Source organism: Mustelus asterias, chromosome 27 (assembly GCF_964213995.1).
Source record: "Mustelus asterias chromosome 27, sMusAst1.hap1.1, whole genome shotgun sequence".
NCBI classification, from domain to species: domain Eukaryota; kingdom Metazoa; phylum Chordata; class Chondrichthyes; order Carcharhiniformes; family Triakidae; genus Mustelus; species Mustelus asterias.
Window position 1 is genome coordinate 15,161,856 of NC_135827.1, and position 122,352 is coordinate 15,284,207.

General features: G+C 44.6%; 2 protein-coding genes across 4 annotated transcripts in view; one reads left to right on the forward strand and one right to left on the reverse strand.

The window, feature by feature from the left end:
- The window catches only part of tmem218 (transmembrane protein 218), a 70,279-nt gene extending 65,937 nt beyond the window's left edge, over window positions 1–4,342 (forward strand). Inside the window, exons 4-5 of one of the 3 annotated variants that reach the window (XR_013495580.1) lie at window positions 2,616–3,316; window positions 3,808–4,287. Coding sequence is in view for 2 of the 3 variants with exons in the window: in XM_078198847.1 (XP_078054973.1) it covers window positions 2,616–2,747 (132 nt within the window). In the remaining variant the exon portion in view is untranslated. Of the gene's footprint in view, window positions 1–2,615 lie in introns of all 3 variants that reach the window. The other 2 variants (XM_078198847.1, XM_078198848.1) reach the window with 2 other exon arrangements.
- Window positions 4,343–29,452: 25,110 nt separating this feature from the next.
- On the reverse strand, window positions 29,453–105,698 carry LOC144480019 (high affinity cGMP-specific 3',5'-cyclic phosphodiesterase 9A-like). Its single transcript, XM_078199168.1, has 18 exons — window positions 105,627–105,698; window positions 96,791–96,861; window positions 95,800–95,877; window positions 87,610–87,653; window positions 84,788–84,842; window positions 84,100–84,170; window positions 81,878–81,959; window positions 80,254–80,335; window positions 70,533–70,607; window positions 68,082–68,168; window positions 64,028–64,132; window positions 53,927–54,009; window positions 50,297–50,453; window positions 43,047–43,160; window positions 42,207–42,311; window positions 39,223–39,351; window positions 33,136–33,231; window positions 29,453–29,500 (listed from the first exon to the last, which is right to left on the reverse strand). The coding sequence occupies exons 1-18, from the start codon at window positions 105,696–105,698 to the stop codon at window positions 29,453–29,455; spliced, it is 1,554 nt and encodes a 517-aa protein (XP_078055294.1).
- Between the last annotated feature and the right edge of the window lie 16,654 nt (window positions 105,699–122,352).

Sequence of the window (122,352 nt, forward strand, 5' to 3'; positions counted from 1 at the left end):
AGTGGGTCCATGGTTTTAACATCAGATTAAGGTCCCTGTACCAGAGGATTAAATATACAGAGTCAGCCTTCCGTAACTGGATCCATATTACCAAGAGGAGTCCAGCAAGCTTACAATTACTTCAGAGCTCCAAGTATGTTAAAGAGTGAGTGCCCCCCACCCCACCCAAGACAACAGCAAAGGAACACAGCAAGTCTAAAGTCAATATAAAACAGTTTAGTTGGGATTCAAGCATACATGTGTGTTTAGGAACAGCTTTAAGCTTGCAACTAACTTTAAGTTATTATTCAAAATAACAACCACACAATTAACAAATAAACTTTATGGTTACCAGTTAACATTCTATGTGTACTTAATGTGTTTGCATAAAGATTCACTCTGCGTTAACATAGTTGTGTTACCTGTTTAATAGGTATATCTCTGGTTAACAGGTATACCTCTGGTTTAAATAAAAACTATCTGCAGGAATAGAGCACATCCTATAAGTGTTTGTTCAGGTACACTGCCCATCAGAAAATGTATCTTCCACTCCCTCAGTTGTCTATTTCATTCTTGCTTAAATTTGATGATCATTGTTTAAAATGTAATTGAACAGTTTGTGGACAGAATGCTGATAAAGATGATGTGTCTCGGCCATTCATTTCATTATTTATCAGATGTCAATATGAGAACACCATTTCAGGTGAGAACTCCTCTTGTCTTCTCCGCTGTTGATTTACACAACAGTGGTTCCATTTATTTGAGTTAAACACCAAGATAAAGGCAAAATACTGCGGATGCTGGAAACTGAAACCAAAACAAGAAATGCCGGCGGAACTTGTGTCTGACAGCATCCGTGGAGAGAGAATAGAGGCAATGTTTCGAGTCTGGGTGACCCTTCAGCAGAGCTGAGTGGGAAGGAGCATCCTGACTCAGCGTTGGCTCCATTGTCTCTTCATAGATGCTGTCAAATCTGCTGAGTTTCTCCAGCATTTTCTGATTTTGTTCCATTTATCTGAGTGTTGTGCTCTGGATTACCACTTCCCTAGTTGCCAGGAGTTTTCAGAAAGTGTGAAAAGGATTTTCCTTTGCCTCCAATTTTCTCTCGACCTCTGCCAAAAGTCTGCAGACTGAGATACTGTTCCCCAGGTTGTACTTGTTCTCTGATACCTCCAACCAGCCATTCTTTAAATGAGCCTACACGTTCGGCCTTGTTCAGCTTGCTGAGCGTGAAGGGCATCATGGACAAACAGGGATCCTTTCTTTACTTGCTGCACACACTTAGAAATATCACTAGACAACAATCAAGACCCAATGCTATCCCGGTGGTAAGATGGGCCAATACTCTGGATGTCAATGTGGGTAGGATATAGCTTCAGAGATGGTGATTCACCAAACTGCTGATTTGCAGCATACATGGGGAGAATTGGGTACATCCTTACAGTTAGCAAAGGAACACCAACGTGAAAAGCAGCCTGGGATCCTCCTGCATGTACCTTTTGGCAGCTCGTTGCAGAATGGTAATGGCATAAGACAGGAAGTCCGCTGTGCGCTTTACCCAGCTTTTGATGTTGCCACCAGAATAGATTATGTGTGAGAGTGCACTGGACTTAACAAGGTCTTGTGTTTCACTGCACATTGTCTGGCTTGCATGGTGTGGGCTGAAACTCCAGACTTATGAAGTCCCACTTTTTTTAAGTCAAAGTCACGCTTGTTTTTTCTGGAAAAAGAGTGAAACATAATCTCTTTGTGTAAGAGTCACTTGTTTTCTGTATTTTTAAAAACCACCTTTATTCAATTCAAGGGGTTTGTAATATGTTTTTCTCAAAAGTTTCTGTTTACAATAGTCTGACCTTGGAAATAGCACATTGTACAAGAAACAATCCATAATTTTGGCACATTGTCAAGATAAGTCTAATTCAGTGTTATTTCAGCATATTACTGTAGGATGTTGCAGAATCCAACTTAAATAACCCAGGTTATTTTTATTTTTTTCCTTTTCTCACCCTAAGTCTTGTACTCTTTCTCTGGTAAAATTACCGCAGGCACCATCTTCTCCTTGGATCTCCACTGTCAAGAGGAGGTGGGGTGGGGGGGAATCGCCAGGTAGCAAACGGGAGTGACAGCCCTGTTTTTCTTTCCATCTTTATCCAGGGTCATTGAGGTTATTTGTACTGCACCATCCCAGCTCAAATCAGCTAACTCAATGGGATCTGTTGATCAAAATCTGCACCCCTCTGGTCTGTGTACCTCAGGACCCATCTGCATAATGCAATGAGCAGGGAGAGCTAAACCCTTGGTTTGTACTGGGGCCAGTAATATTGCAGCAATTATGCAGCGGCTAGTTACAACCAGCATCGTTGGATGTTACATTGAAATGTCCACTTGTGATTTTTCTACTAGAATTAGTTCCCAGTTTACACTGAGAGGCTTTGAGATGGCAGCTGAGGGCTTCTCTGAAAGAGGTGAGGAGAGAGAGATGTCATCTAAGACTGGTCTCCATTCACCTGCTTGCAGTCAGATTAATTTGGTTTGATCAAATATGGAAGCAGATTACCTCTGCTTTCTCAAAAGGAGGAAAGTGTTGGAAGCTGGCACACAGATCTGATCCCTGTCCCCTTTTGCTTCTCTTTCAGATTTATGACAGTTTCTTCATTGGCCGCTATAGCCTGCTCTGCGTACTGATTGTGGCACTCCTGTTGGGCTTGATTCTACTCTTTCCCCATTATCTATTGGAACATGTGGAAGCTAAACTCATTCGAAACTGAGAAATTATCCGGCGAGCCTCTGCATTTTATGTGTGTGTATTAAAGCAACATTTGGTCGGTGCAAACCTGATGGGCAGAATGGCCTCCTTCTGCACTGAAAGGATTCTATGATTTACTCAACCTTTTGAAAAAGTTTATTTTTGTGTAATCTGTGAGGTGCAGATACTGTATTATCTGGTGGGGAATGACAGACCTGTAGTAATTTCCAAATGCAAAACCCCCACGAGTCTTTGATTACTTTTACTTTTCTATAGTTTCCCCAGGGTCTGGGAAGGAAGTCAAAAGAATTTTCCTTGATTGAAGCAGCATTTTAGTGAGGAAAATACCATCTCCAAGGTCAGGCGATCAAAATGGAGACTGATGCTAACTTAGAATCGTAGAAACTACAGCACCGAATGTGACCATTTGGCCCATGCCAATGAGTGTATGATTCAACTCCAGATTTATAGAACTAGGCTCAGCTGAATTTTGCCACCATCCTTTAATTTAGTATACTGAAGATAATGGTGCATGAAGGGCAGCCCCCTGGAGAAAATGGTAAATGGCAGCCAATCTGTGGTTATATCCAAGCTAATGGGAGAATGCTGAGGAAAGAAGAAGTATTCTTTGTTTAAACACCAGGGATGCCTTTGTTGCATTCTCATGGAAAATCCAGATTCCAAACACCCAACTCAGTTTAAATTTATTTATTTGTGTCACAAGTAGGCTTGCATTAACATTGCAATGAAGTTATTGTGAAAATCCCTCAGTTGCCACACTCCGGCGCCTGTTCAGGTACACTGAGGGCGGATTTAGCACAGCCAATACACCTAACCAGCACGTCTTCCGGACTGTGGGAGGAAACTGGAGCACCCAGAGGAAACCCACGCAGACACGGGAGAATGTGCAGACTCTGCACAGACAGTGGCCCAAGCCGGGAATCGAACCCGGGTCCCTGGCACTGTGAGGCCACAGTGCCAACCACTGTGCCACCGTAAGTGGAGGATATGTCATTGTGTACAAATAATTAGAATCTGCGAGGCATTGCTTACTGACATTGTCTCATCCTGCATTCTCCCAGAGGCACCCCCCCCCGCGCCATTAAACCTGTATAAAACTTTAGAAACACCACGGTTGCGATTACAGGGTGCAGCTTTTGGCTCCAGACAACACTGAGGGTGTTGAGGCATGAGAGGCGATCCCTCACATTCACCAGGATGCTGCCTGCTAAGTGAAATAGAAAGGAGGACCGGAAAAATGGGAACTGTTTTTTGTTAGGCCAGAGGAGATGAAGGGATTTGAGGGGTGTTGGGCGTGTTGATGTGGAGTCTGGTAGAAGTGGTTAAAATGATGATGAACCAACACGATGCTGCTCCTTTTATTTCTGTAGTTGCCTTACACAGTTGATTATTTATTTAAAACAAAACTTTGTACATTGAGAATATTTTGCATATTTTGGAAACTTATATTTTGTAGCTATTTCTTTTGAATAAACAATTTGCTTTGTAAATCTGCAGTTTAGATTTGCATAATTAAAACAATCAGTGAGTTCTGGAGAATGAAAGCACGGCCGTATATTCTAGTCTCTTTGAATTAAAAAAAAACGCATTCTACACAATTCAGCCTAAAACTCGTGATTTCATTGTGAGAGCAGCAGAATGCTTCTTATTGTTGTCCCTTTAGCCCCTATCTGTTAATTGGTATTCTTGATTAAAGAAATTGGCACTAAGTGGTGCCATACTGCCACCTACTGATAAAATCTAGGATCTATATTTGGAAAGTAAATGCAGCTTTTAGCTGTTCAACAGAAAGCATCGAAATAAGATTTAGAATATGTTTCAAAAATAAGTAGAACACATGAGGAAATACATTAAAGATGAAGGGAGATGAAGCTACATCTTGCACATAATCTATCATGCACTTTCTGTAACACCTCTGCATAATGTAAGATGTCACGCTTAAGTTAATTTATTCTCGCTAGAACAGATTTATTCTGTCATATCTGGTTAGGTATTCTCCTCATGTGATTGATTCCCACACTGAATACCCCACCCTCAGCAGACCACAGAGAGGTAAGATTGGACAGGTTTGAGTTAGGCATACAAGCAGACTGTGCCCTTTATTATTAACCATGGCTCATACCCCGATCTTCCAGCAAAATATACAGCCTGTGATACCTCTAATCCTCGGTCATGTTTTCCAGTCTTTCCCCCGACTGGTAAATGGAGTTGAAGTTCAGATTTGCCTTGAATGGTGAGAGAGGCTGAATGCCTGCCTCTCTGAGTGCCTCTTCAGTTCAGTTGGCTGGATTCTTCTGAGTCAGAAAGCTGTGACTGAAGGTGAGCATGTAATCTAGGCTGATGCTACAATGCAACTGAAGATATAGGATGTATTAAACTCACCCTGCTTGCTTGGGCACCAAAGAACCCACAACTGTTTTGAAGAAGAGCCGGAAGTTCTGCTGTCCTGACCAAAATTGTGCCTTCAACAAAAAAAAAACAGATGAACTGGGCGTTGATGGAATTGCTGTTTGCGCTATCTCGCTGTGTGCAAGATGGCAGCTGCTCCAGGTTGACTCAAAACAGCAATCACTCCATTTCAAGGTAAGTCAATGTATCTGAACGATTAAAACATTTTTGGGTGGCACAGTGGTTAGCACTGCTGCCTCACAGCGCCAGGGACCCGGGTTCGATTCCCAGCGTGGGTCACTGTCTATGTTGGAGTTTGCACGTTCTCCCCGTGTCTGCGTGCGTTTCCTCCGGGTGCTCCGGTTTCTTTCCACGGTCCAAAGATGTGCGGGTTAGGTGGATTGCCCATGCTAAATTAGCCCTTAGTGTCAGGGGGACTAGCTAGGGTAAATGCATGGGGTTACAGGGATAGGGCCTGGGTGGGATTGTGGTCAGTGCAGACTCGATTTGGGCTGAATGGCCTGTTTCTGCACTGTAGGGATTCTATGAATCTATGATTTCTGAGGCCATTTGGTCCACTATCTCTGTCACTCTGCACAAGTAATCCAAATTGATTCCTACTGTCCTGTTGTTTCGATTTTGCTCCACTTTAAATATTCATATACTTTCTTTTAAAAGATTCAATAATCTCTGCCTCAACTACTACCTGGGCATGGCTTTCTATGCTCCAGTTTACAGTGAAGTTTATTTTAATCACTTCCTCACGTGAGTAACATCTTTAAATTGCGAATCCTTCATTATTGATTCCTGTTGGTGGGAGGAGTCCAGAACTCGGGATCATAGTTTGAGGATAAGGGGTAAACCTTTTAGGACTGAGGTGAGGAGAAAGCTCTTCACCCAGAGAGTGGTGAATCTGTGGATTTTGATTTGATTTATTATTGTCACATGTATTGGGATACAATGAAAAGTTTTGTTTCTTGCGCGCTATACAGACAAAGCATACTGTTCATAGATAACGAAAGGAGAGAGTGCAGAATGTAGTGTTACAGTCATAGCTAGGGTGTAGATAAAGATAAACTTAGTGCAAAGTAGGTCCATTCAAAACTCTAATGGCAGCAGGGAAGAAGCTGTTCTTGAGTCGGTTGGAACGTGTCCTCAGACTTTCGTACCTTCCCCCGATAGAATTCACTACCACAGAAAGTACTTGAGGCCAAATCGTTGTGTTATTTCAGCAAGAAATTAGATATAACTCTTGGGTCTAAAGGGATCAAAGGATAGGGGGGGTGGGGCAAGGGGGTATCAGGATATTGAATTTGATGATCATCCAGGATAAAAATGAATGGCGGAGCAGACTTGAAGGGCTGAATGGCCTATCCATGCTTCTATTTTCTATGTTTAACAGGAGGAAAAGGTCATTCCCGATTCATGCTATCAAAACCATTGCAATTTATTTTACAAGCTCCATTAAATAACCTCTTGTCTCCACACTCCACTGGAAATAAATACTATAGTGTTATTGAATATGGGGATAGGGCAGGAAAGTAAAATTAAGGTAGAGGGTCAGTCATGAACCTATTGTGACAGTGCTGGGGCAAGGGATTGTATTGCCTACTGTTGCTCCTATTTCTTATTTTTAAACCTGGAAGATAGTTCACTGCCACATTGGGCATTTGTTTTACTTACTTGGGCTCATGGAACAAGCTCCTTATGCCACCTCTTAGCCTTTCTCTAAAATGAATGCAGTGTTCCTACACATCTTTATACCAAAGTCATAGAAGTTTACAGCATGAAAACAGGCCCTTCGGCCCAACTTGTCCATGCCGCCCCTTTTTTAACCCCTAAGCTAGTCCCAATTGCCCGCATTTGGCCCATATCCTTCTATACCCGTCTTACAATTGTACCCGCCTCTACTTCTACCTCTGGCAGCTTGTTCTGGACGCGCACCACCTTCTCTGTGAAAAAGTTGCCCCTCTGGACCCTTTTGTATCTCTCCCCTCTCACCTTAAAACCTATGCCCTCTAGTTTTAGACTCCCCTACCTTTGGGAAAAGATATTGACTATCTAGCTGATCTATGCCCCTCATTATTTTATAGACCTCTATAAAATCATCCCTAAGCCTCCTACACTCCAGAAAAGATGTCAGCCATATATCGAGTATAAAAGTTGGAGTGTTATGGTAAGGTTATATAAGGCATTGGTGAGGCCGAATTTGGAGTATTGTGTACAGTTTTGGTCACCTAGTTACAGGAAGGATGTAAATAAGATTGAAAGAGTGCAGAGAAGGTTCACAAGGATGTTGCCGGGACTTGAGAAGCTGAGTTACAGAGAGAGATTGAATAGGTTGGGACTTTATTCCCTGGAGCGCAGAAGATTGAGGGGAGATTTGATAGAGGTGTATAAGATTTTGATGGGTATAGATAGAGTGAATGCAAGCAGGCTTTTTCCGCTGAGGCTAGGGGAGAAAAAAACCAGAGGGCATGGGTTAAGGGTGAAAGGAGAAAAGTTTAAAGGGAATATTAGGGGGGGGCTTCTTCACGCAGAGAGTGGTGGAAGTGTGGAATGAGCTGCCGGATAAAGTGGTAAATGCGGGGTCACTTTTAACATTTAAGAAAAACTTGGACGGGTTCATGGATGAGAGGGGTGTGGAGGGATATGGTCCAAGTGCAGGTCAGTGGGACTAGGCATAAAATGGTTCGGCACAGACAAGAAGGGCCAAAAGGCCTGTTTCTGAGCTGTAATTTTCTCTGGTTCTATGGTTCATGCACAATTGTAGCACTCCCACCTCCGTGTCAAAAGGATGAGAGTTCAAATACCACTCCAGAGACATGTACACGGACACTTCGGCTGAAACTCCATATTGATGGAGTCTTCACTGCGGGTGGTTTTGGATGAGATGTTAAGCGAAGGTGCCCAGTTGCTCTTAGTGCTGGATGTAAAAGATCCCATGGTGATATTGGAAGAAAAGTGTTTGAGTTTTCTTCAGCCCACTAGCCAATATTTATCCCTCAACTAACATACATCAATAACAAAAAAGCAAATGACCTGGTCATTTTCACATTGCTATTTCTGGAACCTTGCTGTACTTCTTGCAAGTACATTTTAAAATTACTTCATTGGCTGTAAAGTACTTAGGGATGTCTTGATGTGGCGCTATCATAGAATCCCTACAGTGCAGAAGGAGGCCATTCGGCCCAATGAGTCTGCACCGACCACAATCCCACCCAGAACCCTACGTATTTAGCCCACTAATCCCTCTAACCTATGCATCCTGGACACTAAGGGGCAATTTAGCATAGCCAATCAACCTAACCCGCACATCTTTGGATGATCAAGACAATTCTTCCTGGGAACATTTCAAGTTTTTTAGAAAGCAGGCCAATTGAATTTCTTATGCTGTGCTGAACAAGGGCTGTGTTGTGTAATTGAAATTTCTGAGTGAGTTGTGATAGCGCATAGATGAGATCACTTGCTCTTTCCAGCTAATTATTAACTTTTGTAAACCACTCATTCATAAAGGAAAACTAATTACCTCTATTTTTTCATCTCAGAGCAGATTCTGTGCTTTAATTGACATCCATTGTACTAATTGTCTTAAAGCCCTGTAACTTCCAAGTAAATAAACTCCGCAGACTGTTGCGGAAATAAAATGGGATTTTTTTGTGCAAAATCTCATTATATTTCTAAAGATTGCTATTTTTTACCACAGCTGCCTCTCAAGCATTTGTTTATTAGGTTGTAATGCTGCTTTGTCGTACTTAATTGGTAAAAACAGATGCTAATCTAAGTTTGTTTATGGTCCGTCCTTTCAGGTCTTCTGTCTATCATCCTCCAGCAATGTGTTTGGGCAGTTCGTCATTTCCCAGGGCCCTGTCTTCTTCTTTATGTCCCATTTCAGTCTTTGAGTACCTCCAGTAGGAGCTGCTGAAGACTGGATCTGACTCACTAGTCATGTTTCTACTCGGACACATTTAATCATCCATTTCAGAAAGCAGCTACCGTGAGCCAGCACCCAGTGTTTAAACTGTTAAATCTGCCTTCATTTTTCCCAGCAGCAGACGTGTAGGGAAAGCACTTAAGATCACTCTGGTCAAAAATCACCATTGATACCACGTGGTGTGACCCCTCTGTGGCATTCATCATGGTTCACTGCCCCTCCTGCATCATCCGGATCCATCTCTATGGATCCAGCCTTGCATGATTCTACTTTTAGATGTCCAAGTGTAGCCAGTTCATCTCCAGCAATGCTTTCTATTTTTGCCCTTGCCTGGTCAGCCCCATTATACCGCGTTTCCTGGCTCACTTATTTTCCCTATTTTCGTGGTGTTCTTCAGTACCATCATCCAGATGCAAGATATCATGTCTGTTGATGACTCTCCAATCTTATCATTCCACCATTTCCCTCAATTCCACAATTATCTGCGCAGTTGGACTGCATTTCCACTGCAAGTCATATAAAAGCTGAATTAAATCCCGGCTAATACTGGAATGATCTAAACAATTAAATTTAGCCCCTCTACAAGTTCTTTATTCTTGCTCCCAGTTCCTTGGCCTCAGTATTATCTGGAAGAGGGGAACACAGTGCGAGAGGTCATCAGCGAGCAACTTTGAAGACTGGAACAGCCTAGGCGTCATTTAAATAAAGCTTTCATTTTCAAGTTAGGATCACATGTCTGCAGGCATTCCGCCCACCACGACACAATTTCGTGGTGACTGCCTAAAAATCACAGTCAAATTCTTTGAGAGAGGCTGAGGACAGAGAAAATAGAGTTAAAGAAATTGTTAAATGGCTGAGAAAGGGAGGGAATATGGTGTGTGCCCCTATGAAGCCCTGACACCCAATTCTCTGAAGCTTCTGATGAGGTCCTGATGGGTGCTGTGAGGGCAAGAGGCAATGTATTGTTCCCCACAGATAGAAAGAAGAATCAAACTGCCTGGATGGAGGAGGATCAGCAGGAGTGTGATGCCAAGGATATGAATCCAATTCAGGGAACATTTCAATGGCATGATCAGGTCAAGAATAATAATTAGACACCCATCTTTATACATCGGCAATGCACCTTCAACTCCCTGCTGTCCATCTAACCTATTCATACCACTCCTCTCCACACATCCTTTTTCTCAGCACCAATCACAATGGCTCATTGCACTACCTTCCATTTTGATTCTCACACATGTTCTCCCCATGTCGGTGTGGGTTTTCTCCCACAGTCCGAAAGACGTGCAGGTTAGGTGCATTGGCCATGCTAAATTCTCCCTCAGTGTACCCGAACAGGCGCCAGAGAGTGGTGACTAGGAGATTTCCACAGTAACTTCATTGCAGCGTTAATGTAAGCCTAATTGTGACAAATTAACTTTAACTCCTGCTTCCTCAGCAGACATACTTTCTATCTACTCCATCAGTTTCCCCTTAATATCAGGAAAACCTCAACCAAATCACCTCTCAACCCTTTAGATTCCAGAGAATATAACCCTAGTTTGTGTCATCTCTTTTAATTTATCCCGTGGAAGTCCAGGTATCATTCTGGTAAATCTAGACTGCACTCCCTCCAAGACCAATATATCTTTCCGAAGGTGTGATATACAAAACTGTTTACAGTACTCCAGGTGTGGTCTAGCCAAGACTTTGAGGAGCTTTCTAGCCTGTAATATTCTAGTCCTCTAGATAAGAAGGCCAGCATTTTTTGATCATTTGTACGACACCAATTCATGACATTTTAATGAACTATATACATGGATCTCTAAGTCTCTCGTTAAGCCGTAACTTTAAGATGCACTTTTCAGGATCTCCTGTTTTTAGCTTTATACCATTTTTCACCATCATTTCATGACTGCTGATAATGTCATCCTCATTTCATCTTATCTGGCCTGCTTGAGTTGCACCCATTCTCATCCAATCTCCATCAAAATGCCTGTACCCATTATCCTCAGAAGTTGCCAGCTCCGCTCCTTTTACAACTGCCTGGTTTTTGCTTTCATTGTTTCGATTACATCATGAAGAAGCACGCATCCATGCCAACCACTCTTAGGACTGATCCAGTTCCCCCATTTGCAGGGTGAGAGCATGTAGAATGCTAAATAAAGGGCCTACAACAGAGAGGACCAGTGACCATCGCAGAAGTGACCCTGGTGGAGGAGGCATGGATAACTTACACCTCCAGCACCTTAGGCATCAGATTGCAAGCGAAGGTCCTTCTTCACTACCCTCATTTGCCTATATCCTTTCCTGTTTGTCCATCATTTCAACCCTGAAAAGTTGTTGGTTTGCTGTTCCTCAGTGCCTATATTTAAAAATCCTTTATTTTTTCTACAGATTGCTTGACAGATTTTCCCCATTTTGCCCCCGTGACTTCCTCTGTTAATGTTTGTATGTACTGGAGTTTACAAGAGTAAGAGGCGACTTGAACTAAACCTTTAAGATCCTGAGGTGGCTGTGGAGTGGATGTTTCCTTTCGCCAAGAGAATCTAGAACTAGGGTCACTGTTTAAAAATAAGGGGCCTCTCATTGAAGAGAAATATTTTCTTTCCGAGGGTTGTGTGTCTCTGGAAATCTATCCCTCAAAAGGCAGTGGAAGCAGAATCTTAGAATATTCTTGAGGCTGAGCTTGATAGATTCTTGACTAACAAGGGGGTGAAAGATTATTGGGGGTTGGCAGGAATGTGGGGTTGAGGTTACAGTCAGATCAGCTATGATCTTAATAAATGGCAGGGCAGGCTCGAGGGGCCGACTGGCCTGCTCTTACTCTTAATTTGTACTTTTGTATGTCCTTTGCCTTGCTTCCCGCACACTGCACATTCCCTCTTTTCCAGAATTGATGGAAGAGGATGCTCCCTGACTGTCAATTCACATATCCTCCACTCAACTTGTACAATCAAGCTTTCAAATACTGTCTTATATAATACCTTCCTATCAGGTCTGCCTTCAGCAACTTTAGTAACTCCCCTCTCACACTGTCCATTTTGGATAAATTTGGATAAATAATTTGGATAAATGTGAGGTTATTCACTTTGGAAGAAAAAAGAAGAAGGCAGATAACTACCTGAATGGCTGTAAATTGGGAGAGGGGAGTGTGCAGCAGGACCTGGGTGTCCTTGTGTACCAGTCACTGAAGGTAAGCATACAGGTGCAGCAGGCGGTAAAGAAGGCAAATGGTATGTTGGCCTTCATTGCGAGAGGTATTGAGTACAGGAGCAGGGAGGTGTTGTTGCAATTATACAGGGCCTTGGAGGGCACACCTAGAATATTGTGTGCAGTTTTGGTCTCCTTTTCTGAGGAAGGATGTTCTTGCTCTCGAGGGAGTGCAGCAAAGGTTTACCAGGCTGATTCCGGGGATGGCGGGACTGATGTATGAGGAGAGATTGACCAGGTTAGGATTGTTTTCACTGGAGTTCAGATGAATGAGGGGGGATTGCATAGAGACTTATAAAATTCTAACAGGGCTAGACAAGGTAGATGCGGGGAGGATGTTCCCGAAGATGGGGGAATCCAAAGCCAGGGGTACAGTCTGAGGATTCGGGGTAGACCATTTAGGAGATGAGGAGACATTTCTTCATCCAAAGAGTGGTGAGCCTGTGGAATTAATTACCACAGGAAGTATTTGATGCCAAAACATTGAATGTATTCAAGAGGCGGCTGGATATAGCACTTGGGATCAAAGATTATGGGGAGAAAGCAAGATTAGGCTATTGAGTTGGACAATCAGCCATGATCGTGATGAATGGCAGAGCAGGCTCGAAGGGCCAAACGGCCTCCTCCTGCTCCTGTCTTCTATGTTTCTATTAAGTATTTTTGAACAACTTTCTGGATTAAAGTCACGGCAAATAAAAATCAAATGATAAGTTTTAAAGTTTTTAAAGTTTTTTTATTAGTGTCACAAGTAGGCTTACATTAACACTGCAATGAGGTTACTGTGAAAATCCCGTTGAACTGAAGGAAAAGAATGGTAAGCGTTAATATTTGAAATGACGAATATTTCTTCAATCAAAATTAGCAAAATTATTCACTTGTAAGGTGCCTGAATTGCAAAGCATTCTGTCTCCTTTTCCCAGTTTGCATGCTTCAAGGCATGTGACTTCAGTTACAATGTTAGCAGAGTAATATACAATAGGTATTCTATTGTGTCCTGGATTTAGCTGGGGAGTAACAAAATGCTTCGGTCCAATCTCTCAGATTTGTTCAAAATTATAATTAATAATGTGAGGTATTTTTTTAAGCCGCTCAGAGTTCAAGGAAGGCCTTTCTTTGAGTTGCTGTGATGTTTTCAAAGAAACGGTGGAATTCTCCCAAAAAATTCCAAGTGCCGAATTCACGTAAAAACTGGAGTAAATCCCGCTGCTTTTCTTTAGCGGGAGTTTCAAAATGAATCACCCACACTGTGCATCACAGAGTGCCCTAGCGTGATCACACTGAAATTCACCCAAGAGGCCGTCAGCATAGTGCTGAGCGGATCACTGTGCATGCGCCAATTTGTCAATGCTGAGATTGGCGCATGCTCAGTAGCCCCGCACAGCCAGCCTCCCAATCACAGTCCAGCTCGATCACTGGCCGACCCCGCGACCCCCCCAATGTTGCCCCTCCGATCCCCCCGATCGCTGGCCTCCCGGACGTGTCCAGGCCAGCCCCGATTTCCACCCCCCCACCCCACTGGCTATAGATTAAGATTCACTTTTCAGTAAGGGTCAGTACTGCCAAATGACTGGCATGGTCGCCTGCAGTAACAATTGTCAATGCACCTCAAGCTAATTAATTGTATCAAGAACAGAGGATGCTCTAAAACCTCAGCAGGTCTGCCAGCATCTATCGAGAGAGGGACGGAGTTGACGTTTCGGGTCATAGACCCTTTGTCAGAACTGAAAGGAGGGACAATGTTAGAACGAAAGAAACCGCAACAAAAAGTAGCAGCTTTAAGAACAAACGATAGATGGTCTGGTGTGAGAAGGGGAGGGGGTGTTTTCCATTGAATCAATATGTGTATGGAATATTAAAAAAAGAAAAGGGGGTTTAAGATGGGGGGAAAAGTCAAAATCTAAAGTTAACAAACTCAGCGTTGAATCCCGAAGGCTGGAAGATGAGATGCTGCTCCTCCAGCTTGCGTCGGGCTTCACTGGAGCATCGCAGTTGGCCAAGGACATATAGAATTGTGTGAGATGTTGGAGAAACATATATAATGTGACATACTATATAACTTTAAGAGTGATCTAGATAAATACCCGGGTTCAATTCCCAGCTTGGGTCACTGTGCAGAATTTGCACATTCTCCCCGTATCTCCATGGGTTTCCCCCGGGTGCTCCGGTTTCCTCTCTCAGTCCAAAAGATGTGCTGGTTAGGTGCATTGACCATGCTAAATTCCCCCTCAGTGTACCTGAACAGGTGTCGGAGTGTGGCGACTAGGGGATTTTCACAATAACTTTGTTGCAGTGTTAATGTAAGCTTACTTGTGACACTAATAAGTTAAAAAAAAAATGCACAAGGGAAAAAACTGATAACGTGGGATGAGGGGGAGGCTTGACTGAAGTTTAGATCAGTTCGGCCGATTAAATTTCAAACAAGGATATTAAAATCAGCCCTCATCCCTGTTCCCAGCCAGTAGCACAATGTTACCTCACTGCATGTGAGAGAATATCAGAGAGTGAGGCAACTACAGCCTCTCGTGTGAACGTCATGATACTAAGTTATAGAGGGAGCTGGGTGGGCCTACGACCTGCCCCTTCAGTTACGAATGAACAGTGAATGGTGAACAGTGTTTTGGGTGGGAGATCATTTTAAATCAGTGCGCACAGCTGTCGTCAGAAGCAGAGCTTTTTCACCATTAAAGGCTAAGGTTATTTATTAGTGTCACAAGTAGGCTTACATTAACACTGCAATGCAGTTAGTGTGAAGGTTAGAAAACATAACAGCTCCTTCCTACAGATTCCCAACAGCCTCCTTCTATAACCTCCATTTGTGTTTTCACCATCTTTTGATTTGATGTGATTTGATTTATTTTTGTCACGTGTTGGTATACAGTGAAAAGTATTGTTTCTTGCGCACTATACAGACAAAGCATACTGTTCATAGAGAAGTAAAGGAGAGAGTGCAGAATGTAATGTTACAGTCATAGCTAGGGTGCAGAGAAAGATCAATTTAATGCGAGGTAAGTCCATTCAAAAGTTTGACGGCAGTAGGGAAGAAGCTGTTCTTGAGTCAGTTGGCATGTGACCTCAGACTTTTGAATCTTTTTGCCACCTGCTTTTTTTTAAACAAAGAAATGCTTTTTTTTAGATATTGCCTTTCACAACCTTTGCAAAGGGCTTTATAGCCAATGAAGTACTTTCAAAGTATAGGCACTGTTGTAATGTAGGGGAAAATGGTGACTAATTTGCACCCAACAGGAATGTGAGAATGGCAAGATAGCCTGTTTTAGTGATGCTTGCAAAAGGATTTATATCCGTTGGGATCCTCGGATAGAACCCTTCTTCAAAATAATGTTGTGAGATCTTTTACACCCATTTGAGAGGGCAGTAACAGCCCCTCTTAAAAGTCAATACTTCTGGCCATACAGCACTGGAGTGTCAGTCTAAAGTTTTAAAGTTTATTTATTAGTCACAAGTAAGGTTTACATTAACACTGCAATGAAGTTACCGTGAAATTCCCCTAGTCACCACACTCCGGCGCCTGTTCCTAACCAGTACGTCTTTCAGACTGTGGGAGGAAACCGGAGCACCCAGAGGAAACCCACACAGACACGGGGAGAACGTACAAACTCCACACAGACAGTGACCCAAGCCGGGAATCGAACCTGGGTCCCTGGCGCTGTGAGGCAGCAGTGCTAACCACTGTGCCGCCGTGCTGCCCCTGTCTAGATTTTATGCTCAAATCTTTGAATTAATATGGACTCGGTGCTGAATATATTTCTGAGCCACAGTTGACACAAAGGAATTAACCCAAGTGGAGACCTAAGGTGGCAGACAAATTTTTACAATATAACCATGTTAACGTTGTTGTGAGAAGTACATCTTCCTTCATCTCTGTGACACCAGCTGCCTACACCAGCCTCGCTCCCCCTGATCACACAGTGCGCTTTTATTTTGTCAGTACTCTCCTTGTCAGCTTCTGATCTTTCATCCTGTACAAAATACAACTCAATGACAATTCATCTTTAACTGCACCAAGGCCTCGCTCCCTCTTACCTTGAAATGGGGCACATTTAAGAGAAAAGCAACCACTGTCAATGAACGATCGGCCATACTATTGTAGGATTCGTCAATTTAACAGCCATTGCTATTCAGCTTTCCGTTAAGTCTGTTGTTCTTTTTTAATTGTGCAATAAAAGAAGATATGTCGGGGGAAGGGGACAATAAACATCTTATAATAAACTCTATGCTGTGGTTAAATGTACTGTAATGGTGATGTATTCTGTTCTAAACACAAATTGCAACTGGATTATTAAGTAAGTGCCTGCAGCAAAGGGGCAGATGTTAACAGTCTAGCTGTCCTAGTGTCCAAGTGCCTGATTTGGGATAAGAGATGTTGAGGCATAACATACAGAGGATTAATGAGAATTTAATGGTGATGGTTAGCTGGTTAGTATGTTCTGCTAGCTGTGAAAAGCTCAAAATGTGAATATGAGTGTCTCGGAATGAAAGTGTTGAACCTATTGCTGGATTGCCCTGTGACAGGTTCAGGCTACTGTTTTCCCGACAGTCCCTGGTGTAATGCACTGCTCCAAGCCAGAGGGAGTTTGCTCTCTCATCATCAAAGCACACAGCATGGTTTATTTTAATTACCCGATGGAAATTCGAACCATGTAATCAGATTTTCAGACCGGTTACCATCAGGTCTCTCAAAGCCCATAACCTCGCTCTCCAGGACTGGTTCAGATCATTCGATGTTGTTCCTTCAATGTCCCGTTGCAAATTGTTAAATGGGAAAATCAATGCCTTTTGCTGACCATGCAAGTAAAGCACATTTCAAAAGCCATCACTCTGGCTGGACAGGTCAGACCAAGGTTGAAAGCTAATTTAAAAAAAAAGAAATGCATTTACAGAATGTTTAAATTAACAAGCAAGATTTGGAATATCCCATTAATGTAACCAGCAGTGCAAAAGGCACATCTCAAAGAAAATGTATTGACATCAGAAAACTTCTTGCGGAATCTGTCAGTGGAGATATCGGGGCTTTGATCTTATTCATGCAGCAGAGAGGTGATAAAACCCAGCATCATCTGTGTCTAACCCACTCTGATGTCAACATCATTGAAAAACCTCCCACTCTCACCCAAATTAAGCTCTGGATAGCGTACAGAGTAAAATTTTCATTACTTTATTTCCGATTCCATTATTTTTGCTGTGTTATTATACCCACAAGGACATTTCATGTTATGAATGAAGTATCATGGAAAAAGACCAGTGAAACTATAACTCTGTAATTTGCCACAGATGTCCCAGTAATGTTCCATGCACATCATTAACTGTTTTACTGATATTACTGCGGAAAATAGGCAAATCGCTCCCGGATGCCAGTAATTTAAAAGCAACATGATTGGGGTTATTGCCTGCATGTTACTTGGAACTTTAAAGGAAATATTACAACAGGAATGGAGCAGAGGGAACAATCGGTGCAACATGGTTGCCCTCAGTACCTCTCAGTTAGGAAGAGATTCCTGTTCTAAATTGCTAATCAATGGTTTTTGATTAAACTGTGCCTATATGGGCACTGGGTGATGACAGGACTTTGCTTGGTTGTGATATCCCAATAGCCTAATAGCCTGTCAACACTTGCTATCAAAGCTTGAATACAAGACAAGGTCAAGACATGAATAATCCCCACTTGGCCAGTTAATGGGAGGTGGACAATGCCCACTTGCTTCAGTCAACACTTCCGTGAGGAAAGGAGAGAGAATTGACAAGGAATAAAAATTAAACAAGATTATTATTTCAGAAGTTAGCTTGATCAATTAATTCAGTGATCGATCTGCAGAGCAGATGAGGCATGCCGAAAGTGGTTAAGCGAGTGATTAACTAAGTAATCGGTGGGTGAGTGGTTGCTAGATTGTAGTGTTGAGTGATTAAATCAGGGACTGAGTGATGCTTAGTGGGGAGTAAATTATCGAGAAATGATTGATCTATTGGGCAAAAATCTAATTATTGATGGATTGATTAGTGTCTGAGTGAGTTACGAGAGAGGAAGAGTTTGAGGGGGAGTATTTGAACAATTCAATGTTTGAACGAGTGATCAGTCACCAGCTATTAACCTTGGCTTCTCAATAATATCACTTTCCTCTCGAGTCACAGGATCATTGGTTCAAACCCTATTGCAGGGATTTGTGCACATTATCCTGGATGATGCTCCAGTTCCTGAGGGTTTGAAAGGTGCTTCTCAAATGTGAATTCTTTATGGGATGGGTGAATACCTACTGAATGAATATCTGAGTTCTTGGTTGAGTGACTGATATTTATTTGCCATTTCAGTTCTGAGGTGAGTAAGTTATTTGCTGTTGTTTCTCTTCCCACACTTAGTGGGAAGTCACTAAGGCAGTCTTCCATATGTTTCTGTAGCTAGTTTTTTTACCCCTGGACCAGGTCACTAGCCTGTCGCCAGGAGCTTATAGCTTGAAGGCTCCACATCAAGCATAGCCGACCAGAAGTCTTTCTCCACTCTTACCACCCGCCATTGGCATATGTTGGGAGGATTTTGCAGGTCAACTTGTTTGGCCACATTATGAACGTACCTTCCTTGGCTGTCAGGCCCTGGTGTGGGACTCAAACTTAGAGGTTCTGGCTCAGAGGCAGGGACGCTACCCACTGTGGCACAAGACCTCCTGAGTAAGTTATTGGACTACTTTAATTGTGGACGGTGATTGATTTGTTCTGAGAAGTCTTATGAGTTATGTTATGGGTAACTATAAAAGAGAAATGTATGGTTTCAGCATGCGGATAATTCCAATTATCTCAGGTTGTATCCCAAAGCCATAAAATCTACTTGAATAATCAGAGTTTCCTGAGGCACTGATGTTAGAAATGAGAAAATCTAGCTAACAGTCCATATAGCCACACTGTGTCAGTAGATGTTATAGTTGAGCATAAGGTGATCTCCATGAAAATAAACCATTCGTCAATTAACTATAGTATATTGAAATGAAATCAGTCCAAATTTCTACCTTCTTAAGTCTAGCGTTGCGTTTGGTGAATGCATAGAATTTCCTGTCCTGTCCCTTTAGCAACTTTCAGTACCTGGCCCATGATCGGTGGGGAGCGTACCATGAATATGTAATGAGGGGCGAGGAATCTTGTTGATTAGTTTTTCCTGAACATGGCTAAGTTTAAGTTGCTTCGCAAGTGCTTGGGCTGGATTGAGTGAACACACAGAAGCCAAAGGTCCATGAAATTGGGCTGTGCAGCAGCCCTGGATATATTTGCAAGTGCATATGTTAAAGTAATATCTGTCTTTTCAAAACAGGCTTCCTATTTCTATTTTTATTATCCCACCAAACATTATTTTCATTGCCATTGCTATTTTTTATGTTGCTGCCAGCAACATCTTTGTGTAGTGTTTTTATTTGTTGTATCACATGACAGTGCAGTTTTTATAAATTAATGATGAACCCAGATCAGGGCTGTAAAGACCATGAAGTAAAAGCCTTTTACTGAAAAACAAACACATTCTTTGCAGTGACAAATTACATGCCCACAACCAGTGTAAACAGGTTATAAGTATTTGTACTGTGCCAAAAATTACACAGAGCCACATTTTGCTCTTTGTTCAGAAGAGCTGCCCTGTGTTATCATTTATCATCCATTAAAATAGTGCTTGTCTGTGGTTTTAACCGGATAATTTCAGACAGTGCAGTTAGTTGGAAGCCCTGGATGAACCTGTATCTGGGGTCACCATTGCAGATGTGTCAGACCAGCTTTTTCGAAGGTCAACCCACGGACTGGCCCAAATGGGGTACCCGGATGAGCACTCAGATTCTGCGCGGATCAGCTGGGCGGGGGCATTCACAGACATCTTCAAGCTCTCTTTACAACAATCTGAGGTCCCTATCTGCTTTCAGAAGACGACCATCACCCCGGTACCTAAGAAAAACCAAGCAACGTGCCTTAATGACTATCGTCCGGTGGCTTTGACATCCGTCATTATGAAGTGCTTCGAAAGGCTAGTCATGGCACGAATCAATTCCAGCCTCGTGGACTACCTGGATCCACTACAGTTTGCCTACTGCCGCAACAGGTCCACAGCAGATGCCATCTCCCTGGCTCTCCACTCAATCCTGGAATATCTAGATAACAAAGACACCTATGTCAGACTCCTATTTATTGACTACAGCTCAGCCTTCAACGCCATTATTCCTATGAAACTCATCTCCAAACTCCGTGGCCTGTGCCTCGGCTCCTCCCTCTGTGACTGGATCCTGAACTTCCTAACTGATGCGCGACAATCAAGCACGAGGTACAAGGCTTCAGCGATTGAAGGCTTTTATTGACAAACAATGGAACTATCTAAACACAAGTACACCATTCCAGACTGGAGGGGTTCTCGCCTGAGCAGAGGGTCTTATACCTCTCCCCAGGAGGCGGGGTCCGACCAGGATGTGCCATAACAGCATCCACCACAGGTATATTAATCCCACAGTGTAAACACCCTAACCCAACAACAACATTATAACAACCCCACAGTGTCAACACCCTAACCCAACAGTAACATTGGAATAACCCCACAGTGGTAACCAACGATGGTTCACCACACTAACCTACAGACCACAATCAGTAAGGATAGGTAACAACACCTCTTCCACAATCACCCTCAACACTGGTGCCCCCTACTAAACTCCTTATACACCTATGACTGTGTGGCCAAATTCCCCTCCAATATGATTTTCAAGTTTGCTGACGACACCACCATAGTAGGCTGGATCTCAAACAATGACGAGACAGAGTACAGGAATGAGATAGCCAATCTGGTGAACTGGTGCAGCAACAATAATCTCTCCCTCAATGAAAACAAAATGAAGGAGATTGTCATTGACTTCAGGAAGTGTAGAGGGGAACATGCCCCTGTCTGCATCAATGGGGATGAAGTAGAAAGGGTGGAGAACTTCAAGTTTTTAGGTGTCCAGATCACCAATAACCTGTCCTGGTCCCTCCATGCCGACACTATAGTTAAGAAAGCCCACCAACACCTCTACTTTCTCAGAAAACTAAGGAAATTTGGCATGTCAGCGATGACTCTCACCAACATTTACAGATGCACCATAGAAAGCATTATTTCTGGTTGTATCACAGCTTGGTATGGCTCCTGTTCTGCTCAAGACTGCAAGGAACTACACAAGGTCGTGAATGTAGTCCAATCCATCACGCGAACCAGCCTCCCATCCACTGACTCTGTCTACACTTCCCACTGCCTCGGCAAAACAGCCAGCATTATTAACGACCCCATGCACCCCGAACATACTCTCTTCCACCTTCTGTCGGGGAAAAAGATACAAAAATCTGAGGTCACATACCAACCGACTCAAGAACAGCTTCTTCCCTGCTGCCGTCAGACTTTTGAATGGACCTACCTTGCATTAAGTTGATCTTTCTCTACATCCTAGCTATAACTGTAACACTACATTCTGCACTCTCTCGTTTCCTTCTCTATGAACGGTATGCTTTGGCTGTATAGTGTGCAAGAAACAATACTTTTCACTGTATGCTAATACATGTGACAATAAATCAAATAGTTAGCAGTCAACACCTGTAATATTGATCTCCTAATATTCAGGCAGCTAACAACTTTGCTAACTAGAATGGACAATGAACATAATCCACCTGTGAAATGTATTTTATGTCTGAGAGAAAAGACAGCCCCCTTTTTATGCCTGAGACCCGACAGGTAAACAACTCCATTCATTTTGTTAAAAAATATCTCACATAAATACACAGCCTCCTCTCTAAGTGAACATAAATGTTTCTGTGCCTCAGTGTGACTCATTTCCTTCGATGTATTGGAATAATGAATTGAAATACAAAAGTGATTGCAATGTTCATGTTATAGAAAGATAAACTGCATATGAGTACTAACTTTCTGAATTAATAAAATGGATTACTTTGTGGAAAATCTCTTCCAAACATATCCTTCCAAAAAAACTTAAGTTTTAACTCCTCCTTTCAAATTATGCATAATCTCGTCATTTGAAAAAGGTGTGGTTTTGACATTTAAAAAATATAATCTGAGGATGGCACAGTGGTTAGCACCACTGCCAGAGATCAGGATTCGGGTCCGGCCTGGGGTGACTGGAGCTTTGCATGTTCTTCCCATGTCTGCGTGGATTTCCTCCGAGTCTAAAGATGTGCAGGTTAGGTAGATTGGCCATGCTAAATTTCCCCTTTAGTGTCCCAAGATGTGTAGGTTAGGTTGATTAGCCATAGTAAATGCATGGGGTTACAGGGATAGAGCAGGGAGGGGGTGGTGTGGGCCTGGGTAAGATCCTCTTTCGGACAGTCAGTGCAGATTCTGGGCCGAATAGCCTCCTTCTGCGCTGTAGGAATTCTACGGAGAACTTGCATTCTAACCAAACCCTTGCACTTTGGTACGTGACCCTGAACTGTTCTCAACTGCGTCAAAGTCAAATACAATAATTCACTTGGTTTGCCATCTCATATGAGGGAATAAAAATACAGTGAAGGACTTCAAACTTCTTAGATCATGGAGATTAAATAGAGATGTTTTAAATTATGAAGGGATGAGACAGGTAGAAACATTGTTCCAAGTCATTGAGAAAGTCAATCTAGAAGATTGAATGCAAGAAATTAAAAAGAAACAAGAGAAGTTTTTTCACATAATGGTATGTGAGCCTGCGAAATGCATTGCCAGAATGAGTTATAGAAACAGAGGCCAATGTGACATTGAAGAATAGGTGGCTAAAGGAAAAGTAAGTAATGGGATATGAGAGCAGGGATAAGGTTAGGATTGTTGCATGTATGGATGATAAATATTGACATGGGCTGGCTGGGGTGAATGGCTTAGTCTAGCTTTTAATTTCAATGCAATTCTCTATGATATGGAAATGGAGCTCTCCCAGGATTCACAGCTGCAGTGAAAGTGCTCTACTGAAAATAGTGATCCTGTATTTGAGTGTCACAATTAGCACTGCAATGAAGTTACTGTGAAAATCCCCTAGTCGCCACATTCTGGCACCTGTTCGGGTACACTGAGGGAGAATTTAGCACGGCCAATGCACCTAACCAGCACGTCTTTCAGACTGTGGGAGGAAACTGGAGCACTCGGCGGAAACCCACGCAGACACTGGGAGAACGTGCATGCCCCACACAGACAGTGACCCAAGCCAAGAATTGAACCAGGGTCCCTGGCGCTGTGAGGCAGCAGTCAAAACAATAGTTTATTTACATTGAGCAGTAGAACTTCACTGCCATTCTCCGGGCCTATTAACTTGACGATAAATTGACGATGTTTTACCATTGTTAACATTATGTTACTCTAACTTTTCAGAGTTGTTTCGTTAAGTGCTAACCACTGTGCTACCGTGCTGCCCACAATGTAGTGTTTATCAGAGCGCATCACCAGGCTAGAGGCTATGGAACCATAGAAACAACTGCATACACTAAAGAACGGATATATGTATTACAGAGCAACACAATCCAGTGAACCAAACTTTGAGTTTGGTCAGTGCCCCAAAGTGTTGCAAATACATTTACAAATTATAGCATGATGAGGTGCCTACATCAGGCGAGGTGATGTTGAGAGAAATCTCGGTGGGTGATGCTCTGAAATCTCTCCCTTCCTTAAGGTCTCACTTGGGCTTCAATACTTATTTCTGTTCATACCCTTATCCCTACTTCCGTGCTTGTGCAGATATTTATTGTGGTGAACTTTAAACAAGGCAAATTGCTGCTTTTCCGTAACTATTTGCTGATTTTGGGAAACCCAATTCTGGACAGGAGGATAACGGAAATGAGAAAACAGATCCATGCTGACTTTAAAACACAGCGAAGGTTTGGAGTTCCTGGAGGCTGGGTCTTTATGCTTTTCGGGTAGCTGTTCTGTAATTTCCCACAGTATGGTGTCAAGTCTGAAATTCTGGTGTGGCCATTGCTAAGATACAACATTCCTGTCTCCTTGGTAACTGTGAACAATCACAGCATTGTGTCTTTGCGGAAGCTATTGAGTATTATGGTGGAAGTAACGAGATTGTGGCCTGGGTCCCTTATTGCTGAAGAAAGGATTCCAAAGGCTGTGTTCGACAATAAAACATTGTGGGTTTTTAAAAAAAATGTGGTAAAAGAACACGCTTGAAAACAAGAGGCCTGAGGTTGTAAGATTCTGCTTATGGTACATGGTCTTGTTGCATGATAGTGCACTAGTATGGGAAATTAGATATGGAGGGTCAGAGTGCCCAACTTTCAGTTCCATTTAAGAACCATCTCTAATCTGTGTTATCAGACAAGACAAAGTGCCAGGAGATGTCTTGCTGTTTTGGAGCAATGCTGCAATTCCTCGGTAGAATTTCACACAGGCTTCCCAATGATATAACACAGAATTCATTTCTTTCCCCACCACCAAGACATTCTTTTTCCATTTCCTCCCCATTTTCCCATCCTCTCCTGAAGATGCTGTCACTCATTCAGGGTATTGTGTCTACAGATAATGGAAGTTCTGTGCCTCACTAAAGTGACATTTGTAAACCTTGGCAGCGAGTATCGATCACAGAGTGGGGGAAGAGAGGACATCATAGCAAAGACTAAACCTCCCATCCAACACACATCTTTCAGGCAGAAACACTGTGGAAGTGCGGCCCAGTGGTTAGCACTGCTGCCTCACAGCGCTAGGGACCCGGGTTAAATTCCCAGCATGGGTCACTGTCTGTGTGGTCTGCACATTCTCCCCGTGTCTGCGTGGGTTTCCTCTGGGTGCTCCCACAGTCTGAAAGATGTGCTGGTTAGGTGCATTGGCCATGCTAAATTCTTCCTCCATGTAACTGAACAGGCGTCGGAGTGTGGCGACTAGGGGATTTTCACAGTAACTTCTTTGCAGCGTTAATGTAAGCCTACTTATGGCACGAATAAACTTAAATTTTAAAATTTGGCATCTCCTGCAGTCCCAGAAAAGGTGTTGTTGGTATCAGGTTGTTAACCGTTGTGCTGTCAGCTGTCCATTTACTTCTAAGATGAAAAGGAGTTGGGATCTAGGAAAGATTCATTAAATTTGATACAAGGTAAAAATGGTTGAAATCTTCTGGACCTTCCTGGGGGCAAGATCTTCTGGTTCCACCAATGGTGAGCTCCCCATGACACATTCCCTGGTAGTAGAGGGTCCAGGGCATGTAAAACTCCATGGACATCACAGGCCAATGGGAGGCATTTCCACTGTCAGAAAATCATAGAATCCCTACAGCGCAGAAGAGGCCATTCGGCCCATCATGTCTACACCAACTCTCTGACAGAGTATCCTACCCCCTGCCCTATCTCCAAAATCCCACCCAATGTGTTTTGGGATGCCACAGGGAAGTGGAAACCATTTTATTTGACATCAGGTTCCAGACTTCCCTACAAATGAATGAATAGCATAGACTGCAGAGGGTCTGCATGATCAGCAGATACGTGATGTTGCTTGGCTTTGTGTGCTATCATGGCTGGATGTTGGAGGGGGATGGTCTCTATTTGAACAGATGTATCCTGCAGCCACCTATGGACTAGGGAGGAATAGGCTATATTACTGATGGTGGATTTAAGAAACTTCCCAAAAACTGAGGAAAGCACTCAAAGTTACTACTTGGCAAAATGGGAATATGGAAACCCATTGGAAGTTCGGTGCAACTGTAAATTTGACAGGGCTGACAGCATCTGTGGAGAAAGAATAGATCCAACATTTCAAGTCTGGATGAGATTTTCCAACATTTGTTTGTTTCAGATTCCAGCATCTGTAGCATGTTGCTTAAAAGGTCTGCAATAAGTACTGTAATACTGTGGAATGTGTAGGTATAAGGTATAGTTTGAAGTACAAGTCTCCTACAAAAGAAAAACAGCATTTAATAACTAGTGCTTTTAGCTATTTGTTACCGTAAAAGTTTTAAAATGTAAACTATTAACTGGAAGTTTGAATATCTTTAATTTTATCAGTCTCTACGGAGATTGTTGCAAAATATACTTAAGTTTAATTGAGAATTCAGTTAAAAAATGACAAGTAATTTTCAATTGGATCAGATGGTCACTATTTGTGGAATAATTTCAAATGATTAGCAGATGGGGTATGGTGAGAACAGTGTACAGAACAAGACATTTCCCTGATTTACTATTTTATTGGCTAATAGTGTCTTTAATGTAATGTTTTCTGTAAATGTGACAATCACATTTAAAATTAAAACCAATCCAATTTACCAAAAGTGATGACATCTATATAGATGGGCTAATAAATCTTCAAACTATTGTTTCTGGTTGTGATTTTTTTGTTTTGTTTATTAAATAGAAAGTCTTTTTCCATGTAGCTGGTACAGAAGATTTCCTCCCTGTTGGTGTCATTATTTACAGAGATGTGCGGGGTAAGTTGATTTTGCCATGCTAAATTGCCCCTTCGGGTCAGGGAGATTAGCAGGTAAATACATGGGGTTACAGTGATAGAGCCTGGGTGGGATTATCAGTAAGGAGTCTAACAACACCAGGTTAAAGTCCAACAGAGGGTGTTTGCTCCCAAATAAACCTGTTGGACTTTAACCTGGTGTTGTTAGACTCCTTACTGTGTTTACCCCAGTCCAACGTCGGCATCTCCAGATTGGGATTATCAGTCCATCCTTGATGGGCCAAAAGGCCTCCTTCTCTGCACTGTAGGGATTCTATGAAAGTCTGAGGTCAATCCAGTTGTTCTGTCAGTTTCAGGAATGAGAGAGAAGACTTTGAGCATCTTGTACAGGATTAGCACAATTGGATGTCTTTTGTGTTCCACGAGTTATGGATAATGGTTGGGATAAGGGAAGGCAATGGAAACAGTGTGGCTTCTTCATCTGATAAGATGGCCATATTTCATTGTGGTCTAAATTCCAGAGTTTCTATGAATATTTAACTGGAGCATCCATGCCAGGGAATACACTTCAGTGGCAAATATAAATTTTCTAAAGCCATTGAATTTAGAAAGATCAATTCTTTTTGTTGAAATAAATATAAATTTCAAAGTTTTTCCTCCTAATGTTACGAACCTTTTCAAAAAGAAATTCAATGTGAGCGGTCAGTAATAAAACAGCTAAACAGTTTCTAAAACATTCAGTGCAAAAGCGTTTACTTATATTCCCAAGTGTAAATGGAAATCGTGCTGTCCATTGGGATGACTTGGATTCCAATACTTGTGACACTGACGTTCAGCTTCGAATGCCTATTAATGGAGGTTACGGACAAATTGATGTAACTTTGTTCAACTTGATAGATGTTACATCATCATCAGCCAATGTTTTCTTCAAGTTAAAGATTTTTTGACCCAGAGTAGAAGCAGTAGTTTGTAATCCTGTCATGAAAAAATGTGGGCGGAATTCTCCCAAAAGAATTCTAAGTGAATTTGCAGGTAAACTGGAATAATTCACACTGTTTTCAGTGGGAGTTCTGTGCACTGCAGAGGCCACCAGCGTGAGTATCATTAGATTTCAGGGGGTAGTGTCTATCCCCACCCGGGAGGCTGAAACCAGCATGTCTCTGCACATGCGCAGTGGCTCCGCACTGTCAGTCTCCCGTTTGCTGGCCAGCCCGATTGTGCTATCCCCCCTCCCCAGTCCCGGACTGCCCAGATCTCCAGCCCCCTCACTCCTGCAGTGCCAATCTGCTCTATGCCACCCCCTGCAGTGCAGACCCCATCCCCCCAGGATTGCTGGCCTCCCTCCTACCCCCATCGATCCCAACGCAGAGTGGCAGCAGGACCACCCATTCCCTTGGCACTGCCTGAGGCCCGATAGATAGTGTTGAAGTGCCCCTTGGGCATGTATACTTTGCCCCTTGGGCAGTTCCAGGCAGTACAGGCTGGCGGTGCCAATGCTGGGGGGTCCTGATTACCCCCCCCTTCACTCCAGCAGGGTCAGGCCGCTAGTTCCCTCAAAGTGGGGAGCTCGCCTGAACCCTGCTAGAGTGAAATACTCTGGCGGGGTGGGAGAGGCTAGTGGGCCCGGAGAATTCAGTCCTGGGCCCGCTAATTTCATTAAAATCATATATAAATAAAGATTTAAATGACTTATCTGTCTTCCCGCTGGTTGCTAGCACGGATCTGATGGCGCCGGAAATCCGGCGCTGGGAGATGCACATGGTGAGAACGCATGCGCAAATCCCATACATGCCCGGCCGTGAGATTCTCCCACCCTGCTGCACTAGAAAATTAGCATGGTGGAATGGGAGAATCCTCTCCTATATATTTGTTCACGTACAACTATTACATTCTTTGGTTAAAAGAAACAAAAATAAGCCTCGCATTTTAATCCCGCTGCATCCTTTGCCAAGAATCTTGACCTTTTCCTGAGGTTTGGTTCATCGAGTGCTGACCAGATTCTGGATGGTTTCCTGATGGCTAGTTTTCATGCATGATCCCAGGCAGCAAGCAACTCAACTGTGGGTCATCACAGCGAAACCCAATCCCTGTACAAACATAATACTTACTGCAGGAGGCACTGGATAGTGATCAGGAATTCAGAATGGTTTACTTTTCCAAGTGCAGGGGCATTGAGGCCAATTGGCTTATCAACATATGAACCAAACACATTTGCAGTAACTTTCAAAAGATGACTGAATATATATTTGAAAAGGAAAAATAAGTAGGTTTATGGGGATGGAGCAAAGGAATGAAATGAATTGGATAGTTCTTTCAGAAAATATTAACACAAATTGTGTGGCGTAACATGTTGCACATTGCCCTTTCACATCTCTGATCCAGGTATAACTTCCTGCAGCTCAGTTCTTAGTACTTGTGTTCAATTCCAGCTAATGTTGACAGCAGTTCCTAGTTACTATTCAATTGCTGTTACCATCTCCACTGGGGCTATTTTTCCTTCTGATGTTACCTCCACCTGGCCAGTGGCTGTTATGTCATCCCACATCAGTACTGCTGCCCTGCAACCAACTTAACTGGCCAATCACTGTTGGCTGTTCGTAGCTCAACCTCTTGTCTATCTTTCCATGTCCCCACGATACCAGTATTGACGATGTCCTCATTTGCTACATTGCAATTCTAGTTGGAAAACAATTTCACGCGCTTTAAGATAAAAACATTTAAACTCCTTTAATATTTTCTTGTCCACATTTGGTTTCTGGTTGCTTTGTATCCGAATTCCAGGACTGTCCAAGAGTGCGAGTTCTTCAAAATCTTCTTTCGAAGAAAATTATTTCTTCTTCCATCCAAGGGGGATATTTTCTGTTTTCTTCCGCAACTTGTAAAGTTAAAGATTATCAAAAAAAAAAGTTATTGTGAACAATGTGGCATTGCAATGCTTTTTGAACATAGTAGGGTTTAAAAATAAAAGATCACGGCTGGAATTTAACCGGCACACCAGACCGAGGCTCGTAAGGTTGCGCTTGAGGCCAATGGAGAATGCTGTTCTGCGAGCCTCGCCTGCCCCAATTTCAGGTCGGGTGTGCCGGTAAAATTAGAGCCCAACCTTTTTATAATAACCATCACCTTAACTACAGTGGGCAGGAAAATGTCAACATACTTCAGGTTAAAATCCCTCCGACCTCTTCTGTCACTAAGCATGGGAATTCTGAGGTGTCACTGGCTTCCACTCCAGATAGTCTGAGCATTAAGTGGAGTCAGCCAATTGTAATATTTCTGCCAGGCACTCCCACCCAATATGGGCACATCTTAGGTGACTACTTGAAGGGTGAGAAAAGGTCAGAGGAAGATGCTTCACATCCACTCTGGTTTGGCAAGTTGACATGACTGACGGGAATTGTTTCTGTTGGAAATTGGTGCTTTTGATAAGAAGTCCAATGTCTACTCCACTACGTTTAATGCTGGTCTTCATTTTATGAGACAGAGAGAAGGTGATTGCCTAGTGGTATTAAGAATAGAAATAGAAAACCCTACAGTACAGAAAGAGGCCATTCGGCCCATCGAGTCTGCACCGACCACAATCCCACCCAGGCCCTACCCCTATATCCCTACATATTTACCCACTGATCCCTCTAACCTACGCATCTCAGGACACTAAGGGCAATTTTTAGCATGGCCAATCAACCTAACCCGCACATCTTTGGACTGTGGGAGGAAACCGGAGCACCCGGAGGAAACCCACGCAGACACGAGGAGAATGTGCAAACTCCACACAGACAGTGACCCAAGACGGGAATCGAACCCAGGTCCCTGGAGCTGTGAAGCAGCAGTGCTAACCACTGTGCTACTGTGCCGCCCAGTATTATTACTAAACTATTAATCCAGCTAATGTTCTAGGGACCTGGGTTTGAATCCTGCCATGACAGATGGTGGAATTTGAATTCAATAAAATATTTCTGGAATTAAAAATTTACTGATGACCACGAAACCATTGTCAGAAAAACCCACCTGGTTCACTAATGTCCTTTTAGGGAAGGAAATCTGCCATCCTTACCCGATCTGGTCTATAATGTGACTCCAAAGCCACAGCAATGTGGTTGACTCTCAACTGCCCTCGGGCAACTAGGGATGGGCAATAAATTCTGGCCAGCAAGCGATGCCATGTCCCATGAATGAATAAATAAAAATAAAGTCTCATCCCTTTATAAAGAGAGAGCAATAGGAGGAGAAACATGAGGGCGAGCAACACAGAACGCAATGAATGCAGGGAGTGAGGTTGAACAGGCAACCCAAAGTTTCCCAACCTCGGCTCAATGACAGGAGTGGTAACCAGTGGGCAAAATGGACTCCCTCATATGTGAAGGATGGAAGAAGAGCAGAAAGAAAAATGGATAGCAAGATTGCTTTTAGAGTGCCCAGCAGACACTTCAACTCCTCCTACATTGCGGAAGGAGGCTACTTGGCCCATCGAGTCAACAACAAGCCCACCCAGACCCTATCCCCATAACCCCATGTAATTACTCTAGCTAGTCCCGCTAATACTAAGGGACAATTTAGCATGGCCAATCCACCTAACCCGCACATCTTTGGCACTTAAGTGGGTCATTGGTAGAAGTCCAGGAAAAGATCTGTCAAAGCTGCCTGTAGCCTCATGAGGCCACAGAGGAGAAGAAGTTTATCAGTAGAGGATATTCAATGGCAAAACGATTCACCAATTTTCATTAACACACGATGGGCATACATTAGAGGTTATAATTTGAGGAACATACCGTGAGCTAGAGGAGACAGACTAGGGAATGTTGGAATAATAAAGAAGGCATAATTTATGTTTTTAGAATGGTAGAAGCAGCTGAGATTGTGGGGGGAATTTTCCCATCCCATCCGGCACGGGAATCGTAGAGGGCGGGGAGGGGGGTGGACCACATAAAGGTCCATTGACCTCGGGTGGGACTTTCTGGTTTTGGAGTGAGCGCGGCCAGAAAGTCCCACCCCAAGGAACTTTGAAAAGGAAATTGGATGAAAGCTTGAATGGGGAAAAAGTTGCAGTGCTACAGAGAGCATAAAGTACTTGTACAGCTCCTTCAAAGAGCCATCACAGGCATGATGGGCCAAATGGCATCATTCTCTGCTGTATCATTCTATGATTCTGTGGGTAGAATTAGAAGGATGGCGAGTGCCGAGAGTTGGTGCACAACATGCTACTGCCAACTCTTGGAAGGCCACTGCTAGTTAACACTCACTTGAGTGTTGATTGGCAGTTGGTGGGACTCCCGCCCTTGGAAGGATGTCCTTCCTGCCCGTGAGAGCTGTTGGCCAATCTGATGGGTTGACATCCGCCCAAGCATAGTGCTGTAATGGCCAGCAGAGGTACTGCAGCACTCTGCCTGGAACTAATCCCGGGCCCGTTCTGAGGGGTGGGAAGGAAGGGATGCCCTGGGGAGGTGGGTGGTGGTGTCAGGGCTTAGGCCGCTGGTCCTGGAGGGGAGGACACCCCAATTCTGAAGGAGCTTTCAGGTTGAGGGGCCACTCCTTTTCCCACCCGAGATGGGGGAAAGTTTACTTCTCAGTTTCTCACCCCTACTCGCACCCACTCCCGCCAGCCGAAAAAGAGAGGCTGGGCGGGAAAAGGCCATTAAGTTGCCACTTAAGGACATCAATGGGTGAGAGACCTGATCTTTCACCTAATGTCCTGCCCACCCCACCATGAAATTGCATCTGGGCGAAGGCAGGCAAGATTCTGGGGGAATCCCGTCCATGCAATTTTGTGCCCCCCACCACTACCAAACCTGGCTGGAGAGGGGAGTGCAAAATTCTTCCCCATATTTGAGAGTGTCTGGCTTCGCTTCAAAAGTAGCTAATTGGCTGCCATGCTCTTTGGGATGTCCTGAGGTTCTGAAACGGGTTCTATAAACAAAAGGCTTTCTTTTATGGAAAAACTACATTAAGTTGCTCGGTGTCACCAATGCAAGTTACAAAAAGGGGATTATTTTCCAGTTCCAATGCAAATTCAAAACCATTACAAACATATGACGGCTGAGACAGGGCAACAAGTCATAAGTTCATACGATATAGGAGCAGAATTAGGCCATTCGACCCATCGCATCTGCTCCGCCTTTCGATCATGGCTGATATGCTCCTCATCCCCATTTTCCTGCCTTCCCCCCACTCCCCCATAACCCTTCAACCCATTACCAATTAAAAATCTGTCTAACTCCTCAAATTTACTCACTGTCCCAGCATTCATTGCAATTTGGGGTAGCGAATTCCACAGATTCACAAAGCTTTGGGAAAAGCAGTTTCTCCTCAACTCTGTTTTAAATTTGTTACCCCTTATCCCAAGACTATGGCCTCTTGTCCTAGAATGATCCACAAGAGGAAGCATCCGCTCCACAACTACCTTATCCATACCTTTTATCGTCTTGTATACCTCAACTTGATCTCCTCTAATTCATTGGAGGAGCTCCGATTGTAGGAAATTGCAATAAGTACACATTACTAACTGGTTGCATTTACCTCGTTCATTGCATCATCGATCTGTTTCAGCTCTTCATAGCGATCTCTAGAATCTCGCAAAGGCTGTACCATAGCCTCTTCAATCTGCGGGAATAACTAACAGCAAATATGGAACAATCAGTACAACTCAATAACAGTGGCATGATGGTGCTGTAATAATCAAACCCGGTCAAGCACAAACTTCACATCACGTATTGTCCACTGTGCAAACTTTAAGGGACATGTTTTCGGGAAATATCTGTTTTATAGCATCTTGCATTCCCTCCTCATTATATAGTCAGTCAGACATAGCAAATGTGAGATGGAGGATAATATTTCCTATACACTGCCTCCAAACTGTGCCTTAGAACTAATATTAAAAGGAGCACACCTTATTGTGCCATGGGCTGCACGGTGGCACAGTGGTTAACACTGCTGCCTCTCTGCGCCAGGGACCGGGTTCGATTCCCGGCTTGGGTCACTGTCTATGTGGAGTCTGCATGTTCTCCCCATGTGTGGGTTTCCTCTGGATGCTCCGGTTTTCTCCCACAGTCTCAAAGTTGTGCTGGTTAGGTGCATTGGCCATGCTAAATTCTCCCTCAGTGTACCCGAACAGACGCCGGAGTGCAGCGACCAGGGGATTTTCACAGTAACTTCATTGTCGTGTTAATGTAAGCCTACTTATAAACTTTATTTCACCTGCATCCCAAATAACAAAACAATTCTTGCACTTGTGTAGTGCCATTCATCACCTCAGCTTTGTGCCCATTGAAGTATTTTGTAATGTTCTGGAGCATCTCTAACTTTAATTGCTCCATCATTAGTGGCTATAGCTGAGCCCTAAGTTCTAGAATTCCCTCCCTAAAGGTCTCCAACTCTCTTCCTCTTTAAAACTGATCTTGGACACCTTCCCCAATATCACTGTGGTTTGATGCTATTTTCACTTCATAATGTTTTAGAATGTTCCAAGAAACGTCACTATTATATTGAAATGAGTGTATGTTGTTATTGTGGATTAACAAATCAATCAAATGTGTATTTGCAAGAGCTAATAATTGGCCAAATAATCTGTTTGAGTGACGTTGGCGCAATTGAATTGTTTCTGTCCCCTGGTACAGCCTTCGCTTAACATCTCAACTGAAAGCAGCGCGCCCCCAGCAATGCACCAAAATCAGGTTAGATTTGGGGCTAAATATCTGAGACTCGAACCACAATCTTCTAACTCAAAGATGGATTATACTATTGAACTAACCCCAACACCTTTGGTGTCTCCGACTGATGTCAGTTTCAAGAAATCAGTCAAACTATTTGGTAATTTTGTGCAGTGAATAGCCACCCACCAAGATTTAAGTTACAATCACCATGACTCTCATTTACAGCCCCCACATCTGGAATGGGTAGGGTAGCAGCTAAAGCGACTGGCACACCCATCACATGTCACAGACTCCTCCGAGCAGAACGGTGACTATTTTTGAATTAAGGGAGGTCCTTTTGATCTCTTACCATAACTTCAAACTCTTTTTAGTCTTGGTGAAAATTTGACAGATCTCTTGTGAGAAGAAATTCGAGGAAGTGGGATAGCTTGGATCTTGGACATTTGGAGGGAAAGAGGGATAATAGGGGGAGCAGATTTAGGACTGAGTTGAGGAGGAACTTCTTCACACAAAGGGTTGTGAATCTGTGGAATTCCCTGTCCAGTGAAGTAGTTGAGGCTACCTCATTGAATGTTTTTAAGGCTAGGATAGATGAACAGTAAAGGAATTAAGGGATATGGTGAGCGGGCGGGTAAGTGGAGCTGAGTCCATGAAAAGATCAGCCATTGAATGGCGGAGCAGGCTCAAGGGGCCAGGTGGCCTACTCCTGCTCCTAGTTCTTATGTAGATTCTCTGCTGGCACTGGGTGCACTTATGAAACATCAGCTACTTTATTCATTTCAACATGAATAATTGATGAACTAATTCAACCAGCAAGTTTGAACATGTCTGGAATGAATGCAGGGGATTCCTGATTTATTGCCATAATTTGGCAAAATACCCCATGCCAATCCTGTGACATGGACTGGAATTCTCTGACCTCACCTGCAGCTGGGATTCTCCAGTCCCGCTACAGTGAATGGAGATTTGGCTGAGCGTCAAATTCTCCATTCTCACTGACAGCAGCGGTGAGGCAAACAAAATCGGAGAATCTTGCCCAAGGCTAAAAAACAGCCAGAGAACCTCATGATGGATGTTAGCCAATCTTATTGGAAAATTCTACCCTGGGAGTAATCTTTGAGATGATCAACGTTAGAGCAAGAGTGTAATTCAGTGCAGATTTGGAACCTGGGTTCAAATTCAGCTCAGACTGATAGGATATCCTCAGTGAAATGATACTAGGTGATTTCAATCCAGTTTCTGGTGGGCATGAGACTATGACTAAAACTAACTGATAAATTAGCAATCCTACTCAGTGAGAAGCCACAGAATGGGTTAACTGAAAAATATATGCAATTGTCAAACTTGTACAGCTCTACATTGCCCCAAAGTACTTACTAATGAGTAGCCAAAATAAATAGTCATCCACTTCCCAGCCCCAACACTCCTCACCTTCACCTGATGAAAAGGATCAACAGAAAAGCCATTCAACATAATAACATAGGAGCGGCAGTTGTCTCTACAGCCCCTTGAGCCTGCCCCGCTAGGCTATGATATCATGGATGATCTTGAGTTCACCTTCTTGGCCAATTACCATATCCCTTATACAGCAGAATGCTGGAAATCAGAAGGAGAAACCGATGGAAACGCGCAGCAGGTCTGCCAAAATACGTAGAGAAAGCAGCAAAGTTTAATCAGAACCTTGAAACATTACCTCCATTTTTTTGCCACAGATACTATCAGACCAACTGAGTATCTAAAAATTAGACAAAGACCGTTTAAAATGACCGAAGCCACGTCTGGTTGCGATTTTTGAACAATCCAGTCATGGGTGGCACGGTGGCACAGTGGTTAGCACTGCTGCCTCGCTGCGCCAGGGACCCGGGTTCGATTCCCGGCTTGGGTCACTATCTGTGTGGAATTTGCACGTTCTCCCCATGTCTGAGTGGGTTTCCTCCAGGTGCTCCGGTTTCCTCTCTCAGTCCGAAAGATGTGTGGGTTTGGTGGATTGGCCATGCAAAATTGCCCCATGGTGTCAGGGGGACTAGATGGGTAAATGCATGGGGTTATGGGGATAGGACCTGGTTGGGATTGTGGTCGGCGCAGACTCAATGGGCCAAATGGCCTGCTTGTGCACTGTAGGGGATTCTATGAATACGAGCTAATCAGGCAGCATCGAAGAAATGTGCACCATCTTAATCCCTGAAGAGATGTTAATGGCCCCTGTGGGCTGCAGTGCTCAAATTCAAAGGGATTTATGCAAAGCCTAGCTAGGCCTGGCCATCGGAATCCACTAGTCTGCTAGGATAAAGGACAATGCAGCCATCCTTTCAAAGTCTTAATGTTAAGAACAGAGGAAGCTGGAAAAACACAGTGGGTCTGCCAGCATCTATCAGGAGAGAAACACAGTTAACATTTCCAGTTGTGGATTTGTCAACAACCAAAGTGGAGAGGTGGGAGTAGTGTGACATGACATAGCCCCATCCCACCCCACACATGCACAAAGCTGGGAGAAGCAGTTATACTGCTTTGCTGTACTCCAAGTCAATCTGCCATTTTCCATCAGAAAAGGGTCTCTGTCCAAGTTTGAATGCTTGGCTCCATCTACACTGTCTTGAGCTTTTGAATTTCTATACCATCATTTACAAGACTAATTAATCTCATCGTTGAATGTTAAAATTAATAAACAAACTTTTAAGTTAAAGTTTAAAATAATTGTCACAAGTAGGCTTATGTTAACACTGCAATGAAGTTACTGTGAAAGTCCCCTAGTCGCCACACTCCGGCGCCTGTTCAGGTACACCGGGGGAGAATTTAGCATGGCCAATGCACCTAACCAGCACGTCTTTCGGACTGTGGGAGGAAAGCGGAGCACCCCGAGGAAACCCAAGCAGACACAGGGAGAACATGCAGACTTCACACAGACAGTCACCCGAGCCAGGAATCGAAACCAGGTCCCTGACGCTGTGAAGCTAAAATTAGGTCCCAGAGGACAATTTTTACCTTGAAAAATTAATGCAAAAATTGAAAGCGTACCATACATGTGCAATGCTGTGCATTTCTAGCTGCAATAGCTTGCAAAAAACTAATCACTGAATATAACAGATGTACTGTGCAATTTAAAATTGATGCCTTGCCGACAGGTTTCTCTTTAAAACATCAAGTTTACAACAGGTACCAACACGATCATAAACTGGACTCTACTCAGAATCACTGGCTGGTCACGTGAAGACGTTTCTAGGTGTCAAGATCGCCAACAACCTGTCCTGGTCCCTCCACGCCGACGCTATAGTTAAGAAAGCCCACCAACGCCTCTACTTTCTCAGGAGGCTAAGGAAATTTGGCATGTCCACTATGACGCTCACCAACTTTTACAGGTGCACCATAGAAAGCATTCTTTATTGTTGTATTGCTTCTTGGTATGGCTCCTGCTCTGCCCAAGACTGCAAGAAAATACAAAGGGTCATGAACAAAGCCCACTTCATCAGGCAAACCAGCCCTCTCATCCATTGACTCTGTCTTCCCGCTGCCTTGGAAAAGCAGCCAACATAATAAATGACCCCACACACCCCGGACATTCTCTCTTCCACCTTCTTCCGTCGGGAAAAAGATACGAAAGTCTGAGGTCACATACCAACCGACTCGAGAACAGCTTCTTCCCTGCTGCCATCAGACTTTTGAATGGACCTACCTCGTATTAAGTTGATCTTTCTCTACTGTAACACTACATTCTGCACTCTCTCCTTTCCTTTATGTATGGTATGTTTTGTCTGTATAGCGCACAAGAAACAATACTTCACTGTATACCAATACATGTGACAATAATAAAGCAAATCAAATATGCCATCATGCTGGGGGTATGATGACGTAATTGCACAGGGAGGTGGGGGTGATGCCATCACACTGCTCACCCCTTTTAAAAGGAAAATGAAGTCCATCATATCCGGTGTTTGCTGTGAGGTTATTAATAGAAATTGGATCACAGCAACACTGAGGGATTGGGAAATACACCACCGCTTCGAAAGGAAGGAAATCAAAATCAAACTCCTTCGGACGGGTAGTGAGGGGAGAAATTGGAGTGGTTGAAAGGAAACTCCCTCCTGCCTGTATCATCAGCATTTTCTGTTAATACTTAATATCCTCGTATTCTCCGAGTCCAGAAATCTATTTTGGACAGCCTTGAAAATACTCAACCAAAGACTTTTGACCGTGAGTAAGGAAATTCTTCATCCTTATCCTAAGACAATGCCTCATTGTTGTAAAATCTCTAGACAGAGGAAACAACCTCTTAGCATCAATCCTCAAGTTTAAATTATATTTATTAGCGTCACAAGAAGACTTACATTAAACTGCAATGAAGTTACTGTGAAAATCTAGTCACCACATTCCAGCGTCTGTTCGGGTACACTGAGGGAGAATTTAGCATGGCCAATGCACCGAACCAGCATGTCTTTCAGACTGTGGGAGGAAACCGGAGGAAACCGGAGGAAACCCATGCAGACACGGGGAGAACGTGCAAACTCCACACAGACAGTGACCCAAGCCGGGAATCGAATCTGGGTCCCTGGCGCAGTGAAGCAGCAGTGCTAACCACTGTGCCAGCATGCTGCCCTATAAAGCCCCCTCAGCAATCTTAAATGTTAGAATGAGATTACCTCTCATTTTTATAAACTCCAGTGAGTACAGACCCATTTCTCTCATCATAGGACAACACTTTTACCCCAGGAATTAATCCAGTGAATCTTTGCACCCCTCCATGACAAGAGACCAAAATGGTGCACAGTACTCCAGATGCAGTTGTATCAAAGCTCTGTATAATGTCAGCAAGACTTTCTTACTCTTTTACCCATATAAAAAAACTCCCAAAATGCCATTTGCTTTCTGAATCACTTGCCGTGCCTGCATGGAGGTAAGAAAGGGGTCATTGATTTAATTCGAAGATCGAAAGAGGAATTGTACTTATTCTTAAACTTACTTTCATCAGCGTTTCAAATGTTGGTATGAGAACAAATTTGATGAATCCAATCTGAGCTGTGGGCTTGGTAACTTTATCTCGATCCATAAATGGGGCTACTGGAAGGCCTTCCGATTTCTCCCTGTCACTCTGCAATTAAACACAGGTTAACTATATTAAAGGTGTATGTCCAGAACAAATAGTCTTTTTTAGTCTCTGTTTATAAAGAAAGAGACACGAGCTTCGAGTCTAAACTCAAAGCTAACTAACTTCAACCCTAAAACCAACTTAACTCTGATCCTCTGAAACACGATGTGGAGATGCCGGCGTTGGACTGGGGTAAACACAGTAAGAAGTTTAACAACACCAGGTTAAAGTCCAACAGGTTTATTTGGTAGCAAAAGCCACAAAAGCCACACAATGAAGGGGCTTAGAGCTCCGAAAGCTTGTGTGGCTTTTGCTACCAAATAAACCTGTTGGACTTTAACCTGGTGTTGTTAATCCTCTGAAACACACCAATCTGAACTCATATCTTAATCCGAACCTATGACTTCAACTTAAATCTTATCTAAAAACATAATTTTAACCCTAATGTAGACTCTAGTATTAGCAAGACTGAAGCTCTCGTACTGACTTCTAGTGGGTTCCGACCCAAATCTGAATTGCACTCAATTCAAAACACTGACCTCACTCTGAACTCTAACCCAAGTTTTAACCCAGCCTGAAAACCCAATCCAACCAGTATTGGTCATTGACAAGAAAGCAGAAAAATGCTGGAAAATCTCAGCAGGTCTGACAGCATCTGTGGGGAGAGAATAGAGCCAACGTTTCAAGTCTAGATGACCCTTCATCTAGACGTGGAGTCTTGATGACCCTTTGGTAAAGCCAATGTTGGCTCTACTCTCTCCCCACAGATGCTGTCAGACCTGTTGAGATTTTCTAGCATTTTTCTGTTTGTTTCAGATTCCAGCATCCGCAGTATTTTGCGTTTATCTCAGTGTTGGTCATTGTAAGGAGGTAGGGGTGCCAAAAACCATTCTAATTAAAGAGGCAACAAGAACGCTACCCCACAATGGGTTGGTTTTTTAATTGCGGTAGGGTGGCGGGGGGGGGGGGGGGGGAGGCGGGGTTCCACAACCACCATTCCCGCCAGCAAAAACGTGATCTCACCTCCGCTGTGGTGGGTGGCCATCAGGCTGTTAATTGGTTTAGGGAGGAACTCCACACCATTTGTAGAGGATGTCCAATCTTTGAATCAAATGGCCAATGGCCAGCATCACTCTGGTCTCAGTCACAGCACTGCACCCAGTCCCCAACCACAAGGAGCCAGAGCTGGATTTAAGGGATGTTGGGGGGGTGAGGGGGTAAGTGTTTCTCATCAGGGTCAAGTTTGGCAGACCCCCAGTAAGAGGGTTGGGGCTGCAAAGTGTATGGGGGAAGGGCAGGGTAGAAATTCCGGGTTGGGGAGGGGGACGTGGTGGTAAACGAGATTGTGGGAAACTGAAATTGGTCCAGGTGTCCTGTTAAGAATGAAGCCACCACCAGCCTGCTCAGTGAAGGCTGCTGGAATGGGTACTTGGTGTGGGCTTCCCCTGCCGCTGGTTAAACTGATGCGAGATGAGGGAGCAAGTAGCAGCCACAGTACTCATGGCATATTTTGGGTCCCCCACACAGTTAGAAATCACAAGACCAAAAAAGGAATAGTGGCAGACAAAGATAAAAAATAATGCAAGCTTTAAAAGGTTATGGATTTAGGATTATCATAGAATCCCAACAGTGCAGAAGGAGGCCATTTGACCCATCGAGCCTGCACCAACCCTCCGACAGAGTATCTTACCCAAGCCCACCACCCACCCCATCCCTGTAACCGCATGCATTTGCCCCGCAATTCCCCCTAAACTACACACATTGGGAAACTTAAAGGGCAATTTAGCATTGCTAATCCACCTAACCTGCAGATCTTGGAGTGTGGGAGGAAACCAGATCACCCAGAGGAAATCCATGCAGACATGGAGAGAACGTGCAAACTCCACACAGACAGACAGTCATCCAAGACTGGAATCGAACCCGGGTCCCTGCCGCTGTGAGGCAGCAGTGATGACCATCATGATTGATTAGAACGTGAGGATGGCCACGCATAGCTTATTGATCAGTATAATCCAGTTATGTCAAATGGCCTGTTTAACTTCAAGTTAATTCTATGAAATTAGGGTGAGAGGGTGTCTCATAGAAACTTCAAAAATTCTAACAGGATCAATTCAGAAAGAATATTTCAGATGTTGGGGGAGTCCAGAACTAGGGATCATAGTTTGAGGATAAGCGGTAAATCTTTTAGGACTGAGGTGAGGAGAAATTTCTTCACCCAGAGAGTGGTGAATCTGTGGAATTCACTATCTCAGAAAATAGTTGAGGCCAAAACGTTGTGAGATTTCAAGAAGGAATTAGATATAGCTCTTGGGGCTAAAGGGGTCGAGGGATATGGGGGGAAGGCAGGATCAGGGTATTGAATTTGATGATCAGCCATGATCAAAATGAATGGCAGAACAGGCTCGAAGGGCTGAATGGCCTCCTCCTGCTTCTATTTTCTATGTATGTTTCATGGTATAAAACTAATGTGGAGAAGCTCTTAGTGTTCATCCAATATAAGAGTCAGAGGACATATATTCACACAGCAACTTCCTGCGGGATGCAACTTGGAGGAGCCATTTCACACCAGTTTATGGAATAGACTGACACAGAGTTTACTGAATATAGACTTGACTGAAGCATTTGGAAAATACATTGACAGTTTCCTGATTTAACATAAAAGAGAGATTTGGCACTAAGGTACTCCAAATGATTCAACCAACAAGACTAGATGGACTTCAAAACAGTTTTGAGAAAGACATTGAGATGAACTATTTTATTTCAAGCATATGAAGTGTTTGGAACAAAATGCCGGATGGCATAGTAAAGACTAGACTTTGACTATAGTTTGCGACATTATTTAGCTATGTGCCTTTCACCTGTGTAAAGTATTCTTCAAGCAAGCAGTCAACCCAAGGATCTGCCACCTCTGTAGGCCGCACTTCATTGGAAATATCACAGCACTTGATAAGAAGCATTTTCAGCTTGGAAAAGGAAGGTAAAATGCTGTCAGTGAGTACATACATTTCTGCTTTGTCACAATCTGAAACCACTAGCCTTCAAACATCTCTACCTTCTGGCAACTCTCAGCTTTCCAACCTCTCCTTAAGCCCAGCATATTTAAGTTATACTCAACTTTTCCCCTTATAAAAGGGTCAAATTTTGATAATTAAGCCATATGTTTACTTGGATCCAATTGCAGCTTTCTTCTGCTGCTCAAATACTAAATATTCGGAAGGCCAGGAAATACCCTTCCACAGCCCCAATATCAGAGCCTCCAAATAGAACCTGACAGAAATTCATGGACACTACATTCCAGTCTGTGATAACTCCCATGACTTGCATGGAGAATCACTGCTTGACCTCCCTGTAGGACTCATTGACTACGAGTTCCCTGGGGATTGGTAATTGACTAACCAGATGGAGCTTGTATACCGAACCCTGTATACAGCAGGCCCCTGAGCGGGTCCATTATTCTTTTCTCCCGTTGGGACCTGTTGTGTTCACCACAGGCTTGTGGTTTAGGCTTTGCTATATTTAGTGCTGTATAACTCCAATTGACTCCTGGAGTTATACCATCTCATCAATATTTCACCTCATCTGCAGTACTTTGGGCTGCCTGACTCTGGGACTATGCTAAGGAGCCTGCAAACACTTGTAGCCAGTAACTTTGCAGTCTAAAATGATCATTCATTAATCTGAAGGTTTGTTTTACTTACACTTATTACGTGTTCTTCATTTAAGAAGTCAAAAGTGGCAACTTTTGGTTTGAACGTGTCCAATATCTCTCCATGTCGAGCCATGTCTGTCGCTAGGATAAGTGTAATAATTCCCTGTAGGAAAAGCGGGAGATTGGGCAGAGAACGTTAGAAAACATTAGTCTGGCCTTCAGCGACCACGGGATAATTAAGAGCCTCAGTTGCAGTAGGTCATTTACACGGAAAAGGTGAGCAGGATCATTGGAATATAGAACCAGGCTTAGGGCATTCAACCCTTTCAAGCCTGTTGTGCCATTAGTTAGGTCATGTTTGCTCTGCACGCTAGCACAGTGGCTAGCATTGCTGCCTCACAGCATCAGGGACCCAAGTTCAATTCCAGCCCTGGGTGACTGTGTGGAGTCTGCGTGAGTTTCCTCTGTGTGCTCCGGTTTCCTCCCACAGTCCAAAGATGTGCTGGTTAGATGGCTTAGCGAGGTTCATAGAATCATTGAAACCTTGCAGTGCAGAAGGAGGGCATTTGATCCATTGAGTTTGCATCGACTCTCCGGCAGAGCATCTCATCCAGGCCCTACCCCCATAACCCCATGCATTTACCCCATCAAACTACACCTCATGGGATACTAATGGGCATTTTACCATGGCCAATCCACCTAACTTGCACATCTTTGGCCTGTGGGAGGAAACTGGAGCACCTGGAGGAAACCCACACTGACACGGGGAGAACGTGCAAACTCTGTACAGTCACCCAGGGTGGGAATTGAACCCAGGTCCCTGGCGTTGTGATGCAGCAGTGCTAACCACTGTGCCACCGTGCCATCCCAGTGAAGGGGATAGGGCGGGGGTGGGCCTGGGTAAGATGTTCTGCCGAGAGTCAGTGTAGACTCGATGGGCTGAATGGCCCCCTTCTGCACTGTAGGGATTCTATGACACCTCAACTCCATTTACATATCTTTTATCCATGTCACTCAGTACCCTCCTAACAAAAGTCTATCCCAATCTTCAGAATGAGTTCCAAATTTCCACTATTCCTGAATATAAAGACATTTTCTGAACTCACTCCCAGATATTCTGGCTCTAATAGTAGGCATAGCTTGGTTTCATTTCACAGAATCATTGCAGCACAAGCGGAGGCCATTTGGCCCATCATGTCTGTACTCACATCAGTATTATGGTGGTGCCATTCCCCTGCCTATTCTCCACCCTGTCCCCTGCACATTGTTTCTATTCAAATAATCATCCAATGCCCTCCAGAATGCCTTGATTGAACCTGCCTCCACCACACTTCCAGGCAGTGTGTTCCAGACCCCAGACACTTGTTCTGTGAAAAAGTTTATTTCTCACATCACCTTAGCTTCTTTTGCAAATCACTTTAAATCTGGGTCATCTTGTTCCTGATCCTTTTATGAGTGGGAACAGTTTCTTCCTATCTATTCTGTCCAGCCCCCTCATAATTTTGAACACCTCTATTAAATCTCCACTTACAATTCTTCTCTCCAAGGAGAACAGTTCCAACCTAACTGAAGTTTCTCTTCCCTGGAACCATTCTTGTAAACTTTCCAATGCATTCACATCCTTCCTATTGTGTGACACCCAGAACTGTACATAATGCTCCAGCTGAGATTAACCAGTGCCTTGTGTAAGTTCAGCATTAATGTATTCCATGCCCCTATTAATAAAATAAAGCTCAGGATACTATCTGCTTTATTAACTGCTCTCTCCACCTGTCCTGCTAGCTTCAATGATCTATACATAAATACACCCAGGTCCCTCTGCTCCTGCACCCCTTAATTACATTGCTCCTTATTTTACATTGTCTCTCCATGTTCTTCCTACCAAAATGCATCACCTCACACTTCTCCACATTGAACCTCATCTGCCACCTATCTGCCCACTCCACCAACTTGTCTATGTCCTTTCGAAGTTCTACACTCTCCATACAGTTTACAGTACTTGCAAGTTTTATATCATCCGCAAGCTTTGAAATTGTCTTCTGCATGCCAAGATCTAGATCATTAATATATATCGGGAAAAGCAAGAGTCCCAATACATTGTCTGTGTGGAGTTTGTACATTCTCCCCATGTCTGCGTGGGTTTCCTCCCACACTCCAAAGATGTGCGGGTTAGGTTGATTGGCCATGATAAATTACCCTTTGGTATCAGGGGGACTAGCTTGGGTAAATACATGGGGTTATGGGGATAGGGCCTGGGTGGGATTGTGATTGGTGCAGACTCAATGGGCCAAATGGCCTCCTTCTGCATTGTAGGATTCTACGGTTCCGACCCCTGGGTAACATCACTACAAATCTTCCTCCAGCCCAAAAAATATCCTTTAACCATTACTCTCTGCTTCCTATTATTCAGCCAATTTTGTATCCATGTTGCCACTGTCCCTTTTATAGCCAGAGTATAACTGTACAAAACAAACCAAATCTTTAGGCCATGTTGAGATTTGCCCAGACTGTTTGGTTCAGTAGTATAACACTTGCTTCCGAGTTAGAATATTGAATGTTCAACCAACACTTCAGCTGAAACGCTGAGAGTGCGTGACATTGTTGTTCTGCTGGCTTTTGGATGAAATATTAAACAGAAGCCTGGGCTGGCTATTTACGAAGGTGCAAAGGATCCCCGTTTCACTTTTTCCAGGGGAGAGCAAGGAGTTCTTTCGGAATTCTGGCCAGCGTTTATCCCTCAACTAAAATCATCAAAAATTAATTCATCCCATTGTTGCTTGTGGAGAAATTAATTGCTTACAAAAGTAAATGATTGGCTGTAAACTGCTCGGAGACAACCTGAGGTTATCAAATTCATTGCAAAGCTTTTCTTTCTCTTTGCGTATTGACTTGAAACAGGATCCCAAAGTGTACGGAAACATACTGATCCCGACCAGGATTCCACATTGCACCACAACACATTATTAGAACAACTGCACAGTATCAATCTGATCTAGAACTAACCATTACATTGTTCAGCATCACTCTTGCCTAGAACACAATAACATCTAGCATCCTATATTAAATAGGACATTGCACTGTGCAGCATCACACAATACTTTATATGAAAAAAATTTAGACTGTACATATCATGTTGTAAATATCACATTATATACCATCCAACATACCAATTAGTTGAGTAACTATGTTAAAAGACCAAGGCCAGGAAATTAGAATGTTTGAAGAAAAATTAAAGGGGGGCAGGGTACAACAAACCAAACTTGGATTTGATAAAGAAACTGCAGCACCATGTCCACTGAACTAGACCAAGTATTGATGAAAGAAATGAGATATGTTGAAATTTTTCATCTTGCAAATCCTCAAGATATTTTTTTTTATTCACTCATGATGGCACTGAAGGCTGGACAGCGCTTATTGCCCATCCCTAGTTGCCCTTGTTCAGAGGGCAGTTGAGAGTCAGCCACATTGCTGTGACTCTGGAGTCAAAAGAAGGCCAGATCAGGTAAGGACAGCAGATTTCCTTCCCTAAAAGACATTAGTGAACCAGATGGATTTTTCCAACAATTGATAATAGTTTCATAGTCATTCTAGTCTAATGTAAACCTCTACGCCACCATGTAGTGAACATTCATCAGTTACTTGAATCCATTATTGCTTTTTTAATTGAGTTTGTTCACTGCATGTTCCCAATACCTGTGTTTATGATACGACGCAAAATAACATTTAAAAAAATTCATTTATGGGTGAGAGTGTTGTGGCTAGGCCAGCATTTATTGTCCATCCTTAATTGCCCTTGAGAAGGTGGTGATGAGCAGCCTTCTTGAACCGCTGCAGTTCATGTGGTGCAGGTGCACCCACAGTGTTGTTTGGAAAGAAGTACCAGAATTTTGACCCAACAACAGTGAAGGAACGGCGATGTATTTCCACGTCAGGGTGATGAGTGGTTTGGGGAATGCTAAACCTGTCAGTTATCTGTCAGTCACTATCAACTGGTGCATTCCCATAGCAACTCCTCGACCAATCAACCAGCATTCTTCTCCCATGTGTTTTTGCCTTAAACTTCTTGCAAGGGGAAGATGATGGCCTAGTGGTATTATTGCTAGACTATTAATCCAAAAACTCAACTAATGTTCTGGGGACCCGGGTTCAAAACCCACCATGGCAGATGGTGGAATTTGAATTCAATTTTTAAAAAACCTGGAATTAAAAATCTAATGATGACCATGAAACCATTGTTGACTGTCATAAAAACAAATTCTGGTTCACTAATGTCCTTCAGGGAAGGAAATTAGCCATTCTTACCTTGTCTGACCTATGTGTGACTCCAGATCTACAGCAATGTGGTTGACTCTCAAATGCCCTCTGATTTGGAGGGCAATTAGGGATGGGCAATAAATGCAGGGCCCAGCCAGCGACAGCACATCCCATGAAATGAAGTAAAAAGAATCTAAATAATGAAAATGTCTTGAAGTGAATTCAAGATGTGTGGAAACACATTGAAAAAAACTGGAAATTGGCTCGAAGGGTTTACAGGAAGTGAGCTGACCTCAAAAGAGAAAACGCTGGAAAATCCCAGCAGGTCTGGCAACATCTGTAAGGAGAGAAAAGAGCTGATGTTTCGAGTCCAGACGGTCCTTTGTCAAAGCTAAAAGGCATAGAAAGTGGGAGATATTTATGCTGTAGGGTGAGGGAATGAAAGATGAGTCATAGCCACAGAACCAGGGGGAAATGCTGCTAATGGCAGTCCATTGAGAAAATAAGTGAGCTGATCTGTTGTGTTCAGATGCTGATGGGGCTGCTGTGAGTCTCCAGTAAACAAAGAACAAAGAACAAAGAACAATACAGCACAGGAACAGGCCCTTCGGCCCTCCAAGCCCGCGCCGCTCCCCGGTCCAGGATTGAATCCTGAATCCAGGATCCCCGCCCAATTTTCCAGCCTATCTACATACCAATATCCTATCCACCGAGCTGTCCCCCACAGCTACGATGCTTTGTTCATTACAACCTATTAACTCACCCCCACCCCCCCATTCCAGACCATGTGATCTCCAGGGAGAGGCGAAAACCCAGAGTGAAAAACCCCAGGGCCAATATGGGGAAAAAAAAATCTGGGAAATTCCTCTCCGACCCCCTGAGGCGATCGAAACGAGTCCAGGAGATCACAATGGCCCTGATCGGAAAATGCTTCCCAACCCTAGTCATTTCCACTTCCACGAGAAACAAGGAACAATTAGCCCGCGCCGCTCCCTGGTCCAAACTAGACCACTCTTTTGTATCCCTCCATTCCCACTCCGTTCATATAGCTGTCTAGATAAGTCTTAAACGTTCCCAGTGTGTCCGCCTCCACCACCTTGCCCGGCAACACATTCCAGGCCCCCACGACCCTCTGTGTGAAATATGTCCTTCTGATATCTGTGTTAAACCTCCCCCCCTTCACCTTGAACCTATGACCCCTCGTGAACGTCACCACCGACCCGAGGAAAAGCTTCCCACCGTTCACCCTATCTATGCCTTTCATAATTTTATACACCTCTATTAAGTCTCCCCTCATCCTCCGTCTTTCCAAGGAGAACAACCCCAGTTTCCCCAATCTCTCCTCATAACCAAGCCCCTCCATACCAGGCAACATCCTGGTAAACCTCCTCTGTACTCTCTCCAAAGCCTCCACGTCCTTCTGGTAGTGTGGCGACCAGAACTGGACGCAGTATTCCAAATGCGGCCGAACCAACGTTCTATACATCTGCAACATCAGACCCCAACTTTTATACTCTATGCCCCGTCCTATAAAGGCAAGCATGCCATATGCCTTCTTCACCACCTTCTCCACCTGTGACATCACCTTCAAAGATCTGTGGACTTGCACACCCAGGTCCCTCTGCGTCTCTACACCCTTTATGGTTCTTCCATTTATCGTGTAGCTCCTCCTTACATTATTCCCACCAAAATGCATCACTTCGCATTTATCAGGATTGAACTCCATCTGCCATTTCCTTGCCCAAATTTCCAGCCTATCTATATCCTTCTGTAGCCTCTGACAATGTTCCTCACTATCTGCAAGTCCTGCCAGTTTTGTGTCGTCCGCAAACTTACTGATCACCCCAGTTACTCCTTCTTCCAGATCATTTATATAAATCACAAACAGCAGAGGTCCCAATACAGAACCCTGCGGTACACCACTAGTCACAGGCCTCCAGCCGGAAAAAGACCCTTCCACTACCACCCTCTGTCTTCTATGACCAAGCCAGTTCTCCACCCATCTAGCCACCTCCCCCTTTATCCCATGGGATCCAACCTTTTTCACTAGCCTACCATGAGGGACTTTGTCAAACGCTTTACTAAAGTCCATATAGACAACATCCACGGCCCTTCCTTCGTCAACCATTTTGGTCACTTCTTCAAAAAACACCACCAGGTTAGTGAGGCATGACCTCCCTCTCACAAAACCATGTTGACTATCGTTAATGAGTTTATTCCTTTCTAAATGCGCATACATTCTATCTTTAAGAATCTTCTCCAACAACTTCCCCACCACGGACGTCAAGCTCACCGGCCTATAATTACCCGGGTTATCCTTCCTACCCTTCTTAAATAACGGGACCACATTGGCTATCCTCCAATCCTCTGGGACCTCACCTGTGTCCAGTGACGAGACAAAGATTTGCGTCAGAGGCCCAACGATTTCACCTCTCGTCTCCCTGAGCAGCCTTGGATAGATTCCATCAGGCCCTGGGGATTTGTCAGTCTTTATATTCTCTAACAAACCTAACACTTCCTCCTTTGTAATGGAGATTTTCTCCAACGGTTCAACACTCCCCTCAGAGACACTCCCAGTCAACACATCCCTCTCCTTTGTGAATACCGACGCAAAGTATTCATTTAGGATTTCCCCTACCTCTTTGGGCTCCAAGCATAAGTCCCCACTTTTGTCCCTGAGAGGTCCGATTTTTTCCCTAACAACCCTTTTGTTCCTAACGTATGAATAAAATGCCTTGGGATTCTTCTTAATCCTTTCTGACAAGAACATTTCGTGACCCCTTTTTGCTCTTCTAATTCCCCGTTTGAGTATTTTCCTACTTTCATTGTACTCCTCCAGAGCTCCCTCCGTTTTTAGCTGATTGGACCTAACATACGCCTCTCTTTTCCTTTTGACCAGTCCCTCAATTTCCCTGGTTATCCACGGTTCCCTAATCCTACCCTTCCTATCCTTCTTTTTTACAGGCACATGCTTGTCCTGTAGCCCTAACAACCGTTCCTTAAAAGACTGCCACATACCAGATAATAAACGCTGTGATCACTGACCTGTCTAATCTGTTTAAAGACTTCCGGATCCACATTAGCGAAGATATTGCATTCTGGCTGAGAGAGAATCTGGAAGGCGACAGCACAATGATGGTTCTCCAGAGGGGAAATGTCGTTGTACCGGACAGCGAGCTCAGTGCGGGCATTGATCTGGTATCTGAACAACATTTGGAAAGCAGACACCTCGGTTAAGGCTTCATCATCCGTTTTGTAGGTTAAGGTCTCAAACATAGTTTTAAACTATGGTTTGGGAATCCCCACATACACTCACAATCAGGAAAAGGTTTTTCAACACAGATTCCCCTATGGAACACAGTGTTCAATCCACACAATTCCTCTGTCTAATACACTGCACAGTTCATGTAACTCCCCATCCAGGTATGAAGAGAGAAGTCAAGATTGTAAAGCAATCTGGGTAAAATCAAGCAGATTGTCTCAGGTAGCGACAGAGAGTTTAATGATGGCAATCAAACAATAATAAAAGGCCACATTGGAGAAAAATAGTCGAAAGTTAATGGCACAAGCAGAGATAATGGGTTTGAGGTATTATCCATATCTGAGTTGTGGTTGCTGGGTGATTGAAGTTGGGAAGTAAATAATTCAGGGTGCTTGACTTGTCAAAAAGATGGACAGAATGGAAAAAATGAATGAGGTAGCCGTGATAATAAACGACAACAAAAAGGGTGAAAGGATCTGAGCTCAGAAAAATCAAGATGTAGAATCGCTATAGCTGGAGCCAAGGAACATTGAAAACACTCCCTAAAAGTAATCAGAGATTTGGACAGAGTACAAGGCAGGAAATTAAGGAGCATGGAAGAAGGATAAGCAATAACCCTGGGGGACATATAAACTGGGCAAACTCAATTCGCAGAAGTACTTGGGGAAGAGCTCATGGAATGCATTTGAGAGAATTTTTTTTCCAGCAAATCAAATATTTTAGGTCTAACATTGAGTAATGAAGGTAGGGTTAATTACTCATCGTAGAATCATAGAATTCCTACAGTGCCGAAACAGGCCATTCGGCTCATCGAGTCTGCACTGACCACAATCCCACCCAGGCCCTATTCCTGTAACCCCATATATTTACCCTGCTAATCCCCCTGACACTTCATTCATGGGACATGGGCGTCACTGGCTGGCCAGCATTTATTGCCCATCCCTAGTTGTCCTTGTGAAATTGGTGTTGAGCTGCCACCTTGAAACGCTGCAGTCCACATGCTGTGTGTTGACCCACAATGCTGTTAGGGAGGGAATTCCATGATTTTGATCCAGCAACTGTGAAGGAAGGGTGATGTATTTCCAAGTCAGGATGGCGAGTGGCTTGGAGGGGAACTTGCAGCTGGTGGTGTTCCGATGTATCTGTTGCCTTTGTCCTTCTACATGCAAGTGGTCGTGGGTTTGGCAGGTGCTGTCTAAGAATCCCTGGTGAATTTTTGCAGTGCGTCTTGTAGATAGTACACACTGCTGCTACTGAACATCAGTGGTGGAGGGAGGGGATATTTTGTAGATGTGGTACCAATCAAGTGGGCTTGTGGACCTGATCGCCTATATCCTAATGTTTTAAAATGAGGTGGTTGTATAGAACATAGATGCATTGGTTTAGATCTTCCAGAACTTTCTACATTTTGGATAAAACAGGGATTTGGTCAATTAATCTGCAATGAGTAATAGGGAAAAATAGAAATAGGGAATATAGAATCTAAATTAGTAACAAGGCACTAAGAAAATAATAGTATGATTAGGCAGATTCAAAATGGTTTTGTGAAAAGGATTTCGGAAATCTATTCGAGGTGTTTGAAGTTGCATTCAGCAGAGTAGATAAGGGGGAATCAGTAGATGCAATATATCTGGATTTTTAGAGGTGGACAGAACATAGAATAAGAATAAACCGGATATTTTTAGGTGAGTAGAGTGTGATGAGTGGAATGCTACAAAGAACAGTGCTTGGGCCTCAGCTACTTACATACACACAGCCCCCGTCTAACACGCCATGCAGTACATACAGGCCATCCCACTCTAATACACCATGCAGTATAATGATGTGGAGATGCCAGCGTTGGACTGGGGTAAACACAGTAAGAGTTTTAACAACACCAGGTTAAAGTCCAACAGGTTTATTTGGTAGCAAATGTCATTAGCTTTCGGAGTGCTGCTCCTTCCTCAGATGGAGTGGAAATCCATTCCATCTGAGGAAGGAGCAGCGCTCCGAAAGGTAATGACATTTGCTACCAAATAAACCTGTTTGACTTTAACCTGGTGTTGTTAAAACTCTTACCATGCAGTATACCTAGACCACCCCAATCTAAGGCACCATGCAGTGTACACAGCTGCCCGTGTAACGCGCTGTGCAGTGTACACAGCTGCCCGTGTAACGCGCTGTGCAGTGTACACAGCTGCCCGTGTAACGCGCCGTGCAGTGTACACAGCTGCCCGTGTAACGCGCCATGCAGTGTACACAGCTGCCCGTGTAACGCGCCATGCAGTGTACACAGCTGCCCGTGTAACGCGCCGTGCAGTGTACACAGCTGCCCATGTAACGCGCCATGCAGTATACACAGCTACCCGTGTTACATGCCGTGCAGTGTACACAGCTGCCCGTGTTATGCGCCGTGCAATGTACACAGCTGCCCCGTAAGGCGCTGTGCAGTGTACACAGCTGCCCATGTTACACGCCGTGTAATGTACACAGCTGCCCATGTTACACGCCGTGCAATGTACACAGCTGCCCATGTTACACGCCGTGCAATGTACACAGCTGCCCGTGTTACACGCCGTGCAATGTACACAGCTGCCCGTGTTACACGCCGTGCAATGTACACAGCTGCCTGTGTTACACACCGTGCAATGTACACAGCTGCCCGTGTAACGCGCCATGCAGTGTACACAGCTGCCCGTGTAACGCGCCGTGCAGTGTACACAGCTGCCCATGTAACGCGCCATGCAGTATACACAGCTACCCGTGTTACATGCCGTGCAGTGTACACAGCTGCCCGTGTTATGCGCCGTGCAATGTACACAGCTGCCCCGTAAGGCGCTGTGCAGTGTACACAGCTGCCCATGTTACACGCCGTGCAATGTACACAGCTGCCCGTGTTACACACCGTGCAATGTACACAGCTGCCCGTGTTACACACCGTGCAATGTACACAGCTGCCCGTGTTACACACCGTGCAATGTACACAGCTGCCCGTGTTACACACCGTGCAATGTACACAGCTGCCCGTGTTACACACCGTGCAATGTACACAGCTGCCCGTGTTACACACCGTGCAATGTACACAGCTGCCTGTGTTACACACCGTGCAATGTACACAGCTGCCCCGTAAGGCGCTGTGCAGTGTACACAGCTGCCCATGTTACACACCGTGTAATGTACACAGCTACCCATGTTACACACCGTGCAATGTACACAGCTGCCCCGTAAGGCGCTGTGCAGTGTACACAGCTGCCCGTGTTACACGCCGTGCAATGTACACAGCTACCCGTGTAACGCTCTGTTTTGTTCAGCGGGAGGTCCCAGCATATTACTCAAGTTGTAGTTTTCCTCATGTTAACAAGTAAATGCTAGACAGTCAATTCCCATCAATCTGCAGGCAAGTAGTTAGGTTGTTATTTTACAATCATACTCACGCGTTATTATATCCAGGATGATCCAGGTCATGGCAGATTGCTCCGGTCATTAAGATCACCAAATCTGTCCGACTCAGTTTCTCCTGTTCAGGTGCAATGATAATAAAGGTGATGTAATTGCTGGTTGGTGTTGAAAATCAGGAGCTTATTATTTCACTCTGGAGGCTGGGTCCAGTCCCAGCTCAGACACAGAATGTCCCCTCTCTCTGCACTTTCATAGAAGGATATGTACCACAAACTGATTAGGTGGTTCAAACTGTTGGTACGTTAAGTATATTAAGGGCAAGAGGATAACTAGGGAAAGAGCAGAGACTATTAGGGGCCAAAGTGGCAACCTGTGTGTGGAGTAGAAAGACTTTGGTGAGGTATTAAATGCGAACATGTGATTGGAAAACATTGTTCTGTAGAAATAAAATTACGTAGAACTTAAAGAATTTACAGCGCAGAATCATCCCATTCAGCTCAAATGATCCGTGCTGATGTTCCTCCCATGGAATCCCTATAGTGCAGAAGGAGGCTATTCAGCCCATCATGTCTGTACCAACTCTTCAACAGATCATCTTACCCAAGTCCTATCCCCACATATTTACCCCACTAATCCCCCTAACCTACACATCTTGGGACAATTTAGCATGGCCAATCCACCTAACCTGCACATCTATGGAGTGTGGGAGGAAACTGGAGCACTCGGAGGAAACTCACACAGACATGGGGAGAACATACAAACTCCACACAGACAGCGACCCAAGGCCGTAATTGAATTTGGGTCCCTGGCGCTGTGAGGCAGCAGTGTTAACCACTGTGCCACCGTGCTGCCTCATGCCCAACATGAGCTTCCATCCATCCTACTTCACCCTTGCATCATTTCCTCCTGTTTCTTTATCCTGTAGATGTTCAGCTTCTCCTTAAATGCGTCAATGCTATTTACCTCAGTTCCTTTTGGTAGCAAGTTCCGTGTTTTTACCATGCTTTTGGGTAAAGAAATCTCTCCCATATTCCTTACTGGAATCACTAATAATCTGTTTTTGTCTTACTCAGCCACATTCCATTACCTCATTTGAGTCTGGCAATAGGGGTGGCATGGTGGCACAGTGGTTAGCACTGTTGCCTCACAGTGCCAGGGACCCAGGTTCGATTCCAGCCTCGGATCTGTGTGGAGTTTGCACATTCTCCCCATGTCTGCGTGGGTTTCTTCCGGGTGCTCTGGCTTCCTCCCACAGTCCAAAGATGTGCGGATTAGGTTGATAGCCAATGCTAAAGTTTCCATTAGCGTCAGGGGGGATTAGCAGGGTAAATACCTGGGATTATGGGGATAGGGCCTGGGTGGATTGTTGTTGGTGCAGGCTCGATGGGCCAAATGGCCTTCTTCTGCACTGTAGTGTGAAGTTATACGAACTAAGGAATAGCATGATGGGAAAATTGGTCAACTATTTGGTACAAAATAAGAAAGACTGACTCCTCATAACTTAAAACATGCTTGACCTCTGTATAACCTGATAAGGCTGATTCCGCATAACTTAAGACGTGAATGAGATCAGAGAAGGTCAAGCTATTCCAATTGCCTGACCTCTATAAGGCCTGATAAGATTGATTCCTCATAACCTAGGGCTGTATGAGTAAATAAAACAAGATAAGGTCAGGGATGACGGGAGTCACCGACCTTCTTCTGTTACATCAAAGGGCAAGATAAGGGTATGAATGATGAGACAAAAAGTTCTAGGAGGTCAGCAGGTTATGACATGATTAATGGTATTACTTATGATTCTATTACTGATCGAATTCCTGAATAAGCTCTGGTCACGCTAACTGATAATGATTATGTATAAATACTGAACTGATTCTTTCTGTAAGCACGGACTTGAGGAGGAATTAGCAAGTTGTACCAACTGCTCTCTGAACTCAAGTTTTAAGCCAAAACTGCATGCAGTCTTACGTAAATAAAGGCTAATTATTTTGTCGGAACGAACTTTGTTGAGTTTTTCTATCACGGTCAAGAAGCAGGAAAGTTTCCACTTCAACATTTGGCGCTGCGAAGCAGACACCAATACCCTGAGCGCATTCCGTGGGGGACTGAAGAAGTGATCGAGCCACAACCCGGAGGGAAGAGACGGACGCCGGCACAAGGTAAGATTCACCTTGGTCTCTCTCTCTCTCGGATCGGTGCTACGAACCCTCGTCCCCGACGGAGGACACTAACAGGTGACGGTATTCGAACCTAAATTGGACTGTGAGTAGAGTATTTAGGGTCAGGGACCCGATTGTGTCGAGCCTAAGGTCGGGGACCCCTTGATCTCGTGTTGCATCCGGATCAGGGTTACACAGGCTTAGTTTGGATCAGGGACCCTGTGATTTGAATAATTTGGGTCAGGGACCCTGTGATTTGAATAATTTGGGTCAGGGACCCTGTGATTTGAATAATTTGGGTCAGGGACCCTGTGATTTGAATAATTTGGGTCAGGGACCCTGTGATTTGAATAGTTTGGGTCAGGGACCCTATGATTTGACTTTGGTTCCAGGAATTCTTTTTCTGAACATTTTTTGCAGGGGCACAGTATACTGACGTTATGGGACAGAGTTTAGACAAAACAGGGGGAAATTCTCCTTTGCTTTTTATGTGTTCTGAGTCCCCTACTCAGGAGCGTAATTTACGTTGCTTATCTGCCGCACTAAATAGTAAATTAGGTAATGATATTTGGCCACTAGGCGGCACATTAGAAAATTGCGCTGCAGCAGAAAAAGCGATTTGGAAAAAAAATGCAGGTTGCAAATAGAACATAGAACATAGAACATTACAGCGCAGAACAGGCCCTTCGGCCCACGATGTTGCACCGACCAGTTAAAAAAAAAACTGTGACCCTCCAACCTAAACCAATTTCTTTTCGTCCATGAACCTATCTACGGATCTCTTAAACGCCCCCAAACTAGGCGCATTTACTACTGATGCTGGCAGGGCATTCCAATCCCTCACCACCCTCTGGGTAAAGAACCTACCCCTGACATCGGTTCTATAACTACCCCCCCTCAATTTAAAGCCATGCCCCCTCGTGCTGGATTTCTCCATCAGAGGAAAAAGGCTATCACTATCCACCCTATCTAAACCTCTAATCATCTTATATGTTTCAATAAGATCCCCTCTTAGCCGCCGCCTTTCCAGCGAAAACAATCCCAAATCCCTCAGCCTCTCCTCATAGGATCTCCCCTCCATACCAGGCAACATCCTGGTAAACCTCCTCTGCACCCTCTCCAAAGCCTCCACATCCTTCCTGTAATGTGGGGACCAGAACTGCACACAGTACTCCAAGTGCGGCCGCACCAGAGTTGTGTACAGTTGCAACATAACGCTACGACTCCTAAATTCAATCCCCCTACCAATAAACGCCAAGACACCATATGCCTTCTTAACAACCTTATCTACCTGATTCCCAACTTTCAGGGATCTATGCACACATACACCTAGATCCCTCTGCTCCTCCACACTATTCAAAGTCCTCCCGTTAGCCCTATACTCAACACATCTGTTATTCCTACCAAAGTGAATTACCTCACACTTCTCCGCATTAAACTCCATCCGCCACCTCTCGGCCCAACTTTGCAACCTGTCTAAGTCTTCCTGCAAACTACGACACCCTTCCTCACTGTCTACCACACCACCGACTTTGGTGTCATCAGCAAATTTGCTAATCCACCCAACTATACCCTCATCCAGATCATTAATAAATATTACAAACAGCAGTGGCCCCAAAACAGATCCTTGAGGTACACCACTTGTAACCGCACTCCATGATGAATATTTACTATCAACCACCACCCTCTGTTTCCTATCCGCTAGCCAATTCCTGATCCAATTTCCTAGATCACCCCCAATCCCATACATCTGCATTTTCTGCAGAAGCCTACCATGGTGAACCTTATCAAACGCCTTACTAAAATCCATATATACCACGTCCACTGCCTTGCCCCCATCCACCTCCTTGGTCACTTTCTCAAAAAACTCAATAAGGTTAGTAAGGCACGACCTACCTGCCACAAAACCATGCTGACTATCACCTATCAATTCATTACTCTCCAAATAACTATAAATCCTATCCCTTATAATTTTTTCCAACATCTTGCCGACAACAGAAGTGAGACTCACCGGTCTATAATTCCCGGGGAAGTCTCTGTTCCCCTTCTTAAACAATGGGACAACATTCGCTAACCTCCAATCTTCTGGTACTATACCAGAGGCCAACGACGACCTGAAGATCAGAGCCAGAGGCTCTGCAATCACTTCTCTTGCCTCCCAGAGAATCCTTGGATAAATCCCATCCGGACCAGGGGATTTATCTATTTTCAGACCCTCCAGAATATCCTGCACATCCTCCTTATCAACTGTAATACTGTCTATTCTACTCCCTTGCAACCCAGTGTCCTCCTCAGCTATATTCATGTCCCCTTGCGTGAACACCGAAGAGAAATATTGGTTCAATGCTTCACCAATCTCCTCCGGTTCCACACATAACTTCCCTCTGCCATCTATAACTGGCCCTAAACTTGCCCTAACCAACCTTCTGTTCTTGACATACCTATAGAACGCCTTAGGATTCTCTTTAACCCTATCCGCCAAAGTCTTCTCATGTCCCCTTTTAGCCCTTCTAAGCTCGCTCTTCAACTCCCTCTTAGCCAATCTAAAGCTTTCTAGTGCACTACCCGAGTGCTCACGTCTCATCCGAACATAAGTGGAAAACTTTAATTTCAAAATGGAAAAAAGAGTCGACTCGGCGCCACGAACAATCGCTATTAATTAGTTGGAGGGATAACGCCCGTAAAAGAGGGATTAATGAATGTGTGGACGGGAAATCAAAGAATTGGGAAACATTAAAATTGGAATGTGAACTTTGGGATAAGAAGCATCATGGGACGAAACAACAGGGTAGGGATAAGAAATCATCGGGTGATAGGCAGGCTGGGCTAGCCCATCAGATTAAACAACAGGAGGATCCTCCCAGTTGCCCTGGCATGCCGCTGTTTCCCTATTCAGGCGATACGGAGGAAGAGGAGGATAAAATCTCCTCGATGCTGTTCAACTTCCTCGTCAATTGGCTGTTATTAAATGTGCTGCACACACGAAGGGGGACACTCCTGTGCAATTAGGGAATGCCCGTGCTGATTCAGCTGCTAAAGCAGCAGCTGTATCGGCCTCTGTGATTGTTCCCACTGGGGGTAATCAGGCTCTAAATCGGGGACCTGCATTAGGGACGAAGGGCATGCCAGAGATAACTGAGGTTTAACATTTACAGAGGGACGCCTCTGACTCTGAGAGCACACTATGGAAGTCAATGGGGTGTTCGCACTCCTTGGCATGGGACCTCTGGCTTACTCCAGTTGGTCAAGTTTGTATTCCGGATTCTTTATTGCCGGTACTTATTGACTATTTGCATTCTTGTACCCATCTCGGCAAGGAGGGAATGGTACAGCTACTTCTAAAGACTTGGTGGCACCCAGATTTGAATACAGCAGCGCAAACGTGGCTGGATCGATGCCTCATTTGCATGAGAAATAATAAGGGTAAAGGCATTAAGTGCCCTCCCGGAACCACTCCCTTGCCAGACGGTCCTTTTGCCTGTATACAGCTTGAGTTAATTCAATTACCAAAAGTAAATTGCTATAAATATTGTTTAGTAATAATCGATGTGTTTAGTAAATGGATTGAAGCCTTCCCCACCACGAATTGTACTGCACGTACGGTGGTGAAGTTATTGTTGACAGAAGTTATTCCCCGTTTTGGGGTACCCAAAATGGTGAGCTCAGATAATAGACCACAGTTTGTGGCTCAGATCAATACTGAATTGTGCGAAGCACTCGTAATTAAACAACAACTGCACTCGTGTATCACCCGCAGGCAGCAGGAATTGTGGAAACAGCCAACGGGACTTTAAAAGAAAAATTATCTAAATTGACTGAAGAAACTGGGTTAAATTGGTTAAAGGTGTTGCCCTTGGCACTGTTTCACATGTGGGTGACTCCACATTCGCAGACCGGACTGTCAGCTGCAGAGATGGTCTACGGTCGGCCAATGAGGACTCCCTGGGATGCCCATGAAAAACCCCTGGAGGGAGTAGACCTCCATGTGATGGGGGAACAGATGCAGAATTATTTGAAGCAATTAACACTTTCTCTGAAGTTTCTCCACTCACAGGTGAAACAGGCACACCTCCCAGTGACAGCAGGGACAGACACCCCTCAATATCCAGTGATCGAACCCGGAGACTACGTATTGGTGAAGAAATGGGATAGAAAGAAGCTGGGACAATGCTGGAGCGGACCCTTTCAAGTACTACTGACCACACCCAACTTCCGTCAGGCTTGAAGGACGTCCAAGTTGGATACACCTATCCAACTGCAAGAAGATAGACTCCAACCCAGATACGAACACAGGATGAAGATCTTCATTATATTTTTTGGACTTTCTGGACTATTTGGCCTTAATGGCCACTCGGTAGTAAAAAAGTGAACTACCCAGGGACTGCATACCAATACCTATTTATATATGTCATATATTTTAAAAAAAGGAAGGAGACAAAAGGCGGGTAACTATAGGCCGGTCAGCTTAACGTCTGTAGTAGGGAAAATGCTGGAATCCATTATTAAAGAGGAGATAGCAGGGCATCTGGATAGAAATGGTTCGATCAATCAGACGCAGCATGGATTCATGAGGGGAAAGTCGTGCTTGACAAACATGTTGGATTTTTATGAAGATGTGACTAGGGCGGTTGATGGAGGAGAACCGGTGGATGCGGTGTTTTTGGATTTCCAAAAGGCGTTTGATAAGGTGCCCCATAAAAGGCTGCTGAAGAAGATTAGGGCACACGGAGTTGGGGGTAGTGTGTTAAAGTGGATTGGGGACTGGCTATCCGACAGGAAGCAAAGAGTCGGAATAAATGGGTGTTTTTCCGGTTGGAGGAAGGTAACTAGTGGCGTGCCGCAGGGATCGGTACTCGGGCCGCAACTGTTTACCATTTATATAGATGATCTGGAGGAGGGGACGGAGTGTAGGGTAACGAAGTTTGCAGACGACACAAAGATAAGTGGAAAAGTGAATCGTGTGGAGGACGGAGAAGATCTGCAGAGAGATTTGGACAGGCTGAGTGAGTGGGCGAGGATATGGCAAATGGAGTATAACGTTGAGAAATGCGAGGTTATACACTTTGGAGGAAATAATAACAAATGGGATTACTATCTCAATGGAAACAAATTAAAACATGCTACCGTGCAAAGGGACCTGGGGGTCCTTGTGCATGAGACGCAAAAGCCCAGTCTGCAGGTACAACAGGTGATCAAGAAGGCAAATGGGATGTTGGCCTATATTGCGAAGGGCATAGAATATAAAAGCAGGGATGTCTTGATGCACCTGTACAGGGCATTGGTGAGGCCGCAGCTGGAATACTGTGTGCAGTATTGGTCCCCTTATATGAGGAAGGATATATTGGCATTGGAGGGAGTGCAGAGAAGGTTCACCAGGTTGATACCGGAGATGAGGGGTTTGGATTATGAGGAGAGGCTGAGGAGATTGGGTTTGTACTCGTTGGAGTTTAGAAGGATGAGGGGGGATCTTATGGAGACTTATAAGATAATGCGGGGGCTGGATAGGGTGGAGGCGGAGAGATTCTTTCCACTTAGTAAGGAAGTTAAAACTAGAGGACACAGCCTCAAAATAAAGGGGGGTCGGTTTAAGACAGAGTTGAGGAGGAACTTCTTCTCCCAGAGGGTGGTGAATCTCTGGAATTCTCTGCCCACTGAGGTGGTGGAGGCTACCTCGCTGAATATGTTTAAAGCGCGGATGGATGGATTCCTGATCGGTAAGGGAATTAAGGGTTATGGGGATCAGGCGGGTAAGTGGTACTGATCCACGTCAGATCAGCCATGATCTTATTGAATGGCGGGGCAGGCTCGAGGGGCTAGATGGCCTACTCCTGCTCCTATTTCTTATGTTCTTATGTTCTTATTTATGCTGAAAAATTGAATGTAAGCAAGTGTTGGGGTTGTACCCACATCCCCGTCCATTCGAGGGAAGGAATACCTCTCCAATCCCTCCCATTCCAGATAGCAGAGACAGTTGAATGGATTCTACGTCAAAACCAAACAGGGATCGGGGGAGATATGAGAGAATGGAAATCGGCTGGCTATGAAATGACTAGGTTTTAGGCCTGGTACCAGCCTGCTTATAATCATGCCTTGCTTCCACCCTCCCTTTCCGTCCCCTCGAATGATGTGCGAGGTTCCCTATGTTTTAGTAAATCAGGGAAAGGAAAGCTGATGGGGCAAAGTAGATGTAACCTTACAGCTGAGTGGCAAGGACCAGTAGCAAACCTATTCACCAAGGGTATGTTTATTCTTGATTGGTCCAGGGTATGGAATATAACCTCTAATAGCTCATGGGCACATACTTGCCCAATACCCTGGATGACTTTGGCTGATGATTTTACGGCCTATAATGGAACATAATTCATATGTGGCACTAAAGCATACTCGTGGCTTCCTACCAATTGGATAGGATCCTGTTATCTGGGATATGTCGTACCCTCCATGCACCACCTACCCTCCCTTCAGCAACACCCCTCGCGAGCCAAAAGGACCATTAGCGGAACCGAACGGTCCTTTATGATGGCCTTTCCACTATATGGAAAGGGCAGGGCAGCCAACGAACTGATTCTTATGGCCTCAGCATTGGAACAACTGGCAAACGTAACAGCGGCAGAAGCCAGAGCAACTGGACAGGCACTGGCCGAGATCTCGGCTGAGCTGGTGGCTGTCCAGACCGTGGCATTACAAAATCGACTGGCTTTGGATTATCTGTTAGCCTCGTAGGGAGGAACGTGCGCCATTGTAGGTCAGGAATGCTGTACTTATATCCCAGACGCCTCTGAAAATATCACCAAACTGGCCGACCGTATTAAGAGACAGGCTGATCAAATTCAAAAGATTGGCCGTGAATTTCATGATTATGACCCACCGGGTTGGTTAGGACGGCTGGGTCACGGATTATTTGATTGGATCTTTAAGGCCTTCATGCTACTACTACTACTGCTACTGGGGATAGGATTGCTTGGCTGCTTGTGCAAATGCATTTTTAATCGGGTCATGGATATACCTATTTAATTAGTTGTCATGATATGACAAAAGGAGGGAATGTGAAGTTATACAAACTAAGGAATAGCATGATGGGAAAATTGGTCAACTATTTGGTACAATATAAGAAAGACTGACTCCGCATAACTTAAAACAGGCTTGACCTCTGTATAACCTGATAAGGCTGATTCCGCATAACTTAAGATGCGAATGAGATCAGAGATGGTCAAGCTATTCCAATTGCCTGACCTCTATAAGGCCTGATAAGATTGATTCCTCATAACCTAGGGCTGTATGAGTAAATAAAACAAGATAAGGTCAGGGATGACGGAAGTCACCGACCTTCTTCTGTTACATCAAAGGGCAAGATAAGGGTATGAATGATGAGACAAAAAGTTCTAGGAGGTCAGCAGGTTATGACATGATTAATGGTATTGCTTATGATGCTATTATTGATCGAATTCCTGAATAAGCTCTGGTCACGCTAACTGATAATGATTATGTATAAATACTGAACTATTTCTTTCTGTAACCGCGGACTTGAGGAGGAATTAGCAAGTTGTACCAACTGCTCTCTGAACTCAAGTTTTAAGCCAAAACTGCATGCAGTCTTACGTAAATAAAGGCTAATTATTTTGTCGGAACGAACTTTGTTGAGTTTTTCTATCACAGTCAAGAAGCAGGAAAGTTTCCACTTCAACAGTAGGGATTGAATAGAAAATAGGTAATTTTCACAGTAACTTCATTGCAGTGTTACTGTAAACCTACTTACATTAACTTAAAATAAACTTTTTAAAAAAGCTTTAAACTTTAGGAAAGAGGGTTGGCTGTTTCCCAGATTAGGTTTAAAACTCCCATGACAAGTGTAAACATATACCAAGAGGGTTCCCCAAACATAGCCCTTACACCTGAACTGGTGACCAGGAACGAGGGAATGCAATCATGGGATATAGTCATGTTAGTGTGTAAACTAGACCTCAATTCTCCACCCACCTGTAGGTTGCACAGATGGATTATGCCGTACATCATCTGTGTCACACAGAAACAGTGTCGGAAGTTGTGGAAAGGATTATTCCGGTAATTCTCCTGAATGCTGAGCTGGGAGTACAATATAAAAGATTATCATAAGTGGGAACAAATGGTATTATGTCCAGATTTCTCCTCTCCTCTAAATCTAGATCCTTTGCTGAAGAGTGAAACATAGAATCCCTACAGGAGGCCATTCAGCCCATCGAGTCTGTACCGACCACAATCCCACCTAGGCCCTATTCCCATAACCCGACACATTTACCCTGCTAATCCCCCTAACGCTAGGGGCAATTTACCATGGCCAATCAACCTAACCCGCACATCTTTGGACTGTGGGAGGAAACCGGAGCACCCGGAGGAAACCCACGCAGACACGGGGAGAATGTGCAAACTCCACACAGACATGGTTCCACAACCATCGGTGCTCGGCACCTCATCTAAGTGGTTATCCTGCAGTCTAGACTTAAGTCTAGACTGTTAGCAAGAGGTATGTGAGAGAGGGAGTTCAAGGGGAAAAATAAAGAGCAGTATTCTCCGGCTGCGCTCGCCTGAAAACCGGAGAATCCTGCCCGAATTCAATGGACCTTTATATGGTCCGCCCCCTCCACCCCGCCCACTAGAATTCAAGTAAGACGGCACAGTGGCAAAAACTGCTACCTCACAGCGCCAGGGACCCGGATTCGATTCCCAGCTTGGGTCACTGTCTGTATGGAGTTTGCACGTTCTCCCCGTGTCTGCGTGGGTTTCCTCCGGGTGCTCCGGTTTCCTCCCACACTCCAAAGATGTGCAGGTTAGGCTGATTGGCCATGCTAAATTGCCCCTTTGTGTCAGGGGGCTAGCTAGGGTAAATGCATGGCGTTATAGGGATAGGACCTGGGTGAGATGGTGGTCGGTGCAAACCCGATGGGCTGAATGGCCTCCTTCTAGACTGCAGGAGTTCTATGAAGTGGCAGGCGGGATGGGAGAATTCCGGCCAAAGAATTTAGGGTGGGCCTGGCAGACAGAGATACTAATGACAACCAGCAAGGCAGGTCAACAAAGAGAAAGGAATGCACAGCTACAGCAGACACTGCAAAAAATGTGTTGGGTGAAAATAAAATGACCTAAAAGAGATGCAGAGACAAGCAGATGAGGGACAAACACTGGAAAGAAAGAGGTCAGTGGAAAATGCCGGCACAATCTGTCTTACTGATCTGTCAAGAGCATCTGTCTGAAATATGTTCTCTGTTCAGTTCATCCAACATCACTGTTTATAATGGAAACATTTGCCATTAACTTCAACTATACAATTGACAGCTTGAATGATCCAGAGATGTCACTAGATGGTCATTACAGAGATGTGGTCTTCCGGTGTGGCTTTAACTTTGAGACTAGTCAGCTTCCTCAACTGGTTGGGTAAAGTAAAGTTGCCATTGCATAGTCCCAGATGACCAGAGGCTTCTCTCCCCTTTGAGGGTGAGAGCTGACTGGTGGTGATTTAACCTGAGGATCACCACACCTCAGGCGAGGGATAAGGTTGAGAAGGCGGGGGTCTTCATGAATAACCTCAGCCGGTGCAGGAATTGAACCCACGCTGTTGGCTTCGCTCTGCATCATTAGCCAGCCGTCCAGCTAACTGAGCTAAACCAACAAGTTAAGCAGCAAATGCAATACCAGTGTAGTACCGAGACACATTCTTAACCTGGCTCTGACAGGAAACAGTAAGAAGTCTCACAACACCAGGTTAAAGTCCAACAGGTTTAAGATGTCTGTGTCGATACGCGCGATCTTCTTGGAGATCCTCTCCACTTGGAGCTGGCAGTTTGCGGTGTCGATGGTAGTCATGAGATGGTAGTCATGACTACCATCTGACAGGAAACACATTCTGACTGGCTAACAGAGGCTGAGATTTCTGTGGAAAGCAACAGGAAATTCAGGAATGTTGTCCGACACTTGGAAAAGCGCAGCTTAGCAGCTCATATGAAGGACAACACCTCTGACAATTCAGTACTCCCTCAGTGTTGCACCAATCACTCGGTCTAGATGTAGTTGAAGCCTAGATTAGGCCTTGAAGCCACACTGACTGACTCAGACCCCGGAAGGGGAAATGTTGCGAATAAAACCCCTCAATTCCATTTCCCTGAGGTTTGATACTCGTTTGTGGCAAAAAAATCCCAGAATGTGGCCAGTGCTGGTCCTTCAACTAAAGAGGGCTGTTATTTAAAAGTGGGATTATTAGGATGCATGATGCAAGCCTTGCCAAGCCCCCTATATATCCATATTCATCACAATGACAAAAGGACCAGAGGTGGGGAATAAGGAGCAATTCATCTAGGCAGCACATTGTAAAGGTCTGGAATACACAGCCTGAAAGGGGGACGGAAAAGGATTCAATACTTTCAAAATGGAATTGGAAATACATTTGAACAGGAAAGATTTCCAGGGTTATGGTTGGTGAAGGAGATAAAGAGTGGGACTAATAGGATGGTTCTTTAAAAGAGCGCGATGAACTGAATGGCTGCTGAACCATTCTGTAATTATTCCTATTTCAAATATTCACTATTCAGGATGAGAATTAGAAAATACTAAACCAAGGATAGGTTAATATTGTTTTAAACTGCGCCATATTTATGTAAGAGAGTTAAATGGCCCTCAGTGATGTATTCATGTATGGACACCTTGTGGGTCAATGAATGTTACAGCCATCGTCAGCAAGCTCTGTGAAAAGCCTCGGTGCTGGTTAGGGGTTTGTAAAACATCTACAAGAAAATCTTCTTGAGAAACCGCTACGATGTTTCTAAACAAACTTGTGCAAACTGCTTCTCACTTGCCACCCTTCACATCACAGATTCGCTGTGAAACTGAAAGCCACTTCCTAGGCTAATGCTCCTTCTACTCGAGTGGCCACTGACTCTGGTCTAGTGAAAGAGGGACACGGCCTGCTTTTCCTCAGTGACAGCTCTACATTTCCTACATCAGTTGCAATGATATGGTTGTCAGTTCATTCCAACAACTCAAAACACACCGGGGACTGGTTCAAGACTGGAGCGGCACGGTGGCACAGTGGTTAGCACTGCTGCCTCACCGCGCCAGGAACCTGGGTTTGATTCCTGGCTTGGGTGCCTGTCTGTGTGGAGTTTGCACATTCTCCCCGTGTCTGCATGGGTTTCCTCTGGATTCTCTGGTTTCCTCCCACAGTCCAAAAGTGTGCTGGTTAAGTTGATTGGTCATGCTAAATTGCCACTTAGTGTCAGGCAGGGTAAATAAGTGGGGTTATGGGGATAGGGCCTGGGAGGGATTGTGATCAGTGAAGACTCGATGGGTTAAATGGCACTGTAGGGATTCTCAGATTTCAACAAATTTCATAGAACCATAGAATTCGGGGCCATTCAGCCCATCGAGTCTGCACTGATTCTCCGAAAGAGCAATTTACTGAGGCCCTGCTCTCCACACTATCCCCCAGTAACCCTGCGCATTTACCATGGCCAATCCACCTGACCTACACCTCTTTGGTCTGTGGAAGGAAACTGGAGCACCTGGAGGAAACCTACGCAGGCACAGGAGGAAGGTGCAAACTCCACACAGACAGTCACCTGAGGGCGGAATCAAACCTGGGTCCCTGCCGATGTGAGGCGGCAGTGCTAACCACTGTGCCAGCATGTAGTTCCCCTTATCACCAACAGGACAGCTGATGGTTAAAGATGAACAATTAGTTGGTCATGGAAGTGAAAGGCCATCCCAGTTTTCCATTCGGAACATTATGAACTTTTCCATCAGTTTGTGTCAGGACTGTAGATACTGAGCGGAGTTTGAATTCTCTGCACTGCATGGATCTCTCCCAGCCGTTCAACCCTGTCAGTGCAAGTGGATCATGTAACCACATCCTCCTCCTACTTTTGATGCACAGTAAACAACTCTGTACGCAACTCTTAGTTATTGGGTGGGTTTGGGGGTGGGGGGAGACTTTCATTAACTTTCATGGTCTCTGGACTATGAGCTGTTCCAAGCTATGATATTGCCTCAAGAGCAGCAAACTTACCAGCCAGCGTTTCAGGATGATGGGGTTCATGTTGAACTCTTGCACCAGTCCCAGATCATGGTACATGTACTCCAGGCAGCTGAGCATCTGCCAGTGATAATAAAAACAGTTAGTCTGTGCCTGAACAGCATGTGTGTTAAACATGATGCGCTGTCGCAGCGCATATCAAAGTTTCCCACCGCTGATATTTCAGTGGAGACATTCACCAACTAAAGTTAAAACACCAGTCAAAGGAGTGTCACAGGAGCATGTTTGTACGGTACCTCCAGATCAGAACTCCTGCAGGTGATTCTACTGAGATTATCTTTGCTGTTAAAGGTTGCCTCCTGACAATAATGGATGTGATCTTCCATGCTGCAAGTATTGTTTGAGAACAATAAAATTACCCTGGGTGCTTCTGTGAGGAAAATAGCTTCTACCATCAGTAGGGCTGGAAACCCTCCAGGACAGTAAGAAGTCTCACAACACCAGGTTAAAGTCCAACAGGTTTATTTGGTAGCACAAGCCACAAATCAATCAATTTGATTGTGCTACCAAATAAACATGTTGGACTTTAACCTGGTGTGAGACTTCTTACCGTGCTTACCCCAGTCCAACGCCAGCATCTCCACATCAACCCTCCAGGACACAGAGACTAACCTGCAGGACCTTGCTGTGAGAAACCTGGGGAAAATGGAGTAATGCAAGGCTCTATTTCTTTGCCAATTAACATAGTGGGGGGGGGGGGGGGGGAGTGCAATGAGAGTTGGGTAACTGATGGCAGAACTGTGGGCTTGAAGGTAGCATGGCTGCAGCGAGCTCCTGGAATGTCTCTGCCTGAGGGCACTCCACCCCCTGGGGCGATTATCCACTCTGAGCCCCAATTGGTCCCCCAAGTCAGGTGACCCTTCATCTGCAGGGACAGTCACCACAATTCCCCATGTAGAATCTGTATACAACAGTGTTATGAGGAAAGACTGGAGAAACTAAAGTTTCAGGTGTTTCATATGGAGCTTAACATGGCTGTAAACATAACATGAAGGGTTAATTACTGTATTGCTTTAAAATAACAGTGGGAGAAGGGCAAAGGGACACAGGTTCAAGTGAAAGGTAACTTGATTGATATCAAGGAGGTTTTTCCAAAGAGTGGACTCCAGGGGGAGTGGGAGAGCGGAAACATTATTCACGAAACAATTAATGCAGCAATGAGCTGATTGCAGGATTTTTCCGGATGGATGTGTTCAGTTGGCCCTCGTCATCCATTTAAAAGAGATTTATCTAGAATTAGAAGCACTTGGGCGACACGGTGGCCCAGTGGTTAGCACTGCTGCCTCACAGCGCCCGGGACACGGCTTCGATTCCGGCCTTGGGTCACTGTCTGTGTGGAGTTTGCACGTTGTCTGCGTGGGTTTTCTCCGGGTGTTCCGGTTTCCTCCCACAGTCCAAAGATGTGCAGTTTAGGTTGATGCTAAATTGACCCTAGTGTCCAGGGGATTGTATACTGACCCTAGTGTCAGGGTAAATATGTAGGGTTAAAAGAATAAGGCCTGGGTGGGATTGTGGTTGGTGCAGACTTGATGGGCCGAATGGCCTCCTTCTGCACTGTAGGGATTCTATGAATTTTTCTTCACAGAATGGGGTTAAGTTGAATGAGCCCCTATAAAAAGGCCCATGATCGAGAGCTACATGGGTCTATGTGTAAGATTATGGAGGAGTATGGACAGGGTGAGTAAGGAGCAGCTGTGTCCCTTGGTTGAGGGGTCAATCACAAGGGGGCATAGCTTTAGGTCAAGGGGCTGGAGATTCAGAGGAGATTTGAGAAAAAACTTCTTCACTCAAAGGGTGGTGGGAATCTGGAATGCGCTGCCTGGGGAGGTAGTTGAAGCTGGAAACCTTATAACCTTTAAAAAGTATTTGGATGAGCATTTGAAATATAATATTCAAGGACATAGGACAAATGCAGGAAAATGGGATTGGTGTGCCTTTAGTGGTTAGATATTATTGGTGCAGACTCGATGGGCCGAAAGGCCTTTTCTGCACTGTATGGCTCTACGGGTGGGATTTTATGGCCCCGCTCGAGCGAGATCGGAAATTCCCACCTGAGATCAATGGATATTTCCATTGTCCACCCCTCGCCCGCTCTGATTCCATAGCAGGCGAGGCAGTGGAATTCCAGCGTTTGATTCTATTCCACTATTGCTGAATCTGCAACATAAAAATGGGGTCATTTTGGAATGACCAAAGCCAAAACATTTATGTTCCACAACGGAAATGTGAGCATCGGACAGAAGACTGACAATCTCCTGAGGGAGATTGTTCAGAGCTATTAATCCGCTCCCTTTCCCCTCCTTTGGGCTGACAGAGTCTCTGTAATAAAGTGACGATTCCCGAGCTTTTTCATATTAACTCATTGATCGGCAGCCAGTTCACTGGCCACCAGCAGCGCCCCAGGAAAAGGCAGCTTCACAGTACCTCATTGTACTCCCAGTGCCAGACATCGAAGGTTGGCTTCTTCAGGGCCTCAATGGTCTCCTGGGATAGTGTGTACTGTCAAAACATCCAACAGTTGTCTCATTTAGAAAAGCAATAAGAGTAAAACACTGTCAGTAATCGATTTCTCCCACCAGGGTCAGACACATGGCGTTGCTGCGGGTGTTTTATTGTACATTCACTCAGCAAGGTGAAGGGAGCATACTACTGGGAAATAGAATGTTTGTCGCTATTCACCTGGTGAGAGAGATGCAGCTTAAGGGGAATCACTATGGACATCAAAGGAAACAATCCCAGCCCCTTGTACATCCTTCCTCCCTTCACTCAAACATTGGTGGCCGTATCTTCAACAATCTAGCCACCAAACTCTGGAATTCCTCACCTTAAATATTTTCAGGGTGGCATGGTGGTTAGCACTGCTGCCTCACAGCGCTAGGGACCCGGGTTTGATTACCGGCTTGGGTGACTGTCTGTGCGGAGTCTGCACATTCTCCCCGTGTCTGCGTGGGTTTCCTCCGGGTGCTCCGGTTTCCTCTCTCAAAGACGTGACTGGTTAGGTGCGTTGGCCATGCTAAATTCTCCCTCAATGTACCGAACAGGCGCCTTAGTGTGGCGACTAGGGGATTTTTGCAGTAATTTCGTTGCAGCGTTAATGTAAGCATACTTGTGACACTATAAACCTGAAACTTTTGTACAGATCTCTGTATCTCTCTCCTACCTAAAAATGGACACTAAAATGTACTGCTTAACCAAACATCTCATGTAGCCCAGGGCCAAATGTTGCCTGACCACACTCCCCTAAAACGTCATACTGCTATTCTGTTACAGCTACTATACAAATCATAGAAATCATAGAAATCATAGAAACCCTACAGTGCAGAAGGAGGCCATTCGGCCCATCGAGTCTGCACCGACCACAATCCCACCCAGGCCCTACCCCCACATATTTACCCGCTAATCCCTCTAACCTACGCATCTCAGGGGCAATTTTAACCTGGCCAATCAACCTAACCCGCACATCTTTGGACTGTGGGAGGAAACCGGAGCACCCGGAGGAAACCCACGCAAACACGAGGAGAATGTGCAAACTCCACACAGACAGTGACCCGAGCCGGGAATCGAACCCGGGACCCTGGACCTGTGAAGCAGCAGTGCTAACCACTGTGCTACCGTGCCGCTAAATGTGTTCTTGGAGGAAGTTCCAAAGATCAGAATAAGCATAGCAGGGAGGGATTTAAAAGCGAGGGTAAGAATTAAAAAATTTGGGCATTGGCAATGTAGGTCAAAGTGCACAGAGCTGATAGGTGAAAGCAGGTCAGTATACAGACCACACAGTTTTGGATGAGTTCGGAATATGGGTGCGGGGTAGATTCGATTAGATTAGGCAATCTGTAATATCTGCAACTTCAGGCTGGTGTTTTGTGTTGTACAGCTGAGCTTCCACAAGGTGGCACACCAGCGTTGTGTTTCAACTTCCACCATACAACTGTTTGGGGTGAAAATCCTACCCCATGTCGGGGGGCAAAACGCAGGCGGATGGACTTATAATTGGCCAGCGTGACATTTCCCTAAAGGGTGGATCGGGGGTGAAATACTTCCTGCCTGCCATTTACCAGAAGCTGACTCCATTCCACCGCCCCCCCGCCACCCGCCCCCCCCCCCCCGGCCACCCCCCCCGCCGCTCCCCCTCCCCCCGCCACCCCCCCCCCCGCCCCCCCCACCACCCCCCCCCCACCACCCCCCCCCCCACCACCCCCCCCCCCACCACCCCCCCCCCCACCACCCCCCCCCCCACCACCCCCCCCCACCACCCCCCCCCCCACCACCACCCCCCCCCCCACCGCCCCCCCCGCCCCCCCCCGCCCCCCCCCGCCCCCCCCCCACCGCCCCCCCCCCCACCGCCCCCCCCCCCACCGCCCCCCCCCCCCCCACCGGCCCCCCCCCCCACACCGCCCCCCCCCCCCACACCGCCCCCCCCCGCCCCCCACCCCCCCCCCCCCCCCACCGCCCCCCCCACTCAGAACCGAATGAATAATAAAGAAGGATAATCAAAGACTTTAGGAGGACACAGACAGACTGGTGAAATGAGTAAAAACCTGACAGCTTAAATTTAAATGTAGAGTCCCTAGAGTGCAGAAGGAGGCCATTCGGCCCATTGAGTCTGCACCGACCATAATCCCACCCAGACCCTATCCCCATAACCCAATGCATTTACCCTAGCTCAGTCCCCCTGACACTAAGGAGCAATTTAGCATGGTCAATCCACCTAACCAGCTCATCTTTGGACTGTGGGAGGAAACCGGAGCACCCGGAGGAAACCCACGCAGACACGGGGAGAATGTGCAAACTCCACACAGTCACCTGAGGCTGAAATTTAACCTGGGCTCCTGGCGCTGTGAGGCAGCCGTGCTAACCACTGTGCCACCCCACCAGTTGTCGGAATTTTGGCAAGAAGAATGCGGAGGGGTAGCATAGACTCAATTTTAGAAGGGTTGCAGGAACCAAGAGACCTAGGGGAAAATATCTACAAATATTGGAAGGTGCAGGATGAACTGAGGTGGCTGTTAAAATAGCACATGGTCACTATTATGGCTTTATTCAGAGAGGCATGGAGTGCAAAAGCAAGGAAGTGATGTTAAACATCGGTTGGAGTAATGAGAGCAATTTGGGGCACCATACTTGAGGAAGGATGTTAAGGCCTTAGAATGGGTGTTGAGGAGATTTACTAGAATGACACCAGGGATGAGGAACTTCAGTTATGTGGAGACACTTCCTTAATTAAAGAAAGGAGTGTGAAGGGAGACTCTCCAATTGCCTGGGTGAGTGCAGTTCCAACAACACTCAAGCAACCCCGTTTGTCTGGCAACCCATCACAATCTTCAATATTCACTCCCTCCACCACCAATGCACCGTGTGAATCATCTACAAGAAGCATCGCAGAAGTTCACCAACACTCCTTCAACAACACCTTCCAAACCCACAACTTCTACCACCTAGAAGGACAAGGGCAGCAGATGCATGGGAACACCACAACCTGGAAGTCCCCCCCTCCGAGCCACTCACCATCCTGATTTGGAACTGTATTGCCATTCCTTTGTGCTGAGTCAAAATCTTGGAACACCCTCCCTAACAGCATTGTGGGTATTCCTATGATACATGGACTGCTGTGGTTCAAGAAGGCAGCTCACCACCACCTTCTCAATTAATGCAGGTCTAGCCGGTGGTGCCCAAATCCCATCAATTAGCTTAAAAGACTGGAGATGCTGTGGTTGTTTTCCTTAGAACAGAGAGGTTTATGGGGAGATTTGAAAAAGCTGTTCAAAATTATGAAAGGTTCAGATAGACCAGATAAGGAAAAAATGTTTCCTTTAGTAGAAGGAACAGTTACCAGAGGACCTAGATTTGGGGCGGCACAGTGGTTGGCGCTGCTGCCTCACAGTGCCAGGGACCCAGGTTTGATTCCAGCCTTGGGTGAGTTTGCCAGTTCTCCCTGTGTCTGCGTGGGTTTCCTTCGGGTGCTCTGGTTTCCTCCCACAGTCTAAAGATGTGCAGGTTAGGTGGATTGGTCATGCTAGGTTGCCTCTTAGTGTCCGAAGATTTGTAGGTTAAATGGATTAGTGGCATAAATGCACGGGGTTATGAGGATAGGGTGGAGGAAGAGGACCTGGGTAAGACACTCTGTCAGAGGGTCAGTGCAGACTCGATGGGCCGATTGGTCTCCTTCTGCACTGTAGGGATTCTATGAGAAAGTCCAAGGCTAGGAATCCTGTGGTGAAGAACACACCTCCTGATTTCCCAAAGATTGTCTGCCATCCATAAGACAAGTCCGGAGTTTGCTGGGATACTCTCCACTAGCCTGGATGATTGCAACTCCAACAACACTCAAGAAGTTCAACATCATCCCGTTCAACTTTAGCATTCATGCCCTCCACCACTGATGCACAGTGGCAGCCGTGTGTACCATCTACAAGCACTGCAGCAACTCACCAAAGCTCCACAGACAGTATCTTCCAAACTATTGATCTCTACCACCAAGAAGGACAAAGGCAGCAGATACATTCGAACACCACCACCTGGAAATCCCCCCTCCAAGCCACTCACCATCCAGACTTGGAAACATATCATTGTCCCTTCACTGTTGCTGGGTCAAAATATTTGAACTCTATTCCTGACAGCGCTGTGGCTGTACCTACAGATGGACTGCAGCAGTTCAACAAGGCCACTGGCCAGCACCTTCTCAAGGGCAATTAGGGGTGGGCAATAAACTTTGACCTTGTTAGTGACCCCCACATCCAAAGAATAAAATAATAAATTCCTGCTGGATGTATCTGGAGAGTTGCGAAGCCCTCCACAGTCAAATGACATGAAAATCAATGTCTAGGCTCCTGGTGGAGAGTGTTACTTTGTACTGATTGCTGGCGCCAAAGGAATGAAGACCCAAACATAATTTGGGCACAAAAGAGGAGGAAAACACAAGAACTCCTGGTTTAATTCCTCTCGAGTCAGTGTTCTTTCAGTTTGAAGCTTTCAACCGCTTGGCACTAATTGTTCTCCCATAGACCAGCACACAAAGGGTTACTGTACTCAACGGTGGATTTTACTGTGTATTTGTTGAACGTTCTGTCAAGTTCAGGTGCTGAATGCTGATAAATAACGCTGCAGTTTAAGAGCTCTGCGAGTCTTGCAAGGTTAAAAAGAAGTTCATAGTTATCCACTACATTTCAATTTGATCAATTCCTCCTTTGTACTTCTCTCTCACCCATCCTTTCCTTCGGAGCACAATTTAAGAGATGGAATAAATACCTTTATAGAAGTTCATGTGGGCCAGGAGGAGAGGACTTCTTCCTTTCATCCTGAAGCTTAGTCCATTCCCTGGGATCGAACCTTCACCTCCCTGGGGCTAGGAATTGGACTATCCCTGTGGTCAGGGATCAGAACCATCCCTTCCCCACACTCCCCACAACGCTCCACGCTTTCAGTAGCAGCTGCAGGCTCCCCCTCTGGGTCGCAGCTGAGGTCTGTTCCAAGCCAGGCTGGAAACTAAGCCTGTCAATCAGGCTCAACTCGGGGCAGGAACCCTGGTGTGAAAATACATGTACACTGTGGAGGCACTGCCAGCTTCCTGGAGTGAAACTCCAGCTCCATAACTCGCCTGTCAAGATCCAGGCAACTCTCTCACACAAACATATTCGTGTCCCATATACGCTGAGCCAAAATAAAAGGAGTTCTCAGTGTTGCTGTTGATGAAAATTCATTGTAGTCTCAGTAACTAATGCCTCCACTTTATGAGCGTCACAGATATGCAGAATCCCTACAGTGCACAAAGAGGGCGCCTGACCCACGGAGTCTGCACCAACAACAATCCCACCAGGCCCTATCCCTGTAACCCTACGTATTTATCCTAGCTAGTCCCCCTGACACTAAGGGGTAATTTAGCATGGCCAATCAACTAACCTGCACATCTTGGGACATTAAGGGGCAATTTAGCATGGCCAGTCAACCTAACCCGCACATCTTTGGATTGTGGGAGGAAACTGGAGCACCCGGAGGAAACCCACACAAACACAGGGAGAATGTGCAAACTCCACACAGTCACCCAAGGCCGGAATTGAACCTGGGTCCCTGGTGCCGTGAGCCAGCAGTGTTAAGCACTGAGCTACTGTGCCGCCCATAGACAGAAAACAGAAAATTATATTTTACACGTCAGACTTTAGTTTCCCACATGTCTCGTGGGAATTTATACAGAGAGCCATGCAGGCCAAGAAAATCCCATGTTTATGCAAGTTAATTTAAGTTTGTTCATAGAGACACATAAAGTCCAACGACCACTGTTTCAGTCTCTCCTATACTCTTTTTTAAGTTTCAGTCTATTTAATTGATAATTAATTTTGTACATCATTCTTAAACCAGGAACAATGAGACATGCAGTCAGTAGGATTTGAACCTGCACAGGGAAACAGTGGATTCCAAACCTATCACCTTAACCACATGCGCAGGCGCAAGTTAGTTTATATCAATGGGGAAAAATATTACACAATTAAATTGGCTTTATCAACCAATTCCTTCAGGGAGCGTAATGGAGGACATGCCCTTGTCTACATCAATGGGGATGAAGCAGAAATGGTCAAGAGGTTCAAGTTTCTAGGTGTCCAGATCATCAACAACTTGTCCTGGTCCCTCCACATCGATGCTATAGTTAAAAAAGTCCACCAACACCTTACTTTCCAAGGAGGCTAAGAAAATTTGGCATATGTACTACGACTCTCCCCAACTTTTACAGATGCACATAGAAAGCATCCTGCTTGGATGTATCACGGCTTGGTATGGCTCCTGCTCTGGACCATAAGAAACTACAACGGGTCGCGAACGAAGCCCGGTCCATCACGCAAACCAGCCTCCCATCCATTTACTCCGTTTAGACTTCCTGTTGCCTCAGCAAAGCAGCCAGCATAGTCAAGGACCTCACGCACCCTGGACATACTCTCTTCCACCTTCTTCCGTCGGGAAAAAGATACAAAAGTCTGAGGTCATATACCAACCGGGATGGCATGGTGGCACAGTGGTTAGGACTGCTGCCTCACAGCGCTAGGGATCCGGGCTCAATCCCAGCCTTGGGTCACTCTCTGTGTGGAGTTTGCACATTCTCCCCGTGTCTGTGTGGGTTTCGTCCAGGTGCTCCGGTTTCCTCCCATGATCCAAAGATGTGTGAGTTTGGTTGATTGGCCATGCTAAATTGACCCTAGTGTCAGGGGATTGGCAGGGGTTATGTGGAGTTATGGGAATAGGGCCTGGGTGGGATTGTGGTCAGTGCAGACTCTACAGGCCAAATGGCTTCCTTCTGCACTGTAGGGATTCTATGACTCAAGAACAGCTTTTACCCTGCTGCCAAATTTTTGAATGGACCTACCTTGCATTAAGTTGATCTTTCCCTACACCCTAGCAATGACTGTAACACTACATTCTGCACTCTCTCCTTTCCTTCTCTATGAACAATATACTTTGTAGATCGCAAAGAAACAAAACTTTTCACTGTATACTAATACATGTGACAATAATAAATCAAATCAAAAAGCCCTGAATTAGAGAGTGAACACTCGACAACACTGATGCCAGATGAAGCCGCTATCGGAATAATTGGTTATGGACGTTTTCTCTCAGTTTTTTGACAAAATGTGTACAATCTATGAAGATTTCAGCCAAGTCCTTAGCTCAACAATAAAAGACAGGGGACAGGTAAGGTATTAGGTTGGGCCAGTTTTTTCCCGATACTTCAGTAATTTTTGGACCTATATTATCCAATAATGACAATTAAGCAGAAGAACGAAGTAGAAATAAATGTAAAAATTAAATCAAATGATTTAAAATAAATGTCTTTGAATTATGTAGGCAAATTGCACTCAAGACAAAGTACAGATCAATTAAAGCTGTACTGGTGTGGTACAAGTCAGATTTCCCTCGGGTGCACTGTGCCCAATCCTGGCCAACTGACAGAGAGGAAGTACTTTTGCGGAGATGCAGAAGTAAACAGTGAAAGTAATTCCAGCTTATTAGGAAAGTTTAAAATGAGCTGAAGATAGATCTCAGGTCTGAAACATTGGGTCAGACTTTTTTCCACCAAGGTTGGTAGCTTAAATTGGGAAATGGTCAATCCACCTAACCTGTACGTCTTTGGGGTGTGGGAGGAAACCAGAGCACGATACACTAGTCTGTATCTCACGCAAGAAACAATAATTTTCACTGTATACTAATACAATGAATATTGGACAAAACTGATGCCAGATGAGCCGCTATCGGAATAATTGGTTATGGACGTTTTCTCTCAGTTTTATTGACAAAATGGGTACAATCTATGAAGATTTCAGCCAAGTCCTTAGCTCAACGCAGACACGGAGAGAACATGCAAACTCCACACAGTCACCCAAGGCCAGAATTGAACCTGGGTCCCTGGCGCCGTGAGCCAGCACTGCTAACCACTGTGCCACCGTGCCGCCCTTATAATTAATAATTAAACATTTGGTGAGAAGATATAAAGGTGGGATTGAGATCTATCCAAACCAACTGTTTTGTTTAGACCTCTTCCCATTTCAAAGTGGTGAGCTAACACAGAATAGCGGTGGGAGGGGACATTGACCTTTAATACATATTCTGGAGTTGCATTAATCACATTGGACAATGCAGTAAACATGAATACAGATTCCAATTAAAATCCGCTTTTAAATTCAAAATGACACTATCAGTGTTTGATGTTCTGTATTGCCTCAACATGACAAATATCTCAGTAAAAATTCTTCAGATCTGTAAATAAACACCCACTTAATCTAAACCAAATGTAAAATGTGCAGTGGTACAATTCTACTTTTAATTGAGTTCTGTTTGCATCAATTAGAATTTGTTCCTTCATTATTTTGCTCAGTAATACATTTTTAACAGGCGGTTTTTAAAAATTAAACCAAAAATGAGGAACAAGGTAAGATGGTGGCAAAGCATCGACAGACATTTAACGAGATATTTCAAATTACTCTCAGCAAAGATATATTCCATCGAGGAAGAATGACTCTCCCGGTAAGATGCATCATCCATGTCTAACTAATGAAGTTAAGGATTATATCAAATGAAAACATGTGCAATGTTAAAAATTGGTGACAGCTCAGAAGAATGGAGAAATCTTGGTCCACAGCAAGCCATGTCCATCATAGGAACATAGGAGTGAGAGTAGGCAATTCAGCCCTTCAAGCCTGCTCCGCCATTCTATATGATCATGGCTGATCTCTATCTCACCCTAACTCCACCTCCTTGCCTTTTGTCCCACTTTTGATCAAATATTTATCTACCTCTTTCTTGAATCCACTGATCGATTCTGCATCCACTGCACTCTGGGGCAGTGAGTTCCATAGATTCACAACCCTCTGTGAGAAGTAGCTCCTCCTTATCTCTGTCTTGAACCTCCCCCCTCTCACTCTACAACTATGACCGCTTGTCCTAGACTGTTCTAGAAGGGGGAACATTTGGTTAACATTTACTTTACAATCCCGTTGAGTATTTTATATACCTCAATCAAATCCCCCCTCAAATCACGAGGTGTAGACTTATCACTGGACATTGGGAGTCTTCCCACTCAAACTCCATGTGATTCTGTATGACAATTCCTCAATGGGTTTCAGATATGAGTTCTTGTAATTTGTGGGATTTTTAGCTGGGTAATCTGCAGCAGTATTGGCAGATATCCAAGCCTCAACTACTGCCAACCTGTGCCTATATCATTTTGGACTTCAGTAAGTGGGAGGATATTGGGATTTCTGAGTAGTTTGAGCCCAATGATAGAAATCATAAAAATCATAGAAACCCTACAGTGCAGAAGGAGGCCATTCGGCCCATTGAGTCTGCACTGACCACAATCCCACCCAGGCCCTACCCCCACATCAAGCTGCCCAAATTTGAGCATGATTTTCACATCTCCACACAACACCCTGACTTGCACTCTGCCTACCTTCCACACGAAACAAACCTTTTCAGTCTCTCGTTCATTGTCCCGACACCATAAAAGTCATCTTCTTCCTTGTATGACTATTTGATCTCCCCTCCCCTGGCTCTCTGTTTTCCTCCACTCATTCCAACCAGCCAAGGACAGCAATTATAGTTATCAAATGAGCATTTGAGCATTCACTCTCATATCCTATAAGATTTACTTTAGTTGGGTAGTTACCTTGGGATATTTTGGAACATCGCGTTGCAGGGTCAGCTTTATAGGTTCCTCCACAATAGTGTGTTTGCAAGATGTGTTTGATCTGGTGGAAATAAAAGTCATTAAAATTAGGAGCAATAAAAATCTGGAATTAAAAGTCCACTGATGACCATGAACCCATTGTTAATTGTCGAAAAAACCCATCTGGTTCACTAATATTCCTTAGGGAAGAAAATCTGCCATCCTTACTTGGTCTGGCCTACATGTGACACCAGACCCACAGCAATGTGGTTGGCTCTGAAATGCCTTCTGAAATGGAGGGCATTTAGTTTTTAAAGTTTAAGTTTATTTATTAGTGTCACAAGTAGGCGTACATTCACATTGCAATGAAGTTATTGAGAAAATCCCCTAGTCGCCACACTCCAGCACCTGTTTGGGTACACAGAGGGAGGATTCAGACTGTGGGAGGAAGCCGGAGCACCCGGAGGAAACCCACGCAGACACGGGGAGAACGTACAGACTCTGCACAGACAGTGACCCAAGCCGGAAATCGAACCCGGGATGGGCAATAAATGCCAGTGACATTCACATGCCCTGAACGAATAAAAAACTCAAGTTCTCTCTTAGCCAGGTGTTCAACTCTGGCTCAGTATCTATATTCTTGCTTCTGGGTTAGAGGTCATTGGTTCAAATTTCACTTCAGACTTGAGCAGGTAACATAGACTGATACTGCAGCATAGCACTGAGGGAGTGCTGCATCTTTGCTAAGGAGGGTATCATTTTTCAGATGACACATTAAATCAAGGCCTTGTCTACTCTCAGTGATGGATATTAAAAATCCCACGGCACTATTTGAAGGGAATTTCTCCGAATTGGATTTAATTTCCCGTCCATTGGTGCATTCGGTCTGGAAGTTTTATCATAGAATCATATAGTGCCGAAGGAGGCCATTTGGCCCATCGAGTCTGCACCCTAGGGATTTACCCTAGCCAGTCCCCCCAACACTAAGGAGCAATTTAGCATGGCCAATCAACCTAACCCGCACATCTTTGGACTGTGGGAGGAAACCGGAGCACCCGGAGGAAACCCACGCAGACACGGAGAGAACATGCGAACTCCACACAGACAGTGACCCAAGCTGGGAATTGAACCCAGGTCCCTGGTGCTGTAAGGCAGCAGTGCTAACCACTGTGCCACCATGCCACCCTGGTTAATACACCCATCACAGTTCAGCCATGCTCGATGCGGAGTGGTGCCTCGGAAGTCACAGCCTCTGGTGACAGGCTAGCCACCTGTTCCAGGGGAAAAAATTGCCATGGAAACAGACACAAAGCATGAACAATGTACTGGCCGCATTAAATTCTCCCTCAGTGTACTCGAACAGGCACCGGAGTGTGACGACTTGGGGATTTTCACAATAACTTCATTGCAGTGTTAATGTAAGCCTACTTGTGACACTAATAAATAAACTAGAATAAAATAAAATGAAAAATAAATAAAATGTGCTTCATCTGCCTCACTGGGCATGGGTGAGAAACAAGGAGGGTAGCTGCATTTGGTGGTGCTACTGGCATTGCCCATTTTATCATAATGAATCATCATGCAGGATGAGTAACAATACCCATCGGTTACTCAGATCTCTCACCTGCTTCCCAAAGATAATTCGTCTTTAAGAGTCTTCAGGTCATTCTTACACTTCTCTATTTCCACCACCTTTAAACCTTCCACTGGAAACAAAGGACAAACAATGGTAAGAAATCAAAGGTGCGCCAAAAAGATTCTAAACTCATATTATAGCCATGGACAGAGGCCAGCGGATCTGAACTGCACCATGTTTTACTTCAATTCTTATTGCTGTCCAGTGACAAAATTGGGTTCAATTTTATTTGCTAAATTTTCCCCTCTCCACTGTCTATTGCCTAATAAACCTATCTATAATCTGCTAATCTGTCTCAGATGGTCCCTGATGGAGAAAATTAATTGTTGGTCTGGTGCCTGATTTCTCTGTGGGAGCGATTCATTGGAGTAATCTAAACGTACACCATCTCTTTTTCAATGACATGTTCAAATTCCCAATCTATATTTTTCTGTTATCGAATCTCATATTTCACTTGAGTACAGGTGGATTTGAAAATGTGGACTGTTTTGGACTGGAAAGGGCACCATCCCACCCAAGTGTTCTCCCTCAAGATCCTAAAAGTCTCATGGAAAAGATGCCCAAGAAATTCAAAAGCTAATTTGCAAGCGGGCATTTTCCACGTTAACTGGTGGTAAGTATGGCTTGTTGAGTAAAATTAGTACTTTGCCTGTTGTGAAGGGACATGCTGTTTGATATGATCCAGTAAGAAGTTTAACAACACCAGGTTAAAGTCCAACAGGTTTATTTGGTAGCAAAAGCCACACAAGTCTCCACATCATGATATGATCCACCAGTCATCGGGATGTACGGCCTACATACCTGGCATCACACCGACACTGAAATTCATATACCAAAGCACTCATTCATGAGATAGGCAGCACCTTGTTTGGGGGAAAATACAGTGGAGCCCCGATTTTACGCGCCCCGATTTAGCGTGAAATCGGATATTACGCGATCGCGCGACGGACCCTTTTTAAAACTATTTCCGATTTAGTGAATTAGCGCGACCCCGATTTAGCGCGACCCCGATAACATTCGCGATCACATTTTATGGACCACAACCATTGCGTTAAAACAGGGCTCCACTGTACCACTAGGGGAGGCAGTACATAGTGGCATTATCACTATACTAGTAATCCAGAGACCCAGGGCAATGCTCTGGGGACCCAAGTTCAAATCCCACCATGGCAGATGGTGAAATTTGAATTCAATAAAAATCCAGAATTGACAGTCTAATGATGCCCATGAAACCATTGTCGATTGTCGTAAAAAGTCCACCTGGTTCACTAATGTCCTTTAGGGAAGGAAATCTGCCACTTTTATGGGATTTGGCTTACATATGACTCTAGACCACACAGCAATGTGATTGAATTTTAAATGTCCTCTGAAATGACCCCCTCAGCACTTAGTTCAAAGGTAATAAACGTCAGCCGAGCCAGCAACGCTCAAATCCTTTGAAAGAATAAGAAAAAATAATACCTCAATTGAAATTGTGGGAATATATTGACCGGTGAAAGTAGGCTTGCGTTGGACAGATTTCTCAATTAGCACAGAGAGGAAAGGGAGCTGATTTGTCTGCTCTATGTCAAAAGTAACTCCGAGTGCAGGATGGAGCCCATTAAGTTGTGTACACTCTTATAGGCAGCTGCAGATTCAAATATAGCAAACATATAATTGAAATATCGGAACTATGCTCTTATGAAGATCACCCAGACTGGAAACGTTGGCTCTATCCTCTCTCCACAGATGCTGTCAGACCTGCCGAGATTTTCCAGCATTTTCTGTTTTTGTTTTAAATTCCAGAATCCACAATATTTTGCTTTTAAACACACAACGGTTGCATGTGAAGCTTGTTAAACTCAATTTTATTTGGGGTTAAAAGAACAAAGCACCTGAGCAATTCTCCACGCACTCATTGGGCGCTTCAGATGAATCCTGGACAAAAATGGCAGCTCACTATTGGGTGGCTTCATTTTGTTGGTTACTCCTCACGCTTCAAGCTTGATCTTAAATGCCCAATTTTGAAATGGTCTCTTTGGCCCAAAGTAAGTTTATTGTTTTAAAAAAAATGGATAATCCCCATTTACACTTAATCCCCGGTGTTCTTGCTGCAAGTATGGTGTGAAAAGCTTTGATCTGGAAGTAGACATATCCAATCCTTTGCGGGACTTTTGCCATTATTAGCACCAATAGCGTCTGTAATAGGAAAGTTCCAAATGTCAACTTACATTCAACTCTCTTCTCCAATGCTGCCAACCTGCTTGAGATTTCCGTTTTAAGTTCACTGACTTTGAAAATTCTGCAAGAGAATCAACTGTTACGACAAATTCACCAAATCTGATCACCTTTGTATTTGGAATATTTGTATTTGCCTTGGTAATGGGAACATGAATGCTCCAACACATCTTGCAATGGAGTGGAGGAATGTAGATTCCTTTGCTATCTTGGGTCCCTTCTTGTGTTCTAGACCATCTCATGATTGACCACAAGGCTTAGTTGTGAGATGCTAAAGGGTCCAGGAGGTTTAAAGAAAGAGAGGGGTGAAGACAATGGGAAGCAACATGAACATGATACTCAGTGTTCCGTGAACAAAATGGTGCGGGCATTGTGTGTGTGTGTGGGGGGGGGGGGGGGGGGGGGGGACTCATACAGAGTCTCCATTGATGATTGTTATCCACTGATCCCAGCCAGAAGTGCACGGTTGTGAACATGGGGATGAATCAGGCACGACCGTGATATCCCTCATGCTTGACGAAGTTTCCAACATTCACCTGTCCTAGCTCGCATATGATGGACGGCCATTTTGAGTGAAGGATCATGGGGCTTCTGGTCCCAATGGAACTCCATCCCAGAATAAATAACTACGCTCAGCAGCATAAGGAGAAAGAAAATAGTTGCGGACTAATGCCAGATTACCTTGAAAACTGGTCGGCAACTTGGGTCAGAACATTCTGCAACAAGTCGTCTTCCTCTGGAGGGGGAAAGATGATTGATGTCAGACATTAGAATCCACAAGACTAATTTATACCCACTTTCGTGGGACTCCTCAATTTGTTTCACAATGAAGTGACTGAGATTCGAAAAACAATGCAATGAATCAGAACCTGGCCCACAGGTGCTGGGGTGGAAGGAGGAGGAGGGTGATGGTGGACAATCTCACCCAAAGACAGTATGAGCTGGAGTTAACTCCTTGAGCACCACCCAGGAGATACCTGAGGCAAAGCAACTGCAGAATCTCAGACACACAATCATATCTTTTGTTTAAAATCCTTGCTGTGGATCAAAAACCATCACAGCCATTGAGCAATCACTGACTTACAAGTAAAAGCCCATTATCCAATTATTGATGTACCATGCCCATCAGGAATCCAGTTTGCTTTAGTGTCAATCCGAAAACCGTGAAGCATGTCTCTATTCTATAGGAAGTATAGTTTTCCTAGTCTAAGAGGCACCTACTATCCCGCCTCTCAAGATAGTGACTCTTTATGATTTTACCACATTATAATCTAGCGGTCTAAAGTTGGGATTTTGTACATCCCAGACTTTGCTTTCTCCGCCTGTCCTTGCTGCCTTTACTAACCTAAGTAAAACTACAAAAGATCGTGAATGTAGCCCAATCTATCACGCAAACCAGCCTCCCATCCATTGACTCTGTCTACACTTCCTGCTGCCTCGGAAAAGCAGCCAGTATAATTAAGGACCCCACGCACCCCGGACATTCTCTCTTCCACCTTCTTCCGTCCTGAAAAAAGATACAAATGTCTGAGGTCATGTACCAACCGTTTCAAGAATATCTTCTTCCCTGCTGCCATCAGACGTTTGAATGGACCTACCTCGCATTAAGTTGATCTTTCTCTACACCCTAGCTATGACTGTAACACTACATTCTGCACCCTCTCTTTTCCTGCTATATGAACGGTATGCTCTGTCTGTATAGCGTGCAAGAAACAATACTTTTCACTGTATACTAATACATGTGACAATAATACATCAAATCAAAAAGTATTGAATACTACACAATAACCTTTAGTAGTTTAGCTATTCCATCTCACATTCCAATGCTCACTGAATGCCACAAATGGTACAGAGGGGAATTTAAGCCTGGAACGGTCATCCCTAGTAATCTATTGGTCTGCTGGAGGCCAATATTCTGATTGGAAAGATCTCTGGAGAATTTACTAGCAGAATGTTTGCATTTACTGTCCAGCAGACGTAACCCAAACACCCCCTCAAGCCTGCCCTATCATTGAATAAGATCAGAACTGACCCTCTGCCTCAAATCCACCCATTCTTATATCCCTTAATTTCTTTAGTGTCCAAAAACCTATTGATCGAAGTCTTTCCAATGCCTGAACTTCCACAACTCACCGCCCTCTCAGTGAAGAAACTTCTTCTCACGTTAAGCCTATATGATGACCCCTTATCCTGACGCCATTATCCCCCAGTTCCAGACTCTCCAGCCAAGGGACTGTAGGCAGTCTTACCACACCGAGGTGGCGCTCAGTGGCTGCCCTATCGAGCCCTCTAATAATTTTATAAATTTCATTGAGATCATCTCGAATTCTGATAAATTTCACCAAAGATCGGTTCAGTCATAGGACAAGCCTCTCATTCCAGGAAACAATCCAATGTGAAATACAGAGCTGGATTTTACGCTCTGCTGCCATGGATTTAGAAGTGGAGGACATGTAGAATCCAATGGGTGGCCTTCCCAACACCCTCCAACATGTCTGAAATTTTTGCAGGGGAGGAGTTGGGCAGCCAGCCCACCCATGGGTCTTAAGTGGCAAATTGGACACTCTCATCCCGCCCCACTGATATTTTACCAATGTTGTGGGGGTGAGTGGGGGAGGGGATAACTTGTGGGAAGCCCATCAACTTGAACTGTGTGGGTTAACGTCAGACAAGGTGCGATGGGGAGGTGGCAGGAGCCTCTTTTGTAGATCCTCTGATTCCATTGGAAACATCGCTCCAAAGGTCAACCCCCCTCTTTTTTAATCCTCCCTCCTGGCCCCTTGAACCTGGTTCCCCAGTCCTCTTACCTCTGTCGCCAAGGCCCCTGACACCAGACTTATCTGTGCTCCTCAGCGTGGCGAGACTGCCTATAGTCCCTGCAGTGGCCACGTCTCAGAGATGGCACTTCTGAGAATAAAGGGTTGCCAGCTTGGCGGGACATCCAACTGAGAGAAGGACGCAAGTCTTGCTTAAAATGAGTAACACTGCTCCAAGCATTAATTTACGATGGGCAGGCTCCTCGTCCCCATATTTTAGCTAGAGATGGGAGGGAGGGGTTGATAGGGGATGCAACATCCACAGAGCCCCGTAAAACTCAGCCAAATATAAACCACATGCAAGATTTGGCACCAATTCCCAGCAGGTTTTGAGGCGACATGGTAACACAGTGGTTAGCACTGCTGCTTCACAGTGCCAGGGACTCGAGTTCGATTCCCCGCTTGGGTCACTGTCTGTGTGGAGTCTGCACATTCTCCCCATGTCTGTGTAGGTTTCCTCCGGGTGCTCCGGTTTCCTCCCACAGTCCGAAAGACGTGTTGGTTGGGTGCATTGGCCATGCTAAATTCTCCCTCAGTGTTACCCGAACAGGTGAAGAGTGTGGCGACTCGGGGATTTTCACAATAACTTCATTGCAGTGTTAATGTAAGCCTACTTGTGATACTAATAAATAAATACACACATCTCAATTTCAATAGATGCATCCATGATGTGTAAGGGGTTGATACCTTTTTGCTGTCTAGCACTGAGAGGGACCACTCTGTAAGGAGAACTGGAAAGAAAAGGAAAAGAAATTAAACAACATTGAGAGAGAATTGTGCTGTTACACTTAATTGACTGAAGTACGTAAAATAAATACATGTTTTAAGTAAATAAAGGCTGACTGAGAGTGAGTAACCTTGACAGAGTTTCCATTCTAGATCACCACCTTGATATGATCACATGCAAATGATTCAATTTCAATGAGGGATAACACACAGGGGGTTGAATGTAAAGGTTGTGGAGTTGTCCCTGTCTATCCAACAGAAAGATAAGCGTTCGGGTAAGCGTTCTCCAAGGCGGCCCTCAAGACACACGACAACGCAGAGTTGCTGAGCAGAGACTGATAGCCAAGTTCCACACACATGAGGACGGCCTCAACCGGGATCTTGGGTTCATGTCACACTATCTGTAACCCCCACGACTTGCCTGGGCTTGCAAAATCTCTCTAACTGTCCTGTCTGGGGACAATACACATCTCTTTAACTTGTGCTTAACGCTCTCTCCACTCACATTGTCTGTACCTTTGAGACTTGATTACCTGTAAAGACTCGCATTCCAACCATTATTTTGTAAATTGAGTTTGTGTCTTTATATGCCCTGTTTGTGAACAGAACTCCCACTCACCTGACGAAGGAGCAGCAAGCGCTCCGAAAGCTAGTGGCTTTTGCTACCAAATAAACCTGTTGGACTTTAACCTGGTGTTGTGAGACTTCTTACTGTATCCAACAGAAAGTCAGTGCTAACTGTCATGGTCATTCAGGCAGTCTGTTGTCCGCTATTAGAATTATTTTTCCCCCTTTATTCTTTGTGGGCATCATTGGCAAGACCAGCATTTGTTTTTTCTAATTTTTTACTCCATCCTTAAAGTTACAAAGCCAATGCTCAGAGTGGGCCAGGCAAACCCGGACCCATTCCTTGCTTGCTCCAAAAACCAAACCCAAAATCCAATTCAAGGTTCCCTTGAGAGAGACAAACAAGATCCAAGCTGACAAGATGAGGCATCGCACCCCAAGAGCAACCAGCATTTGTGGCTCTTGAACCCAATGGCTTACAACGTCCTCTCAGAGGGCAATTCTGAGTCAACCACATTGTGGTGGGTTTGGGGTCACATGCAGGTCAGACCAGGTAAGAAGAGCATATACTTTCCCCCCCCTAGGGGATAATAGTGAAGCAGATGGGTTTTTACAACAATGATAGTTTCATGGTCACCATTACTGACTAGCTCTCAATTCCAGAATTAATACAATTCAAATTCCACCAATTGCCTTTGTAGGATTTTAACCCATTTTCCCAGAACATTAGCCTGGGCCTCTGAATTACTCATCCAGTGCTGTTACCACAGTGTTGCTATCTTCCTCCTGGGCCTTAGCAGGTGAAGAGCCTGTCTCCAAGAGCTGCCAGACAACCAGGAGGCCCAGAGCAGCAATCAGAAAAGAGGCCCCCGATGAAGGGGAGTGGGCCAGGCTTGCTGGGACTGATGTAAACCTTGTTTTGTTTGCTTCTGGGCTCCTGGGGTGGTGGTGAAGGTTGTGGGATGGGGAGGGGGGGTGGGGTGATGCCTTCATTCAACAGCATTGTGCCTGATCGAGAAACCTGGCATGGGGATGGATTGGCCCACTGGGAACCACCTCCCTGCCCTTGTTGCTGACGCCCATCCACCATGACCAACAGCACACAAAACCCCACCTCACCATCACCCACATGGATCCTTTGGTGATCTTGGGCCTTGGATAGGTGCATTAACCGCAGAAACCAACCTTTTCCTTGGTGAGCAATGCATACTTGCCTACCTTTGATTGGCTGGCAGCTTTCATGGGGCAGGATTTCCACCCCACTCTCCTCGATCCTGTGGGAGGCTCACTGCTGCCCAGTTAAGAGCCTGATTGGCACTTAACTTGGCAGGCCTTCCCAAAAGGGGGCAGCAAGGGGCTCTCATTGGCAACTAGCCAGTGAGCAAGATCACTGATGCCTCCATTAAATTTGGCCTCAAGTATTGTCCTTGTGTAAAGCATGATTAGAAGAGATAGAGGAAACATTTATTAAGGCATGCAGTCATTTAGTTAAGAAAGCCCACTAATGACCTCTACCTTCTCAGAGGCTAAAGAAATTCAGCCTGTCCACTACGCCTCTCACCAGCTTGTACTGATGCACCATAGAAAGCTTCTGCTCTGACCAAGACCGCAAGAAACTACAAAGGGTTGTGAATGTAGCCCAGTCCATTACGCAAAGCAGCCTCCCATTCATCGACTCTGTCTACACTTCCTGCCTTGGGAAAGCAGCCAACATAATCAAGGACCCCCACGCACCTCGGATATCATTCTTCCACCATCTTCCGTCGGGAAAAAGATACAAAAGTCTGAGATCAGGTACCGACCGACTCAAGAACAGCTTTTTCCCTGCTGCCATCAGACTTTTGAATGGACCTACTTTATGTTAAGTTGATCTTTCTCTACATCCTATCTGTAACTGTAGCACTGTATTCTAATCCCTCTCCTTTCCTTCTCCCCTATGTACTCTATGAACGGTATGCTTTGTCTGTATAGCGCGCAAGAAACAATACTTTTCACTGTATCCCAATACATGTGACAATAATAAATCAAATCAAATCAAAATTCAGGAACTTCAATTACCATTCTAAGTCCTTTGATGCATATTTATGTTCTAAATTGTTTTTGTCCTGTCAATGTCACTGGATAGGCATTGGTTAATGATCTGGGGACAGGAGTTCAAATCCCACCACAGCAGCTGGTGGGATTTAAATTCAATTAATAAATCAGCAATAGTGGCTATAAAACTCATCAATAATTGTAAAAAAATTGATTAATGCCTTTTGGGGAAGGGCAGCCATACTTGATATGGTCTACACGTGACTGCAGATACACAGCAATGTGGTTGACTCTGAGCTGCCCTCTGAAATGACCTTGCAAGCCATTCAATTCAAGGGCAATGAGACAAGGGGCAAGAAATGTCTGCCTCGCCAGCGACACCCACATCCCATGTCTCGCGGTATATTCCTGCCGGCTTTGCAGTGCTTCTCGTGGCAGGGAAACAAGTTTAAATGGGCAGTTATCACTGTAAATATCGGCAAAGGCTTTTTAATGAAAATACAAAATTATTCCACTTTTCACAAAGGCAAAATACCGCGGATGCTGGAACCTGAAACAAAAACAGAAAATGCTGAAGAAACTCAACAGGTCTGACAGCATCTGTGGAGAGAGAATAGAGCCAACGATTCGAGTTTGGCTCTTCGTCAGAGCTCAGACGAGGGGTCATCCAGACTCGAAACAGTGGCTCTATTCTCAATCCACTTTCCTGATGGGTTCACCATCTGAAAAAGTGCAGCACTGATTCACGATAAGGGGAGTTGCTGATGCTTAGGGAAAAAATGATTCGTTGTCGCTCACTGCTGCTTGGAGACCAACATTCCCATTGCCTCCAGGACTTATTATGTAGAATTGACAAACACAAACAACACTATGCTATAAACAAAGCTGATATTCTCTGCGGATTATCATCTTTCTTCAACACAGTGTTCACTTCCGTAACTTTGACACCTGTACCACAACTGCACAGTGCAGACAAGGGGGAACATCTCGACGGGAACTGGACAGTAAAATGGCTAATTTGATCATAATATCTGTCTATCTTTCCGGACACCTTTCTCACACAAACAGCCCAATTGCATTCCACAGAGACAATTTCCATCATGACTAACAATACAGAAACCATGTTACATAGGGGCACAGGTACAGTAGATCATTTGGGGTAGCATGGTGGCACAATGGTTAGCACTGCTGCTTCACAGCACCAGGGACCAGGGTTCAATTCCGGCCTTGGATGACTGTCTGTGTGGAGTTTGCACGTTCTCTCCGTGTCTACGTGGGTTTCCTCTGGGTGCTCTGGTTTCCTCACACAGTCCGAAAGATGAGCTAGTTAGGTGGATTGGCCGTGCTCAATTGCCCCTTAGTGTTAGGGAGATTACCAGGATAATTACGCTTGGGTTATGGGGATAGGGCCTGGGTGGATTGTTGTCGGTGAAGGCCAAATGGCCTTTTCCTGCACCATAGGGATGCTATGATTTGGCCCTTTGAGCCTGTTCCACCACTCAATAAGATCACGGTGGATCTCAACTCCTCTGCCTAACTCTACCTTGAATAAATTCAATGATTCAACCTCCAATACTGTCTTCATGTCAAGATGTACTCCTGGAGGCTCCTTTAGTTGACCAAAAGAACTTTCTTTACAAGATTGCATCTTGAGCTACATGTGCACAGCTACTCCATAATGCACTGCTACTAAGGACACTCCTTCCCCAGAGAGATTTCCCTGCAGGTCTTGATTGGTTGTTCAGGCCATGTGACCCTTAAAGGGATGATCATCACACTGGGGAAAATAATTCCACACACCAATGACGCTTTGGGAGAAAAAATTCTACTCATCTTTGTCTTAAAAAGGGAGACCTCCTTGTCCCCTATGTTCCAAAGAGTATTCAAATAAATAACAATACAAAAACCATGTTCCAAAGAGTTCAATGAATTTGTTCCAGTCTTATCCCTATAGTAGAGTCCAGAGAATCCCTCCAGTGCAGAAGCAGGCCATTCAGCCATTGAGTCTGCACTGACTCTCCGAAAGAGCATCTTACCACCTTCCCCTCCGCCCCCCTCCCATATCCTTGTGCATTTACCATGGCCAATCCACCTAACCTACACATCTTGGGACACTAAGGGGCAATTTAGCACAGCCAATCCACCTAACCTGCACATCTTTGAACTGCAGGAGGAAACCAGAGCCACCCTGCAGTCAGTGAGCTATAGTCTAATACAAAAGGCCAACAAAGAAAGGACCCTACTATGGCCTGATGGGAAATATGGCTAACTTCAGGACAGGAAATGTTAATTCCAGGCTGAGTATGTGGACTGCTTTGTTTACTTGTGACAAATGCCTTTGGTTTTACGATGGGTATTAAAGTCAGTAAGATACTGGACAGCGGTTGTTTTCAACGGAAGGATCCCTGATAATAAGTTTGTCTCATTGAACAAATGGACAGGAACCAGGTACAGAAATGGAGCCAGAAATCTGATTTGAGTGCAAAAAGTCTGAGGACATTGCCCTAATATCAAACAGCTGTAATAAACCAATTTAAATGGCATACCTATGGTCAGTGCCTATGTGTAGAAATGCATGTGTCTCAGCCAGGCTTAAAAGAATAAATATTGAATTTTTGGAAAACAGAATGAATGGAGAAGAACAGAACAGAAGAAAGAAGAAAGGAACCTCAAGCTGTAATCTTGATGAAGTCTGATCCCTCTCCTTGCCTGTCCAGCATGAATGGGTAGAGGAGGTGTAAGCATTTATTTGTGATACAGTATAAGTAAAAAAAGCATTTATTTGTGATACAGTATAAGAGAATCAGTCTTGTAGCAATTACAAGTATTTAAAGTTTTTCTACATTTTCCTAATAAAGACGTGATTTAATTTAATGATAAAGTGGGGAATCTTCCCATCCCGCCCGCCATGGGAATCGTAGCGGACAGGGAGGGGCGGCAGACCATGCAAACATCCGTTGACCTCGGGCAGGATTTTCTGAGCGTGCCTGGAAAATCCCATCCAAAGTTTTTGCGTCTAACAATTGACAGGAGCAAGGGTCTCAGTTAACAACCCGGAGGAAACCTACACAGACACGGGGAGAACATACAACTCCACACAGACAGTCACCCAAGGCTGGAATAAAACCTGGGTCCCTGGTGCTGTGAGGCAGCAGTGCTAACCACTGTGCCACCCTATAACCTCAATCCCAGTCATAGTTGATCGACTCATCACGTCATTACTCTGTAAAAGAGAAAAAATTCTGCAAACCTTAATTGATGTACTTACTGCTTTATTCTGGCTCTCCACAAAGTCCAAGTTAAACAAAGAGCTTGGTTCAATGTAATTTATAACTTTCACAATTAAAAGCTTTTGCAATTTTCTTTGAGTCTCCCTTCATTATCTGGACAGAGTTTTGAAATCTGAGATCAACAAATTCTTGCTCGGCAATGGTATAAAAGGAGTATGGAGCCCAGGAAGGCCAGTGGGTTTAGGTTATTACTCATTGACCTTCATTAGATCCATCTAATTGAATGGCTAAATATGCTCAAGGGGCTGAAAGGGCCTTTCCCGTTTCTAACAGCAACAACATTAAATAAGAAGCATTTTGGGTTATCTTATCACGTCTTGTAAAAGGAATGACATGAACCTTCTTCCAAAGTTATAATGTTGAAATAATTCCTTAATTGACACGTCTTTGAATTTTCCTAGTTTAGGTTAGTGTCTCTTTGAAGATATGGGTCTAAACATTCAGCTACACAGCATCTATTGGGCACTAAATAGCCTGCTAGACCTATAATGCAATGAGCAGTAAGCCCCATGCTTACTATGAACAGGAAGTGCATCACCTGTCACACCGAGAAAGGCCAAAAACCTGTCAAACTGACTGAAGCAGGCATGAGGTACTTCACATATACAAATAAGACTTAACATCTAATTGAGACCCTCAATGGAGGGAACTCATGGGAAGTAACCATTTCAGTCCTACTCTGTCTCTGTGCCTCTCCTTTGAAAACCTTAAAAAAGGTGTCTTCAACCAAGTTCATAGAATTCCTACAGTGCAGAAGGAGGCCATTCGGCCCATCAAGTCTGCATTAACCCACCTTTGTTTTCTTAACCAGGCCCTATCCCCGTAACCCCATGTATTTACCTCACTAATCCCCCTAATCTACACATCTTGGGACACTAAGGGGCAATTTAGTTTTGTCAATCCACCTAACCTGCATGTCTTTGGATTGTGGGAGGAAACCAGAGCACACGGAGGAAATTCACGCAGACATGGGAAGAACGGGCAAACTCCACACAGACAATCACCCAAAGTTGGAATTGAACCCGGGTCCCTGGCGCTGTGAGGCAGCAGTGCTAACCACTGTGCTACCGAGACACCCTACGTTCCTGCTTATCTACCCTAACTCTTGCTGTAAAAGGCCTGAGGAGTGACTTGCAACTATAATGGCGGTTGTTGTTAAAGTTGCTTCGTATTCTCTATTCTATTAACATGCCTGTTGAAGAAATTTATGCAGGAAACGTCCCCGACACTGCAAAAACTCCTATAGAATGGCATCTGGCTCATTAATTGGTTGCAGTGCCAGCTGATGATGACCGAGTTGCTGCCAGTTCTGATATAATTACACTGCTCTTGATACAACTCTTTCATTTTTGAGAGTTTTTGTGACCACCATGATTTTTAATGTATTCAAAATCTTTCCATTAGGGCCATGTCATATATGACAGCAAACATACAGTGCACAACGCAATAGTTAAGAAAGCCTGCCAACTTTCTCAGGAGGCTAAGGAAATTTGGCATGTCCGCTACGACTCCCACCAACTTTAACAGATGCACCACAGAAAGCATTCTTTCTGGTTGTACCAGAGCTTGGTGTGGCTCCTGCTCTGCCCAAGACCGTAAGAAACTACAAAGGGTCATGAACGAAGCCCAGTCCATCACGCAAACCAGACTCCCATCCACTGACTCGGTCTACACTTCCCGCTGCCTCAGCAAAGCAGCCAGCATAATCAAGAACCCCATGCACCCCTTCTTGCACCTTTTTCCGTCAGGAAAAAGATACAAAAGTCTGAGGTCACGTACCAACCGACTCAAGAACAGCTTCTTCCCTGCTGCCATCAGACCTTTGATTGGACCTACCTTGCATTAAGTTGACCTTTCTTTACACCCGAGCTATGGCTGTAACACTACATTCTGCACCCTTTCCTTTTCTATGTACGGTATGCTACGTATGTCTGCATAGCGTGCAAGAAACAAAAGTTTTCACTGTATGCATGTGACAATAATAAATCAAATCAAAAACAAATCTAAAATGGCGACCAGGTCCTTACTTTCCCCATCGATGCCTCACATTGTTAGACATACATGGAGTCTGCTCTATATTAGAGCAGTGTCTGATTGACTTCAGCTATAAACTGAGATAATAGGCTGGAGAACCTGACAACTATGTACCTTAGTTCAAACAGTGTCTCGACACAAAATGGACTGTCCCTCATTGATTTCACTATGTACAGCTTCTGTCACTTTGGGCTAAACCGTTATGTAAAAGCTCAGACAGTCTTACCTTTGTGAATTAGTTGGCATAGTCGGGTCTATGGATATAATAGCGTTGTCTTGATCCATGAGCATAATCAGGGTGTTCCTAAATAATGAGACAGAATGGAGAAACAGCCATGGTCTTCATCAATAGATCGCATACTCATTTGCTCAACTTGATTGGCAGATTGTCTAAGTCTGCACAGCCAACTGGAATCCTCACCTGCCTCTGTTTAAATTGTTAAATCACCAACAGCACACTCTTGATATCCCGTTTAGACAAAACAGTCCAAAGATGTACGGGTTAGGTGGATTGGCCATGCTAAATTGTCTTAGTGGCAGGGGGACTAGCTAGGGTAAATGCATGGGGTTACGGGGATAAGGCCTGGGTGGGATTGTGGTCGGTGCAGTCTTGATGGGCCAAATGGCCTCCTTCTGCACTGTAGGGCTTCTATGAACGTGGGCTTTGTTTGCAAGATTCTCCATTAGAGAGAGCTGCTGGATAATCCTCCACATTTCTTACAACAGTAACTACACTTTAAACAGACTTCACTGGTTGTAAAGCATCTTTCCCCATGCAGAGGCCGTGAAAGGCTCTATAAAAATGAAAATTGCATTTATATTACACCAGTTACCTCAAGAATTAGGGTCAATATTTGCAGTAAATAAATTAGAACATGTTTAAGCTGTTTAAAGGCAAATGACTGCGGATGCTGGAATCTGAAACCAAAAGTGAAAATGCTGGAAAATCTCAGCAGGTCTGACAGCATCTGTAAGGAGAGAAAAGAACTGGCATTTTGAGTCCAGATGACCCTTTGTTTAAGCTGTTGCTTATCTCACAGACAAACGATCATCCATTTAAGTGACTATGTAAACCAGTTTAAAATAAATCAGAGCAAGCCTTCAACGCAAATGGATTTCATTCACACAATAGTTAAGATTTAACTCAAGATCATCACTAATATAATTTAACCCCAACAGCCCTCATCTGACTCAATGGAATAGTGTTTCCCCCTCACCTGCTCAGCCCAACAGTTGTACACAGCAACTCTTTAATGTCACTTGGTCTGCAGTGTCTGCTGAACATCACCTGTGAACAAGGGAGAGTGTCACATTCAGTTAAAGCCATGGAATAAATGACAGGGATTGGGGCATCAAAAGCACTTACTGCCCTTCGACCAACACCCAACCCCTCCCCGCTGAGACCAATTCACAGTGCAATGTGTGAAACGCATTTCAATCCTTTCATTAGTAAATTATAGTCCCAGTGTGATACTATACCGTACAGCGTAAGCACAGCTCTATGCTGAGTTAGGTTAAACGGAGAATGACTACACAATTCTGGGGTGCAGAGGTGTTCTCACATAGGTGTCACAAAAAGTTAGCATGCAGGTACAGCATAGAATCAAGGCGGCTAATGGAATGCTAACCTTTATTATGAGAGGATCGGAACATAAAAGTTATGCTGCAGCTATACAGGGAATTGGAGAGGCTGCATCCTGAATACTATGTACAGTTTTGGTCTCCTTACTTAAGGAAGAATGTAAATATGTGTTGCAGGCATTTCAGAGGAAGTTTACCGGAATTATACCAGGAATAAGTGGATGATCTTATGAGGAAAGGTTGGGCTTGTTTCCACTGGAGTTTCAAAGGGTGACTTGATTGAGAAAAATAAGACCCTGAACGGTCTTGCCAAGGTGGACGTGGAAAGGATGTTTCCTCTTGTTGGGTAGCCCAGAACTAGGGGGCACTGTTTTAAAATTAGGGGTTGTGCAAATTTAGAACTCTCTGCCTCAGAAGATGGAGAAAGTGGGATCGCTGAATGTTAAGGCAGAGGTTAATTCCCTTGCCTAACAAGAAACTAAGATAGATGGGAATGTAGAACTCAAAAACACAATCAGATCAGCCATGATCTTATTAAATAGTGGAGGCCATTCAGCCCCTGGGTCTACTTCTGCTCCTGTTTCACATGTTCGTATTTCTTTAGCTCCAATGGTATATCACGTGCCACAATTCTTCGGATTATTAAGAATAGGAGTAGCCCAATCAGCCTTTGAGCTTGCACAGCCATTTAATTAGATCACCGCTGTTCTTCAAATCAGCACCATTTAATCATCTTTGTTCCATATTCCATGATGCCTCCATCCAACAAAAGTCTATCGGTCTCAGTCTTGAAGATGCCATCATCCAATGTTTTGGGGGAAGAGATTTCCTGACATATTTCTAGAGGATAGAAAGGATGGCCATGGTTCATCCGACTCATTACTAGAAACAGTCAGGAGGGTTCCCATGGTCCTTTCTGCCAGTGGGATTTTCTGGACCCTCTGGAGGTGACCTCCCCTTCCCCCCTCCCCACCCCACATTCCGCACCGGTTTTCCCAGTGGTGAGCCACGCAAAACGCTATAGATGTCGGCAGGACCAGAAGACCCTGCTGTTAGCCAATGTCGAGTCGCCTCTGCCACCTGAAGATAAGCCAGAGGGGGCTGGGAAAACCCACCCTCTGACACTATTCCCCTTTGTTATAATACCTTTGTTACCTCTTCCATCGTTCCTTCTCGTTATGTGTGGAAGCAATCTATCCAGACCAGGAGTTTAATCCTCTCTAAATCTGACTATTTTAATCAACTCTCTCCCCTTTCTATCTGGAATATCACAAAGATGTGAATTCATGACTGGGCCACGAGCAACTCGTTCACTCTGCTGCCCTCAGGATTCCGACTGAATTGACACCAGGGCAATGTCATATTGGCCAGAATTTTCCGGCCTCGCTGATGGGGCCCACCATGGGATATTCGGCAGCCCAACCCAAAGCCCATTGACATGCAGTGGGACCGGATGATCACGGCAGCTGGAAGGGATGGAAAATCCCACCCATTGTGTTTTGCCTGGCAGCCGGTGTAGTCCTGAACCTTACAGTTTGGAAGGACCCTGCTTTGATCATTTGAATTTTAGGCAGGATTTGGTGGCTGTTGATTGGGAGAGGCTGTTCGAGGGTAAATCCACATCTGGCATGTGGGAGTCTTTTAAGGAGCAGTTGATAGGACTGCAGGACAGGCACGTGCCTGTAAAGAGGAAGGATGGGAAAGGTAGGATTCGGGAGCCGTGGATAACCAGTGAAATTGTGGGTCTAATCAAAAAGAAAAAAGAGGCATACATGAGGTCCAGGCAGCAAAAAACAGATGGAGCACTGGAGGAATACAGAGAAAGTAGAAAAGAACTCAAACAGGGAGTTAGAAGGACAAAAAGGGTCACGAAATGTCCGTGGCAGACAGGATTAAAGAGAATCCTCAGGCATTTTACACATACGTTAGGCACAAGAGGGTTGTTAGGGAAAGAATCGGACCTCTCAGGGACAAAGGAGGGGAATTATGCTGAGAACCAAAGGAAGTAGGAGAGATTCTAAACGAATACTTTGCATCAGTATTCACAAAGGAGAGGGACATGTTGACTGGTATTGTCTCAGAGAGATGTGTTGACCCATTAGAAAAAATCTCAATTACAAGGGAGGAAGTGTGAGGTTTTTTAGGAAACATTAAGACAGACAAATCCCCAGGGCCAGATGGCATCTATCCTAGACTCCTCAGGGAGGTGAGAGATGAAATTGCTGGGCCTCTAACAGAAATCTTTGTCTCTTCGCGAGACACAGGTGAGGTCCCAGAGGATTGGAGGATAGCAAATGTGGTCCTGTTATTTAAGAAGGGTAGCAAGGATAACCCGGGTAATTATAGGCCGGTGAGCTTGACGTCCGTGGTAGGGAAATTGTTGGAGAAGATTCTTAGAGATAGGATATATGCGCATTTAGAACTGAATAATCTCACTAGCGATAGACAGCATGGTTTTGCATGAGGGAGGTCATGCCTCACAAATTTGGTTGAGTTTTTTGAGGAGGTGACAAAAACGATTGACGAGGGAAGGGCCGTGGATGTCGTCTATATGGATTTTAGTAAAGCGTTTGACAAGGTCCCTCATGGCAGGCTGGTGCAAAAGGTTAAATCTCACGGGATAAAAGGTGAGCTAGCGAGATGGGTGGAGAACTGGCTTAGCCATAGAAGACAGTGGAGGGGTCTTTTTCCGGTTAGAGGTCTGTGACTAGTGGTGTTCCACAGGGCTCTGTACTGGGACCTCTGCTGTTTGTGATATATATAAATGATTTGAAGGAAGATGTAGCTGGTGTGATCAGTAAGTTTGCGGACGACACGAAGATTGCTGGAGTTGCGGATAGTGATGAACATTGTCAGAGAATACAGCAGGATATAGATAGGCTGGAACATTGGGTGGAGAAATGGCAGATGGAATTTAATCCAGATAAATGCGAAGTGATGCATTTCGGTAGATCTAATGTAAGGGGGAGCTATACAATAAATGGCAGAACCATCAGGAGTATAGACACACAGAGAGAACTGGGTGTACAAGTCCACAGATCCTTAAAGGTGGCAGCACAGGTGGAGAGGGTGGTGAAGAAGGCATATTGCATGCTTGCCTTTATTGGACGAGGCATAGAATATAAAAGTTGGCATATGATGTTGCAGCTGTATAGAACGTTGGTTAGGCCACATTTGGAATACTGCGTCCAGTTCTGGTCGCCACACTACCAGAAGGACGTGGTTTACCAGGATGTTGCCTGGTATGGAGGGTCTTAGCTATGAGGAGAGATTGGGTAAACTGGAGTTGTTCTCCCTGGAAAGACGGAGGATGAGGGGCAACCTAATAGAGGTGTATAAAATTATGAAGGGCATAGATAGGGTGAACAGTGGGAAACTTTTTCCCAGGTCGGAGGTGACGAACACAAGGGGTCACGGGTTCAAGGTGAGGGGGGCAAGGTTCAACAGAGATGTCAGGGAGACGTATTTTACACAAAGGGTGGTGGGGGCCTGGAATGCACTGCCAAGCAAGGTGATTGAGGCGGGCACGCTGGGATCGTTTAAGACTTATCTAGATAGCCACATGAACAGACTGGGAATAGAGGGATACAAACGAATGGTCTAGTTGGGCACATGAGTGGCGCAGGCTTGGAGGGCCGAAGGGCCTGTTCCTGTGCTGTATTGTTCTTTGTTCTTTGTTCTTTGAATGTACCTTACTTAACCAACTGCAACAAGGCCAACAAGGATATGGTAATCAGTTCTAGATAAAATTGCTTTTGTTTATTGCTGTCCAGCCATTGCTACTGGGTAGTATTTCTCAGTCAATTTTGGATGAAGCAGTTTGAAAATGGGCACTCTCCAATGCCCTGTCTCCAACTGCTCTGGCTTCCAGTTAAAGCTAAGAACAAAGGGAAGCCCTGACCCCTGGGAGGAGGCCTCCTGTTGCTAAGCAATGACTTACTTCTATTTACTTTTCACACCATAGTTCTCTCTAAGCATAATAGAATCACATTTTGAATTGAAACCAACTCCCACACATACAAACCCCTTTCTCCATCATGAATCTACCATTCCAGACATAGAAACATTTAAATTAAACACGCTTGAAACTTTACCTTATTTCTAATGTTTACCCATACAAGTATAAATCACCTTTATTTTCCTAACACCATTTGAAGTTGATGACAGTTCTATTAATATATAAATGATTAAACATTTTCTATAACTCGTTATGAAATATTTGGCATGTATTAAATGTATTTAATCTTGAGGCCCATTGAGACGAAGGAGGGCCTACTCACTAACCTAGGTTACTCATCGCTGAACTGGAGGATAACCCGCCTGTGGAATCACTCCTCAAGATGAATTATGTTGGGAGGAATAAATTGTCGCCATCTACTCAATTAAAACCCTTAATCATGTTTGACATCTTTATTAACTTTTCCCTTCAGTGTCTCTGTCTAATGAGAATGATCTCAGCTTCTCTAGTCTCTCCAGGCAAGTGAAATTCTTGAATTTATTTACAAAGAGACATGTTGCTGAAGCATTTCATCGTGCACTCTTCAGGACAAATACAAGAATGCCAAATTTCAAATGAACAATCTCAACAGTTTATATTACATGATAAAAGGATGCTGATTGGTTGGCAAGTGAACTGACACTCTTTGTCTCTCATACCATTCTAGTAAATCTCATCTGAACCTTCTGCAAGTCTTGAATTAATTTCTGAAAATGTGGTGCTCAGAATTGGACACAAACCCCCACTGAACCCTGATGAGTGATTTATAAAGCCTTCACTCTTTCATTGTCTATTCCTCTGTTTATAAAGCACAGGATCCTGTATAGTTTATCATCTTGTCCTGCCAGCATTTGAGTCTAGAGATCTTTCTTCCAATGTCTTCTTTTGTCCTTCCAAAGTATATCACTTTTACACTGAGTTGCATTAAATTTAATCTGCCTAATGCCTTCCCATTTGATCAGTCTGTGTCCTCTTGAAGTCTATTACTAGCCTCCTCATTGCTTTCATGTTTTGTGCTGTCTTTGAAATTAGGCCCTGTGTACCCACATCCAGGTCATTAACATCTTTCAAAAAGAACAACCCATGGGGGGACAATACACTACACTTCTCTCCAAACTGATAAACCTTTCTTAGTCAATTCAGGAGCCATGTAGTCACCGCTCCTTGAATCCCAGGAACTTCAGTTTTGCTGACAGGTCCATTCTGTACCTCTTGCATCAAACATCTTTTGAAATTCCATGTATATGTCAATCCTCTCATCAATCCCCGTCACTATTTCAAATATATCAGTCAGGTCTGTCAGGCAGGATAAACTTCCCTTAAAAAACTATTGTTAATTAACTCAGTTTTCCAAGTGACAATTAATAACGTTTCCTGTATAACTTTCTTCAATAGACATGTTAATCAAATAGAGAATACGAAGCAACAGTAACAACAACCACCATTATTGTTGCAAGTCACTCCCAAGGCTTTTGACGGCAAGAGTTAGGGTAGGTAATCAGGAACCTAGGGTGTCACAGTAGCACAATGGTTTGCACTGTTGCCTCACAGCGCCAGGGATCCGGGTTCAATTCCAGCCTTGGGTTAATGTCTGTGTGGAGTTTGCATGTTCTTCCTATGTCTGAGTGAGTTTCCTCCGGGTGCTCTGGTTTCCTCCCACACTCCAAAGATGTGCACGTTAGGTGGATTGGCCATGCTAAACTGCCCCTTAGTGTCCCAAAATGTGTAGGTTAGGGGGATTAGCAAGGTAAAATACATGGAGTTAGGGAGATAGGGCCTGGGTAAGATGCTCTGTTGGAGGGTTGGTGCAGACCTGTTGGGCCGAATGGCCTCTTTTGCACTGTAGGGATTCTATTATCCCTTGATGTTTCCCCACCAACGTTTGGCTGACTGGCCTGTAGTTACCATATCTCTCCCACTTCCTTTTTTAAACAGCGGTGCAACATTTGCAACCCTCCTGTGCCCTGGCATCATTTGTATATTCAAGAACAATTGTGGTCAGAGCCCCCACTATTTTCACCCTTTCCTCAACAACCTAAAATGCATCCTGTTTGACTTTCCTACCTTGAATGCTGCCAACACTTTAAGTACCTTCTCTTTATCTATTATTATTCTATCCAATTTATCTACCTCCTTCTCCTTTAAGGTGAGATTGACAGGTTTCTGTGCAGACAGGTACCATGTACTCATTCAATAGCCCAGCTATTAACCTGTATCCACAAGATGATCTCCTATTGCTTCCTAATTGTCCCCTTCCTTGACTATTCCTTCAACATCTGATTTGTCTTTCTCCTGACCCTTCCTTCTTCTGGATTTTTTTTCCTAATACCGTTCCTCTCTCAGTCTTCCATGGACCTTGTTGTTTGAGGTTTCACCCTCGTTTCCTGCCCCACGACTAATTAGTTTACACCTTCCCCTTTCACAGCAATAGATTTTTTTTAATGGGAAGTGGGCGTCACTGACATGGCCAACATTTGTTGTCCATTTCTAATTCTTGGGAAAGTGATGGTGAGCCACCTTCTGGAACCATGCCCTGCAGTTCATCTGGTGTAGGTGCACCTCCAGTGCTGTCAGGAACCTCCCTTGAGGACAATTGGCACAATCCCGTTCAGATGCAAACCATCCCCCTTGTGTAGGTTGATGGTGGTGGTGTTAGTGGTGGGGGTGGTGCTCACAATGCCCCACAATGGGTCTTAATGCCCCAAAAATCTGAAATTCACCTTCCATTAACCTGTTCGGTATAGCTGTTCTCTGCTCACTCACACACAGTTCTTGGAACAATCCTCTGCTCACTAACACAACTCTGGGAACAATTTTGACACTTGTCTCCTCTATACTTGCTGAAACCATATCTAAAAGGACCTCAACATTCTACGTCACAGTTCCAATGTGGACCACAACTTCTAGGTGTTTCCCCTTTGCCCTCAGAACCTGTGATGTCCTTTACGCTAACACCAGGAAAGTGAGATTCCCTGGCTGTTCCACAATCACCTACTGGCTATCAACTCCCCCACGCCAACTGCATTTTCACACTCTGTTGCGCCCCCTGTGGCATGGATGAGCTCTAGACTCCATGCCTGGAAGTGTCATAATGAAACCCAATTTGTGAGGGTCACAATTCCAGAGGCTTCCTGCACTGCCTGCATCTTATCATGCACAGGTGGGCACCCACTTACTCTTCTCGGTGACTCTGCGGATGTGAGGGGACCGGGAACATGTGACGCAAGAAACCATCAGGTTCCTGGATGACCCGGATGCTTGTTGAATTCGAGTCGATGAAGCTAACAGTACTTCACCACATCTGGCTGTCCAGTATCCACAAAGTATCCAGGAGTTTTCACATGGTACAGGATACGCTGATAACACATTTCTTTCAGTCACTTAAAGCTGAAACTGTGTATATAAAGGAGGCAAGTGCATTGTGATAATCACACCAAGTTACAATGTGTCTGATAATGTTATAGAGTCCCATTAACAAAAGATCAAATATTCTTATAATTTGCATGTCAATGTAAATCACACTTCAACACAACTAATATCCCGATATAATTTGGGTCTCAAATGTGAATCACACCTGGGTGAACCTCACATCAATATGTATATCAATTCAATACAACCTGTCCTGATCCCTCCACGCCGATGCTATAGTTAAGAAAGCCCACCAACGCCTCTACTTTCACAGGATGCCAAGGAAATTTGGCAAGCTCGCCAAGACTCTCACCAACTTTTAAAAACACACCATAGAAAGTGTCCTTTCCAGATATATCGCAGCTTGATATGGCTCCTGCTTTGACCAAGACCGCAAGAAACTACAATAGGTTGTGAACGTAGCCCAGTCCATTACACAAACCAGCCTCCCATCCATTGACTCCGTCTGCCCTTCCTGCTGCCTCGGAAAAGCAGCCAGCATAATCAAGGACCCCAAGCACCCCAGACACACCCTCTCCCACCTTCTGCCATGGGAAAAAGATACAAAAGTCTGAGATCACGTACCAACCGACTAAAGAATAGCTCCTTCCCTGCTGCCATCAGACTTTTGAATGGACCTACCTCGCATTAAGCTGATCTTTCTCTACACCCTAGCTATGACTGTAACATCACATTCTGCACCCTTTCTTTTCCCTCTCCCCTTATGTACTCTATGAATGGTATGTTTTGCCTGTATAGCATGCAAGAAACAATACTTTTCGCTGTATAACAATACTTGTGACAATAATAAATCAAATTTTACACATTAGCCTCATATCAATGTGAATATCAATTCAATACAAACTTTACACGTTAACCTCACATGATAATTCAAGCTCCTCAATCATTCATTATGAATTTCATAAATAGGAACTTCAAATATAAATTGCATCTCAATTATAAATCCCATAAGTATGAATGGTGCTTCACTATGAATTGCCTCTTGCCACTTTCAGAAGATGGGAGAAAATGACAAAAAAAACTCTTGAACAAGAAAGATTTGTTACCTTGTGAAGAATGCTGTCTTTCTGCAAATAGATAACCTTTGGTACATAGCCAGAGGAGGAAGCAGATCCCATTTCCCACTGACTGGCTGTGGAGGAGGACTGCACCCGGGATCTGGAGGCGAGACCAGCACTGCTATCTGCAGCTCAATTCCCTTCACTATCACAGCTCCTTCTGTGGCCCGGAACACCCGAGCAGGTGCAACTGAAATTCAAAAGCTTGAAAGGCGGTGGGGGGTGGGGGTGGGGGAATCTGAAGATGTCAGTCCACTATCGACCAATCTGTCCGCAGCTGGGTGTCGTTGCCTTGGCAAACCAAATGATTCCAACTGATTACACAAGCAGCAGTTATTGCTGTCTTGATATTCCACTCACCATGAGAACAGTTAATTACTTTCCTCATTAGGAACTGATCAAATTAAGGGAAGATGTTTTAAAATAAAAGTTGACTAAAACGAGGAGAGAATTACAAGAGTGCTGTCCGCAGAACTTTTCATTCACCTTCTCATTAAGTGTCCTATTTTTATTGGATTTCACAAGGAGCAGGGTTACAGAGCTAGTCAGAAAGACAGGAGTTGAAATCATGTTGTTCAGGTGATGCCACAGTTCAGATATGCTTTTGATCATTTATTCTGCCTTTCCCTTTGCCTCCCACCCCTACTTTATGGACGCCACTCACACTCAGGCTCCTATTCATAGGCTACAGCTCAGCCTTTAACACCATTCTTCCTACGAGACTCATCTCCAAACTCTGTGGCCTGGGGCTCGGCCACTCCCTCTGCGATTGGATCCTAGACTTCCTAACCCACAGCCAGTAAGGAGAAGCAAAAACACCTCCTCCACGATCATCCTCAACACCGGTGCTCCGCAAGGCTGTGTCTTCAGCCCCTTACTATTCTCCTTATACAGCTCTGATGGTACGGCCAAACTCCCCTCCAACTTGATTTTCAAATTTGCTGATGACACCACCGTTGTGGGTTGGATCTCAAACAATGACGAGACAGAGTACAGGAAAGAGATAGAGAATCTGGTGAACTGGTGAGGCAACAATAATCTCTCCCCCAATGTCAACAAAACGAAGGAGATTGTCATCGACTTCAGGAAGCGTAGTGGAGGGCATGCCCCTGTCTACATCAATGGGGACAAAGTAGAAATGGTCGAGAGCTTCTAGTTTTTAGATGTCCATATCACCCACAACCTGTTCTGGTCTCTCCATGCGGATGCTATAGTTAAGAACATAGAACATAGAACAGTACAGCACAGAACAGGCCCTTCGGCCCACGATGTTGTGCCAAGCTTTATCTGAAACCAAGATCAAGCTATCCCACTCCCTATCATCCTGGTGTGCTCCATGTGCCTATCCAATAACCGCTTAAATGTTCCTAAAGTGTCTGACTCCACTATCACTGCAGGCAGTCCATTCCACACCCCAACCACTCTCTGCGTAAAGAACCTACCTCTGATATCCTTCTTATATCTCCCACCATGAACCCTATAGTTGTGCCCCTTGTAATAGCTCCATCCACCCGAGGAAATAGTCTTTGAACGTTGGGCTTTGAAAGCCCACCAACACCTCCACTTTCTCAGGAGACTAAGGAAATTTGGCATGTCAGCTACAGCTCTCACCAATTTCAACAGATGCACCACAGAAAGCATTTTTTCCGGTTGTGTCACAGCTTGGTATGGGCTCCTGCTCTGCCCAAGACCGCAAGAAACGACAAAGAATCGTGAATGAAGCCCAATCCTTCACTCAAACCAGTCTCCCATCCATTGACTCTGTCTACACTTCCCGCTGCCTCGGCAAAGCAGCCAGCATAATTAAGGACTCCACGCACCCCGACATTCTCTCTTCCGCCTTCTTCCGTCAGGAAAAAGATACAAAAATCTGAGGACACGTACCAACCGACTCAAGAACAGTTTCTTCCCTGCTGCCATCAGACTTTTGAATGGACCGACCTCACATTAAGTTGATCTTTCTCGACACTCTAGCTATGACTGTAACACTGCATTCTGCACCCTCTGCTTTCCTTCCCTATGTATAATATGCTTTGTCTGTTTAGTGTGCAAAAAACAATAGTGCATAATAATACGTGTGACAATAATAAATCAAAATACTTTGGTATAGTTCATAGAATAGAATCCCTACAGTGCAGAAGGAGGCCATTTGGCCCATTGAGTCTGCACCAACTCTGACAGAGTATCTTACCCAGGCCCTATCCCTGTAACCCCACACATTCACCATGGCCAATCCCCCTAACCTACACATCCTTGGACACTAAGGGGCAATTACCTTAGATAATCCACCTAACCTGCAGACCTTTGCATTGTGGGAGGAAACCGGAGTACCCAGAGGAAACCCACACAGGTACGGGGAGAATGTGCAAACTTCACACAGACAGTGACCCAAGGCTGGAATTGAACTGGTGCTGTGAGGTAGCAGTGCTAACCACTGTGCCACCGTGGCGCAGGAGCCATCATCTCTCTTTATTGTATCATCCAAGTGGCCATTTTGAACGTGTGAACTCTGTACAGCATCTTAGAAAGAATCTTAGAATCTTAGAAACCCTACATCACAGGAAGAGGCCATTCGGCCCATCGAGCCTACACCGACCACAATCCCACCCAGGCCCTACCCCCATATCCCTACATTTTTACCCACTAATCCCTCTAACCTACGCATCTCAGGACACTAAGGGGCAATTTTAGCATGGCCAATCAACCTAACCCGCACATCTTTGGACTGTGGGAGGAAACCGGATCACCCGGAGGAAACCCACGCAGACACGAGGAGAATGTGCAAACTCCACACAGACAGTGACCCAAGCCGGGAATCGAACCCAGGCCCCTGGAGCTGTGAAGCAGCAGTGCTAACCACTGTGCTACCGTGCCGCCCATTAAAAGCTATTTGACTATGGAGGGCATCACAGCACACTCTAGTTTCTGTTCATGTTCGCCTCATTCACAAATGTCCACTTGCCAGCGGGTGGCAGTCACTAGTTACCAATAATGGAACAGCAGCCCTGTCCGAAGTTCCCTTCAATTGCTGATGCTGCGGTCGGTTGCAGTGCTGTCCCTGTTGAGGTGAGCTGTTAGTTGTGGCTCAGTTGGTAGCACTTCTCATCTCTGAATTAAAGGGATGCGTGTGAGTTCAAATCCCACTCCCGAGCCATGAGCATTCAATCCAGTGTCATACTGAGGAAATGCTGTGTTTTTGGTCAGACATTAAACTGAGAATCCGCCTGCTCTCTCTGATGGATGTTAAAGACCTCATGGCACTTTTGGAAGACGAGCAAAGGAGTTCACTCTGGTGCGCTGACCAATATTTAGGCATCGGATTACCTTCTCCTTACCACATTCCTGACTGTGTGATCCTGCTTTGTGCAAACTGGATGCCATGCTTCCTACATTACAACACTGACTGGAGTTCAAAATTACTTGGCTGGCTGCAAAGTGCTTTGCGGTGTGCTGAGGTTCTGAAAGGCGCTATCTAAATGCAAGTCTCTCTTTTCTGTGCGAGCTTTCTTTATAGACAAAAGATATACAATGTTGGACCTTCCTGGTATGATTCAGGGTTCCACTACATCAAGAGATTGTACCATTGTTTATCTCTGCTTGAACAAAGGGAACTGTATTTCTTCGACAGCAAGGATGAGATAGGGATCTAACCCGAGTCCCGAAGTTCAGTTCATCTGCCACTGTTCATCTGTTACCTTGAGACTAGTTTATTTCAGCACTGTCCTTCCTTCCATCTTTCATCAATGCTTGCTTATCCAAAACTCTGCCATCTCATTCTAAACCAGGACAATAAGCACCAGGTCATAGGGGAGGGGTGGAAGGGAATCTTAACTTAACCCCTAACAAGTGACTGATTTCCCCTTCACTGGCCTTCAACATTTTTTGAGGCCAAAATATTTCATTTGATAACTACCTCCTCTTAAGAAAATGTTTTAAACCTCTGTCCTCACTAGATAACAATTTTAAATTGCTGATTTCTCATCAACTTCCTCCAATCAGGAGTCAATGTTGTTCCTTATTCACTTTATTAAAACACTTCATAATTTAAAAAAATTCTTCACTAAATCTCGCTTTAGCCTTCTCTGCTCCAGTAGAGATAGTCCAACGCAAACACCCCATCTTTGATTAGGCACATTACAGCCTTCTGTTCAATATTGAGTTCAGTAAGAGTTTTAACAACACCAGGTTAAAGCCCAAAAGGTTTATTTGGTAGCAAATGCCATTAGCTTTCGGAGCGCTGCTCCTTCGTCAGATGGAGTGGATATCTGCTCTCAAACAGGACATACAGAGACACAAAATCAAGTTACAGAATACTGATTAGAATGCGAATCTCTACAGCCAACCAGGTCTTAAAGACCAGGTCACGGGCATTCAGCCTCTGATATTCGGGTAAGCATTCTCCAAGGCGGCCTTCACGACACACGACGGCGCAGAGTCACTGAGCAGAAACTGATAGCCAAGTTCCGCACACATGAGGACGGCCTAAACCGGGATATTGGGTTCATGTCACACTATCTGTAACCCCCACAGCTTGCCTCCTGGACTTGCAGAATCTCACTGGCTGTCCTGTCTGGAGACAATACACATCTCTTTAACCTGTGCTTAATGCTCCCTCCACTCACATTGTCTGTATCTTTAAGACCTGGTTGGCTGTAGAGATTCGCATTCTAATCAGTATTCTGTAACTTGATTTTGTGTCTCTGTGTGCCCTGTTTGAGAGCAGATTTCCACTCCATCTGACGAAGGGGCAGCGCTCAGAAAGCTAATGGCATTTGCTACCAAATAAACCTGTTGAACTTTAACCTGGTGTTGTTAAAACTCTTTCTGTGTTTACCCCAGTCCAACGCTGGCATCTCCACATCAATATTGAGTTCAACAACTTTAGACGGTGAACTTTCCCCTCCATCTTGTTTTCTGTTATTCAGTTAGCTTTGCATATCCCAACACAATCCCACCACTCCTCCACATGGCCACTGAATCTTGTTCAGTTTTGCTGCCACTGAGCACAGGCCTCTTGTTCCAAAAGTTAACCGTAACTTTACCCCTAAGTCACCCTAAGCCAGTAAGCCCCATCCCATCCCCCATCAAACTTCCCCAACCCAAAGTTCCCACCAGACCCCAACCCACATTCTCCCCTGTCCCCCCCCCCACCCCCTCCCACACGCACACTTTAACACTGCTGCACAAAGACAATTTCCCCCACCCGATCCCAACCCAACTTTACAAAAAAACAAACAGGGAGCGGAGGGAAGGAAATGAACCCAATAGAAAATACAAGAGTTACTACATTAAAGGCAAGGCACCACAAAAGGAAGGGGAGAAGCGTCAAAAAGAAAGAAAAGAAAAGAAAGGGAGCAGAAGGAAAACGGAACATATCTCCACCCCTCTTTACTCAACCCAGATTGGGGACAAGCCTCATCCACCTTCAGTGATCCAAAGCCAACAAAAAAATGGGGAATAAGGGATGAAGAATCCAAAGCAAAGCAGAAAAGGGAATACCTTGCCACGCATTAAAGCAATTGGCCGCACACCTGGAATGCAGCCCCCGTCCAACCTCTACAGGTGGAGGGACCTCCCCCCACCCCCCCCCCCCCCCCCCCCCCCGAAACCAACATAACCAACCAAGACATACCAACTCCTCTCCTCAAATGACCTCCGAGAACGCCACATAGACCTGAAACAACACCCAAGCCCACAGAACAGTGTCCCACCCTATAAAACAAAACCTTCAAACCCCCTACCCACCAATCATCACCGCTGTCAAGGAACCCCAGATACTCTCCCCCCCACCTAGCCTACACCCCCAGAAAACCACCTACTACCTTCCAGTAAAAGACCCCCCCCCAAAAAATCCAGAGACTTAACAACATGCACACAAAACCTCCCCAGCTCAAAACTACAACTCCAAAACCCGGGGAACACAAAATCCCCAACATGACAGCCTCCTCCCCTTAACGCACACAATCTCAAGAAATACCCCTCCCCAACCTCCTTAAATACAGCAAAACCCATGCATCTACTACCCTCTTCCCCCAGGGGCACTCACCAACACCCTTTTCCCACCCTTTTTTTTAACCCCCCAAGCCACCATCTCTCCCACATGTACACCAAAATCTTTCCCCACGTACCTGACATAGCCCCAGTCCATCACCTGCTACCCCCTACAGCTAAACCAAGTCAAAATCTACTGGATCAAATGCCCGGAGACTTGGGTAACATTCGCCTCCTGAAGAAATCACACAGAGCAAACAGGAACAGGAGCTGGGCGGAAACCCACAGGGAATAGGCCAACCACATCACCTTCATCTAACCACATAGAGTCATAGAACAATAGAGACTTAGATTGGAGGCAAGGCCATTCGGCCCACCGAATCTGCTCCAACAACAACTACCACGAAAGTTGGGTTAACCCCATTTTTCTACACAGGTTCCAGAACAGAGAATATTAAGAGATCTCAAATGCCTACCCAAATATAATCTGAAAAGTAGTAAGACTTTAGGCCTCATTTATCTCCCCAAGCAGTGCATTCTGGATAGCCACCACTCTCTAAATAAAAGAGGTCTTTTCTCAAATCCTTTCTGAATTTACTGACCTTTATCCTAAAACTGTGCCCTTCTGGGACAGAACCCCCATCGAATGGAGACAACTGCTCCTCTCTACTCGCCCTCTCCGGGCCCCCACATTCTTATACACCTCAATCACGTCCCTGAGGGAAACTCAAAGGAGAAGTATTCACTCTTCACCCTCTCATTACCCAGTGCTCTCTCACACACGGATAACCCCCCGGCCCCCAAAGGGCCTGAACGTCTCCCTTTTTAACCACTACTGCTCTAGGCATTTACAGAATATTTCAGTATTGTACCCAATGCAGTACATAAGCCCCCCTCTCCCTCATGCCCCCTCTTTACCTCCTCAAGTTTCTCCTTCCCCCTCACATACCCCACGAAAAAAGGAACCCCCTCTTCTTTTTTCCCTGCCAAATCACTCCACACAAAAGACTAACATGAATAAAAATGGAAGAGCTCCAGGAGACAAGAAGACAACAAGCCACAATATAAAGGCAAGACATCACAAGAGGCAACAATGGTTGGACGTAAGTCGAACAAAAAGTGGCAGACATGAAAAAAAGGGGGCATGTCCTCTCTCTGTCCGACCCCAAAAATCTCCTATTAACACATTCTGCTATCCTCTCTTTATCACTATTAATGCTTCAATCCCTCAAGGCCACCATTAACAGCCCCTTTGTCTCACGTCCATGACATCTTTGTCAACCTCTCTTAACTCTGACTTGCAACACCAGGTTAAAGTCCAACAGGCTTATTTGGTAGCACGAGCTTTAAGAGCGCCACTCCTTCACTCACCCGATGAAGGAGCGGCACTCCAAAAGTTCGTGCTACCAAATAAGCCTGTTGGACTTTAACCTGGTGTTGTGAGACTTCTTACTGTGCCCACCCCAGTCTAACGCTGGCAACTCCTATATCATAACTCTGACTTATCACTAACTTTCCATTTGGCCCTATTCCCTTCGCCAAATATATAATTCATTACATTTCTATCCCTCTTCAGTTCTGTAGAAGGTTATACGGATGCGAAACATTAACTGTCTTCACAGATACTGTAAGAGTTTTAACAACACCAGGTTAAAATTCACAGATACTGCCAGACTGGCTGAGTTTATCCAGCATTTTCTGTTTTTATTTCAGATTTACAGCATCTGTGGTATTTTGCTTTTATATGAGATAATCCTGGGGGTATCTCACAAATCTCCTTATCCTCAGGAGTGAAGCTTTCCCATCTCTGGCTTTATCCCTGTGAATCTACACTGAACTCATGATGGTTTTAATATCCTTCCTATATTGGATGCTGAAACTTCACATGATGGTTTTCACTGTGACTCTCCCCGTGTTGCATCTGGATTTCCTTAAGATGTGCTGTGATATGTTTAGGCATCCAAACGGGTTCCCTCAGAGGAAGATCTGTCCTAATCTCTGGGTAATTCAATGGATAATTGGACTTTGCAATGAGGTTGGGCTGGGGGGGGGATGGTTACAGTTGATGTTTTGGCTCTTTGACTTGGAAAATGTGGATGAGGTGAGCGAATTGCCACATGTATGAAATATTCGAGTAGCAAGGTGCCCATGGCACTTTCCCCATGATAAAGCTACATCCTTATAAAAGGGGGAAGTAGTTAAAACTTGGCCCGAATCTTATTCACTTTGGCCAGATTTTCCCATCTCACCACAGTGAACGGAGATTTGGGCACCAAATTCTCTGACCTCACGCAGCGGGAGCGTGGCGCGAATGATAGGTAAGATCATGCCCCTCGCCTTTAACAAAATTATGAGTTCTGGCATATCCTTGCCAGTCCTGGTGACATGTCTCACTGCCCTGATGGTTTTGTGATGTATTCACTCGCTGGTGATACTAATTGTATAAATACTCTATTCCTCTATACTGCTTCCCATGAGCACGCCCACTGAAGTTAACTACGATGAATGCAATGCCAATTTTTTGTGCTGTTGACTGATGCCCCCCTGGGCAATGGACTGAAAAGACCCAAAGGCTTACGGTAAAGTCTCAATGATGGTCCATGTCACTCTATCAGTCTGAGTTGGATACAAGATCCCAGGCAACATCCAGTAGCTCTGGTACGTGTTCCCTATCACCTCATTCCAAAGCAGAAACAAAGCAAACGAAAAATAAAAATCGCTCGCAACACTTTGCACTGTTTATGTCCAAAATGGTCTCCGGTGCCCAGAGACTGATGTAAGATGCCACAACATTTCAGCAGATGTTTTTTGCAAGTCGGTTGCTTGAATGTCCTTCATCTATTGAGGCCACAGTGAGAGAGTCATCACCCACTACTTCATCAATCTCCTGGGTAGCACTTCCAGTGAAGGAGATGGAATTTTTCTATATTTGGATCATGATGCACCCTGTGTCTTGACATGTTGGTCTCCAAGGGAACCAATGCTAATTCACAATATTAATGCTGAATGAATGGCTTCATATTCAGATTATTTCACTTTGCTCTAATCGAATCCCGAGTTCCTTCCTGTGTGAATTTCTTAAGCGCACAGGCACAACACATATCAATGGATGTTTTAATTAACCACAGCAAGTTTTCTTACTCAACCCCGTTAATTAATCCGCTTGGGAATCTGAGATATTAAATACACAAATACACGTTTGTCATCTCAACTTTCTTAGTGAACCCGCAGTCTGGAATGGAACACATTGCTGCCTGTGTGTGCAGGTTCAAAGGAAGTTCTACGTACAAACACACTTTGCTTTCACTACAAGAGTTTTGACTTGCCTTTCAACTTCACCAGAATATAATTTTCAGCAAATATTTCAAACCAATACTCCCTTTACATAAAGCATAGATCATCTAGATAGTCAACATCTTTTCCCAAAGGTAGGGGGGTCTAAAATAGAGGGCATATGTTTAAGGTGAGAGGGGAGAGATACAAAAGGGTCCAAAGGGGAAATTCTTTCACACAGAGTAGTGAGTGGCTGGAACAAGATGCCAGAGGTAGTAATAGAGTTGGGTACAATTTTGTCTTTTAAAAAACATTTAAACAGTTACATGGGTACGATGGGTATAGAGGGATATGGGCCAAACACAGATAATTGGGACTAGCTTAGTGGTAAATAAAGGGTGGCGTGGGCAAGTTAGGCTGAAGGGTCTGTTTCCATGCTGTAAACCTCTATGACTCTAAGTGTGACACCGAGGTGCAGAGGATTAGATCAGTTGACAAAGAGCTTAGTCAAAGATTTTGGAGAGAGAAAACAAAGATTTAGGGAGGGAATTCCAGATGTTGGGGCCTAGACAGCTGAAAGAACAGCCATCACCGCCAGAGCAAAGGAGATCTGGGATGCAGAGCAGCAACTATTGTTAGGTCTGGAGGAGATTACAGAGATGCGGAGGAGCAAGGCCAATGAGAATTTGAAATAAGAATGATAATTAACACTTTAGATCAATTCAGAAATCTTGGCTGGAATTTTACCGTCCCGCCTGCCACAGGAATCAGAGCGGGCGAGGGGCAAGACCTTGGGGAGGTCTGTTGACTTCGGGTGGGATTTAGCGGTTTTAGGACGAACGTAATGTCCCGCCCCATAAGTCAAAAAGTGGTACATTTGTCAATTGATAAAATACTTCCTGTAAAATTCAAAATGCTACTATAGATTTAATTTTTAATGACATTAAAACATTGGCAGATGATGAAACTTGTGGTCATTGTTCTTCGGCATCTCCTATAGACTGGGGACTCTAGATTGATAGTGTTCGTTAGTCTGTAATAGTTCCTCAATAGGAGTTTCACATCCATTTTTCTCATTGTCGATTTGTACTTTCCCTAGTTTTTGAGTTCAGATTTGCTGCTGTTCAAATTTGGACCAAAGAGACAGAAAGACAGAAAGACAGCCTAGATATCGACAACACGCAAGACAAGGGATTTCCCAAAGTCTTTTTCATTACCGGTCAAAGGCTACATTTCTTAAAGCAGTGACATGCAAGACTATATCACAGCCAGAATTTTGACTAATGCAATTATCATTTGGCATATTTGGGAGAGAACAGGAAAGACATCCTGTAATAGCAACAAGAAATGCGAAACTTATATTCACCAAGCTGGTAGCAGCAGTGAGGAGGGGACTGCAGTTCAATTTAATCCCGAGAGGTTTGTTGTTTTAACACAAGCCCAGAAGGTCAAGGTTGAAACACTTCAATTCAAAAATCTCCATTATGTCAAGGAAAATAATCGATTTTTTCCCATTGGTTCATAAGAGGGAGCAAATTTTTAAAGGATTGAAAAGTGACTAAACGTGAAATTCTCAAAACATTGAATGAGATTAATTATTTTGAAAAAAAGCATTTAGACAGTTACATGGGTAAGATGGGCATAGAGGGATATGGACCAAACGCGGGCAATTGGGATTAGCTTCGGGGTTTAAAACAAAGGGCAGCATGGATAAGTTAGGCTGAAGGACTTGTTTCCATGTTGTAAACCTCTATGACTCTGTGAAACAGAAGATAGAAGAGGCCGAAGGCTATTCAACATCATGGCTGATCCTCTACTTCAACATCATACTCCTGCTCTCTCCCTGTACATCTGATGCCTTTAGTGTTCAGAAATCGATTTCTTTTTCAAATATATTCAGTGACTTGGCCTCCACAGCCTTGTGGTACAGAATTCTACAGGTTTACCATTCTCTGAGTGAAGGTATTTCAGGCAGCATGGTGGCTCACAGCGCCAGGGAGCCGGATTGGGTCACTATCTGCATGGAGTTTGCACACTCTCCCCGTATCTGCGTGGGTTTCCTCCGGGTGCTCCGGTGTCCTCCCACAGTCCAATGCGCGAGTTAGATTGATTGGCTATGCCAGTTTTGGGGGGGATTAGAAGGGTAACTATGTGGGATTAAGGGGAGTCGGTGGGATTGTTGTCAGTACTGGCTCAATGGGCCGAATGGCCCCCTTCTGTACTGTAGGATTTCTAGGATTCTACGAGTTCTCCTCATCTCAGACCTAATTGGACTACCCAGTCATGTCCTGAGACTGTGGCCCCTTGTTCTAGATCCTCAGCCAGGGGAGAACATCATCCGTGCATCCAGTCCATGCAGCCCTGTCGGAATTTATACATTTCAATGACATCCCATTACATTTTTCTCAACTCCAGCACATAGCTCCTGTGGCACAGTGGTACTAACTACTGCCTCACAGTGCTAGGGACTTGGGTTTGATTCCCAGCTTGGGTCACTGTGGAGTTTACATGCTCTCTCTATGTCTGCGTGGGTTCCCTCCGCGTGCTCTGGTTTTCTCCCACAGTCCAAAAGACGTGCTGGTTAGGTGCATTGGCCGTGCCAAATTCTCCCTCAGTGTACCCGAACAGATGCTGGAGTGTTGCGACTAGGGGATTTTCACAGTAACTTCATCGCAGTGTTAATGTAAGCCTTACTTGTGACTAATAAATAAACTTTACTTTTTAACCTCACTCCCTCCTTTCCACTCTGAAACCCACCATCCTATTGTTCTTTGCCTGCAGTACGTTCAGTGTAGTACTAAATGAGCTGAGCTATGTGAGTGATGCGCTATTCAGACACGAGGCTTGAAGCTCAGTAAATGAAAGGCTTTTATTTACTGTTAACGAAGCTACCAGAACTTATATACACTATCCCAGACTGAAGGGGTCCCGGCCAGAGCAGGGACTCTTATACCTCTCCCAGGAGGCGGAGCCCGACTGGGATGTGCCACAACACTACAGTACAAAGGTGTAACAACCCCACCCTAACCCCAACAGCAACAATAGCACAACCCAACAGTAACATATGTACATCCTTGTAGTACTGGCCAGCCCCTGGATCAGCACTATCCAGTGGGAACCAACGATGGTTCACCACAGTGAGGTACTGAGATATTAAACCAAGGCCCAGTTGGCCCCCTCTGCTGGCCATTAAAGATCCCATGGAAGATTCATTCCTGGAGCCTTGGTCAATACCTATTCTTCAAATGGGGAGGCAGCGGTACCGTCACTGGACTAGTAACACAGACACCCAGTGCAAGATCTGGGGAGCCGGGTTCAAATCCCACCAAGGGTGTAATTTGATTTCAGTAAAACTCTGGAATTTAAAACAAAAATCTAATGACGACCATGAAGCCATTGTTGATTGTGGTAAAAACCCAGCTGGTTCACTAATGTCCTTTAGAGAAGGAAATCGGCCATCCTTACCCGGTCTGGCCTATGTGACTCCAGATGCACAGTAATATGGTCGACACAAATGTCTTTTGAAATGGAGGGCAGTTAGGGACAAGCAATAAAGTAAAAAAGGAATAAAACATTGAGAGAGATTATTACATTCCTGTCAGAGGGAGCTGTGTGTAGATTGGATATCACATTTCCTAATTACAATAGTCATAAAGATACTATACAAATGCAACTATAGTTCTTCTACTTCTAATATGACACTCACTGCAACTCTTTTTCCTGATTGATCTCCTTCATGTTTAAAATTGAGAATCCAAGACAGCAAATCAGAGTTGAATCATTTTTATTCACTCGAATACGTTGTTCCTCCAGCCACTCTTTTTGGTCACACTGTTCTCTGCTGAAGCATTGTGCAAATGGTGATGCCATAATTAACAACAGTGACATTGAGAGCAATCAGATCAAGCTTGCAAAGAAAGCAGAGAGGGTGCCTATTCGAGGAGTGCATCAGCTGCTACTCTGCAGGTGGTGTTTGTAGCCAGCGCCACAGGGGCCTCATCAGCAGGAGAAGAACCTCAGATCCTATTCGTGGCACCACAATAGCTCACATTTAGATAGCTCCTTTAATATAGCTTCACAGGAACATTAGAAATAACAACTTGGCCTCAAAACACAAGGAAATATTAGGACAGGGGACCACATACTTGGTCAAGGAGATGCTTTTTTTTTTATAAAGACTGTCTTAAAGGACAAGACTCAGTTTGAGGGAATCCCAGGGCTTAGTGACCAGTAACTAAACATACCTTCCAACTCTCTCTATCTAGTCTAGCATCAGCCAATGTCCTGGGGACTCGGGTTCGAATCCCGCCACGGCAGATGATGGAATTGGAATTCAATTTTTTAAAAAAAATCTAGAAGTAAGAATCTACTGATGGCCATGAAACCATTGTCAATTGTCAGAAAAGCCCATCTGGTTCACGAATGTCCTTTAGGGAAGGAAACCTGCTGTCCTTACACAGTCTGGCCTAGATGTGACTCCAGAGCCACAGCAACACGGTTGATGCTCAACTGCCCTCGAGCAACCAGAGATGGATGACAAATGCTGACCTACCAGCATTGCCCATGCCCCATCAATGAATAAAATAAACCTCCAGGGGTTATTATGGAATGCTTAGGAATATGGAGGAATTTCTCCGATTTAACCCAAAGAAACCACCACACTGTATCCTCATACCCCTCAATACTTCCTGCTACTTCTGTTTGATGTCAGAGCAGCTTTCTCGAAGGTCAACCCACAGAAAGCGACTGGCCCGGATCGGGTACCCGGATGAGCACTCATCCTGCACAGATCAGCTGGCAGACACCTTCAACCTCTTTACAACAATCTGAGGTCTCTATCTGCTTCAAGACGGCCATCATCCTGGTACCAAAGAAAAACGAAGCAGCCTGCCTTAATGTCTATCGTCCGGTGGCTCTGACATTCATCATTATGAAGTGCTTCGAAAGGCTAATCCTGGCATGAATCAATTCCAGCCTCCTGGACTACCTGGATCCACTACAGTTTGTCTACCGCCGCAACAGATCCACAGAAGACACCATCTCCCTGGCCCTGCACTCAACCCTGGAACACGTAGACCACAGAGACACCCATGTCAGACTCCTATTTATTGACTATAGCTCAGCCTTCAAACACCATTATTCCTACAAAACTCATCTCCAAATTCCATGGCCCAGGCCTCAGCTCCTCCTTCTGCAACAGGATCCTGAACTTAACACACAGACCACAATCAGTAAGGATAGGCAACAATACCTCCTCTACAATCATCCTCAACACCACTGCCCCACAAGGCTGTGTTCTCAGCCCCTTACTATACTTATATACCTACGACTGAGACACCAAATTCCCCTCCAACTCAATTTACAAGTTTGCTGACGACACCACCGTAGAGGGTCGGATTTCAAACAATGACGAGACAGAGAACAGGAATGAGATAGAGAATCTGGTGAACTGGTGCAATGACAATAATTTCAACAATGTCAACAAAACGAAGGAGATGGTCATTGACTTCAGGAAGCGTAGAGGAGAACATGCCCGTCAACATCAATGGGGACGAAAGCTCCAAGTTTTTTTTTTGAGGTGTCCAAATCACCAGCAACCTGTCCTGGTCTTTCTTTCCTCCCCTTTCCCTCCCCCTCCCCCCCTCTCTCTTCTCTCCCCCTCCCCCCCCCCAACACTATAGTTAAGAAAGGCCACCAACGCCTCTACTTCAGAAGGCTAAAGGAAATTTGGCATGTCAGCTACGACTCTCACCAACTTTTACAGATGCACCATAGAAAGCATTCTTTCTGGTTGTACCACAGCTTGGTATGGCTCCTGCTCTGCCCAAGAGCACAAGGAACTACACAAAGTTGTGAATATAGCCCAATCCATCCTCCCAGTCTTTGACTGTCTACACTTCCCGCTACCTTGGCAAAGCAGCCAGTATAATTAAGGACCTCACACACCCGGACATTCTCTCCTCCACCTTCTTCCGTTAGGAAAAAGATACAGAAGTCTGAGGGCATGTACCAACCGACTGAAGAGCAGCTTCTTCCGTGCTGCCATCAGACTTTTGAATGGACCTACCTCACATTAAGTTGATCTTTCTCTACTCCCTAGCTATGATTGTAACCCTACATTCTACACTCTCTCCTTTCTTTCTCTATGAACAGCATGCAAGAAACAATACTTTTCACTGTATAGTAATACATGTGACAATAATAACTCAAATGTTATGTCAGTAGTAAGCTGTTCTGCAGGGCTGCCCATTGTGATGCACTGGAGAATCACACTGGCGGTATCAGGAGGTTGCTGCAAATTTCAAGGAACAAGGCATAGGAGTGCTTTATTTACTCACTTGCTCTCCAGAGTAACACTCTGCTGCAAGTTAAGGATTTTGCCCTGCACTCCCCAAATTCATGCTGGAAAATCTCAGGATAAACAAGGAAAAAGCTGCTGGGAGACACCAACCAATGCGGCAGCAAGAATTTAACCCACTGAACACCTACTGTTATCAGGAAGGCAGCAGGATTTGAACATTCCCATAGCTACAGCCAAAGTAACCAAAACTTGACAGAAGTATCGCAACATTACAAATTTAAACAAGGTCAATACCACGGTCACAGGTAAATCATAGTTTTGGGAAACATGCCAGCTGCCCCCAAGGTAGTGGGGGCAATGATCCAATCTGCACTGACATTATTCATTTTCTAGTTTATCCTGTCTGAATTTTCTTAGCCGGGAGGTTTTGATAGACCTGTTTAGTGCCGTCTGAATGATCCCACCCAAGACAGATCTTTAAGCATCAGCAAGAGATAGACATCTGGGAGTCTTCCCCCTTATCTGGCTTTTAATTTAAGTGTTCAATTTAATTCAAAGCATTCCAGTTTGGAGAGACAAACAAGAACAGTAATCGATTCTTTAATTCATTCTTTAACACTTTCGGTACCAACTCAAACTTACAGTTGCAACTCTTTTACTGAACTTTAACTCTTAACTGAACACCAATTATGCAACTGAAGATAGATACAACCAAATTTTGGCCAAGAAATATCTCCAATGTAGAATCGATCTTCTCTGAAGCACCTTTCAGGGTGCACATCTTACGATGGTTAGACCCGAGAGCTGTTGCTGGCAAACAAAGGACTGCAGTGTCTTTTATCCACAAATCCTCCACTTGCGTCCAGAAGGTTCTGTGTCAGCCAGCCCACTGTGTAACCAGAAACTGATCACATGGCTTGTGAATTAATTACTTGTGAATGATGCCAATGTACTTAGTTCCGATTGCATGTTCCACACAAACAGCAATAAAATTTGAGGCTGCAATAACTGTTCGAATGTAAACAACTTATTTTATCACAGGAAGCTTCAGATCACAGTTCCCAAACCAGATACCCAACTCAGCAACTCTACGACCTGCATCTGGTTTTAATTACAAGTTGACCAAAAATCCCAGCATTCTTAACTCTC

Excerpts from the sequence above, each read along its gene's own strand:
- LOC144480019 (XM_078199168.1), bottom strand. The coding sequence starts at position 105,698 with ATGGGATCTGCTTCCTCCTCTGGCTATGTACCAAAGGTTATCTATTTG. Across the intron at positions 39,352-42,206 it reads TTGAAGAATACTTTACACAG|AGTGACAGGGAGAAATCGGA; the intron begins GTGAAAGGCACA and ends GTTTAATTGCAG. Across the intron at positions 33,232-39,222 it reads CATTTGAAACGCTGATGAAA|TTATTCCCGCAGATTGAAGA; the intron begins GTAAGTTTAAGA and ends ATTTGCTGTTAG.